This window comes from Lepidochelys kempii, chromosome 9, assembly GCF_965140265.1.
Source record: "Lepidochelys kempii isolate rLepKem1 chromosome 9, rLepKem1.hap2, whole genome shotgun sequence".
NCBI classification, from domain to species: domain Eukaryota; kingdom Metazoa; phylum Chordata; order Testudines; family Cheloniidae; genus Lepidochelys; species Lepidochelys kempii.
In genome coordinates, this window is record NC_133264.1 from 22,469,144 (window position 1) to 22,613,322 (window position 144,179).

Here is a 144,179-nt window from a genome sequence, read left to right on the forward strand (position 1 = left end):
AAGTGATCTTTTTTTTTTTTTTTTTTAAATGGAGGGGAAACAATATGGTGAAGTTGAATAAAAGTTATAACACTAAGAGCAAGCAGTTAATTAGTTTAGGCAGTGTGCACTTTGGTCATTCAGTTCTTGTTTATTACATATATTTGTATTAACTCAATTCTTCTATTTGGTATAGCAGGGGGCTTTTTTGGGCAGGGGAAGGGCACTGAATGAGGATGGTGGTGAGATCTCATATCATTCTATGAAAACTGGGATGAGCAGGGATTTCCAGGTCTAGAGGGGAGACATAAAAGCAGGGTAGAAGGAAACAAAAGGAGTGTTGAGGCTGGCATTGAGGAAACAGGAAAGGTGACAAGGTCAGAGATGTAAGCTAGAGATGTAAGTACATGTTTGATCTAGAATAAGGGATTTTCTATATGGTGTGGAAATGTGCACGGGGGGGTGGGTGTTGATTTTTAAAGCACACCAACATGTTGCATATTAATTGGTCCTGATAGACCCTGCCGGTGCATGTTATAGGTTCCCCAGCATGCATTAATAGAGAATGTTAAAGTGCAGTAGAGACCCTTCAGCGTACACCAGCTGGGCCTGCACAGACCAATCAATGCACAACATGTTAGCATGCTGTAGAACTTATATCCCCTCAGGGTGCATTGCCCTGCCCTGTAGACAAGCCCTGAGTCTACACTTCTCACGTTCTCCATAGTTACCACTGTAGAGCTTCACTATTAGGAAACTGCCAGGCATACCTATACTACTATTCTATTTACTATATTAGGCTATGAACGTCAGTGGTGAGACTCGCACCCTGGGCTGTTCCCTTTATGCTAGGTAGAAGAGCAGGATTGGTGTAAATGGGCGCTAGAAGTAAAATGGGGATAATGATACTGCCCTCCTTTGTAAAGTGCTATCTAAGAGCTAGGGATTATTTACTATTATTGAAATCCCTGAGTCTGGCTGAGGGAGGATTTCCCTTGCAGTACAGGGCCATAAAACTACTTTCTGTGAACCCCCTTAAAAATTCTGGTGTCAGGGCAGGGCTGCAGTACTGCTCAGATGCCATCGGCCTGGGGAGGATTCTGTAACTTGGCTACGAATGCCTAAATTACGCAATGGACCTCTCCAGACTCTGGAGGATGGGAAGGGATGCAAAAGGGGTTTAAAGCCCTCTTTGCCCCCTCACCCCCAGGACTCTTTTTTAAATTGTCCTCTTTTTTAAATCCTGGTTAACTTTTTAACATTTTTTAAAACAAATATTTTACTATGAAATCAACCAAAAATGAGAACTTTAACTGCTATGCCAGACAGCTAAATGGATAATGTAGAAAAAATAACCCACCACCAAACACACAATGACCAGCACTGTAAAGGCACTGAGTATCCCCCTCCTGACCACAAGGAGGCATAAACATGCAAACACTGCATAAGTCTTGGTAAGATATCACTGATATGGAACAAATATTAACGTTTCAAAAACTCACAAGAAACTCTTGTTTTAAAAATGTAATTTAATCCATTAATTCTACAGTAGTCATCATACACATCAGCACAATACTTAAGTACATTGGACAGGTATCCAAGTAAGATGCAATTACCCAGCAATATTCTTTTGTTAAAAAAGAAAAGAAAAGAAACAAACTTCTAAAGATGTAACAGGAAAAATATTGGTTAATAAACAGCAGGTTAATTGACTAAACACATCACTACTTTTCATTATCAAGTTAAAGGCACTTATCATGTTAACCTCCAATTGAGGCTTCCTGTCTCAAGTGCCCTGAAATCTAGAGAGGACTGAAGGCCAGATTCTTATCTTTCCGACCTTGCTGTAAAGAAAGCATAACTCCATAGACACTAGTGGAGACTAGCATATGTCTGAGATCAGAAAATGACCCTTAATACGCAGGCGGTGTTATAACTCCTTTGAGTCCCACAAGCCATTTGGCTAGAAGCAAATGTATCTTGCCACAACTGTTGTCTGCTCTGATAGCACTGGCAAAGGTTTCCTGGCATTTGGACTGAATTGTCATGGCCCAGTTCTCCTCTCACTTGTGTCTATTTGGCACTGATGTAATGGCATTGATCTCAGTGGCATTATCCCAGGTGTATACCAGAGAAAATGAGAAAAGAATCAGGCCCTTTCTTGCTTGATCATAAATATGAGCCAGATGCTGCACTCAGGGCCTAGGACTGGTGAGCCTTTGCTTGCCAGAAACAATGCATTATTCCTCATTCATGATGGACCCATTGCTCACCTCTGTCCCAATTATTTCACAGCAATGAACCAAAACAAATAAAATGGAGCAGCTGCCTGCATGCTTGGCCATGCTATGCTGTGAAATGAATGGCTATTGTGCAGAGCCTTGCAGGTTAAATTATCTACCATAGTCCTGATTGCTATGATGGACCACATATTTGGAGGAAAGCTCTTTAGATGTTTTCCAAATCCTCCCCTTGGATTCATGAGTGGCATGGATTGTATGTATTTAGTGGGAGCTACATGCAGGCAAGCATATGAGGGCTGAATTTGTAGTCAAGGGGGATTGTCTAAGTGAACACTGAGCAAAAAATAACTCAGATCTGGCTGCCCCTTCTTTTAAAAACCCTCAGAGGGAACTGAGGTGTGTGTGGGAAAGTTCACAAAGGCTACCTTGAACTTTCCCAAGATTATCGGGTTTAGGAGATGGGGGCAGGATTTGTTGACCAGCAGAATAAATGGAGGTTGCGGGTGGTGACACACTGCCAGAATCTGATCTCTAGTGGCTGACTGGATTTCATAACCAACCATGCAAAGGCCTTTCCATAACTTCAGGTTTAGGACTCCCTCATTCTGTTCCTAGACAGCTTGGCTTCATATGCTGACAGACACTGCCTATACTTTCTTATCCCTGGAACAACCATTGTAGATTTGCAGCCTTTGGCTGTATTAACTTTTGAACCCATTTCCTGCCATTTGGTGGGAGAGGGTGGAGACTATATGCATCTGGCACTCCCACCATCTACATGAACCCCTGCTTTCCACAAAGAGCTCTTGGTGCAGTCCAAAGATGATGCCATGTCTGCAGCTGTCTTCCCTGTGCCCCAATTCTGAGTGAGAATGGGGAGAGGGAGGCATTCAGATAGGAAGATCTGAGCCTGAACACAGAGCACAGGGCTTTGCACCTCTGAAAACCAAGAAGACTGATGCTCTTTGCAGGGATGGGGTGAATCAGAGATGGAAAAGGCCTAATGACTTATTTAGTTCATTCACCTGCAAGGGCCGGGATTGCTTCTAATAATATATTTTCCAGTACTTCATGGAAAAACTGTCCCTTTACGGAGCATTCAGGTCTAACCACTGTTGTGGGTGTTCACTGTTCTCTAACGAATGGATTGAACAGCAAATCACTTTTAGGGATGTATCCTTGCTTTGATACAGGCTTGGGACTTCAATTATTTTTAACAGGATTTGTACATGCATGTTGCAGAAAGGGATCCCATTAAATCTTCAGTGTTACACTTAGCAGGAAATTAATTCTTTATAATAAATCAATACATAATGACTGAAGGTACAGTTTTTCCTCGAACACAGCAGCACTTGCAGTCGAACTGCCAGACATGTTCAGCTGGGCCTTGAGGTTCATCCAGTGACACTATTCATGAGACATATTTGTCTCCATTGCACATATTCATTTATTACAGCATATCAGTAGTGTTATATAATCTGAACGTCTTTATCACAGATGAAGGTACGTGAGAGAGGTGTTACTATTGTAACTTTATTACTGTATGTTATCAAACACATCTAGAGCATACCAGGATTTTATTTTATTTTGTTTTATTTAGCTTAGCCCAAAGTTTTCAAATTTGGGGCCTCTGTAAGACAAGCACTTTAAATCCAGTTAGGCACATAAATAAATGGCCCAATTTTCAGAAATGCTGAGCATCAACAACTCCAGTGTCTTTAAGAGAAACTGCAGGTGCTCAATACATGTGAAAAACAGGCCACATATATAGGTATCTACATTTATGTGCCTAATTCTGGTCTCCAAATTTGACAGTTTTGGCCTTAGAGCACTGAAGACTGGAACTTTACAAAGCAGAAATATAAAAATAGTTGAAACCACAGTGCACACACAATATCAAGACAACCAAGAACATCCAAAATATTTTTTCTGCATAGATTCAAAGAAAGCAAAATAAATAATCTTAATTTTACATTCCTGTTTTATATGTATTCTATAGGCTAGCTCAGCGGTTCTCAAACTCTGTACATGCTATGGATCACTTCTTAAAATAGAGATGAGCTCTTTCCTGGACACTTCCCCTTCCAATTTCCTAATCCCAATTTAAGTTTTGGTTACTTGCAAAACTAGTCTCAGAACAGTATTAAGGAGACAGAATGAAAATCAACTTCTTAGTACATTCCCACATTTTTTTCCATGTGCTATTTACTCTCTATCTCTGGATGTGTGGAAGGAGTTTACAGGTGGGATTTTCAAAAGCACTGAGTGCTGGCCTAACTCTGCTCCACTGAAGTCAGTGGGAGCAGTTATACCAACACCGAGCACTTCTGAAAATCCCACCCGAGGCTTATTAGTACTAAATCTCTCTTTGGGGCCTTTCCGCACCTGGTTTCATCTGCACTTTTTGGTCACATCCGCCTGTGTGTTTGGTCTCTCTCCACTTCAGGTGTCATCTCTATATTTGAACCCAGAGCAACACCAGACAGAGAGCATCCTGACGCAGCCATGTACAAAGGGAGCAGAGTGTGCTTCATTTATTCAGTTTAAAAATAAAGTCCTGGACTGGATTCCAAATGGCAGCGAACATCACCAACTGGAGACTGACAGATGCTTCACTAGCATGACATGCTTCCCAAAGGGATCTGCAGATCAGTTTGAGAACCCCTGTGCTAATGTCAACTTCGTATAAAACTGTAGTGGCAAAGTCAGAGCAATGACATTCTTCCTGCTAGACTTAAAGGAAAAACTGAACATTTCCCTCTTGAAAAGCTGCAAATATTTTCTAATAATAAAATACAGAATGTACATCAGTGCTAGAAAGTGTGACCCATCTCATCCCTACAAAAGCAGATGCCATCTGCCACGTGGAGACAACACCTATGCCACAAAGAGAAGTTTCTTACAACATAGTAGGGCTCTGTTAAAAAAAAAACCTACCAAGCTCCACAGCATTTTGGTGCCTCATTTATGGACTGCATAATTGCTGAGACGAAACAAATTTAAATAATTTTATAAAATACATTCTTCATGTGAGGTGAAATTTTAATGTACCATATGGCTGTGTTAAAGCATCCTGAATAATTCTTTAGCCATAACCTTGCTCAAGATAAATTTGTCACACCTCAGAGAAAAAATAATTAAAGCAAAATGTAAAAGATAACCTGTTTTGCATAATGTATATTTCAGCTGCTGGCTAACTAGTACTAGGAATAGGTAGATTGCCCTGGTATGTCAGCATGAAATCAAAGACTGAAGAGAATTATTTGTTTATCTAGTCAGTCCTCGGTGCCCACAAATGTAGCAGATACTAAACTGGGGAGGACACTGTGATCTCAGCCAAAAGGTAGTGAAGTGGTTAATTACCATACATGATACATTTAGTGTGTTAAGATTTTGACACATTTATATTTTTAACAGTTGGTGAGTTATTTGAATATTTAGTCACAGACATTAAAATGTAAAAACATCTACTGTATGTGCTGCTGGTTCTAACATAGTCATGATATTAGGATTCCAGTGAATACTATATATAAGAATATCCTACGTCCATGTCACATATACTTTATGAACTTACAAATAAATAGATCTACAAAAATCTGGTCCTGTCTCCATTCTCTCTCTCTCTCTTTTTTTTTTTTTGTAAAATGCAATATGCAAAAAAGGCTCTTTCTGGTGATGAGAAATTAGGAATTGCACATTTGGTAGGATGAATATATTACTGGTGCAACACCTAAGTCAACCACTAGTTAACAAAAAGACATCATATGAAACAAAATTTTAAATTTTATTTTACATATTTATACATAAAACTTTCAAGGTAACTCTCTGAATCCAACTGAATGTTAATAGCACATCTAAAAATGAATGTCAGGTAGTCAACATTCACAAAATGTTGAAAACTGATTAAAATATACATATTACTGAACGCTACAATTTCACTACGAGGCAGGCATTTTTTTGTTTTTTTTTTTGTTGTTTTTTTTCTTTTTTTTACTTGTATAGCACCGTCAATTACAGTTTCTTTGTTTAAAACTACAGTGAAGAATAAAAAGTAGTCAATGGTAAAATACTGTTCAACTTAAAATCTCTAAACAAAGAAAAATAAAGGTAAACTACCTTTTCTTCTTATCCATGGTTTGTAATGTTATAAGCACTGTACATTTTTGTAATAATATTATTAAAATGCCCGATATTTAATGGCACAAGTAAAAAATTAAAATAAATTAAGGAGCAGAGGCCAATCACTGGACATAAAGCTTCAGACATTATCAATGACTAACACTCATTTTCTTGTGCGCCACCTTGAGCATCAGCATTTGTACAACCACAGAAGCAAAATAAATGCTAGCTTATTCTGATTGCTTCTTGCTTTATTTTGCTGGCATTTTCTCTGCCATGTGCTTCTGCTGACTTTCAGCATGTCTGGGGAGGAGAAAAAAAAGCACTATCAAGAAAAATTAAATGGACTATTCAACATCTTAAAACATACTTGAACCTAAATAAGGCTTCCCCAATGAAGAAAATATTAAGCAATCAATTCCTGTGTTCAGATTAGTTTAGTGTAACATCTCTTTCATGACCTTGGTCTGGTTACCTAGTGTACAATACACGTTAAAATAAAGAAACATTCCTTAGACTAAAGTAAACTCCTGGGATCATATAACCTGCAAACATTTTCCCTGCTCCCACCCAAGGAAATTAAATTTGTTAGTTTCAGAACAATGAGACGGTTAACAAACTGAGGAATTAGCCAGGAATTAGGGTTGACACTGCATCCCTTGCCCTTTGGTGACATGACTATTGTGACGGGGCAAGGCCAGATGGCTATAGAAAAGTAGTGGGAGATAGATATATTAGCTCCAGGCTAAACAAATCCCTGATACCAGGATAAGTTAAATGGCAGCTGCTCCAGGTCAGTTAAGACACCTGGGGCCAATTAAGAACTTTCCAGAAGGCAGGAAGAACGCTAGGTTGATTGGGACACCTGAAGCCAATCGGGCTGGCTGAAACTAGTTAGAAGCCTCCCAGTTAGTGAGGTGGGTGTGGATGTCAGGAGCTGTGGGAGGAAGTTGTCCTGTTGGAGAGACTGAGCAGTACACATCATATCAGGCACAAGGAAGGAGGTCCTAAGGTAAGGGTGAAGTGGAGCTTGAGGAAGTGGGGGCTGCTGTGGGGGGAAGTAGCCCAGGGAATTGTACGTGTCATGTTTCTAAAAGGTCAGATACCATATCTGACACTATTAGGGTCCCTGGGCTGGAGCCCGGAGTAGAGGATGGGCCTGGGCTCCCCCCTTTGCCTGCCCACTGATGAATCACTGAGACTAGGAGACAACAGAGACTGTACAAGGGAGGATAGCTTCTCCTCACCTCCCTCGCTGGCTTATGATGAAAATGGCTCAGTAGGCTGTGACCCTTGTCTCTAGAGAGAGAAGGGTTATGTGGAGGGTCACAGTGAACCTCTGAGGCTAGCGAAATCCGCCAGGAAATGCAGAACCCACGGGGACAAGGACAGAGCTTTGTCACACAATACACTGCTATAGAAGATATCAAAGACACTTCTAAATGTTTAAACAATTTCATTTACTACTGATGCAAAATGCTTTCAGAATGCTGAAATGTTTTTGGAAGCACAGAAAAAGAAATAGCTGGAACATCAAACAAACACTACAAGACATACGATAGTAAGTGGTGTAAATCATTGTGCAAATTCATATTCCTGCAGTACCTGTCACAACAACAAGTACATATAACATCCTAAATATTATTTGAGAACACAAGCAGCACTCATTACTAGGATCTCTCAGAACGGATTACTGTCCAACCACCACAACTACATAATCCACTGCTGTTTGTCCCAAGGTACTGGGTAGTAGAGGCGTTAGCTGCTCTAGTTCAGGGTGTGGTCAGCCCTGCTCATGTGAGCCTCGAGTGTGACGGGCTCCAGCTGGTAGTACCCAACAAGGGCCTCACCTTAAGTAATGGGCAAAGATCAACAACAGACCAAGTGGATGAGGGCCAAGTTCTTCGACAGTGATGAAGGACTTGCTGGCCACCCTTCCCTCAGCCCCCATTGGCCTGGAGCAGCGAACCGCGGCCAGTGGGAGCTGCGATCGGCCGAACCTGCGGACGCAACAGGTAAACAAACCGGTCCGGCGCACCAGGGGCTTTCCCTGTACAAGTAGCAGACCGACTTTGAGAACCACTGTTCTACCACACGTGGCAGCAAAAATCCAGTCAACTCTGCCACATTACATTCTTTTAGCACTCGGAGATTTCAACTCTGTGACCAAACTGGTATTAGACTGTGCTACATCCCTCTGTTTCAAGGTCCCAAATGACACCACTGCTCAGCTCTTGACATTGTATGCCTCCAAGAATTTGTCTGTCATGGGCTCCTATGTTAGGTGCCTCCATAACCATCAGTGGAACTGTATTTCAAACAGTAGACATCTGCCTTGAAAGACATTGATTATATTCTCATAGGAAATCCCTCCATAATGTAATCTCACTGGGTCTTCGCTGGCACAGAAGCACCAGGAAATTCAGACCACAGACCAGTTGTTGCTCAGCTCTCAAAACATCTTCCAACTTCTCACAAGCCAGATGTCCACCAAAAGTACAACATCCAACACCTTTCTGAGAATCATGTTGAAGCCATGATTCAGCTGACCGATCAGCACTTTGTTCTGCACCAAAAGGTCTTGGCATCCCAGATGTTCTGCTAAATCTAGTGCATGATCTTCACATCAGTGCGAGAGTGCGTGTTGGTCAACTGCTTTCCCTGGATTTCTGCACAACCTCAGATGTGCAGTAGGGATGTATTCTCACCCTGGCACTATTCTATTGCGCTATCAAATGGATATTAGGACTTGCCACTCCACGTCGGAATCAGGATTGGTCAAAAAGTGTTCACCGACCAAGACTATGTTGATGACACTGCCTTGCTTATGGACAAGCCAGAGACTTTCAGCCCTGCTTTTCAAAGTTTCTAAGATACCGCCCCCATTATGGGGTTGTACATCTCATGGCAGAAGACAAAGGTTCACAGCCTGAGCTGGGTCACCAGAACCCTGGTGCAGGTGGGTTGTACAATGCCATCAGCCGTGGTTGCGGTGGCTGGCGTAATGCTTCTCAGAAGACCATGCATGTTTGATGATGGGGAGAAGTGCCTACAGGCCAGCTGCAACCCTTCTTTCCTGTAAATTCATCCAGGCAGGTATGCTTCTGCTGACTTGGAGGGGGCCTGGATGAATGGGAGGATGCACAGGTGAGGCACACAAACTGTACAGCCCAGAACCCCACTTTGAATGAACTCACTGTGAGACAGCAAGCAGGGGCAGATCAAGTATCTATTACTGTGCAAATCCTTCAACCCCAAAAGGTAGGAGTATGTAACAGATCAAGGTCAGGCAGAGAAATTTCACTTAAATGGGAGATTCTCTGGCACATAACAGTTATTTTACGTAAAGCTATGTTACAATACACTTGGGATCTCTAACGGATATCAATTTGTCTGTGCCCGAAAGGAGACCTTATAAGTATTCAGCTCTACTCCTAACCCCAAATCCTCCTCCATTTTACTATTATTCTATTAATTTACCACATAGCGACTGTGCACATGCAAGATTTCTAAATGAGGAGGCTTTACTTGTGATTGCAACAGAGGTAAGCCAGGACTGCAATATCTAAAAGCACCCATAGGTGGCATGTAAACTATTTTGAATGATGGTATTTGACTTAACTACACTCCAATTACCATATCATTTATGACAAAACTTTCCCAGGTAGTGGATAACTGTATTTCAACCAAATGTAATGCAACAAAAGTTGTTGTTTTTTTTAAATCAAACATTTCAGACCATTTCCCCCCACCTTTTCCATATCATCAAAATGGAGTTCTGAAAATATTTAAAAATAGACTTTGTTTAAAAATGTTTATTCAGAAAGATTTTTAAAACTGTATTAAAAATGTTTTTGGCGGGCCATACAATTTTATATGGATAGTTTAATGCTGCAGTGCTGAAGATACTACTTGTGACCAATAAGCACTGGAAATAATCTGACATCTTTTAAATTCTTATTATGCAGAAACCTTTCAAATGTGTTAGATTAACGGCCATAATATTATACAAATTAAAAATATCCCTTAAATCATATCTGAGATGATGGACTAAGAGGACTTGATGCCTGTATTCTGGCATGTTTTTTTCTCAATCCACTGCTTAATGTTATTGTTGTATCTCCGTGCAATCCTTCTGGTTGCAAAGTCTACCTCATCTAGCCTGCACCACACAAATGCTATGGGGGATTTTTTTTTTTTTAAACCTTTTTGATGTGTTGGGATTAAAACATTCTGGCAGCACCAAAGCAGATTTATTCTTAACTAGTTTCTATTCTCTACCTTTCAGAAATGACAGTGCCAGACCTTGGCATATCAGAATTTTGGTCTCTAGGGATATGGAGTTGGACAGCTAGTTGATATTTCTCAGCAGAAAGTTGCTGAAAATATTTAGGATTGCCTGTGGCTGAATTATATTGCTGTTGTTGCAGAAATGGCCTTAAAGTACTGTAACACTGATGGAGACCACTGTGTAAAAAGATATCCAAGAGGTTAAAAGTCAGTCCTGCCCTGAGGAAGATACAGTCTCTGGCTCCAGCCTGCTGCTACTTCCCAAAGTTAACCCAGGTTTCCCATTTCCTTGTGGTAATCATCTCTGAAGTTCCACTTACCTTACTATGAGTGCTTTTAGAGAAAACTGTGGCTTGGTTTTAGACAAGAATCGGGTCCAAGAGTAGGAACCTTCATGTGGTGAATGACATATAATTCAGTAACAGAAATTACTTAAATATTATTCTGTATCGATTTGTAATTGATTTTTTTTTTTATTGCTCAAAACACCCACTTACCTTGGCAGTGGGTTTGAATATAGATTTCCAAATAAAACACACAAAATAATGGTATGAATTGCAATAAAAAATATGTAATGGGGGATCAAAGTGGTAACTTCTTAAGTTTTTATTATAGCTAAAATGCTTACACTGGTGATCATATATGATATTTAGCGAAGGAAGATTCATTTCAGCCACTCTGTGACAGTTTACAGATACTGGGTTTACTTATCACCACCAACTTTTAGGCCTGGCATTCTACCCAAATGTTGCTCCAAAACATAGAAAGTATATTCAACTTGGAATATTCCTAGCAGCAGTGTTTAACAGAAGACTTTACTAACCTGGTCAAGTCTTCAATGTCTACCAGCATTGCATCCTGCTCTGTGTGCAATTCATCTCGAATAAGAAGCAGCTGCACCAATTCTTCATTCAAGCCTGGTACCAAAGACAAGGATTTTATAATTTAATTTAACCGTAGATCCAGGGATTAATGATTAGGGAACTGTTAGCTCCTCCTAAATCATCATGTTGCATATAGTAAACAACTGCTTACATGGAGAAGCAGAAAGATTCCCTAGGTAAGGTTTGGTCTCCATAAAAAGAAGCATATCACAAAATGGAATAAAATATTATCTATATTACTAATAGAGCTATAACAAATATGGACTTTTAACTACTATGGTTCTCATGAAATAACTGAATATAGCATCCTCTCAACTCAAACTTTAGATTTTAGCTAATCCATCTACTTAAAGACAGTTGGAAAAGACTTTTAGTCCAAGAAGCCTCTACCCACTAAGAAAAAATAAATCACTCATTAGGAAAAAGTGTGTGGGAAAAAATAACCTAAAGTAATCCAAAAAGAAAATGTCTCTAGAGTTTAACGAGCTTCCTGGAACTCTCCCCTTCTCAATGCTGCCATAACTGCAAGCCTGACACTGTTCTGTAGCCCAGAAAATCTGCATCCTGATCTGTTCAAAAAGAAGAATGGAAATGAAACAGTGTGACCAAAACGGGCAGTATTTCAAAACTGCTCAGACAGATGAAAGAGCTGCACTTTAGTAAAAGAAATCAATGGCAGATTTGTGGTAATGCCAGACATCTTGAATACATGATGTCTGGCAAAACATCATGGAAAACAACAGACTTTCTGAGCTCTTGCAGCCTGTAATCAAAAACCTGTGTTCATATCTACTTATAGGTTAAGGAATGTCGTGATTCTAAGCAAAAAAATACAGCCAAAATGTGAAGCAAGTGACAGTGGGTAACTATATAAATGTTATAGGATGCTTATTCTGCTTTGCCTGGAATACAATACATTGCAATTCAGAATAGAGCGAAGGTGGGTTCTTCCTTAATAAAGCAAAATGATATGATGAATCATTCTGGAGAGTGGTAGGGGACTACTGAATTTCTGACTTACTGCTAGCTAATCCAGAAAACACCACAAAGGAAAGTGCGCTTGCTCCTTCGTGTGCACACACAAAATCTGTCTTTTAAGCTAGAAGCAACACTCAACAGATAAACAGAAGGGGACCTGCGTGGGGAGCAGTCAAGAACAAAAATGATGCCTAAATGAAATGTTCAGTATAAAAATCTAGTGATCTAGGTTGTGGTTCTGCTAATGATTCACTGTCCCACCCAGAAACCAAAAAAACTGAATCAGAGTAAAACTGATTTTTGATTGATTCTCTCCTTTATGTGCCATTCACATCATATGTTCTAAACAGCTTGACTGATGTCCTAGAATATAAAACGAATATTCCAGTAGGGTTGCTCAAAAACAGCAGCCTCTGTTGCAGGACTTCAGGGAAAAATCATCTGCATCCCCAGCAGAGCACCATGATCGTAATTAACGAGCACAACAATCTAAGGAGCAGTTCAGTGCACAACAAACATTTTTGACTTAGAGCCACCAGAATACCCTAGTCCAAACTTAATTAATTCTTACCACTGGGAGGTGGACATCCCTTGGTAAAAACTCTGTATCTATCAGAGAGCAAGGAGAGATGAGGGCGGGGAAGGACACGACACTCTCTTTACACACTAATGTATGTGACACATTTTTATTATTTATTTATTTATTATTAATGCATTAAAACAGACTCAAAGGACTGGAGGAAACCTCAAGAGGTCATCTAGTCCAATCCCCTGCACTCATGGCAGGACTAAGTATTATCTAGACCATTCCTGACAAATGTTTCTCTAACCTGCTCTTAAAAATATCCAACGATGGAGATTCCACCACTTCCCTAGGCAATTTATTCCAGTGCTTAACCACCCTGCCAGTTAGGAAGTTTTTCCTAATGTCCAGCCTAAACCTCCCTTGGTGCAATTTAAGTCCATTGCTTCTTGTCCTATCCTCCGAGGTTAAGAAGAACAATTCTTCTCCCTCCTCCTTGTAACAACTTTTTATGTACTTGAAAACTGTTATCGTGTCCCCTCTCAGACTTCTCTTTTCCAAACTAAACAAACCTAATTTTTTTCAATCTTCCCTCATAGGTCATGTTTTCTAGACTTTTAATCATTTTTGTTGCTCTTCTCTGGACTTTCTCCAATTTGTCCACATCTTTCCTGAAATGTGGCATCCAGAATTGGACACAATACTCCAATTGAGGCCTAATCAGCGCGGAGTAGAGCAGAAGAATTACTTCTTGTGTCTTGCTTACAACACTCCTGCTAATACATCCCAGAATGATGTTCACTTTTTTTTGCAACAGTGTTATACTGTTGACTCATATTCAGCTCATGATCCACTGTGACCCCCAGATCCCTTTTCACAGTACTCCTTCCTAGGCAATCATTTCCCATTTTGTATGTGTGCAACTGATTTTTCCTTCCTAAATGGAGTACTTTGCATTTTCCTTATTGAATTTCATCCTGTTTACTTCAGACCATTTCTCCAGTTTGTCCAGATCATTTTGAATTTTAAGCCCATCCTGCAAAGCACTTGCAGCCCCCTCCCAGCTTGGTATTGTCCGCAAACTTTATAAGCGTACTCTCTATGCCATTATCTAAATCACTGATGAAGATATTGAACAGAACTGGACCCAGAACTGATCTGCGGGACCCCACTCGTTATGCCCATCCAGCATGACTGTGACATTGCAACGTAACAGGGGAGAGAAAAAGACATTTTGAGAAATAGAAAAATACATCTGTGATGGGGTGCACTTACCCTGCACTGCCCAAGAAGGGGTTAGCCTCACACTCTGGGTGAAGGAAGTCCCACCCCCTTGCCCCTGCTAGGCATGCTCCAATTGGAGCAACAGTATAAGAGGGAGCAACTCAGCTCAGGCTGGGCTGACTGCTGAGGAGGGAGGATGCACCTTGCAGGCTCCAGCCCGGGAGCTGTGGAAGCCAGAGGCACCGGGACCCAGGCAGATACCCAAGCACCTGCCGGCGCCCAAGGAAGGATGGAGCTGCACAGGCAGAGGATCCCAAAGATCCTGGAGATGCTCAGACCACTGCATCAGGGAAAGGGTAAGAAGCAGCCCAGGGGGACTAGTCATTGTGCTGGGTGGCATTAACGTGTTTCGTTAGGCTTCCCTGACTCAGTGGGGAGCACACTTGCCACTCCCAGGGCTCCATCCTGTCCCTACTGGCTACTGGGCCACACAGCCCTGTGGAAGAGGGCAGCCTTATTGACTCTGGCCACTAAGCTGCATAGTCCTGTAGAGGAAGACAGTCTTATTGACCTGGGCCATTGGGCTATACTGCCCTGAGGGGGAGGGGATGCGTTTGCCCTGTAACAATGTCCATACAAAAAAATAAAAATTGGTAGGGAGCCTCAAGGGAAGATGTAGTTTCTAAATCTAGCTTTAATTAACTAGATTTTGAGTTGACAATTCCCCCTTAAGCCCTGGAGCAGTACTGTCTGAGGAGCAGAAATCGTTTTAGATATGATTTTTAAAAAGCCTGATTCTGTACAGTGTTGAACCCCCAACTCTCCCTGAACTGCAGGGAAGCCTGGTTTTCAGATCTTGCAGGAGCTGCTCAGCACTTTGGAATATTGGGCCTTGCAGACTATTGGATATCCCTAAATAGATCAGAAGGGAACAAGAACTTAAGACTTAAAACATCAAACCTGTTACATATGCACAAAGAACTGCTCAGTTCACCTAAGCAAATGGACCATACTTGTCCGTGATGCAACTCCACTGACCTCCTCAACAGGGCTGATTATGGCCCAAGTTACTTTACTACTATACTATACTAATCATGTAACTTCAGATTGTTTTATCATATGAATAGCTAGGAGGCCACACACTTTGTAGCTTGTATAAGCTGAGCTCATTGCACACACCAGGGGCTCTTTGCATTCCTCCCTACAGCAAGCACTCTGCTGCCACCCTCCTATCCCCCTCTGTTTCAGGGTCTCCATGAAACTTCTCCCAGTCCCTCCCTCTCCCTGGGACTCTGTGTGTCCCCTGCATTGCCCACTCTTCTACATGCCAGGGTCCCCAATCTCCTCTCTGCCCCCCAGCTCTGTGTGCACACCCCATTCTCCTCCATACCAGCGGCTGTGTATGCACCCCTATTCCTTCTTCCTCAAGTGCCAGGATCCTCCAGTCTCTCCTCCAACAGGGGCTGTGTCCCCTATCTCATACTCAGATTCCCATTCTCCCCCATGTGCCAGGGGCTTTGTGCCATGCCCCCATTCTTCCCACCCAGCATTATTCTTTCTCCCTGGGAGATAAGTCAACATGTCTCAACTCTATTGGGAGCACAGGCAGAGCTGAAATAGGAATAGTGTTATGCTAAAAGAGGTTAATTGGTGCCATCAACCAGTTGTTTGAGTTACATACAGTTGCAGAGGTGCTTGAAACTGTGGCTGTGTTAAAAATGGATGGCCCTGTGCCTCCGTTTTCCCTCTTGTGTGGTTTTCCCCCAAATCAGTAGGATTCTGCCCACTGATACCTAGAACAGTCAGTGAAATTTTGGCATTGATGGGACGCAGCATTTTAAAATTATCACGTTACATACAGACAGCAGTGCCGGTGAGTTGAGTTTAAGGCCCACACAAGTTTGGCCAAATGTGATTTTTCAAATTAATGCATCAAAATGAACACACCAGACTTACTTTCTTCCTGTGGTAACATACATGTTGCACTTTTCCCCACACCTAAGTTAATGTACTATAGCCAATTAAAAGGAAAATACCAAAGAATTAAAACAAAAATCACTTACTTTCTATTTGTGAGTGGAGATCATTGACTATCACTTGTAGCTGCCCAATAGTCATATCTCTCAGGTCAGTGGGTTTTAAACTTCTTTTCATCAAGCATTCACTTATGTGAGGCATATGTGGCAGCTAAAGATGGATTAAAGGCCTTTTAGGTTATTATTACTTCAAATTATTTATATTTCTAAATAAAAATGATAAATGTGTTGACATTCCACGTACTACCCTCCCCTACCCCCACCCCCTACCATGCACACGCTTTCATGTAGCCATAGAAAGCCCATTTACTGAGACTTCCAAAATGAAAACTTTTGATTAATGTTTAAGTCAGCCTTTCAAAGGAAAGAACAAGGATGAATAAATCCTTTTATGATAAATTGTCACAAAAATAATCATCCTCCCTGTAGTCATAACCTTCTAGCTTCATTGCTTCATTTCCCCCCCCAGATATCACTTCGTAAATGACCCACTACAGTGACCCATGTTGACTCTGCAACTACTGATTGAAATGTCATACCTAAATCTCTTGCCTTATATGCAATTATACATGGTAACTGCACTTCCCTTTGGCATATATGGATATTCCTGACTGAGCCATTTCTCAAACACTAAGAATCAAGTTTAAAACAAAGTGTTGAGCCACTGGACTGTAGCTACATCATCACAATATAAACGTTGATGTGGCATTAAACTAGACAAGTGTCAACTTAAATAGAAAAAGTCTTGAGAAAAGTCATCTAGAAAGACAGCTGTTACCAATTACTGGCTGTTTTAAATTAAGATACCATTTTAATTCTCAATCAGCCTTTATGTTTAACACAGGCAGACAGGATAGATGGATGAATGGTTAGCCTTACTTTTTTGCTGCTCTTCAGAGAGTGATTTATACAATATACAGTGGGAGAGATTTATTTGAAAACATATGGAACCATTTTAAATCTGGGATTAACTTTTTCATATATTACATTACTATATATGTTGGAAAAATGACTATAGAGTTAAGATCTCATCTTTAAAATGTACATTCTACTTTCAAGTACTTTTTTTGGTTTTCATTTCTGCTTAGCAGAGTTTTGTTTCTGCTGTATTTATTGGTTCTTTAATTACTAATCTGAACAGATTTGTGAATAGTGGTAGTAATGATTATATATTTCTCTTAGTTCTCTCTCTGTTCTCTCTCTCTATACATATTACACACACAGTTAAAAATTAACAAAGGCTTATTATAAAAGTTAGTTCTCATTTACTGATAATGGGTGGATGCAAATTATCTCCTAAAATAACATTTAAGCCTTTCAAAATGTTGATAAAATTATATGCACTTTAGTTTTCAGCACACACAGAGATATTATTATATGTGAATAAACAGAACTTCACTTGCGGGTAGTTCCACTAACTGCAAAAACATCCTTTCGAAGTGCACTGTATTGTCATGCCTTACTCCATTTCTGAATTTGAATATCTTTATTATTCGGTCAAATCTTCTAAAGCAGTGGTTCTATACCTTTTTGGGATCAGGACCCATTTGTAAATGTTTATGGCCTGTGGTAATGCAGTAAATAGTCAGGGATGGAGGTGGGGGTGGTTTTGGTCAGGTCCTGCCTGGCACTCACCCCACAGTGGCAGGTCCTGTGCTGAGGGCCTAACAGGGCCTGGCTCTCCGCTCCGGGTGTTGCAACCTCTGGGATTGCAGAGCCGCTCAGGTTTGGCGCTGTCCCCCCGGACAAAACTTGTGTGAGTGGACTTGTCACCTGGCTCATGGGGTTGCAGTGCCACTCACTCAAATATGGCCTACCAGGACTCCCGTCATCATGAAGGCTGGGCCAAACCTAACTGGTGCTGATACCCTAGAGGTTACAATACTTGGAGCAGGGAGGTGAGCCCAGCCAGCCCCGTGGGACAGGAACCACAGGTTGAGAAACCCTGTTCTAAAGTTGATGATTTCCAGCTGAATAATCTCAGATAATTTTGTAACAACTAGGAAAGAGTTTCCTAAGAATCTCTTTCTCAAACACACTTATTTATTATTTATATAAACAAATAGACACACACATATGAACACACAACCTCTAACTTGTAAGACACAGTTTGGCTTCATTATTATACAATATTAAGTATGGGTCTGAGCCTGCAAATGTTTACTAGCAGGTGTAGTGCTTGATCTAAATAAGACTACCTGTGGCAGTAAGCACTGCACCCAATAAAATGTGTTTGCAAGATAGCACCTTAAAGCTAGAGGACGTTTCACTGTATAGAATTTATTTTCTCTACTTTCTCAGATTGTAATGAGCGCTACAAAATATTTTAAGTATATTTTACTCTTTGTAAATAAAAAATCCTTTGTTCATGTAGTTTTGGAGATATTTGGATGCACTATTACAGAATTTGGATAATTGGAAAGAATTAGTGATTCTCAAGTGGTTAAGTATCCCAACAGAAAAACAACAAATTGTTAACATTTGGTGGTGACTGAATGCATCCTGGCCTTTGGTTTGATACTCACAAGATCAGCTACGGGGGATTTTTTCCTGTTCTGCTTTTCCACCTCCACTTGCATTTTGGCCATTGGTTTTGCCATAGCCAAAGCCATTTTGGCTTCAGCTTGCAGTTTCTTTTGTCTAGTGAGAAAATCCATGTCATCTAGGGATTCGGATTCCTCTTCAGTAGTGTCTCTGTCAGAGTAGGAGGAGCTTTGCTTGCTCTAGGAAAGTACACACACATCAGTTGTAAGCGTATAACAACATTCACACTTTAAGATAGACAATATTGTAAGAAATTTTAGCTTTAAAGCTTCAAAATTTTCATGTACGCAAGTGGTGTGACTTCTTCAGGGGAGATAGAGATCATTTAATTTTATTTGATCAACAAAATGATTTTTAAATATCAAAAACCATTTTTCAAGACAGGAACACTTAAATGCTAATGGTAACTTGAGTTTTAGTTAGGGAGAGAAACCTGCTAGATCAGTGAGTGTTTGAAGGGAATGGATTGAATCAAACTCTGGGAAATCCCAGTAAGGGTTGGAGGCCCTCGGGTATTGTTCATATAGGGGGAAAGGGGGAATTGTAGCAGATCTGCTAATTTCCTTGCTACAATATTGTTCAGAAGGAAGGGGCGGTGGGACGCTGATGCTTCTCCACGCCATTCCCTTCCTTACTGTTACCAGCCCATAAAAGGAGGGAACTTATTCACATATCTAGCACATCTGAGCTACCTAGCAATATGCAGTTTGTTGTAGCTGTGTTGGTCCCAGAATATTAGAGAGAAGGTGGGTGAGATAATATCTTTTATTGGATCTCTCACCAACAGAAGTTGGTTCAATAAAAGATATTACCTCACCCACCTTGTTTCTCTACCCAGAAACAGTTTGCCAACTGTGGCCAGCAGTCAAAAATATTTTACAGATAATCAAGGACGGTTAAGTTTTTATAACCATCTTGTTATCTTAACAAGCTCCTTGTCCGCTTATATCATTGCCAGTTTATAACTTTTCCCAATCATAGCTTAATTTATACCTATATTAAATATATTAAGAATGGCATATGCATGTGCTAAAGAATTATTTTAAATGATAGAAGCTCATGTACATACTTGTGCTTTAAAATCTTTTCATTTCTTAACTAGTTTCACAAAAGGCCTTAGTGATCAGACCTACCATTGGAGACAAAGGCGTATCCAAGCTTGTTTCAGTCTTGCTGTCATCGGCATCACTATCCTTGTCACTTCCACTGTCATTTACAAAACAAATCTGCAGGTTCATCCCACTTTGTAGCCTGGAGGGGGAGGAAAGGGACAGGTTTTAGCATGCATACTTTCTCTCGACAACAAATCTGAAATATTGTCACCAGCAATCACTGTTGCTTAACAAGGTATGCTAACATATTAGCAAATATAGGAGCTCCAACCTAAATCAACACTGAAGGTTTAACTGTCTCTATCAACATATCCTTCTGAGAGCCAGACTAATTTCTAGCAGAAAATAAAATGCTAAAGTGCCTTAAGCACAAGTTATTTAACTTTGAAAAAGAATGCCATCAACGTGATTTTTTTTTCCAATTTGTGTAAAAAGAAAAAGTGTTTCCACTAGGTTTTTTTTTTTAAGGGAAGTATTTGTTTTTAGACATAATGAACATTCCCCATGGTATTATTTGAAACCTAAACATTGCAGCACTAAACTGAAAAGTGAAACTGACTATTAACAGAAGTGTAATTGACTTAACGGATTCTCAGCGTTGAAGAGGAGAAAAATATGAAGAGTAAACGAAGACTATAGTGTCAAGTAAAATTCATTCACTTCTAATAAATCTAGGGTGTTCTTAGAAACATAGCTAAAGCAATATATTTAACACAGAGGGCCAGATCCTCTGGTGTGGCGTGGCTGCTTTGCCTTGCAGCGCTCATTAAACTTATTATTATTAATTTGTATTATCAAAGTGCCTAGGAACCCTAGTCATGGGCAAGGACCCCATTGTGCTAGGCTCTGTACAAACAGAGAGCAAAAATCAAGCTGAGGAGCTGGTAGATCCAACACTGGAAGGAAGACCTCAGTACAAGAGAGATCCTCCGATGGCCAAGAACGCACATAGACACTCTTGTGGCACTCCCCATCCCTGCTGCTGGTACAGTTTCTCCATCATGCACTGATCTCCAACAAAAAAGTTAAATTCCCAAATTCAAGAACCAATTCAACAGCAAAGCCAGGAACAGAACACAGCTTTTCTAGGTGAAAGGCTTGTGCTCTACCACAATACTGAAACACAACAGCTGATTTTAAATCATAGTTACTGTGTTTCAATTAAAAAGCTCTCCAGTTCAGTAACAGTACTATGCTTTTGCTGCCATCTGTTGCTGAATTTTAGTATTACTAAAAGCTCTACACAGTTTGTCATTATACCTTTCTTGCTAGAAAACATGCAGATTGTAATATAATGCACAACTGCCACAGTGAAATGATATTCATTTAAGGGTTTAATTTACAGTATTCCTATTAATGTTTTTGTATAACCTGACTGCCTTTCAGACCTGCTCCAACCTAGACATTCCCTTCCACCCCCACTCACTGTGTGCTTGTCTATTATTTTAAACTCTTTGGGGGCAGGAACTATCTCACATGATGTGTTTGTCCAGTACCAAGGGACTGGATCCCTGATCACAATTGCGGCCACGAGGTGCTACTGAGATACAAAGTAATAGATGTGCCTTTATTGCCAAAAGAAGGCAAGGACCTTTGTTGGTTTTTCTAACCTTCTGTCCTGTGAGTGATTTGCCCTTTCCAAGAACACCTATGCTCATTTGTCAACTGAGTTTTTCCCAGCTTGATGACTTAGAACAACTATGAGTGGGTGTGGTTTCAAAATGCAGATAATAAGGCAGGTCTCTGGGTTTTTTGGGGGGAAATTAACAGTTCTAATGCTAAGATTTCCCCCCTTTTTCTCAGATAATGGTTATCCCTTTGAGTACTAAATTTATCAGGTGGGGAATTTTAGAAGCAGCATATGCCTTAACCTTATCAACCTTTAATTCAAAGATTCATGGAGTTTAAGGCCAGAAGAGACAATTAGATCATCTAGCCTGACTTATATATCACAGACCATGAAATTTCATCTTGTTGTCCCTGTATTGTGTTTGAATAAAGCATAACTTGTGCTTAGCTAAAATTTATCTTCCAGAAAGGTATCTGGTTTTGATTTGAAGACATCAAGAGACGGATAATCCAGCACCTACCGGGGGGGTTTGTTCTAGTGGTTAATCCCCTCTACTGTTAAAAATTTATGCCTCTTCGAATTTGAACGTGTCTGGCTTCAACATCTAGCCATTGGTTCTTGTTATGCCTTTCTCTGCTAGTGTAAAAAGACCTTTAGTACCATTATTCTCCCCCCCCCCACCCCCACCCCAAAAGTACTTATACAGTATAGTCAACTAATCTCTCAGTCTTTTTTTTGATAAATTAATCAGATTGGGATCTTTAAGTCTCTCATTGTAAGGCATCTTCTCCATCCTCGAATCATTATGTGGCTCTTTCCTTCACCCTGTCAATGTCCTTTTAAAAATGCTGACACCAAAACTGGATACAATAATTCCAGAATCTGTCTCCCCAATGCCATATGCAGAGGTAAAATCTCCTTGCTACTTCACTATTTATACATCCACAGATTACATTAGCCCATTTTGCCACAGCATCGCACTAGGAGATCACTTTCAGCTGTTTGTCCACTATGACCCCTAAATCCTTTTCAGTTATTCTTTTCCAGGACATAGTCCATCATTCTGTAGGTATAGCCTGCATTTTTTGTTCTATATATGACTGTATTAAAATACATTTTGTTTGAATGGCTTACCAAGCAATCCAGCTCTCTCTCTCTGTAAGACTGCCTGGTCCTCCTCATTATTTACCACTCTGCCAATCTTTGTATCATCTGCAAATTTATCAGCAGTGACTTTATATTTATTTCCAGATCACTGAAGAAAATGTTCATTAGCGTTAGGTTTAATACTGATCCCTGTGGAACCCCCTAGAAACACCCTCTTTCAATGAAGATTCCCCACCGACAAACTACTTTTTGAAATGCGTCAGTTAGCCAGTTCTTAATCCATTTAATGTGCGCTTTATTGATATTGCATAATGTTTTTTATTAGAATGTCAGCTGTACTAAGTCAAATACCTTTCAAAAGTCTACATATATCACACCTACAGTTATTATTATCAACCAAATTTGTAATCTCATCAAAGAATAAAAGATGTATTTTCCATAAAGCCACATTGACTGGCCTTAATTATATTACTATCCTTTACTTCTTTACTGGTTGAATCCTGTATCAGCTTTTCCACTATTTTTCCTGGGATTGATCTCAGGTAAACCTGCCTATAGTTACTTGGGTCATCCCACTTGCCCTATTTGAATATTGACATGACATTAAAACTCTTCCAGTCTTCTGGAAATTCCCTGGTATTCCAAGATTTATTAAAAAGAAACATCAGCAGGCCAGAGATCATCTCCGTCATTTTAGGGTTGTTAGGTGCAAGTTAATTTAAGATTAAAGTTTATATATAAAATAACGACTGCCTAATCCTCTCCCAGCAACCACCACAACTTTCTAATTAGAACCAAGATACACAGCAAAACTAAAAAGCATGTAGGGGATGTTTCTCCTTTTTAAATACAAGGAATTATGTGCACAAATTCCTGTGCCTCAAAATGGAATGAATCCTCTAGCTCTGGCCATTAGGCTATAAGAGCTCTTGTAGCATCAGAAATATCCAGAGGAGTTTGCAGAAAGCATCCAAAGGAAAATAGGAGAATTGCCTGGACAGAACGAAATGAGAAGGCATTTAAAACCACAGGAAATCACCTTAGCACCACTTTGTCTCTGTGGGAATGCAGACACACCTTCTTTTAGGCTAAAGTCTGTAATTCCTTTACATTCCTGGAAGAGGTAACTAAGAATGCTACACAGGAAAAAGTGTCAGAGTAACAGCCGTGTTAGTCTGTACGCTACAGTTAATGGTTTAAGAGTGCACTTTGAAAAGCATTTAAAAATAGGTTGACATTTCCAGGTAGATCTGATTGCCTTCTAGCTTGACTGCTGCTGTGCCAATGGTCTCTGCATATTTCACTAACTTTAGTTTTACTTTGAACTTTTATGATATTACAAAGAAGACTTATAAAGTTCTCAATGTGAACACTATCTTTCAGAGAGGCAAGGAGCTCTGTCAATCATTCCACTTGCAATATCCCATGCAAGGGCAGATCCCATTGCAATCCCTACATGCAAAGGGCTTAAGACTGCTCTGTCCCTGTACCCTCAGAATTGCAAATCAATACAAAGGAGGTGGGGGAAGAAGCTGAGAGTGTTTCCTGAGCTACAAATACTTCCTTAATCTTTCAAGCTCCCTCATGGAGGATGGAAGTTTTTGGTAGTTATCTCAATCAGAGGTGCAGACTGGGTAGATAAAGAATTATGCAGGTCTTCCCCCCCAGTCCCCATATTTCCCATCCTACTCTTAAATTATGGACTGCTGTACCCTGAAAGAGTTGAACTTGATTTACAGACACTAGGAGTGTCTGCAGAGGAACGAGTCAGATTTAAAGAAAGCTAGTTTCTATGCCCACACATTGCACATACTTTTTCTGTTTTTCCCAGCCATGTGTAGTTTCCATAAGGAAGCTGCGATTTGAGAATTATTCACAATTCGTATTTCACTAAGAATTTCAAATAAGAGGGGGAAGTAAACATATCACTACACACCCAACACAGTGTAACTCACAATCACAGGTTTCAGAGTAGCAGCCGTGTTAGTCTGTATTCGCAAAAAGAAAAGAAGTACTTGTGGCACCTTAGAGACTAACCAATTTATTTGAGCATGAGCTTTCGTGAGCTACAGCTCACTTCATCGGATGCATTCAGTGGAAAATACAATGGGGAGATTTATATACATAGAGAACAGTAAACAATGGGTGTTACCATACACACTGTAATGAGAGTGATCACTTAAGGTGAGCTATTACCAGCAGGAGAGCAGTAGTGTCTCGAAGATAGCTGGGAGTGCTGGTAGCATAGGGCCTGAGGAGGGAGTCTACATAGCCAGACAATCCTGCTGTCAGGGCGCCAATGCCTGAGATAATGGGGCGTCCAGGATTTCCAGGTTTATGGATCTTGGGTAGCAGATAGAATATCCCAGGTCGGGGTTCCAGGGGTATGTCTGTGCGGATTTGTTCTTGTGCTTTTTCAGGTAGTTTCTTGAGCAAATGGGGTAGTTTCTTTTGGTAACCCTCAGTGGGATCAGAGGGTAATGGCTTGTAGAAAGTGGTGCTGGAGAGCTGCCTAGCAGCCTCTTGTTCATATTCCGACCTATTCATGATGACGACAGCACCTCCTTTGTCAGCCTTTTTGATTATGATGTCAGAGTTGTTTCTGAGGCTGTTGATGGCATTGTGTTCTGCACGGCTGAGGTTATGGGGCAAGTGATGCTGTTTTTCCACAATTTCAGCCCGTGCACTCTATGTAGAAGTTCACTCTCTGATGCATATCATTCTTTATTCCTTAGTCCCAGCAGAGTTGCTTATATTCTATTTAGTGGGAACGGTCAGTAGAATATCCTTTTCCATTTATTTTAATGGCTCTCTTGATACTATTAATATGTAACATGATGATAAATAATTGCACACTGACATTATATTACATGAGGTTTTCAATGGGTTTTAGGCATAAAGAATGAATTACAGCTACCCAGGAAAACCTGTAACAAAATACATGCTTCTACTTTGCTTATTGTTCAGAGAGAGAAACGGGTATAACATGCTGGTTTACTCAACTCAGACCCCTTTCAAAGGCACAACCTGAGCACCTCAAAAACACAAATAACCCCTGAAAAGGCACACAGTTCAGGTTAGAGAATAAAGAGCTCACATGGGACATAACTGTTAAAACTAGATTCTGTTGATTGTGATATATTAAGGACAGCTGTATTATTCAGGGCAGATTAAAGTGCTACACAGATTTAAAGAAGGGACTGACTATTAGGTTTAGCAACTGATTACACTGAGCAGGGAATTTGCAAATTTGAGACACTGGGTGGGATTCTCCCCCGCCCCCCCCCCCCCCCCACACACACAGAAAGCCTCCTGTTAGGATACAGGGCTAGAAAACATAGAAAACAAGAAGCTTTTTCAGACTATGACTTTTCAGATGTGTATATTGCCATGTCTCATGTGGGCTGTTGCAGCTCAGTTTGCATGAAGAGCTGTTCAGCGTTTTTATTTTTACGCCTGCATTCATTTCCACCAGCAATGGCCATCCATATCTTATTCATAACACCTAAACAAAATTCTAGAGTAATAAAATGTTAACATGGATAAATGCCTTTACGGCCATTATTTGCTCTCACAGTGAACATATTTCAGAACTAAACCAATATGAGACAAGAGATTTCTTGTTACATTAGGAGCACTGGCCTAGCTAGTCATATGAATTCCCTACATTGCACATATACAACTACAGTCTATTTTTTAATTCAATTTAACAAAGAAAAAGTAAATTTATCAAATAAAAGTTACAGTAACTCCTCACTTAAAGTCGTCCTGGTTAACATTGTTACGTTGCTGACCAATTAGGGAACATGCTCGTTTGAAGTTGTGCAATGCTTCCTTATAACGTCCTTTGGCAGCCTGCTTTGTCCATTGGTTGCAGAAAGAGCAGCCCGTTGGAGCTAGCTGGTGGGGGCTTGGAACCAGAGTGGACCGGCAGCCCCCCATCAGCTCCCCTAAATTCCCTGTGCAGCAGCTGCCCAGCAGGCTACCAATTGCCAGGCAGTTCAGCTGTTCCTCCCCTCACTGCCATGTGCTGCTCCTGCCCTCTGCTTTGGAGCTGTTCCCGGGAGCCTCCTCCTTGCTGTGGAGGGGGATGGGGTGTGCTAATGTCAGGGTGTCCCCCTCCCCCTGCTCCTTTACCCCATCGGGCCATCTCCACAGAGCAGGGGAGACAGGACAGGGTGCAGGATGGAGGGAGCTTGCTGGCAGCAGCTGCTGTCTCAACTTGCTGATCTACTTAAAAAGGCAGTGTACTTTGAGTGGGGTCAGCGTACTTAAAGGGGCAATACGCATCTCTCTCGCTCTCACACACAGAGTGTGTGTCTTTGTCTCTCTCTGCCATGCTGTTTCCCCTTCCTCCATTCGTGCTGCCTTGTAGAGTGTCAGGCTACATTAACAACAATGTGTTAACCCTTGAGGGCTCAGCCTAGTGCTAGTTCAACATTTAGCAGTAAGGCATTCCCTGGGAAATATCCCACCCTCTTGCACCCTCTGACTCCACCACCTCAACCAAGCTTCATAATTGTCATTGCTGTGTACTGTATTAAATTGTTTAAAACTTATACAGTGTGTGTGTGTGTGTGTGTGTGTGTATTTTGTCTGGCGAAAAAAATTTCCCTGGAACCACACCCCCTATTTACATTAATTCTTATGGGGAAATTGGATTCACTTAACACCATTTTGCTTGAGCTAGCATTTTTCAGGAACATAACTACAACGTTAAGCAAGGAGTTACTGTACACTGAATGCACATTTGTGTTATGACAACAGCTAGCAAAAACAAAAAAATCAGTAATGAAATGCACCTCACTACACTCCACGATGGGAGTTCAGCCTTCAACAGCAATACTGTCATTTTCATTATTTTCTGCCACAACTGTAACATACTTGGAATATATTTCATAGTGAACAGTAATGTATCCACCACACTATTATTATGCATTATTTGTACTACAGTAGTGCCCGGAGGCCCCAGCCAGACTAGGGTCCCAGTGATCTAGGCACGAGAGAGAGAGAGAGGACAGTCCCTGACCCAAGAGCTTGCAGTCTTAGACCCTAATCCTGCAAACATCTACACATGCATGTAGCTTTACTACCATGACAGATATCAATGTGACTATTTACAATAATAGTTAATCATGCCTGTAAGTGTTTGTAGGACCACGGTCTTAGCTTAAGACACTAGCCAGTGAGTGAAACAGCAGGGCCTCTGTAACATGAACATGTGCAGAACTTCTAGGCACAGGAAGGTTTTTTTGTTTGTTTGCAGCTAACAGACAACTTTCATAATCTGCATTTTTTGTTTTGCAGTTTTGTTTGAGAATGTCACACCTTTGAAAGATGCCAGATTAGCTGCCCAGGCAATTCATTCCTGTATTTGTTCTTAGAACAGGTACAGTGTGAGCAGCAGTGGTGCAAACGTCCCTATATGACTCTGTAAATATGTCTAAATCCAGATGTGGAGGGACCATCTCAAGAGGTAAAAGTCAGTCTCCATATCCATTCAATACTTGGTCCGTCTGCTAAGACTGCAAGGAAGACTGCCAGTTGGTGCTAATTGCAAGTGGTAGTTTTTGCCATATGGACAGCTGTTCAATAGGAACTAACTCATTTGACAAAGGCCATTAAAAAGAAATAAAATCATCTTCTGGTCACTAACAACCTGAGCTGGATTCTTTCCTCTTTAGGGTACTAAAGAGGAAAGAATATGTATTCCACGTTGCCAGCCCAGAATAATTTTTTGGAGGGATTCATAACTTCTGTAAAAATGATCTGAAACTACAGAGTTTGAGATACACGAATCACAAAAAGAATGGTGGGGGTCTTATTATATAACTGCTCACTGGAATATCCAATTTCTTTTTCCAAATCAGTTTTTCATATATGCAAACAATGCACCTTGCACACAAATGTTGATTGAATAAAGGGTGGGGGCATATAAAAGCTGGACACATGTTGTGCTATATTCACTATCCAAATAGTAAAGGGCTTTTATTATGTTTTTGTTTTCTACATAACGTATCCTTTTTCAATACGAAAGCACTCCTATGAAGGTTCCTCCACCCCCGAAATAACAACCACTGTGTTTTAAAGTTCTGACCGATGTATAAATATTAACAAAATTCAGAAGCATCTAGTAATTTCACTTGGTACATCTGTCAAATTCTGCTTGCACACTGTTAATTAGACCTGCTGCATAATTAGAAGATAGAGGTTACTGGCTTCGCTTTAAAGGGAAGTAGTTACTAAACAAAGTCAAATTGTTTTTCTTTTCAATTTATTTGAAGTTAAGCTTGATTTTATAATTGTAGCCTCTCTTAAATAATGGTTAATTCTCTCCTGCTTTTGTCCATCTCTCAGATTTGGTCTCTTGCCACACCCTGGAAACGTACAGCTCTACACTAAACATGAGAGTCCATTCAGAAACTTCCCAAATGAGGTTAGCTGTTATGGAGAACAACTGGTTCACCACTATCTGGGTAAACACACATCTCTGGACTATTTTGAAACCTATTGTAGGTTTGTATAATGGGACTGTCATTTTGGTATAAACATTGAACAACATGATAGTGAAGTATGAGAACAGATAGAGCCAGATCCGCAGATACGGTAGATGTCCGCACATAGTGCAAGCTAAAGGTGCCTTAAAGCTTATCTTTTCACTCTATACATATTTTCAGGGATGATTCCCCTTAACTAAGGCAGAACAGACAGATGGCTGCTCTAACTTATGCCAGCTGTAAACGGATCTAGGATGCCAAGACAATGCAGAGGCATATTTGCCTCTCTCTCTCTGCTCTGCCCATGCCCTCTTCCCCCTGATATGTGTGTAACCGGGGGAGACTGAAATGAGAGTGACACATGAGCTGCTATATTGGCTCTGCACTGCTGGGTAAATACCCTTACATTGCAGATATCCCTCCAGGGCCAATTAAACCAGCACTAGAGCTAGTTAACACTGGGGGCATGGTGAAATCAGCTGCACTTCTCTGGAGAATATGGCCCATGGGATTCTCTCTCTGTTCCCTTTGGGTTTAAAATTATTTTAAAAAAATTACAGGTAACTCATGAAGAAGAGCTTTATTTAAAAGATCATTTTATACCTCCAGCTAATATACATATATATTTTTTTTACATTGGTGGGTCTTTTGGAGGAGTTTGATGAAGTCTGGGTGCACCATGGGGTCACAGCAGGCTGTTCCATGCACATGCCATACATTGGAGAAGACAAAAGGGACATCACTGGATGATCAAAAAGTGGTCATCTGAGCTCCTCTATCATGGAGAGCCATAGTGAAAACACACTGACCAGAGCACCTGAAAGTTAAAAACTGGGTCTCTCCAACTGTATGGCTCTGTGAAATATCATTGTCTTGGAGGGTGAAGTAAACACTGTAGCAGCCAGATTCCAGTTCATTAAGGACTCTGTAGATTAGGAGCAGGACTTTGAATACTTATGTGTAAGGGGAACCTGTAGTCTGCAGAACATTTGCTATGCATTTGTTGCTTGCATGTCATGTGTCCACATCATCCTTTGTTGCTCATGAAGTGCACTGCTGAGAGTTGCACCAGCTTAAGCCTTCTGGTGGTGGCTGTGTTTAGTTCCAGGTTGAATGAGCTGGATAAATCTAACCTAGAGGAGATGAAAGTGTGGATCACCATGGCTTGACTCTAGCCAGAGACAAAATGGAGGTAGACTGTCCTGGCTAACAGAAGATGCTAACATCATCTTCAGGAGTAGTGACTTCAGCATGATTTCAAGACTGCATATCAAATTGATGACACCCTGGACAGCTGGTGAGATTAGCATATTGGCAATTTCCTGGATGTATTTCCCCTTCCAACTATCACAACACTGCTTCTCAGACTAACCGCCAAATCTGGTCATTTTATCCAGGCATTGGACATTTTGATGACAGAAAAAGCCTAGTAGTTAAGCTGGCAGCACAAGAGTTGAGTTTCATCCACATATGGGTAGCACATGAGAATGTGACATTTCATGATTTCTGAATGACCTTATAAGATATTCAAGGGAGAGAGAATAATGAGCCTTCTGGAACTTTCGTGGTTGGGGCACAGGAGGAGCAAAACATTTATCTTATTAACTTTAGGACAGAGTTTTACAACAGAGAAGACACAGGAAAGTTCATATTGTTGCTTTCTTTAAATATTAGAAAAATCAGAAAATATAACAGATTTCTTATTTTCTGCTGAGAATGTTCCTAAATGTATGCTTTCTGATTTGAAACAAATACTGTATAAACATATTATATTATATTATATTCTTAATGGGTGTTTTGAATAATTTACTAAGAAAAAACAGAAAACTAACTTTTTCCCAAGTTAGTATGGAATGTATCATTATTTTACATACCATACATACTGATATATGGCCAAGAAGAATACCTTTATGTGGGAATAATTTGTAACTAAGTTCTTATACATCAAATGCATAGTTTAGTTTAAAAAAGAAAGAGGAAAAAAAAAAGAACAGGACTACTAATTTCTGCAACCCTATCTTTTTGCAAGTCCTGACCAAATTCCCTGGCTTCCTCTTTTGGATCACGCCTACTTCAATCCCAGATCTGGAAGCATTCATGTGTTTTCCTTACGTTTCACTCCTCGTATACAAAATATCTACTAAACAACAGTACATCCAAACAGATTAACCAATGCAATATATTTCTTTCACTGTCTAGTTTTCTAATGACAGGCACAAACCAAGACAAATCAGGTACTGTTTTTGAGAACACACATACCTAGCTGGAACTATGCTGTAATAATACTATCTCTATTGCCAACTTCTTGCACACCTTCAGGCAGATAGCGTTATTCACATTTAGCAAGGGGGAGGGGGTGGAAGGGAGGAGAAGAGGGAAGAGCTGCAATATTCCCATTGTCCAGAGCCATGCTATTAATGGGGCTAATTGTGACATTTGCTTGTGTTGATGATTTTATTTTGGGTATGTTCAGTAGCAGCAGCAGCAAACGGATAGGTCAGATCAGCTTTTGAATTAACACCAGAATATTGTTTGCCTATATGACAAACAACAGGTCATTCTATCTCTATTCTGCTATGTTTTCATAGCTAATCAGCAACTTGATCCTGCAAAGTGCTGAGTGTACCCGATCCCACTGGAGTCAGGGAGATTTGAAGGTGTTCAGGGATTTTGCAAGAATGAGTTGAAAGTTCTGTTCCCCGTTGCCATATAGCCGAACACTTTATGGTAGAAGAATTCAGCTCTGTGTAAACCCCTTTGCAACTGTAATATCTCTGTCAGCACAACAGGCAAGAGAGGGATTTGTCATAGAATTCTAGTGATAAATTATGGGATAGGCCACCGACTCCATCTGCAGCCAATGTTCTATAACCTCAGTCCCAAGATTGTTCATTTTTTTTTGTAAATTATTCACAACAAACTGACATGACAGATACAAATTTGTGTGGAACCTAGGAAACCATGGATCTAAAACGAGGGCCATTTAAAAGGTATGGTTGCCACTAAAAATCTAGGGAGGCAACCAGAAGAGAAAATGGAGCCTACAAACATCAGGGCCTCCCTCAATATTCTAATGAGTTTCTCAAAGAACTTCATACTAAAGATATAATACACTACCCAAAGCCTCATATTAGCTTTTACCCTCTCCCCCACATATTCACCTTTAAATTCACTCTGATGCTATACCACATGAAATCCATAAACATTAGGAATGCTCACTATGCCATTTTACTTACCGAGAAGAAAGGCTTGGCTTGCCACTTTTGCTACAGCTGGTATAAATTCCTGGGCCATCATCAAAGAAACTTCCAAGTGCCAATTTCTGCCTGATAGATTCTCTCTCATTTTTCTGAGCCTAAAAGTGCAGGTAGACAACGAAGTATTAATCCATCAGTTATAACAACACATTTCTGTAGTATTCAGTATTCAAGCTGACAGTACAGAATTAGCATTTACAGTATTGTAACATTAGATGAGCAAAGTTAGAAACCCACCACTACACTGAGGACATTTCAAAGGCTTTGTTTTAAATTAAAAATCTCCTTTCAGTTGCCACTGATGTACATACACTATTTATCTCAGCCTTGTTCACCTCAAGCTTATCTAACCCACTCATCCTCAGGGCTTTAAAGAGCAGCTTCTTCATTCTTCCCTCCATTGACTGTTGCTCAAGTACCTAGTCGCCAGTGGAAATGATGATAAATGGGGATGAAATGGTAGTTCTAGAAAACAGGTACTGAAGGAAACCAACCTTTTATGCCAAACAACTCATTGTAAATCTAGAAAATTACTGTGTTTACACTGAGCATAAGCTTTCGTGAGCTACAGCTCACTTCATCGGATGCATACTGTGGAAAGTGTAGAAGATCTTTTTATACACACAAAGCAAGTGTATAAAAAGATCTTCTACACTTTCCACAGTATGCATCCGATGAAGTGAGCTGTAGCTCATGAAAGTTTATGCTCAAATAAATTGGTTAGTCTCTAAGGTGCCACAAGTACTCCTTTTCTTTTTGCGAATACAGACTAACATGGCTGTTACTCTGAAACCTGTGTTTACACTGTTACTTGGATTATGGACTCAAAACGTTTTAAGGAAGATTTTCCAAAACATTAGCAAAATACTTTCATATTGAGCTAACAACATAAAAATATCTGTTCAAAAGGAAGCTGCACCTATTATAGAAAAAACAGTGAAATCATTGGATCATACATAAGAGTATGTATCCTGCTGGTAATAGCTCACCTTACCTGATCATTCTCGTTACAGTGTGTCTGGTAACACCCATTGTTTCATGTTCTCTGTGTATATAAATCTCCCCACTGTATTTTCCACTGAATGCATCTGATGAAGTGAGCTGTAGCTTATGCTCAAATAAATTTGTTAGTCTCTAAGGTGCCACAAGTCCTCCTTTTCTTTTTACATAAGTGTATAAACATTTATTAACTTTCTTAAAAATGTAAATGATGAAGATATTTCATAAAATGTGCGTTTTCAGATTTATATATTTAAAATAGAATAATAATAATATATATAGTGGTTATGCCAAAATAAAAGCTGTCTGAAAAGACACCTTTTTTCCCGTCTGAGGGAGCTTACATTCTTACCTTTTTTATATATGAAGTGACACGAAATAATTGCTGAATCAGAGTAGAATGAACATCTGTAAAGTAACCAGACTGATCTGAACTAAATTACCACAATTAAATTTGTTACTTTTTCTATATATATTTTCTTATGTGATTGTTTCTTCTCCAAACAATTTATTCAAAATATATTTATAATGGCTACTGCTGAATTATTCTTTACTCTTTTCTTTATGTTTTACATTTAAAAAATTTAAGCTACAAAGTGCTTTAAAAAATCACCAATCAATGGCTATAGACTTCGTTTTATATTTGGACTGAACCAATCAATATGCAGTAAATGAAAACTTTATTTATGTTTAGTATTAATATAATACTGTACCAGAGGGCCATAAATAATTGTGTCAACACTGACACCAAAAACATGTAGGAAGGCAAAGGATTAATGGAAGGAACATGTTCAGTCTATCAACTGCTCTACAACAATGTACAGTACATGCTGTAAAATATGTAACAGATAAAGCAAAATAGACTGTGCAAGTCTGGGTTTAATTCTGATATCTTCATATAAATGCACTTGAATGGTTTTACTTGTTTAATGTAATTAAAGAAAGTACCTTTCTGATTCTACATGGTAATATAAAATTACATGCAAATTTTATTAAGGACAAAAGAGCCAGATCATCATGATTTAGTTCTGACCTCAATCAATTTTACACTATTATATCATCCATTATATCGTCAGACTTTTAGTAGAATTTGGTCTTCATTTGAAAGCTGAACTCTCCTCTCTTTTCACAATCTGACAAGGATGGCCAACTTTCTACTGTGTGAAAACTGGACAATGAGTGCCCAGAACCTCTCCCACCTCCTGCTCCACCTCTTTCCATTGAGGCTGTGCCCCCTGCTCCTCCCCTGCCCCCATCGCTTGCTGCTCTCTTCCCCTGCCAGCTGATCAGGGCTGTAGGGGTGGGGAGTAACTGGGGCAGGACAGGAGAGGGGAAACCGCACTCCAGGGGTGGGGTGGGTAACTGGGGCAGGACGGGGGAGGGGGGAGCCACAGTCTGGGGGTGGGGGAGGGGGGACCGGCAATCCAGGGTTTGGGGGTGGGGGAGCTGTGGGTACCTCTCTCCACTGGAGCCGTTCCTGAATGCTCCTCCAGACTCCAGCAGCAGCTGCTGCTCTTCCCACCCACCACCTCCTGTGGCAGAGGCCAGTTACTGCAAGTAACCAGACTTCTAGTGTCCAGTCAGCAGTGCTAACTGGACTCTGACAGGTTCCTTTTTTGACTGGACTTTCTGGTCGAAAACGGACACTTGACAACCCTAAATCTAACCCCAAAAAATTATAGGTAAGCCTGGTAGCAAAACCTATAATTAAAGTTGTCTAGCATTTTCAACTGTAAGTCCCAATTTTCAGGTGTTTATAACTTAGCCAGACTAACTGTTCTGGCTAAAATTTTCCATGTTTGCTTCCTTCCTCAGGCTGATCTTATATATGTTTGTTTATTTTAGTTTCAGAAAAAATGGTTTAGTCATTTCAAAGAATACATTGAGGCAAAAACAGGTAGTTTTGCCAATACTACTTTTCCTTCCCAACTGTTTCTTATTTGTTATTTCATTACACCGCCCTGGAAACATCTGAAAACCAAAATCCTTTTGATAGCTTGTGATGCATGGGCAACTTCACACACAAATCTTCCCTCATTATGATAAAAATATACGCCCTAGGACTATGTTCTTTTGCAGCCTCCAGCAATTACTAGTAGGCCATATCCTGTCATTGATTTTTATGCCAGACCTTCATGGTCTTCAGAGAGAGGCATGTGATAAAGAATGGCTGGATATAGCCTACTGCACTTTTTCCAACATAAAACTCTGCATTGGGTTTCTAATTGTAGCAGCATACCACCATGGCCAACTTTGGAGAACAGCATTGGGGGAAAAATGAGAGGAAAGACTTGAAGATGGCTATCCAAAGTAACTTCAACAATCTCTTCAACTAATGAATAAAATACAAATTTTTGAGGACAAGGAATGTATTTTTAAATCTCAAAGTTATTTTATTTCATGCAATGAAATGCTATGCTAGACTGTGCGAATACTACCAGTTAACTGTCTCACTAGTGATCAATACATAATACATTTAGTTAGAGCAGCTAAAAAGGTAGAAAAGAAAGTCTGCTTCACACAGCACAAGCCAGATAAAGCAAAGCTGTTCTTTAGATTCTAATTCCTTGATTGTTTGTCCTACTGTTCGAAGCTGACGCCACATTGTCTGTTTTGAAGCAATTATATTAATCCCTCAGCTTCAGTGAAACCTTCTGTCTAGTGAATTCTGATAGCATCATCGTTAGTAGCCCTCATTAATGAATAAACCTAGATTTAGATGCTCACTGTGTACTGTTCTCTAAAATTTACAGTAATTTATAGTCTTTCATTCATCCAGTATATCGCTTTTCTATCCAAACATGATGAAGTAACATAGTGCAGCACAAAACAAAAATCAATAGCTTCAAAAGCACATTTACTGAACTTAATAAGCTGGAATATTAGTTTTCAGTACACCGAAAGTGCCGATACCATAAAGTAAGCCCCATCAAATTATTCCTTGATTAGATTTTTCATGCAATCTATTACATGCTGAAGATGCTTGCACCCTTAATCTCTCTCAGCATTTTTTAAACTAGAAAAATGTCAGTTTGAAGAACAAATCAAGATGTGAAGAAGGCACTCACTAAAGAAACAATGTACCATATCCTCTGGTATCAAAAAAATCTAAATACAAGGTTAGAACAAATACAGGCCAATCCCTGCCACTTCCAGTTCTCTTATCCTATTCATTTTTACGATGAATCACTATTTTTAACTCTCCACAGAATGCTCTAATAGGATCTTTAGTCCACCAGGCCATGCCTCAGTACTAGAAGCTAGGAACTCCTGAATTCTAGTGAATAATTTTATTAAGATAATGTTGAAGTAAAGGGAAAATGGTACAGAGTTAAGGCATTGAAGTTTCTGGTTATTAGGGAATAAGGTACAGATTATCAAGGGGTGCGAAATTCGGTTTAGGAATGGGTGGCGTAAGGGATACAAAATCTGCAATCTCCCCGATTGAGGGTAAAAGTTTAACTGGTCAAAGTACAGACATTGAGATATGGGGATATGTTGTCCATATAATGGCTATGTTCAGGTGTGGAGTATAATGAGTGGATACGATGATGGGGATAGATCTGCCCTCATTTGGTGGGATTTAATGTTCAGTGAGTTTATGGTTCCAGTTCATATGGTCCAATGGAAAAAGCCTCTCAGTCCTTTTCCCATAGTGGATGCACAATGTCGTACCGGCTCACATACCTACTTCTCTCTCACACAAGGTTGCTGTGAGGATTAATTACGGTAATTAAGATCTTTGAATATAAAAAATACTAGATAAGTATTTGAAAAAAAATTATCTTTCATTTAATTTGAAAGTAAGTAAACCATGCCAGACCATATTATGACAGCGTTTTGCCCCCTCAATCTCACTAAACTGGGTTGTTTGTCCTGGACACACAGAAAGACAAAAAAGATGGGGGTTCTTCTCTCTTCACTGTACCAGTCATTAGGAACCCCAGCACCATTCCCCAGCTTCTTTAGGGGATATCTTCCATTAACTCCACTTTCAATTCTGGAGTATCAGGGAACGCAGACTTCCTCAAGAATGAGTACATGCAGTGGACATCTTTTGCTTTTGCAATCTGATATAAAAGAGAGTTACCTTTTCCGTAACTGGTGTTCTTCAAGATGCGTTGCTCATGTCTATTCCACAATAGGTGTGTGTGCTCGCCATGTGCACTGGTGCTGGAAGTTTTTCCCCTAGCAGTACCCATAGGGGGAGCGACCCAGCGACCCCTGGAGTGGCTCCTCCATGGCATGGTATAAGGGGAGCAGTGTGCTCCCCCCACCCTCAGTTCCTTCTTGCCAGACAACTCTGACAGAGGGGAAGGAGGGCGGGATATGGAATAGACATGAGCAAAACATCCCGAAGAACACCAGTTATTGAAAAGGTAACTGTCTTTTATTCTTCGAGTGATTGCTCATGTGTATTCCGCAATAGATGATTCCAAGCTATATCTGTTGGAGGTGGGTAGGAGTTCACAAATTCCTGGGATGGAGTACAGCCCTGCCAAACTTGGCGTCATCCCTGGTTTGGGAGACAATTGCATAGTGCGAGGTGAATGTGTGAACTGAAGACCACATGGCGGCCCTACAATGTCCTGGATGGGGACGTGGGCCAGGAAGGCAGCCGATAAGGCCTGCGCTCAAGTTGAGTGCGCCTTCACAATCGGTGGCGGGGGAACGCCCACCAGATCATAACAGGTGCGGATACACGAAGTGATCCAGTTGGAGAGATGCTGAGTGGAGACTGACCGACCCCTCATGCGCTCAGCCGAGGCGACGAACAGTTGCGAAGCTTCCTGAACGGCTTAGTCCGCTCGTGGTAGAAAGCCAGAGCCCTTCGCACATTGAGTGCATGGAGGTGGTGTTTCTCACTGAACGCATGAGGCTTGGGGCAGGGGACTGGCAGAAAAATGTCCTGACCCATGTGATAGGTGGAGACCGCCTTCGGGAGGAATGCAGGGTGTGGGTGGAACTGGACTTTGTCCTTATGAAAAACCATGTATGGGGGCTCGGAAGTCAGGGCCCTGAGCTCCGAGACCCACCTGGCTGACGTGATAGCCACCAGGAAGGCCACCTTCCACGAGAGGTGAGACCAGGAACATGCGGCTAGCGGCTCAAACGGGGGCCCCTTGAGAGACGGGAAAACACCAGGTTCAGGTCCCACTGCGGGACTGGAGCCTAACATACGGGAAAGACGGTCCAACCCCTTGTGGAACCGGCCAGTCGTAGCATAGGGGAATACCATGTGCCCCTGCACCAGCGGATGGAAGGCCGATATGGCCACCAGGTGCCCCTTGACTGACGAGGGCGCCAGGCCCTGGGCTCTAAGGTGGAGAAGGTAAGCTGGATCGGGGCGGCCACAAGGGAGATACCCCGTTCAACTGCCCATCTGGAGAACCGTGACCATTTTGCCAAGTAGGCGCGGCGTGGAGGGCCGTCTGCTTTTCAGGAGGATGCGTTGGAACCTTTCTGAGCACGTCCTTTTCCCTCTACCTAACCATTGAGCAGCCATGCCATGAGGTGGAGAGCTGCTAGGTTGGGTGGAGGAGGCGGCCCTGGTCCTGGGAGAGCAGGTCCAGGCGGAGCAGCAATGGCCACGGTGGAGCAACTGCCAGGCCTGAGAGGGCCCCGTACCAATGCAGCCTGGCCACGCTGGGGCAATCAGGAGGACACATGCCTTGTCTGTCTTTATTTTTTTTCCAGGACCCTGCTGATAAGTGGGAACGGGGGAGGGGGGCGGGAAGGCATAGAGAGAGAAAACTGGCCTGATCAGGACAGGCAGAAGGCATCTGAGATAGCACCCCATCCCAGTCCCCCCTGCACCGGAGCAGAACCAGGGACAGCGCTGGTTCTGCCGCGCTGCAAACAGGTTCACCTGGGGAGTTCCCCACACGCAGAAGAGCTGGTGAGCCACTTCCGGGTGGAGAGACCACTCGTGTTGGGAGGAGAAGTTCCTACTTAAGCGATCCGCCCGCGCATTCCGGGCGCCCAGCAGATGGAAGGCCCTCAGGCAGATGTCGAGGGCTATAGAGAAATCCCACGGCCTGAGGGCTTCACGGCAGAGGACCAGGTTCCACCTTGCCTGTTGATATAAAACATCAAGGCAGTGTTGTCCGTGAGGACCCTGACTATCTTGCCCTGCAGGTGTGAGCAGAAGGCCATGCATGCCACGCGTACCGTCCTGAGTTCCTTGACTTCTATGTGTAGGGACAGATCCTGCGCCAACCACAGACCTTGGGTGTGAACATTCCCCACATGTGCCCCCCAATCCAGCTCTGACGCATCGGACACCAGCTCCAGTGACGGGATCCTGTCCCAGAATGAGACCCCTTGGAGCGTGTTGCTTGGGGTGGACCACCACTGCAGTGAGGCGATCACCAAGTCAGGCATGGTGAGGACCTTGTCCATCCTGTCCTTGGCCTGGGAGAACTCCGAGGCCAGCCAGAGCTGGAGGGGCCCCATTCAGAGTCTGGCGTGGCGACCACGTATGTGCACACCGATATGTGACCCAAGAGCTGGAGGCATGCTCTGGCCATAGTCACCAGGAACCTTGTGACCGTATTGATGAGCCCTTTTAGGGTCTCGAACCTGTCCGGTGGGAGGGAGGCTGTGGCTGACGAGTTGTCCAGGAGCGCCCCAATAAACTCTATGCGTTGGACCGGGACGAATGTGGGCTTGGCGTAGTTTACCAACAGGTCCATGGCAGCGCACGTGGACAGTAGAAGCATCACATGATCCCTCACCTGCGACCGAGAGCTGCCCTTGACCAGCCAATTATCCAGATACAGAAAGATCTGGACCCCGGCGCCTGAGGTAGGCTGCTACCACCGACATACATTTTGTAAATACCCTGGGGGAAGTGGATAGGCCAAATGGGAGGACCGTAAACTGGTAGTGATTCTGCCCACCAGGAAACAGAGGAAGCGTCTGTGCCCCTCGAAAATGTGAACATGGAAGTACATGTCCTGCAGATCAAGGGCAGTGTACCAGTCCCCGGGGTCCAAGGAGGGGATGATGGAGACCAGTGAGACCATGTGGAACTTGAGCCTCATCATGAACTGGTTTAGATCCTGCAGATCCAGAATGGGCCTGAGTCCTCCTTTGGCCTTTCAGCCGTGACCACTCTGGGAGGAAAGCACACAACCAATTGTAGAAGGGAAGCTTCATGGTGGGGGGGGAGGGGAGGGAGAGATATCCCTGGGGAGAACTGGCCAGGTGCCCCCGAGCGTCCCATCAAAACCGCCTTTTTCCCTGCCTGTTTGCTCTTGGAGGACCCAGGTTGCAGGGCAGGCCGCAACTGCCTCTGAGGGCACCTTTTATAGACCCTCAACTTGTTATAGGCGGCCTTGTACTTCGGTTGGGTGACCTGAGCGGGAGCCTGCTGCGGCCTAAACTTAGATTTGGCCAGAGACGGGATATAGAAACCCAGAGTCTGGAGGGTCGTGTGTGGGTCCTTCATGCCATTCAGCTTTGTATCTGTTTGCTCCACAAACAGAGCTTTGCTGTCAAACGGGAGATCCTGCATGGCAGCCTGCGCTCCACTGGACAGCCCGGACAGCAGGAGCCACGACGCCCTTCCCATGGACACCGCCAAGGCCATGCACTGTGCTGCCATGTCTGGCGCATCCAGAGCCACTTGCAGGGATGCTCTGGCAACTGCTGTACCCTCCTCCACCAGCGCCTTGAACTCTTTCTTATTGCACTCCTGGAGGGAATCCTCGAACTTGGGCAGGGAACCCCACAAATTGAATTCATACCTGCCCAGGAGCGCCTGGTAGTTTGCCACCCACAACTAAAAACTCAAGGGAGAATAAAGCCTTCTCCCGAAAAAATCCAGCCTCCGCGAATCTTTATTTTTCAGGACAGGGGCTGGTTGGCCCTGCTGCTCCCTGTGATTGATGACTCGACCACCAGGGAGTTGGGTGCCGGGTGGGTGTAGAGGTACTCGTGCCCCTTGGCGGGGACAAAGTACTTGCGTTCCGCCTTCTTAGAGATGAGGGCCAGTGAGCCGGTGTTTGCCACAAGGCATTTGAAATTTTTGCCACCCCTTTGTGGAGGGATAAAGCTACCCTGCCCGGTGTCGAAGAGGACAGCACGTTGAACAGGGAGTCTGAGGGTTTCTCCAACTCCTCTACCTGGAGGTGGAGGCTTGATGCCACCCTTTTAAAAACTTTTTGATGGGCCCTACGTCCTCCTGCGGGACGGAGGGGGGTGGGGCTGTTATCGCCTCATCCGGGGAGGGCAAGGAAGCCAGCAGGTGCTCTGGGTGTCCGCCAGCACCGGAGGATCACCACTTGGTGGGACTCCAGGCACGGTGCCAAGGACATGTGTCCCACTGACCCCCTCCTTGGAGGTCTGGAGAGGGAGGCCGATGGCGCCTCTGAGGCTCTGGCTACCGAGCGGGCCCCCACCGGGGGCTGTGTTGGGGCCACGGTGCCCACTTGTACCACTGGGCCGGCCACGGGGCTCGGAGTCACTGCGCTGGCTGTGACACTGATGGGCCCTGGTTGTTTGGCCTGTCTGGCCTGTCCCATGGAAGGGAGACTACAAGTGGAGGCCGGGCTGACGAACAATCTGCTGCTGTCTTGGGACCGGGAGGAATGGCAGTGCAGGGAGCGATGTTGCCCATGGGACCGCAACCTCGATGCGGAGGACTGGTACCGTCTGTAGCTGCTGCTCTGCGATCGGCTCCGACGGCCGGACCAGTGACTGCGAGGTGCCAGTGATCGATGCCCTGGCCTGCGGAGGCAATGCCTTGGTGGAGTCTTGAAGTGGGATTCCGAGCGGGAACAGCGTTGATGTCCGTTCCGTGACCAGCCGCGGTAATCCCTATGAGAAGAGGACCTCTGGCGATGTCTGCCTCGGTCCCGTCGGTATTCACTCCGTGACGCGAAGCAGTGCCAGGAGTTTCGGTCAGACGGCACCCAACCAGACAGACAGTCTGGTGGGAGTTGAGGGCGATCCACAAACTGAGACCGGTGTCATGCTGGGGGCGACTGCGGAGAACCAAGCGGTGGCTTGCCCCTGGGGCGTGGTGCCAACATCGGTGGCGCTCCTGGTACCGGCACGGACATGATGTCCCGGGCCACCTGCAGGGCCTCCGGCGTTTCTGAAGCAGCCGGGCTACTCCACTCTACATGAGTCGGAGGCCTAGAGGCTGGAGGAGATCGAGGACTGCTCAACATGGGTCTAGTCTCTGCCCCTGGATTCCCTTGGTGCTGCTGCGAAGAAGGCGTTTCCTTTGCCTTCTTGTGCCCCGGGGACGGGGAGCAGTGCCGACTGGTCGAAGGCATCGGAAGGTCGCTGCACGCCGACGCTGCGGTGCCTGGTGCCGACTCGGAGCAGCGCACCGGAGTCGGGGTCAGCGCCGACTCCATCAGAATAGCCCGGAGCCTAATCTCCAGTCCGAGTTTCAAACGACTCGTAAATCTTGCAACGATCGCCGATATGGGTTTCTCCCAAACAGCATAAACAGTCTGCATGCGGGTCACTCCCTGGCATAGATCGCCTACAAGTGTTGCACAACTTAAAACCCAGGGTGTGGGGCATGCCCCGGCCTGTGCCCTCTAACTAACTGAACTGCTAACTAACTACAGGTACTAACACTGAAAGAACAAAAAGTTCTGGGGACGAGCTACAGCAAAGCTGGAGCAGAGCAGTTCCGATGCACCTTCACTGGAGGCAAGAAGGAACTGAGGGTGGGGGGAGCACACAGCTCCCTTATACCGCGCCATGGAGGTGCCACTCCAGGGGTCGCTGGGGAGCTCCCCCTACGGGTACTGCTAGGGGAAAAACTTCCGGCACTGGTGCACGTAGCGAGCACGCACACCTATTGTGGAATACACATGAGCAATCGAAGAAGAACTGATCAACCCAGTGTTTTTAGTATATCATGGGCATACACAAACAGCATTAGTCAGCAATCAATCATCTTTTAACTGGCACTCTTTGCATACAACACATTATATCCTAATTAGTCTAAATTTACACAAACTTATATTTTGACTTTGTATTCAGATGTATTATGATACTTAGTGACAGTATCTTGTCCTATAGGCGCATAAGGATTTCTGGGTCAATGCAGACGAAAACAAAATTATTATATTAGTATCTGAAGTTTTAATATAAATATTAGCATTGTTTGCAGTAACTTATTTTAAAGCTACAGAGGCACCACAAACTTTTTCTAAATGTATACAGTGCTCATTTGCACTAGATACACAAATGCAAAGAACTCTATAATCTAAACATTAATAGGTAAATCCACTGAAGAGACTGCTATACCCTGGGCAAGGCTAGCCACAAGGTTGAACTCAAGCCCTTAGTCAGCCCCTCAGTCTGTTCATTCCCTCTCGGACACCTGGCATTGGCCACTGTCAGAAGATAGGATACTGGGCTAGATTGATCTTTGGTTTAACCCAGTATGGCCGTTCTTATGTTATTAGTCTGGTGAATAACAGCGGTCCTCAAAACTTAGATCTCTTGTGATTCTTTAGTCATTTGGCTAGGATTTATCTTCAAAAAGGTTAGTGATCAGAGCTACAGTATAGATAAAATTTACTCAAAATTTTTCAAATAAAGCATACAACTGTTGCAATGTTTGGTAGCTTTAATGTAATCTTCAGACGTTATTTATGACATCTTAGAGGGTGTCTAAAAACACCTATTTCTGTATTTTCTTTCAGGGTTTTTATCCCATGAGAATTTATTTACACACTTTCATACATGTTTTTGTACAAAACCTTTTCCACTGTAACAGCACTACTTTATGTAGTGCTTATTAGCATGAATAGATCCACCAAAATAAAAAAAAACTGTTCATGGTAGTAGCACCATGCTCAGTAAGTTTTTGCAGGATCAGAGCCTTAGTGAGGGGGAATCAGACATCTATAAAGTGCCTAATCAATCCTGTGTACTTTCATACATCTGGCAGGTTTTATGCAGAATGTCATTAATGCTTCCCAAAATTTGTTGAGATTCTCATATGGAAAATAGTATGCAACAGTGCAACGTTTTATTAAATATTATGATTAAATTAAATTATGTGTCATCTAGTTCCGTGGTTTTCACCCTTTTTTCACCAGGGACCTATGTTTTCTATCTTGGCACGGATGAAAACAAGGAGCAATGGAGGAGGAGTGCAAGCTGCTGCTTCTTAGTCCTAAGTTTGCACCCGCTGGGTCCTAGTGACAGGTAGTATTTCTCTACTTCCTTAATATGCACCTGAGGGTCATGCCCCACCAGTTGAAAAATGTGTATCTACTCTACTGCTTGCAAAGAGCAACATTTTCTTCCATTTCGTCTACTCTTAAGCACCTCTGCCGGAAGGAACAGTGGCCTTGTTATTAAGGAACTCTCTTGGGAAGGTCACAAGATACCTGCAAATTGAACATTAGGATGATTAAATATTTACATTAGAGGTATGCCTCAAGACCCCAAACAAGAATGAGGCCTCATTGTGTCAGGTGCTGTACAAATGGATAAGAGAGACAATCCATGCTCTGTCTGGGTTGCATGTTAACTATGGCTTTATAGTGTTTTAAGATTTTCTTTACCTCAAGTCTATTGCTTATTATTCACCTCATTACTGTAAATATTTTTTTCAATCTGTACGAATATACTACCCTCAAATATCCCTTTCCTCCAAGTCACACAATTAATTTCCTTATCTTCTCATCTATTTATTACTTTAGTGGCCCTTCATTGGATTCTGATGTATCTATATTCTTTTAGAACAGTGATTCCCAAACTTGCTCCGCTGCTTGTGCAGGGAAAGCCCTTGGTGGGCTGGGCCAGTTTGTTTACCTGCTGTGTCCGCACACTTGGCCGATCGTGGCTCCCAGTGGCCACGGTTCACTTCTCCAGGCCGATGGGAGATGCTGGAAATGGTGTGGGCCCAGGGACGTACTGGCCGCTGCTTCCAGCGGCTCCCATTGGCCTGGAGCAGTGAACCGTGGCCACTGGGAACCACGATCGGCCGAACCTGCAGACACGGCAGGTAAACAAACCGGCCCGGCCCGCCAGGGGCTTTCCCTGCACAAGCGGCAGAACACGTTTGGAAACCACTGTTTTAGAAATAAGATGCCAAATATATATGACTCCCTCCAAGCTGGCATAAAGTATTTTTAACATTTCCCGTGTTCTACCAGTGCTAACCCTACATTCAGACCAGAATGTCATTTGCCTTTTTTGCAGCTTCACTTCATTTTGAACTCATGTCTCATCTGTCTCTCTCTCATCTCCAAAGACTTTTCTGCATTACTGCTCTTTAAGTAGCACCCTCATCTTTTATGCTTGTGCTGGGGGTTACTCTTCCCTGCTTTTTTACTTTTACATATTTAGTCCCATTTAGATCTCTCTCAAACTTTCAGATCATTCTGTAATTTTGATCCATCCCCCACTGTGATTGCAATTCTTCCCAGTTTGATATCTGTACATTTGATCAATGTACAATTTATTTTATCCACTAAATAATTACTGAAATATTGAATAATACAATTCCCAATATTGAACCCACATTAACGCACTTTGTAAGTCACCCTCTAGATAATGACCATAAAGGTATCAATTGTGCCATAAGTTCTTATAAAACAGGGAACAGTTCCTAAAAAGCCTAATATACTTGAAAGCTGGATTTCATGCTAAAGATAGATCACTGTAACGGATACACTGAATATTTTGATATTAGAGAAACTTGGTTTCAGACAGGAACCAAATCAATAATCTCAATCTTCAGCTACCAAGAATTTTTAAATTATTTTCTACATAAGAAAATCACAAAGAAACAAACACTTGGAATATAAAAATATTAACATAATTAAACATGTATTATATACATCTATGGTCAAAGATAGGTCTTTCTGTTAGATCTAAAGTGAGATACACAGATTTTCACCAAAGAATCAATTTTGTGGCTAAAGCACACAGTCTAAAAGGACAGTAGAATTTTTGTAAATGTGCACTACTTGTAGCTGTTACCTAGGAGAATGCAAATGCTACATTTCATTAATATCATGAGTTATTTTGCCTTCTATCCCATCACCTAGACTTTCACGAAGCAAAACAGGTTTGAATTATTAATTCCCAAATTATAGTGCTATAAATAAATAGTGTTATAATTCTGAACACTACATCCTGCCATTAGTCCAGCTGCTGAAGGAACAGGAAAAGGAAAAGTTACATAGTCTCTTCCTTCTATATCCATTGTAGGATCTAATTTTAACCACAGGAATAGAACTGTTCGATTTTTCTTTTTTTCTTTTAAACAACAATACCAAAAATATTTACAAGAACATAAAAAAAAGACGTGGTATTCATCAGTACATAACTCGGTCTAGCACAGAACTCATGCATGGATTAATTCCCCAACCATTGATTATGTGTGACAAAGTTCCTAAGAACCTTACTGAAAGTTAAGTTTCAAGGCCAGTTTTGCTAAACCAGTGAGGTATCTGTGGTTTAGTCAAGGAAAGGAAAATGAGAATCTCTACATCTAAAACACTAATTTCAATTAAGTTTACATTAAGAGAAGTGCCAAACTTACTTCAGTAAATTAACAACTAAAATGCCACGGGGAAGCCATCATTTTGACCCTTTGTGATCATATTCTCCATGCCACATCTATCTACTTACTGCTTTTTAAAAAATATATTAATTACAGCTTTGTTGTTTACTGACCCATACATTTACAATTTGTTTTCTTAATGGTTCCCTATCTTTCCCACAAGAAAAAATAAAAATAAAAAACCTCTCACTCTTCTTTTAACCCCACAGCAATAACTTCCATTTACCACATTTGTCCCACCTATTTACCATCTGTTCTTCTTGCCAAATATTAGAAAGGAGAAACATCCCTAGAGCTGTGCTGGTGACAACAGTACAAACAAGACGATTATAAAAGTTTTATGTATTATATACATACAAATAAAAACACATACCCCTCTGCAGACTTATGGTACTATAATATATAAATAATGCTTGCATCTGTGATTTTTCATTGTGTAGTTATGGATGCCATGTTTTCTTTCCAACACATTAAAAGGGCAAATGTTACACACTTTGCTTGGAAGTCGGAGTGTTGAAAGTTATGCTATTAACCTTGGGGCACTTGCCCTGGCAAAACAACAGTTACAGAAGTTAGTCAATCTATCCAAAGATATTTTAACGCTGGCTAAATATTCCTATATGACAATATAAAGTTGATTCCATGGGTCATGTATTCACCATTTAAATTTTACCATTTACTATAATTACACCATTGATGTAATTATCTGCTGCCTGAACATCTGAACTGGCTTGAATGTTTGAGAGGATACAACTTCCTCAGTAATTTGTAGCTGCTTTTTGGCAGTGATTTACAGTCCTGTCAACCTCTCTACTGCAATGACCTACTCTGTTGGAGTGTGAAATGCTGTTTTCTGTTAGTCTGTAGATTCATGAGCATGACAAGACCAATGTGGATAGGAATTATGGAAGTTTCTTGAAAGGTATTATATATCACATCCAGTGGTTGTATGGGATTTAATGCTGATTGGACACATTGAGAGGGTACTATTTAGTATCTGGGAAGAGTAGCCCTGTACGGCAGTCTTTTTCCAGCAGATTTTGTACATACACTCAATACAAAGAGGGAGTTTTGTCAAGTACGAACAGGGGATTAGCAGATAAGCTTTTACAGTTTTTATCTTTTTTCACAACATACCAGATATCTGAAATAGTATTACATTTTTTGATTCAACACAACCAACGTGGCAAGACTACATCCGTTTCACATGGGCCAATCAAGAGAAACTCCACTGAGTCACTTGGGTTTATACAAGTGTAATGCAGAATCTGACCCCCTGAATCTACATTCAAGGACTAAGTAAGGTGAATAATATAAATGCTGTCATACCTCTGGCAATTTAAAGGATTAAGACAGTTATGTACATGTTGCCAACAGTTTACTACTTCTCATTTGCTTTAGCTACACCTGCTTTCCTTTCCTGGATTAACTCCACATTTCTTTCTTTACTTTAGTTTGCTTGTAACAGGTTTGGGATTAACAAGAAAAGACTTAAAAATACTTTAGTGCCACAATATTACCTCCAATTCTTAGTTATTGAATAAGATTGGGCAAAATTGTTTCACAAGAAAGCTCTATATGCCCTCAGAAAAAGGAACAGTCTAACGATCAAATAGCGTATTGGAGTACAGGTACTACTGAGTTCTGTTTTATTTCTAATCCATCCACTGTCAGAGAGTGCTAAAACAACATTTACTGGATAAGCTTTCCTGTTTTGCTCAGTTTTATTAATGTTGTTACTGAAATATCACTGGGTTATTCCCATCATTTATACTGCATGTTAAGAAGAATGTGAATCCCACAATAGCAACTTGGAACTTTAGTTGATTGCTCATCCATCAGTAGTAATGCATTAGACCATTATCTTTTACTGACCTGCTTTTACGTATACTTCAGTCCATGTATAATAAACAATAATTGACTCTGATATGGAATTTAACAGTTTGTATACACAGTAGATTTTATATCTATATAGTAAATTGGTTTAAATGTAGAGTTATTGCTGAAGTATTTTTACTGGGCAACAGTGTGAAATTTGTTCCAATCATGACATCTTCCCTGTACAAGAACTTTACTGCAGGGGGTGTTAAGATGCCATTAATGTGGACACTTATCACCTCAGACTTTTTCCCTTCTTGGCAATTATACAACACTGAAAACACAAGCCATGGCAGACCAATAAACAGCAGTACATGAGTCAGCTCTTGGGATTTACTGACGGTATTTCCAAAGGAGTGAACAAAGTTCATACATTACTACTTACATAACACAAGAAGTGATTATTACAATGCAGCCCATTGTTTTAATATATTTTACACACTAAGATGTCATCTGAAATAGTGAGTATGTACAAAACTTATTAAAATGTAAATTTAGAACCAACACGTAGCAGTAAGTAGACAACTCTGCAAATATCACCTCACCGAGGCGAGGCTTTATTCAAGGACACTGCCAACGTACAGAAGTGTTTAAAGGTAAAAATATGTTATTCTATTAACATTTAATTGGATTAAAAACCCAGCGGGGTTATGGCAATTTTTTATTTAATATTAGAAGCAATGGGCCAAATGTTGAAAGGTGCTGATGTCAGATACAATGGGCTGGATGCTGCCCAGTGCTGTAGTTAGTGAGAGTTGAGGGTGGTGGGTCTGTTATGGAATGATACTTCTACATACTGTGAAACAGTTTAGAACAGCACTTGTTTCCCTTGGAAGGAGGTTTGGGGGGGGAGGGGGGAGAGAGAGGGAGAAGTTGCATAATATCCTGGCTTGTCGGGACAAGCATATACTTGCAGTTAATGTCAGGATTACAACCATGCCGCTGAAGCTATTTTTGCCTCAGGTCTGTCATTACCAGATGTAGACAATTACTATATTTAAAGTTCCAAAACGGTACATGGCATACTTTATTTTTAAAGGGACAAAGGCTGTTATAATATTTATGAAAATCCTGTACTCATAGAATACTTGTTTTCATATCTTTCACTTCAAGATGTATTTACGGTGCAGTACAAATAAAATGAAAATTTAGAGTCAAAATTTTTCATTTCTTAAGCTGCACTGTAATTTGTATTAAAAACTAGAGGGTCACAATATTTCTGAATTATTTCTTAAATTACAGTTTTGACAACTAAATGTGGAGTGTAAGACGTTTTACCGAACATGGCAGTATACCAAAAACTGAATCAAATTTTAATGAAAATTACTTGTGTGTTAAATATAACAGAATGTTTCACTATTTTAGCAAATAAAGAAAAATAATCATGAAGAAACATTTATATATCTGGATGAACTGTAGCATAGGGTGCTGGGAATGGTACTGGCAACTCTTCAGATTTGAATGGTTTCTCTTTTGCAAAAACAGAGCAATTGTCAGAAGACAAGCGTCCTTTTTGTCTCTTACCTTTTTATAATTCCCCTCCATCTCCAACGTGGATACTTTACTGATGATGTCATCCATTCCATCACTGTCCATATTCATCCTTTAACTCTCAAACCCCCTCACTGCAGATTAAATATTCCTTGCAATTATCACTATTCATTGTATCCATAATTTATTAGTCCATACTCCAAGATCTGTTTGGATTTCTCATTTTTAAACTGAAATATCAGATGAAAACTGAAATTCTGTCAGTGTTCTTGCTCTTTTTCATTCAGAGAGACTGTCCCGTACTTTTACCCTTGTCTCATTCACTCTAGTGTGAGGACAGCTGCCATTCCATGCAGTTAAAATGTGACTTCTTGCTGACACTTCGGCCTGTCAAGGGTATGGTCTTCTCACAATCTGCTATCACCTTCCTCTGAATAATTCTCCTAGAATCCTCTTCAAAGCATGTTTCTTTTCCCTAATAAAGTAAAAGGCTGTCTTTGAGCCTTAGCCAGCTGATTATACTGAGTTCACTGCTTAGCAGTGTGTGTTGTAGCTACAAGAGGAAAGCAGCAATCTTCCTCCAGCCACTGGTAGTGCAGGATAAAAATAGATGGAAACTTGCCTAGCAGACTACACCAGGGCAGAGAAAACCTGGTATCTTATGACAAAATTAAAACAGTGTGGTTCAAAGTCAAGGCTACAGGAGGCAAAACTGGACTCACTTCAGGGACTTTCACATACAACCTCCCTGTACAATATAGCAATACTTTCTGTACAGACTGGTTGTTCTGTTTCAATATCCACAACTTCAGTCTATTAGAGGAAGCAAAAAAGAATTCCATAATTTGTTTGGAAATTCACCCACAGTGCCTTTCCAATTTCAGGAGGAGCTCTTCATTCTTCTTACTGCCTTTCTTGCCTCCAAGCATTGCATGGTTGGCTTACCTGCTTAAGAGACAGGAGTAGCAAAATCTACAACTGGAGGATTTTCCCCCCTTCCATTTCTTTCACAAAGTATATAACTAGGGATTTTTTTTGTCTTAAAGGTGATTCCTTGGCTGGAATATTTTTTTCAGACATAATAAAGCTTTTAGGAGAAAAACAATAAATCCCAACCCAGTGAAGAAAAAGGAAGCATTCAAATATAAAGATTTCACTTGTCACAAGCTTCTAATATTTTCAGAGTCAGATTAAACCCCACTGGCACCAGCAGATACAAATTCAAGGAACACTGTGGAACTTGGCTCCCCAGCCAACCACCACAAGTAAGTTCCTCACTGCTCCCCACTCTCCATACCAGGATTCCTTTTGGATTTCATAAAGCCTTCTACTCACTCCAGACTTGTGGGCATAGTAATTGGTTTTGTAATGGTATTTAAGAAGTCATGGATTCCATGGCTCGCTGTCTTTTTCCCCAAGCCCAGCGTCTTTCCCTTTTTAATCCTTGCTCAGATTGAATATGTTATTTCCATGGAGGAAGACACCGTTGTAAGTCACTCAGGAGTATTAATTCTGCTGCATGTCAATTGTCAGTGGAGGAAGGGAGAAGGAAAAGGGGGAATGAGTGAATGTACGAAGATCCTCCCAATGCATGGGGGATGTAACGATCCTGTTGAACACGGGACACTGGTGGCCAGTTCTTGTGGTGCTCCCTTCTCCTCACTTTACAGGGAGCTTGGATATTATAGCACCAGATCCCCCTTGCAAGGGGAGGGTTAAATTTTCCATACTGCATATTTACAGAAACATTCACACCCTGCTTCCTCCAAGAGGATCCCCTTGAGAAGAGGTTGGAGCCTGGTGTGTCTGTTTCAGGGACAGTGAGATTGTGGAGGGAGGGAGGGAGTGCAAGCAGATTCCTCTCCTTCCCTCATAACAGCATAAGAATGGCCATACTGGTTCAAACCAACGGTCCATATAGCCCAATATCTCCCCAAACACTGCATGGGTAGTTGACGAAGGAACTCCTTTCTTGGATTTTTCTCAGCACCCATGCATACCTTCAAGATACATCAACCCTCAGTTGGACTTCATTTTCTCAGAGAGGAGTGAAGGGTTATTGACAGTTTCTGCTGCAGGCACAGCCAATCCAGCCAAGAATGGTAGAAACACACCAGGAAAAAAGATTCCACTTGTGCCTGTCTTGTTTTTGGGACACAGAAAAGAAATGCCAGAAACACGTAACTGAGCTAGGAGCTCCAGCTGTGATTACTGTGACGGTGCCCCCCATAAGGCGTTATGGAAATATGCTCATGAATATATATTACATAACTGGAATATGTTCTATGCTACATATGCCATGTAACATATCTACGTAAAGATTATGATCTACTGAATCTATTAATCCTATTTGTATGCATGTATCATTTTTGTATTCGAAGTTATGAATATTGGCCGTGTACTGGCTTGATTTCTAAATAACCTTAGTAGAGCATTTGGTCAGTTCCTGGAGAAAGGAATTCGCAAAGTTAAGTGCCCAATCAAGAAGCACTTAAGGAACAATGCATCTTGGAATCCTCCAATCCACATAAGAAGTCTTCCTGGAGACATTCAAGATACCATGTGGGCAATAGCTTCTGCCTGTAAGAAACTGTGAGTCATGCACGGACTTGTGACTTGCCCAGGTGACTCCAGAACTCCATCTTGGAACTGGACTTTGCACAGGAGAGAGGAGGGGGTCTCCATCCACAAGAGAAAGTCTATTTAAGCCCGTGGGAGACCCCTCCATTTTGTTTTCAGCTGGCTAAGGAGATATCCTTGGGGGTGGAGAGGCTAGCTGAAAGAAACTGGAACAAAAGAGAGTAACTACAGGGGGTGTGAGCGATTGCTGAACCCGGACTAGAAGGAGATTAATCTGTAAAAGGAAGATTACTGGACCTGGTGAGGTTTCGCCTGTATTCAGTTTTATTAGACATAGACTTGCGGGTTTTATTTTATTTTGCTTGGTAATTCACTTTGTTCTGTCTACTTGGAACCACTTAAATCCTATTTCTGTATTTAATAAAATCATTTTTTAAATATTAATTAACCCAGAGTATGTATTAATACCGGGGCGTGGGGGGCAAACAGCTGTGCATACCTCTCTATCAGTGTTATAGAGGGCGAACAATTTATTAGTTTACCCTGTATAAGCTTTATTCATCGCACTATACTTTCAGAATACTCAATTTATATTAAGTAGTTATGCATTCTGGGATTTAAATATTGTACAATAGATGGCAAATTCATTTTTGGAAATAAAGCATGGAATGCTTTGAAGAGATTTCTCTTTATGCAAGAAATGTTCTAGGTTAACTTGCCTGGACAATATATGATCATTATTAGACAGCATAAGGATTCTTGACATTATACTTTTTTTAATTTATGGAGAGCAAATAATTGTATTTTTAAATGAAGAACATCCTAATGGAAGAAACAAGGCAAGTTTTCTCATAAACCTTTACTGTTCTTGTATACAGTAAATACTGTGTTTATACTCAGGTATATAGTAAATAATGATTATAGCAAATAGTCTTTCTCCTCTATAATTTCAATATAAATTAATCAACAACATGAAGAGCTGGTGTTTATTCAGATGTTTTACACTTGCTTCCCCCTTAAATTATTTGAAACAACCCACTGTTAATCCAGTGATAAAATATTGTGTCTGCCTATTAAAACGGATATTTAGAAATGCTGTCAAAGTATTTTCTTCATGGGATTAATATATTTCATGCAAAGGAGAAGGTTTTGTTGAAGGAGTTAATCACTACGGGTTGACCATTTATTTTTGGATAAAGAGCATATTCTTTTTACTCTTCCTGACAGAGCAACATTGTAAAAATCAGAATAAATAAGTAAAAAAAAAAAACCAAGAAACAAACCAACCCCCCCAAAAAACTAAACCAAAAAACCCACACCCACCCTCTTCAGGGTATGAAAAAACCATCTAAACTGTTGAAATTACAGAAACTGCACAAAGAGTTTATGCATCATTTTAATTTAATCAGAGATAAAGGATAGTTTTGTAGTTAAAGCCCTGGACTAGGACTTTGGAGATCTGGGTTCAGTTCCCCCCATCTGTCCTTGGACAGTCACTGACTCTCTGCCCTCATTTCCCGACCTGTACAATGGGAATAAAATGTCCTGTTTTATCTATTTAGTTTGTAAGCTGTTTAGGGCAGGAGCTCTCCGTTATTACATGTATGTATCGTGTCTAGTACAAGGGGCCATGCTCCTGGTGGGGAACTCTATGTACTATCACCATATAAATAATAAATGCAATTAATGTATGTGATGATATTTTACTTCAACACCACTAACATAAAAGTCAAGTTTTTGGGCTTTGTAATTATGTTTAGAAAAAATGAAATGAAATCACACACACCACTGCAGTATCCAACTCAGAATAGTTTGCTTCTTTCATTAGATAAAAAGGAGAAGGGTTCTATTTAAAATACATTCACACAGAATCTCACTTAAAATTTTTCAGGCTAATTACCTGGTCATCCAAGTACAGTTGGAGAAATGTCTTTGCTGAGATTCTCTCAGGACTCACCTTGTAATGAGACCATCCGACAGAAAAAAATAAGTCGTATCAGTTCATTTAGCTTATTAGTCTAGAAGCTGATAATTCTGGTTTTAACTCAAATCAAATCACAACCTTAAATGAAAATGCACTGTTCAATGAACATCTTCTTTCAAATGAGAGAGAAGAAATCAATTCAGAATACTATGTTGGACAACAGGTTTCTGATAAAGCGGGGTAAGGGTTACTTTTGTGAGAGAGAAGCCCACGTAAAATTTCATCAGCTATGAAACTGGAATCATGGTTATAGTTACAAAAACTGTTTCTCCCTTCAGTGAATTTAAACGGTAGCATTAGGAGAGAGACAGTCTGAAGTCTGAGATTGTAGTTAGGGCACCCTAACATAAAAACTGGAAACACATACTGAGTGCATCTCAACTTTAGTAGTAGTAGGAGTACCACAGTAGCAACTTAGAGGCCCCAATCAAGATAGGGGCTTCATTGTGTGTGTGGGGGAGTATAGACACAAAGTGAGATAGAGTCTCTGCCTACAAGAGTTTATAATTTAAATAGATAAGACAAAGGGAGGAAGAGTTAGCAGAGGTATAAAGAGGGGAAGTTACTTCCCCAAGGTCACAAATAGGTCAGTGGCTGAGCCAGGAATAGAACCAAGGTCTTCTAACTCTCTGTTCACTGCCCTATGCAATAGGTCATGCTGCCTTCCTGTGGCTCAAGCTACTACAGTTAAGAATCTAATGTAACAACCCCCTCCCCACTCCTTCACATTCAAGGATCAAAATTAGTCACCCCCTTGAACATATAAAACTATTTTACATAACAATTTCAAACTATACCATCTTTTTGTGCATGCAAAGTCTGGGGGGAAAATGCATTTCAATTTCAGGTTTTATAAAAGCAAGAAAACAGGACAGATTAACTTTTACTTAGTCTTAACATTAAAAGATTAATTTTTCATACTGATAGTAAGGCATGAAACAGTCAGTGCCTTCTGCTATTTTTTTTAAAAAAGGTTACTAAAAATGAGCAATACAATTGTAACTGAAATTGTTATCAGTATTTTAAACATTCAGATTTAATTATGCACGGATAACACTTATCTGAGTCAATGAAATAAACTAAACGATGAACTACAAATTTTCTAAGGTCTGCCATAAAGAGAATAGGCCATAATAATCTTTCTGTTCCAAGGATCCAATCTTTTCCAAACAGTGCACTTTAGCAGATTATCTAGTTAACTGATCATGGTAACCCAACTACAGTACCTATACCGATGAACACCTCTCACAATAATCTCAAAAGTGGTTGCTACTTTATGATTTATTAGTAGAATTTACAGCATTTTTTATATCTGGTTAGGTTATAAACAAGTTTGGAAGGATTACATTTCTAATCAGTAAATGCCAATAAACATTGATTTTACTGTGCACACACAAATCTATGAAAATATATTTTCATCAATAATAATGAAAATGAACCAAAAGGCAACGTAAGAAAAATGCTGCTTGAGAACTTCTGAGAGTTTGATTTAAGGATAGATACTTTGTACATTTTGATATGTGATATTGACAATTTGCATTTTAATGATTATAAAACTTTATCATTAAATGATTATTATCTGACCTGCCCCATAATTTCCTGAAACTGTAAAAATTTAAATTGATAAAAATAGAAAAAAATGGGTTACTTTAGAAAAACTCTTTTAAAGTCAGTCCTAATTATGAAAGTACCACTCTGAAGGCTGGCCATCATCCGTCTTCCCATTTATACAGACATGTCTGAAACGTTCCACAGAATGAGCAGAAAGCACTTCCATGTAGCAAAGGCGAGCTTCTCTCACAACTTCAAAGAGAAAAAGACAGCCAGCCTCATCCTTGCAGTCTAACCTGTCTGTTAAAGGGCTCCCCACCTCCAGAGCGGCAGGCTCCTTTCGTTTACTTAATAGTAGCAGTTTTTCCATTGGTGATCAGTGTGCCCAGAACTATTGATCTATTGAGTTCCAACTCCCTTGTTACAAAATGTTTTGTAGCATTTACAATCAGCTAAAGAAAAGAATGATTTTGGAAGATAGGGTGGGTGCCATGTCCTCTGCCCCAACACAGGAGAAGTAGACTGTTGCCAACTCTTGTAATTTTATCTTGAGTCTTACGATATTTGGTGTTTCTCCTGAGAGTCTCAGCTTTCATTTCTAGTATTTATGGTTGCTGAGAAATCTTCAAAATGTGAATCCTAAACGCTCGAAAAACAGAAAGCAAATAAAAGGACCCCAAATTAGTTATGTTTAAAAATGTAATGATTTATAAGTCAAATTTCACGATTTTTTTAAGACTCTGACTAATGATTTTTCAGTAGTTGGTATCAGCATTACTGAGGCCCTATGTATACTCCAGACCTCTGCTGATCTAGGTATATCCGTCACGGGTGTGAAGAAGAGGTAGCCTTGACTGACATAGCTGTGGCAACAGAAGTCCCTAAAATGGCCTGAAACAGCGAGTACTTTAGGTCCTCTCTTTCTTTTCCCAAGGAAATCAGATGGCTGTTGGCATGTCCTTGATCTACAGACACAGTTCTTTACTGAAAGGACTGCTTTCAAAATGGAGAGCTTGTAGCGTACAAGCTGACCAACTCCCTGAAAAGGTCTGCAAAGGAAGAGGCATTTACTGAGAAATACCACACTCTCCCCTTTTTTCTATGGAAGTGCAGCCAATCAAATTCAATACAATTTTAATACAGAGGGCAGCCTGATCTTTCAGCACATGTATATAGCTGCCAAATTTTGTGCAGCTCCATATGACATTAACGCACAGAGATCATACAGAAAGCTTGGAGTAGGGAAGGGGTGAAATGTTGAGGAAGGGGGATCCAAAAACGGGATTTGGGCACTGAACTGTTCTGGGGAGCGAAGGCTGAAAACTGATGGTCCAATCAAATTTCTGAAGTAATGTGTTTTAGTTCAGTTAACACATGGAATTAAAACAGTTTTTAGCCACAATTCAAGCTGTACATGTTGTCAGCAAAAGATAAATATCCTAGTGTAGACAGAGCCATACTATCCAAATTCCATCTAAACGGATCCTGTCCCATGAGTTATGTCCCAGGCCCTTCCTGAAATACCTGTTTTTGAGCTAACTGCAGGACTTTGAAGAAAATCAAATGTAACTGGTCACATCCGTTTTTTATCTGTGTATAAAGCCCAAGAATGTTTGACATTTCAGTCAACAGAAATAGGTACATATCCAAATCGATACTAGTCTGCAAAACCGAATGGCCCCCATGGGCAATATTCTGTTTAGGGAGTATAATATTACACAGAGATTCAGTCTCAATGTTTTGGAGTTCAGAAATTTATCAACTTTTAGAAGACCATCAGAAATAAGTCTGAGGTGATGATATTTAACTTTACTGCCATGTTAATAATAGGATTATGGTAGCATCTAGAGGCTAAGGTCCCATTGTGCTAGGCACTGTACAAATATGTAACAAAAAGGCAAACTCTGATCTGAAGAGCTCACAATAGCTCATTCATCAAGATGAAGAAAATATGCAAGAAGCTGACGTCCACTTGATTTTCAGATTGTTACTCTATGCAAAGGGCACCTAAAGGATTTAATGGTGAACTGAAATGCTTTATTACTTAATACTAGTTAAGATCCTAAATCAGGGGTGGGCAAACTTTTTGGCTGGAGGGCCACATTGGGGTTGCGAAATGGTATAAAGGGCCGGGTAGGAAAGGCTGTGCCTCCCCAAACAGCCTGGCCCCGTACACTATCCACCCCTTCCCACTTCCCGCCCCTCCTCAGAAGCCCCCACCCATCCAACCCCCCTGCTCCTTGTCCCCTGACCACCCCCTCCCGGGACCCCCCCGCCCCTAACCACCCCCCGGGACCTCACCCCCTTATCTAAGCCCCCCTGCTCCTGGTCCCCTGATCGCCCTGACCCCTATCCGCACCCCTGCCCCCTGACAGGCCCCCTGGGACCCCTGACCACCCCCTCCTGGGACCCCCATCCCTAACTACCTCCCCCCGACCCCACCTCCTATCCCACCCACTCTCCCACTCCCTGTCCCCCCCCTACTGGGATGCCCCAGATCCCCTGGGATCCCACCCCCTATACAACCTCCCTGCTCCCTGTCTCCTGACCGCCCCCCTCCCCAAACCTCAGCCCCATCCAACTGCCTCCTGTCCCCACTGCCCCCCGGGACCTCCTGCCCTCCACTCCCCCCGTCCCCTTACCAGGCCACTCAGAGCAGCAAGGCAAGCTTGCTGGACAGCCTGGGAGGTGGGCAGGCACAAGTCGCACTCCTCGCACAGTGGCGTAACTGCAGGGGAGGGGCTGGGGGCAAGCCTCCCCAGCTGGGAGCTCAGGGGTCGGGCTGGCTGTGGCCCGCGGGCCGTAGGTTGCCCACCTCTGTCCTAAATCATTAAAATAGTACGTGGGTATATTTAAATGGCAAGGAAGTACATTATAACAAAATATTTTATTTACTTTTATTTACTTATCAGGGCCTGAGTTACGGTTGTGTTTCTTCGATGCATGTTGATGACATCACAGATGTCTTAAGTATTTTAAACAAATGTGCAAGTGCTGTTATTTTTCATGTCAAATTTGCAGGAGAAAAAATATAGCCCTAAAACACAGGTCTTGGGAGATTAGTTGAAAACACATTTGCAATTTACTTTTAAATTATATTTATTCATAATGTTAACAATACACACGTAGTCTCTTAAATATTTCACTGATCTTAACAAGTTGTCATAAATATAAAGGGAAGGGTAACCCTGTATACAGAACTATAAAATCCCTCCTGGCCAGAGGCAAAACCCTTTCACCTGTAAAGGGTTAAGAAGCTAAGGTAACCTAGCTGGCACCTGACCCAAAATGACCAATGAGAGGACAAGATACTTTCAGATCTGGAGGGGGGGGAACAAAGGGTTGGTCTGTCTGTGTGATGCTTTTGCCGGGAACAGATCAGGAATGCAGCCTTACAGCTTCTGTTAAGTTAGTAAGTAATTTAGCCAGAAATGCGTTAGATTTCCTTTTGTTTAATGGCTGGTAAAAAAAGGCTGTGCTGGATGGAATGTATATTCCTGTTTTTGTGTCTTTTTGTAACTTAAGGTTTTGCCTAGAGGGATTCTCTATTGTTTGAATCTGATTATCCTGTAAGGTATTTACCATCCTAATTTTACAGAGGTGATTCTTTTACCTTTTCTTTAATTAAAATTCTTCTTTTAAGAACCTGATTGATTTTTCATTGTTCTTAAGATCCAAGGGTTTGGGTCTGTGTTCACCTGTACAAATTGGTGAGGATTCTTATCAAGCCTTCCCCAGGAAAGGGGGTGTCGGGCTTGGGGGGATATTTTGGTGGAAGATGTCTCCAAGTGGGCTCTTTCCCTGTTCTTTGTTTAAAACGCTTGGTGGTGGCAGCATACGGCTCAAGGACAAGGCAAAGTTTGTACCTTGGGGAAGTTTTTAAACCTAAGCTGGTAAGAATAAGCTTAGGGGGATCTTTCATGCAGGTCCCCACATCTGTACCCTAGAGTTCAGAGTGGGGAAGGAACCTTGACACAAGTGTTTGGCATTATTTACAAAAATAATTTCAATCACTTTTAATGGTGCTGTAAAAGAGATTACCAACATACCAATGTCAATATGCCTGAACTGGAGAGGCGATCAGTAATGGTGAAAGGGTCCATGCCTATTGAGTCAATAGGGATGGCAGTGGTTTGTGTAATACTTATTAGTTGGGAACTGGAAGGAGGACACTAAACAGCCTCAGGTGATAATAACTTTTGGTCACCACTGACCTGGTATGGATTCAGATTGATAACCTAGAAGTGAAAAGATTCATATTCCATTACCATATGACATTCAATTCCACTGCAATCAATGTATAATTCTTCCAATCTATAAAAGCACAGATCTTTAACCTTCGGAGGAGGGTTATCATCATATTATTTAGAATATGATCCAAAACTGTTTAATAAACACCTAGCATTCTTCTTCTTGGAATTGTTAATTCTGTTAATTAAAAAAAATCTAATTTTATGGACCACTTCCTCAAGAATTTGGAAAGTAGCAGCAGCAGTTGATTTAGGTCAGACAAGATTTGTCTAGCGAAATGCGTATAAACGAAATGCTTTTTGCTGTCTCCCGTTATAAGATAAACCTGTGTTGCTGATCCACCACTCTAGGATTCTTTTGGTAGCATAATATACAGCTCTGCTTAGCATTTAGAATTTATTTTTGAACAGCCACTGTAGGGATTTAACGTCTAAACTGTATAGGGTCTCTCTCTTTATTAACTGTATTTTAAGGCTCTGATAAAACCTAAAGCACATTTCAAAAAGGAATTTGACCACAGATATCACACGTGACTATAGCAGCCTTCACATTGACATTTTCCCTTCCCCCCCATCACAGCCCGTGTTTAGGGAAGCCACCCTTCCTCTCTAGCTTGCTGAAATCCAATCATTTATGGCTTGTAGTTTGATTTTAAACCCTGGATTGCTGATCACAGAAGGATTAAAACTTGACCTCCAGGTTAATGGGTTTGATTATTTGGGTTGTTTTGCTGCTCCGTGCAACCAAACAGAGGTATTTAAACAAAACATAAAGATCATTTTCATATGACATTTTTCTAAAATAAAGATTCACATATGACTAGTGATTTATATTCAGTATTTTTGTTTTGAAAGAACACATTGTAACGAATAAGCAGATTAAAATGATTAAAAATGTAGCCATACTATGATCACACAAAACTAAATACTTTAGGATGCTATCCAGCCTAATAGCAGTGTTTTTGACTGAACCTAATGTATCTTCACTTACTCACAGTTCCCAGAAGACTGGCTTCCATTTGAGAAGAAAGAATAGGCGACCTTTAACCCTTCAGTTCCCAGAACTATGCTGGGAAAATGTTCTCAGAGACACAACAATGATGCTATTTATTAAATTACTAAAATATGACAGGCTAAAGGCTTCAGAAAATTATTTAAATATATTTTTAGAAGGGGATAGACTGGAATAATTATTTTAAACTGCTAATTGGATTAAAAATCTTCAAACTCAAAAATCATTTTTTAACTCTGTACTATGTGTACTGACTGGTACTTTGGTTTATTTCCCTTCCCTTCTATAATGCTATTTTATGTATAGGGATACATGTGTTTAACAGTAATCTTCAAGCAGGACCAAGCCCTAGGAGAGGAATCTGTAACGTAGGTGCGTGTGTCATAATACTGTCCCTCTATTGTTAGGAAAGTGAAGTAATGTCAGTGTAAACTCCTAAATTCTTACTTTGTCCTGTGGAAAGGTAATACATGAGTCTTTGTTACCAATTATCTTCTCATCTTCATCTCTGATTATTAGCATTGTGGCAGTGCCCAGAGGCCCGACCAGGATTGGGACTCTACACTGTGCTGGTGCTACAAACACATAAAAAGGCACTGTCTCTGCCCCAAAGAGCTTGCAATCAATTAATCCATATTTTGATTATTTATCAAAATAGCAAACCATAATGTGAACAATGAAAAGACAGCATGTGAAAATGACCACTACATTTCAATGCATCAATTACGGACAGTGAATATAGAACTCTTAAAAATATTAAAAGCTAATCTTGCTTCAAATATAACTACGAAGGTGCTAAAACAGCCACTTCATACAAGTAATTTAAATCAAGTACTCTCATTTATACTTGTAGTAAAAGAGTAAGTGTTGACGCATTATATAACATAAAATGCAGCTCGTACATAAACACTCAGATGAATACATATTACTGAATGTAAAGCATCAATGAATGGAAGTGTCAGAGAAAATAAATCAGTTATCAGTTCCTTTTCCACTTAGTTCATCTAAAGATTTTTACTATATTAGTGAACATTGTGTAGTGTACACAAGAACTTAGGCATTGACACTCTTAAAGTTAACATTTAAAAATATTGTTTACTATTATTTTATGCACCTTTTATTTGTTCCATAATTCGTTCCCCAAAATTATTTCCCATCTCCGAAACATATCTTAAACAGTTCTTCATTTAAAGGAGTTCCTCTATCCATATAGACATACATGTCAGGACAGATTATACCTATACAATTCACATTTTACAGCCAACTAAGCATTATTTTCTACACTGCTCATCAGATTTACAACAAACCACAATACTAAGAATACTGTAGAAGCCGAAGAGAGGCAACTTGCTGCACTGAAAAAGTCAGGCCTTTCTCTCCAGCAAAGGATGCCTATCATCATAACAGAGCTTTAATTCTTACCTGATACGAACAGTTTTCCTGGTGTACCATCTCAGTGCATCATACAGAGAGCAGACACCAAAGCCAGGAATGTTTACAGAAGCTGCACAGTTAAAATTTACAGCATCTGAAGGAGAAAAGAACGCCCTTGTAAGGCGAGAAGCTTCCTGCAGATTAAAATGGATGCTGTTTCTGCTGTTTCAACCTGCGCAATGGCACTGCCTTTGCTAGTGAGGAGTGTAGCCGTGCTGTTCTCCTCAGGGAACTAGCAATGAGGTCTAACAACATGTAGCTGAGACTGTGATGGGGGAGGGGGTTCACTCATCACTAGCACAATCGGCCAATTATATTGTAGACACAAAGAAAAAGATCAGTATGAGGCTGGTGTGACCTTCTGGTGCTTTCTGAAGGCAGCTAACTGATGTGGAAACATTCTAGTCCTCATTAAAGGGAAAAGGGGGGGGAAAAAAAAAGACAAATCAATACTTCACTTGAACATTTCTGACCTTTGCCATCATTCTCCCTTCCTATAGCTGTTCTTCCATTACTGCTTAGAAGTTTTCATAATACTTACAAACAGAGAGTCATAACTGTATTACAGAAATATAAACAATTGCCTTGGTAATTTAAAAACATTAATCTATTTCAATCAGACAACATTTCTTTCTTTGGCCAAGACCATTTACAGCCGAATAAACCAAACTCAGGTGTACATTTCATACAAAAAAGAATCAAGGTATGTATTCCATCTTCCCAAAATAGGTTTAAGATATTGAATCATTAAATAATAAGTAGGAATGCATTCCAGTTATTTTCTTTTACAGTGTATCGGAGAAACATAAAATCTTTTCTTGAAAATGTTTTGTTCTACATTTCCTGTGAATTGTAAGTATATTGTATATTTCCTGTGAATTGTAAGGATGCAATGGTGTTTAAAGAATTTACTTTCTGTATTTGTAATGTCCATTTTGAGCTGGAGCTTTGACTATATTATCCAATACAGGGGAACAGTTAATGCCACACTGTTTGTTTCAAATGAAACAAACATCTGTGTTCCTTGCAACAGCCCCAAACAAAAATAGGCTATTCTATAATTAAATTTGACTGATGAGAAGAAATCTGAAGATCAGACAAATATCCAGAGGAAACTATACACAGCCAAAGTTTGCCTACACAGCATTTTTAGGAACAACTATGACTTGGTATTTTAGATCTGAGCTGGTTTTTTACTTTTGTAATACCCTGTCATCCAATCCACAGATATGAGATAATTTAGCCTGAAAATTCTTAGCGGCTGGACAAATATTCCAAAACAGCAGTGATAATTATTTAAGAAGATCTAAACAAACATTCATTTTTGTAAATCTTCTATTGCATTTTCAGAGTAGTATTTTGAGATTATACACTGGTTTTACAAATGGCAGTACAGGTCAGGCTGTAATTCTCAACATATAAAAGAAACTAAATACAAATGTTTTTATTCCATTGATGAACAGTCTTGTGATAGAAGACAAGAGTGAAAGAAGAAATAAAGTACTACTTTACAATTTCTCAGGATCTGTGATCTTGGGCTGGGAGTTTTAGCAAGTAGCTCATAGAAAAACGTGAGATTTCAGAGTCACGTTCACCGCTGGGCTGCTCACCTTCAATTTAAAACAGTGAAAACACGTTAGGGGTCCTGGCACATTAGCAGTCAAGTGTTAACCTGTAAAACACTCAGCCCAGATTGTGCCGAGCTCTTGTGTAGGTGCTAGGACACCAGAGCGTTCTTTCACTCTTGTATTCAAGAAATGCTCCCTCCTAATACCCCTACCAGAAAAGGGCATGGAGACATCCAGCCATCAAAAGAAGAGCACATTCCTATGGTACGTCACACTAGTCATGCTTCCCCCCCGAATGCTGCAGAATTCCAGGAGGGATTGTGCCAATCAGAGACAAATCCCTTCCAGAGCTCAACATGGGGTGGAGCGACTGCACCAATCCCAAGCCAGCAAGTGCCTATCATGCACAGTCTACTGCTCAGTGTTAACAGACACCTTCAAACTCTGCCAGTCTTTGCATAGGAATATTAGATGTATCCAGCCCCTTTAGTAGCTTAGCTATAATGTTCCAATCTCTTGCTAGCTCATGTAATGGTGAGATCAGTGAAGCCATGTTTTTCACTGCTCTGCCAATGGAGAAGACATGCTGACCTGAAGTCCCCCATACTATCCTGGAGGAGATTGCTGCTTGATGTATTATAGACTAGGCTATTGGTAAAACATGGTAAAAAGTTAAAATGTACTGAGTAATATTCATTTTTGCACAATATCCTGTACAGTATGAAAATGCAAAAACCTATCTCTGCAATAAAAAGCAACGATATGCTTCTCCTTCCTAAATTGAATATTTCTATAAATTTGGGAATGCCAGTTCATTACTGAAAAGCTATCTGTGTATCCCTTCTATTTTATATTAGCACTATTTCCTAGGCCTGTGGAGGCTGAGCTCACAAGTTCAAATGGCTATGGGAAAACAGGAATCTTGAGTTTTCCTTAGAGCCCCTGATTCAAGTGCCAAAAATCTATCCCTGATTCAGAATTTCTTTCTCAAAAATGGCTTTGCATGATGATCTCTCTACCCCCACTTTTCTCAGCTCTTCATCCTTGCAAGTACATTAAAAAAGCAGGGGGAAATGTGGGTGGATGGCGATTCACCAGAGTTTTCACGCAAGTGGGAGGGCAAAGAGCTGAAGGGGAAAAAAATCCCATAAAACCAATCGTTTTCTCTGTTTCTTCTTTCAGGGCCTTATCCAGTATCTCAGCAGAAAGGCTGATACGTAATCATCACTCCCACAACCATGTGAGGAATTCTTCATCTCTGCAGCACGGCTCCATGGGAAATGAGGTCTCAGTCAACAACTCTGGGCATCTCAGTGTTCTTTCCACCAGGGTAGGAATGCTACGTGGCTACAGTTCGTAAGGACTGTGGGACAGGAACAGTTCCAGGCTGCTCCCAGGGGAGAGAACTGAGCAGAAATAAGAACTACCTTACCTTGGAAAGGGAGATTTCAACTACTCTGCTGCATACTGCAGAGATGTTTGGATGGGGAGGGGGAAAAGAACATCTCTTTCAAAAGTTTTACAACTTTTACAAACAAACAAAAACCAGAACCAACAGGTTGGGGTATGGGGGAGGAAGGCAAGGAAGTTTGGAGAAAGAAGGCGGCTACCCTTCAAGCCCTGTATGTGGGGACTTAATGTTGATGCTTAGCAAAGACATTAATGGCCACATATGGGATAATCATAATGAAACAATTTCCAAACTCCAGCTCTGGGAAGAGGGTGAAAAGATGGGACTCCTAACCAGGTACACAAGAGGTGGTAGAGAGGGGATAAGCCCTCTTAAGGTAGGGAATAGTCTCTGTGGCTGCTCTGGTGCTAGGGAATCTCAGCAATTTTTGATGAGTGAAGATTAGCTAAAGTGTTTTGGGTTTTTTTGGCTGGATCAGACCAATCATTCACAAACTGCCTTTTTTAAAAAGAATGCTATAAAAACCACTTACATTTTAATTTTCCCTTCTGAAGAAATGTAAAGGGATCTCTCAGTAAGACTTTTTTCAGAAGCTTCCTTGACAGAGGGCAAAATGTTTGCCCCAAAAGACCAAAAACAAACACACACACCACCACCAAAACAAACAAACAAACAAAAAACTCCTTGCTTAATGCTAAAAGCAGCTTCTTGTGTTACATAATCTCCTGATGACATTTATCATGTGTGTCATAAGAAAGACTCATGAAATTATCCCACTCTTCACACATTACTGGTTTATTTATAGTTGAAGTGACTCAGTGCCATTTCACACAAAGCAGATTTCTGACAAGTATAGCGTGAATCTTGTTGGACACAGCTATGGCACAGTGAGGTGTGAAGTACACAAAACCACCCTGTTTAACAGTTTATTCCTTCTGTAGGTATTTGTGCATGGGGGCTGCTTTATGTTTAACTTTTAGTTTGCTGCACAGTATCCCTCCACCTCTTCCAAGAGACTATTCTTAACAGGCCAACTGGTCTGGTTGGCACACAGTTCCCAATTCTGCAATGAGCTGTGTGTGGACATATGCCTGCATCCATGCAGAATCCGATTAAAATATCAGTGAATCTACACTGTCAGAGGGGTCTGCCTGTATAGAGCTCATTGCAGGATCAGGGCCATAGTTACACCATAGGAACAGGCTCCACAGGAATTCCTTAAACCAAGCAAAGGGTTTTTCTTTAAATTGAAAGAATAAAGGAAAGTGTATTTGTCTAGAGGTTAGTGTATTAGGCTATGAGCCAGAGAAACATCTGCACCTGCTCTTTCTTTATCAGTTTGTGATTATCCATCCAGAGGGCAAGTCAGATAGGTAGGTAATAAATAAAGTTGCGGGTGCTTCAAGTGAATGAAAGTTATTTGGCTGTCTCCCAAGTGGGTCACTACAAAATGGTGTCCCTTGCTAAAGAAAAGAACAAGTAAACATTCCTATTTCTGCACCTACCAATTTCTGCATCTGCCAGTTAGAATGCATAGGAACCTTTGATAGTCCACTAAGGGAGGAAGGGGTCTTGAAAATTAACTAAATTTCAATGCCCTAAGAACGTCTGTCTGAAAACAACTTTTGATAACATGAAAGTATCCACTCTGCAATGTTTTGAGAAAACATACAGTCTGGCTATGCTGCTAGCCTAAACATTCCTTTCTGAGAAGAGATGCATCTCTCTGCCCAGGAGAAAGTTACTGCATGGACAGAGAGAGCTCTTAGCCTGACAAAGCACTGACCTCTCCAACTCTTCTGACTACTGTTAAATAATGGAATATTTAATTCACCTTGCCCAGCTGGCCTTAGAGAAATTTTGCCCCAACAAATAAAAGGGAAAATGTTGCCTGACTTACAAAATGGTTTTCTATAGCTGAAATAAAATATAAGGGTCTCTTATATGTCTAGATAGCGCTACCTACTTACAGTGTCATACAGGCATTGAGGTTGATATGAAAAAGGGCCATTTTATGAAGAAAAGCAGGAACAGTATACAGCACCACTGGGTCTTAATGAAAGACTAGGTCATAAACAATAAAATCTAGCTCTTATAACATATATATGGCTTTTCATCAGTAGTTCAAAGCACTTTATGAAGTGGTTAGTGTCTTTATCCTTATTCTACACATGGGAAAACCAGCAGGGAGGGGAAATGACTTAGCCAAGATCACCCAGCAGGCCAGTGGCAGAGCCAGGAATAGAACCCAGGGCCTCTTGAGTCCCATTTTTGTGTTCTGTCCAATTAAGCAGACCTTCTTAGATAAACAGATCACTACTGAGTAGGCAGTTAGTTCCTATTTAATGAAAGGAAGATAGAAACAGAATTTTGGTTTACAAAGGGAACACAGGATCCAGGAGATAAAGGTAAATCTTCAAAGAGAAATAATCCTCCTTCCAAAAACCTAGTTACCCGGGTGGGAACCTGCCAGTGTCCTGTAGTTCTCACCAAATAGACCCAAAGGTGAAAACCTGGGACTCTCAGTGAGCTAGGGAACAATCCCTTAGGCAGCCCTCTCCACAAGACTGCATGGGTTGTTAAAGAGAGAAGTTCCTAAAGCAACCACCTCCCTAGACTTGCATCACCATGAGAAACTCCACTGAAAGTTCACCTACAAATAGGATTTGGGGAATGGAGGGAAGTGTGCCACTGCTTAAAGAAGTCACACTTTGTTTAACGGTCCCCTTTCTGAATCCAAGGCTTAATAGAGAGGGGAAAAAATCTTGAGATCTAGGGTGGATCTCTGACAGCAGTTGTGGGAATTGATGAACTAGTGCTACACACTAAGCCTGGGATCACTAGAAGAAAGCAAATTCTGACATACTGAACTGTTTGGAGAATTTTATGGATAAAGGTAAGAGGAAATCAGTTTGAGGGGATTAGCAGTTATATATAAGAGGGCTGTCCCTGGGTCTAGGTATCAATTGCGCAGTCTCTACTGAGGTGAAGTGATCAGGAGGGTTGCATGGGGAACAAAGAAGCATGAACCCGACAAAACACATCAAAACGTCTGGATGTTAAAATAATGTTATCTGTTCATCTACTGAAGGAGCAGCAGCACCTAGGTATTACCATTTGGTGTGTCCCCTGATTCAGGAAAGAAATTTTTACTTATCTGCTAGCTTCTAGTCCTTTGCTCGGCACATCTCTCTATTCTTTTATTCCTAAACTGCATCTATTTTTTTAACTGCCATATGTTAAGAGTATTCTTTAAAAAATGAAGCATTCCACGCAGCAAGCCACCAGTTAAACTCAAAGAAGCCCTCCTGAATCAATGTCTAAAAAGGACTAAACTGCTCAGCAGATAGTATTTAATATTTGCTCATACTTTGCTATCCAGAATTTGCCAAGATTTGTGCTAAACTTGTCAGAAGACTGCTCTGTTTTAGTAGTTTACACTGTGCTAGGTCATTGGTTCATTACTGAATCACAGGGAAGTGTGCCTCACCAAAATTCCTCCTACAGCACTTACAGTAAGTGTTTCTTGAAGACCTTGCATACAAAAAAGTGGCCTGACCCAACTTAGGCTATGTCTACACTTGCAGAGTTTCTGCACGGTCAGTTTCACCTGACAGGGATAGGGAACCAGTAAAAGAAAGGTTTCAGAGTAGCAGCCATGTTAGTCTGTACCCGCAAAAAGAAAAGGAGTACTTAGAGACTAAGGTGCCACAAGTACTCCTTTTCTTTCTGCAGTAAAAGAAAAGCGCTGCTTTGTGTTCTCACTCACTTCCACAGGCATCAGATCATGTTCACATTTGCAGCACTTCCATCGCGGATGAAAGCACTGCACTGAGGGCAGCTATCCCACAGAGCAGCTCTTTCAATTTTGAGGATAGGTCTTGGGGTGGGGGGGGGGGGGGATTGATCGCAGGCCATCTTAGTCCCTGCACAGCCTCCTCTCCCCAAACACTGATCTGCTCCAGTAGCTCAGCATTGCTCCAAGCAGGGGATCGTTTGCTCCATGAAGCAGCCATTATTATAAGTGAGCACTTGCCAAGAAAACAGGAAGGGGAATTTCAAAGTTCTGGGGGATTTACCGGGGGGTGGGGTGGGGGGCGGACATCTTTTTACCTGGCTTCAGAGCAGCAGAGCTGCTGGCCAGAGTGGTCACCTAGGCACTGTGGGATATCCTTCGGAGGCTAAAAGCTGTGTAAACAGTAAGAATGTGTCTTCACTTGCACATCACTGCAGAAGTATCACCAGTAAGAACTGTATGTCTCTCATGGAGGCAGTTTTCTGTTTGCGGTGAAGCTCTTGGAATGTTTTACAGTCCATACAGGCTGACCATTCCTCCCTGTCCCAGAATTCAGGTATGTCTAGGATTTGAAAACCCTCAGGACTTGCATTAAAGCGCTGAAAAGGGCAAGAAGAGAGAACGTAGCAAAATTAACTTTTTCTATAACCCTTGCCACCACCCAGGCAAAAAACTACACACCAAAAAACCTATACAGTAAACCAAAATACAGTATTATACACTGTGTCAGAACACTGGAGTTGCTGAGCACTCTCAACTCCCACTACCACAGAAGGGGAGTCAGGAAATGCAAAGTTGTAACTCACCTGGAAGCCATAACCTTACTTCTTCAGCAGTACCCTACCACCCCTCATTATAGTTAATTACAATGCGGCTGAATTGCAGTAGCTGAAAGAACTTAAAATTGAATTTACAGACGTTCTCTTTTAATTCTTAACCATAACATTGCACTAAGAAGTGAATTTCCTTTCGTATTTCTGGGATTTAAAAAGATGAATGAAAAAGCAAGGTGCTGGTTTGTGTGTTATTTGAGCATTTATCAGCAACTTTCTCCCTTAACTTAGTTCTTGTCCAGAGCTGATCAGAGGTGTTCTTGCCCTAAATATAATGGGAGTAACTCTCTTTCCTGCCCACAGTCACTCTCACAATAAACTGTCACTCAATATTATGATGCCTTATTGTTGCTTGTTCTGTTTATCTGGGACAGGTGGGAGAAAGCTGGGTCTTCTGGCTAACAGTAGTTTACAGTACACAATGCTGGAGTTAGTTTTAGTTTAGTTTTCTAGAACTTCATAATTAATATATGCCTGGTTCATGTAATGAACAAGGAAAAACTCTATTAGGACTTTTTTAACAAGTTATTTATGTCCAACAACGGAAGAGTAATTAATCAAACACTAACTGGTCACTTGTACGAGAAAGTTATACAACCCTTATTCAAACAAATGACACATTATGTCTGCTACACATACCTATCCATAGTACTCATACTCCTTTTTTCTTCACCAATCACTAGTTTTTTCACTAACACTAGAGGCAATGCTGTTTACTTAATGCTTGCATAAGTATAATGTATTTTCAAGAAACTATGAAAAATACATGCACAATTACTGAAATTTAATGGTAATTTGCTCATGGTTTTCTTGGAGTTATGTACTTAGCTGTATTTTAGGTTAAGCTACACATTTTTCAAGGTTACTGCACCTGGCAAAAATAGATGGAATGCTTTTTGAAAACTGAGCAATGCTAGCCATCTGTTATGATAACATATTTGCTTGAAAATGAGTCTTACCTCAAAATTACTATAATATGTATAACACTTTAGATTAATTTCTTATTTAAACAGGATGCTGCTGAGATGTTTTCCATAATTTTGAATATATCACTATTCTCTGTAATAAAATAATCCTTTAGAAGCTTAAAAAATTCTTGGCACTTCTGCAATTTCAACAAAGATTCTTAAAGTGCTTTACAAATTGTAAGCCTCAAAAACCCCTAGGAAACATAGTAGGATAGAAAATGAAATGTTTGCTTCATTGGTTTGCTTTGGGAGGTCTGTCTACCATACATTTTAGGTTAAAACTCTCCCACCAATGCAACTCCACCCTGCGGTAGCAAGATTGATTACTACAGCAGATGGGGAACCAGTTGTTTTACCACCACTCCCCTCCCTCCCTGTCCTTTCTCATCATATTAAAGATGAAGTAGGCAGCTGTTCTCCCTTCTTTCCCCACACACCAAGGGTGGGGGAGGGACAGCAGCCCCCCAAACCTTGTCAGCCCTCTCATCCAAGAAAAGTTTCAAGAGAGTTTTTTCCACACCCAAATAAAGATATGACAGGCAATTATGACAGTGAAAATATAGTGTAAGTGTACAAGATTTAAAAAACAAAACAACCCCCCCCCCAAAATAAACAAGCAACCCCCATCCCACACACAGAATATGGGACAAAGGTATATATAAGGATATAGAAAAATTATGGTATACTGTATTTTGGAATCGAAACATTATCATGTAGCAAAAGAATGTATCCGTCTATTCACAGGGGAAGAGATAATGCTGCAAGTCCATTTTGATCTAAGCTTGGTCTACACTACAGAGTTAGATCGACCTAACTGTGTCAGGGTCTACACTAAGGCCTTTCTGCCACTGATGTAAGTGCCCTATGACACCGACATAACTCCACCTCCACGAGAGGCATAGGGCTTATGTCAGTGTAGTTAGGATTTATGATGGTGTAGTTAGCCCTTACATGGGCGGTTGGCTGTCTTGTCAATTTCAGGGCTCTGCTGGAGCCCTGAAATTGACAAGAGAGCCAGCTCCCAGCTCCGCTGCTGCCCCCTCTCCACTCCAAGTTGGGCTGCCACCTAGGCTCCCGGCTTGGGCTGCAGCCCGGGCTCCCCGCTGAGAGCAATGCTGCCCCCTACAGTCCTGGCTTCCCCGCCAGGAGCACAGCAACTGACTGGACTCCGGGTGCGGATTTCCCACCCGGACACAAGAAGCCCCAGCAGCTTCCCCACTCCCCCCGACTCCCAGCTGGGAGGTGAGAAGCCCCGGGGGGGGGGGGGGGGGCAGCTGGGCTCTCGGGGACGGGGAGCTGCACGGAACTGAGAGCCCTGACACTCAGCCCCCCCACACTTCCCCTCTTCAGTCAGTGGAAGAACTCCTGGTGAGGACATGTCCCACCAACAGAAGGAGGGTAGTGCGGACATCAGCCACTGCAGTAATTACTGTGGTGGGTGTAAATCAACCTAACATAGGTTGACTTAAGACTGTAGTGTAGACATGCTTAGAAGCACTTACCTGTGGAATGTTAACATACTCTGAAAGGGTTTTTGTTTTTTTTGCATGCATTGCTTTGCTTCTTAGGAGGATAGCATACTAGGAAGCAGATTTGGGATGGGGGGTTTGGCATTGAAAAAAAACAAGAAAATGTGTGTATAAAATAGATGTTGATTCTTGATCAGGAAAATTTTCATCCTTAAAAAGGAACGTGCAATGGGGTGTTTACCCCACACTTGCCCGGAAAGGGTTAATAAGATTGAGAAGGGGGCTAATTAACCCAACACTCAACATCTGAGGTGAATCAGGTGGCTGAGTAATTCTGTGACTGAGTGAGAAAGCCCAGCTGAGGAGGAAGAGTTGGGCTGGGACTATAAAGACGGGAAATTGGAAGAAGAGGGGGGCTTACTGGGAAAATCTGTGGTTGTCCCCTGGGAGAAGGGAGGTATGGTTTGGGCTGACAAACTCAGGGAGCCAAGAAAGTAGGACAGGGCTTAGGGAAAGGCAGTCATGTCTAAGAGGGAACAGACCTTGGCTGCTGGCTAGAGGGTTCCTGAGCTGGAACCCAGAGTAGAGGGCAGACCTGGGTTCCCCTGTCAGTCACTGAGGGAGTGGCACTATGAGGCAGCAAATGGGAAGACTGCCTAGGACTACTGGTGAGGAAAGACTCTGATACCCCTGAAGGGGAAACAATTTGGTGGCCTAACTAGAAGACCAAGTCAGAGAGAGGCAGCAGCAGGTTGTGAGAGAGAGAGAGAGGGGCCACAGACTCAGAGAAAGAGAAGAAGATGGTATGCAACCACGAGAAGGGGAGTTGACCTCATAAGCTATTCCCCAGAACCTCCAGGAGGAGGTGACATCCTAGCGGTGAGTGGACCACCCTGTCACAGACCAAAATACTTTATATGTTGCTATATTTTCTTTGTGACAATACACTTGTGCAGGGCTCTCTTATAGAAGATAATGTCATGAAATTACTCTTGATATTTTCTACATGTCCCCTTATAAAACACCCCATGCATCATAACAAACATTTGATTTCCATATCCCTGATAAATATGGAGAATGGTACAACAGTCTTTTCAGTTTCATATCACAGTACATTTATGCCTAGTATCTCAAAATGTTTGACAATGAAACATTAAAATTATTCTTCAAGTACTGTAAATCTCCAGGGACTTAAACTGTGGCAGTTACTAACTCTTTCCTGAAGCTATACACAGATCTAGCATTACTTTCTGATCTAACAGTGCAAACTTCTCCCTCTATTTCTGGCTCTACAAGCCACAGGCAGCACCCTCCATGGTTATTTCTGAGATTGCAAAAAATTTACCTATTACGCAGTTGCGTTATCTGAGCCAATCAGTAATTACTTACTCTAGTTCATCTGCCAGGTATTACAGAGGATAGTGAAATGGCAAGGGAAAACTATGGTTGAATTAGTTTGCAACTTTATTTCTTTGTATCCATAAGAAAAGAGTTAACATGTCAATCAGAAAAAAGGACATGGTAAACACAGGCTTTTTCATGGATCTATATAGAAATTCAATTGCCCCCTCCCCCCTTTTTTTGGCACTAATGACAACTAAATGGTGCAGCCATCCTGCTCTTTTTCTACTACATTTGAGAGATGAGGAAATGAGTCATGGTTTCCATTTCCATCTACTAAGAGGCAATTCCACCATTTCTGGTGCACTTACACAAAGGGAGGAGAAGGGAATCTGAAGTTCTATGAAAGCAGATGTGTTTGTGGATTAGCTGATATATACCACACTTCATTCAGTCATAGCCTATTATTCTACATCATCTCAACTCAACCAGAATTAAACCTCCTCCATCAGCTTCTCCCTGCAGAACTAATACAAAAAGGCATCAGGTATAAATTAAAACCAAACAGCATTTATGGTTGGCTGTTAGGCTGAGATTTCCAGTTTTCAGAACTACTTCATACTAGCTGGGCCCATATTTATTGTATTTTCTTTAGCAGAAAGAGCCAATTCAAAGAAGTTATAAGACCAAAGTGTCAGATGCGCAAGTCTGTACCAACCAGGTGGACTGACCATTCATAACTAGCACAGTAGTTCTGACACATTAAACTTTGGGAGAAACTACAGAAAGCAGTGGAAAATATTGATTAAAGTACTAGATTTTTTCTCTCAGGATCCCACAACACACTCTGTGCTGCTTTCTTTTCTTTTGTGTAGAAACATATTGCCCAGGGGGAAAAAACTGTCAAAAGGCCCATTTACAACCGTCCACTTACACTGAATGACCACACACACATAATTCTGCAAGGTGTTAACTATCTTTAGCAACAGAAATACTGCTATACCAACTGAACTAAATATTTAACCTCATTAGGTGTTCCTTGCCCACTGTGCAGGCCAGCCACTAGAGGGCGACAAGATCAGTCACTTACGGTATGTCTACACTACACACCACCGGCAGCAGGAACACACTGCAGTGACATGCAGGCTTGCGCCCACACTGCACTGCATAGCTACACACAGCAATGAAAGATTCTGGCAGTGGGGAGGCAATCAGGAAAGACTGTGGCAGCAGGAAACAGCTGGAGCCCTTTCCTGCTGTTGGAGACATGTAATACCCTTAGGGTATGTCTACACTACAAAATTAGGATGATTTTACAAGTTGATTTTTAGAAATCGATTTTATACAGTCGATTGTATATATCTACACTAAGCGCATTAACTTGGCGGAGTGCGCCTCACTACCGTGGCTAGCATTGACTTACGGAGCAGTGCACTGTGGGTAGCTATCCCACAGTTCCCGCAGTCTCTGCTGCCCACTGGAATTCTGGGTTAAGCTCCCAATGCCTGATGGGGCAAAAACATTGTTGCAGGTGGTTTTGGGTACATGTTGTCAGTTGCCCCTCCGTCCATGAAAGCAACGGCAGACAATCGTTTCGCACCTTTTTTCCGTGCAGACGCCATACGGCAAGCATGCAGCCCGCTCAGCTAAGCTCACCGTCACTGCTGCTGTTGTGTCCTAGGTGCTGCGGTCAGCAGACGGTGAAGTAGGACTGCTAACCATCATCATCCACTGCAATTCTGCTCCCCTGCTCTTGTAAATGAGCTCAGTCGCAATAGCAAATTTCTCCATGTTGCCGTCATCCACCGCTTCGGCTGCAACTCTGCTCTCCTGCAGATGCCATACCATGGCAAGCGTGGAGCCCGCTCAGCTCACCGCTGCTGTTGCGAGCATTGTAAACACTTCGCGCATTATCCTGGAGTATGTGCAGAACCAGGGACGAGGACGATTTTAATGAGGACATGGACACAGATGTTTCTGAAAGCACGGGCAGTGGCAATTGGGACATCATGGTGGCAGTGGGGCTGGTTGATACAGTGGAACGCTGATTCTGGGCCCGGCAAACAAGCACAGACTGGTGGGACTGCATAGTGTTGCAGGTATGGGATGATTCCCAGTGACTGCGAAACTTCTGCATGCGTAAGGCCACTTTCCCTGAATTTGTGAGTTGCTTTCCCCTGCCCTGAAGTGCAGGAATACCAAGATGAGAGCTGCCCTGACAGTTGAGAAGTGAGTGGTGATAGCCCTCTGGATGCTTGCTAAGCCTGACTGCTACCGGTCAGTTGGGAATCTATTTGGAGTGGGCAAATCTACTGTGGGGGCTGCTGTGATCCAAGAAGACAATGTAATCATTGACGTTCTGTTATCAAGGGTAGTGACTCTGGGAAATGTGCAGGTCATAGTGGATGGCTTTGCTGCAATGGGATTCCTTAACTGTGGTGAGGTGATGGAACGCATATCCCTATCTTGGCATCGGACCACCTTGCCAACCAGTACGTAAACCGCAAGGGGTACTTCTCAATGGTGCTGCAAACACTGGTGGATTACAAGGGACATTTCACCAACATGAACATGTGATGGCCGGGAAAGGTGCATGATGCTCACATCTTTAGGAACTTCGGGCTGTTTGAGCAGCTGCAAGAAGGGACTTACTTCCCAGACCAGAAAATTACCATTGGGGATGTTAAAATGCCAACAGTTATCCTTGGGGACCCAGCCTACCCCTTGCTCCAATGGCTCATGAAGCCATACACAGGCAGCCTGGACAGTAGTAAGGAGCAATTCAACTATAGGCTGAGGAAGTGGAGAATGGTGGTAGAATGTGCCTTTGGATGTTTAAAAGCTTGCTGGCGCTGTTTGCTGACTAGGTCAGACCTCAGTGCAACCAACATTCCCATTGTTATTGCTGCATGCTGTGTGCTCCATAGTATCTGAGAGAGTAAGGGGGAGACATTTATGGCAGGTGGGAGGTTGAGGCAAATCGCCTGGCATCCGATTTTGAGCAGCCAGACACCAGGGCGATTAGAAGAGCACAGCAAGGCACGCTGCGCATCAGAGAGACTTTGAAAACCAGTTTCATGATGGGCCAGGCTTTGGTGTGATAGTTGTGTGTATTTCTACTTGATGCAAACTTGCCCCCTTTGTTGATTTTAATTCCCTGTAAGCCAACCACCCTCTCCCCTTTGAAATAAAGTAACTATTGTTTTGAAACCATGCATTCTTTTTTTATTATTTTAAAAAAAAGGGAGATAACTGACAGGGTAGCCAGGGTGGGATTGGGTGGAGTGGGGGAGGAGGGAAGGACAAGGCCACATTGCTTATTGTGGCTACATTACAAATCAAACTGTTTGAATGACAGCTTTCTGTTGCTTGTATCATCCTCTGGAGTGGCATGGCTGGGTGCCCGGAGCTGCCTGCCCCTGCGTTCTTGGGCGTCTAAGTGAGGAGGATATGGAACTTGGGGAGGAGGTCAGGTGGTTGTACAATGGATGCAGTGGGGGTCTGTGCTCTTGTTGGCTTTCCTGCAGCTGCACCAGACGCTTCATCATGTCCGTTTGCTCCCCCATTAGCCTTAGCATCGCCTCCTGCCTCTCCTCTTCAAGCTCCGGCCTCTGCTTTTCGCGCTTTATGCTTTCCTAATCTCTAACACTGAATGCCTTCATGCATTCAGCTGTGCCCTATCAATGCAGGAGGATTGCATGAGATCGGAAAACATGTCATCGCGAGTGAGGTTTTTTTCGCCTTCTAATCTGCGATAATCTCAGGGATGGAGACGACAGGGGGAGCCTAGCAACATTTGCACCTGGGGGGAGATAAAAAGGGAGAGTAAAATTTAAGATGATACATTTTTGAGAACAAAAGGGAGACTCTTTTACAGTGAATCAAGCAATTCACAGTAGACAGCACATGTGCTTTAGGTACAAGGTCACATTTTGCCTTTTATATTGAGCACCTGCCAGTATGGTAACACATCACACACAGCTGGGCAACAGAATTCAGTTTCCAGGCAGCCATGGTAAGGCAAAGGATATGCGGGGTTGGCTTCTTACTCATAACATGTGGGAATGTTTTCAAACTGCAGCGCCATCCTTTCCCATAGCAAGCAATGGGTTGGGTTTCACATTTAAAAGGAGAGGCTGCAGTTTTCGGGTGGATGTGCAGCACACACCTCCCCCCACCCCAGCATGTGGCTATTCTCCAGGATGATCCCTTTTAGCCAAGCGCAAACAGCCCAGCATGAACGGGGTCCTTTTACTGTTTCCTTACAAAAATTCCCCTATTTCAACTAGGTGACCATGAATGATGTCACTCTCCTGAGGCTAACACAGAAAGATATAGACCGAATGTTGCTTGAATGCAACCAAAACCCAGGACCATTTGCTGCCATGCTTTGTGCTGCAATGATTCTAGAATACTTTCAGAGTGCCTCCAGGAGAGCTTCATGGAGATGTCCCTGGAGGATTCCCGCTCCATCCCCAGACATGTGAACAGACTTTTCCAGTAGCTGTACTGGCCGCGAATGCATCCCAATTCTTCAGGGCAAATCAAACATTAAACACTATTGCTTTTAAACCCTGTACTGTAGTTACACATGTGCACTCACCAGAGGTGCCTTCTCCAGCTTCAGGGTCGGGGATCCTGCCTTCGGAGGGTATTGTCTCCAGAGTGATGAAATGGTCCTGGCTGCCAGGGAGAACGGATTCACCGCTTGCCTGCTGCGCATTCTCCTCCTTCTCCACAAATGCTGCGCATTCTCCTCCTCCTCATCCCTGTTGCGTGAGACTCCCCCCTTGCAGGTGTCCACGGACAGTGGTGGGGCAGTGGTAGAGTCCCCTCCTCGAATGGCATGCAGCTGATCACAGAAGAGGCATGTATGGGTCTCTGACCGGGAGCGACTGTTTGCCTCCTTTGTCTTTTGGTAGGCTTGTCTCAGCTCCTTAACTTTCAGGCGGCATTGTGTCCCTGTGCTGTGTGTCCCTGTTGTAGCCTCTTTCCAACATGCCCCGTGAGATTTTGGCAAATATATTTGCATTTCTTCTTTTTGATCAGACTTCTGCCTGCACAGATGCTTCTCCCCATACAGCAGTCAGATCCAGTGTCTCCCTTTCGGACCATGCTGGAGCTTGTTTGCAATTCTGGGGGGACTGCATGGTCACCTGTGCTGCTGAGTTTGCCACACTGACCAAACAAGAAATGAAATTCAAAAGTTCTTGGGGCTTTTCCTGTGTACCTGGCTAGTGCACCGGAGTTCAAAGTGCTGTCCAGAGCGGTCACAATGGAGCACTCTGTGACAGCTCCCGAAGGCCAATACGGTCGATGACAGGGATAATTTATTTTCCAGACTTTGTCCTCTAGCCGTTTCTCACGGCTTCCAGGGCTCTGTCTGTATGTCAAGTGCTCTGGGACCCGGCTTCCAAATGTTGCACAGCCAGAGTCTGGAAAGTTTGGGGGTGAGGTCGAGAGCACGGTATCCATACCCAGTGAGAGCCTTCAACTCTGTCCCTTCTCAGCTGCTCAGGCACAGCAAGAAAGACTACCTCCCACTGCATCTTGCAGGAAGCTTACTGCTCCTCTCTAGTTAGGACAGGCAGAGAGCAGCCTTGCAGGGCTGGTAGGTGGCAGCTCTAGACCTTCTTCTTCCCTCCACTCCTGAAATGGTTGGCGAGAAGAGAACAGTATGCAGAATTGCATGTGCAGGGGGGAGATGCGAAGGAAAATGAATTAGAGAACAGTGTGTTGTGGCGCAAAGGAGAGAAAGCTAAAGCAGGAAAAGAAAAGGACAAAAGATTGCCCTGGAGATGGGGAGAAAAATGGTGTGGGGTGGAATTACATTAATCCGCCCAAAACATTTGACTTCTTCTCAAGAGTTTTGAGTCTAACCTTCCTGCCTCCCACGCCAGCCCCCCGCCCCTCAAAAAAAATTCTATTTACAAAAGCACAGTTGAGAGATTACATACATACACACGCACACCCCAGAGCAGGCTAAGTAAGGGCAGTGGCTGTGCAAGCATCCACACATTGCCCTATGTGCCTTAATCTTAACCTAGAGGAACCTGAGAGGGGAGTTCATGCTGTTAGTGTACAGTCTATTCATTCCTTGGACCCTATGAGAAGACTGCAACAAGACGTGCCAACTGCTTCCAACTGAGGTGATCATCTTTATGATACAGACACTTCAGAAAAATAGAAACTGAATATTTAGAGTCAGTACAACAGATGAAGGAATCCTAGTTTATTAACGCCAGAATTCCAGAGAGGGTATGCATAAAAAGGAATGAAAAGAAGCTTGCATCCCATACAATAAAACAATATTATGAATTTTATTAACTTACTTCATTTTCTAATTTCAAGCTACTGTATAAAATGAGCTCACACTAGTAGATTCACAGAATGAAGCCAGACACAAGTATCATCCTCAGCATCAAGAAAGCTTAAAGCTTAAAGGGGAACTGTGGCCAATGGGAGCTTCGGGAGTGGTACCTGGAGGCAAGGCCAGGGCAATACACAGACCCCTGTGGGCCCCACCCCCGGCCAGGTCCCAGCTGCTTCCCAGAGCGGCACGGGGCAGGGCAGGCAGGCGGGGAGGCTGCCTTGCCCCCAGCGCGCGCCAGGCCAGGCCGGAGCCACTCTAGGTAAACGCTGGGGGGGGGAGGGGGAACCACGGGGAGCTGGTGGGCTGCAGAAAATAACCCCTGGGCCGCATGTTTGAGACCCCTGCCCTAACTGAACTCTCCAGCTCCCCTTAACCCTTACCCCACTTTGACACTGAATACACCCCATCACACATGCTTAAGTGCATTGGCTAGACTAGGACCCTGGCATGCATTTTTGGGGGTATATTTACAATTCAGTCAAGTTTCTATGGGATTCAAAAAAAAATTTTTTTTAAAGAGAATTTACAGGAAATTCCACACCCTACAGCTGAACACACAGTTACCAAGTATCTTACCAGTTTGGGGAATTGACAGTCAAGGTAGCCCTAGCCATTTTATGCATGAAACAACTAAGACCTTTTAAGTGTGAATGATCTCCTAAACAAAGGTCTGGCATGATTATTAACCTAGCTTAAGTTGCGTAACTTAGATTGATTCCCCCCTGCCCAGTGTAGACCAGGGCTAATTAACATGCAGAGTCAAGTCCTATTCCACTGAGTAGTCTGTATAAGAATCTGGGCCTTAATTATGTTTTGTCTATACTTTAAGTCTTGGTTTTATAAAAAATGAATGTAAAGATAACTTTCTAAATTCTCAATCCCAATTGTCAATGGATAAAGAGTAATAAAAAATTGCTATGCTTGAATTTGTTCAGTAAAGTCATAATACATAAAATTTTTTTGTTCAGATTCCTCAGGATGCTGGCTTTTCTTTAATGGGAGTGGCAGAAAGCATGTCATAACTAGGTCCTACACAAATCAGCCTGCAGATCATATACTTACGTTTGTTTAAGTCTCCCATTTTGAAATTGACATCAAATGACAGCAATATTATTCATACCAAAATACAGCAATAAAATAATGTTTCACTACTCATTTCTGAAACCATTGACAAGCTGTGTTCTCAGAGTTGGAGAAACAATCCTAATATGAACATAAGATTCTCATGTTGATAAAACTATCTGAAATCCCTGTGTGAGGGTATAATTTTTGAAAGGGAGGGCCCACTAACCAATAGGATGTAAAAAGCTAAAAACAGGAAAATCAAGGGTGTGTCTCAAGTGAGTTTTATTAGTCATGGAAGGACAGAGAACTCTCACTGGCTGTTCATATTATGACAAACAGCAACATGGAAAAGCAAGAGACAGTATCTCATGTCTTAAATCGGAGTTTTCTCCCTTCTCACTTGTTGGATAAGACTTTTTTCCTCTTAATATAAAACTCCAAAATACTGGAAAGTTTCTTCAGTTTTTCATGACCAAGATCACACTTTTTAGCACAGTTTTACATGCATTATTAAATGCCATTAATATCCAAGATGATTCAGTTTCTTGTGTCTACTTCAATGAGAATAAAACTGCTTAAAAGTTATGTGGTAGTGTTGTTAATCATAAACCCCATTCCACTCAGAACCAAATTTTGGGTCAAATTCAGTCCTCAGCTATCCTTATGTGAAGTCAACGTTCGTTATTGCTATTCAAAAAAAGGGCAAAATTTGTTTTCACAAACTTGGGAGGATACGAAGAAACAAAGGTGAGGTGAAATGGCCAAGATTTAAAGATAAAGTATCACACACATTACCCAGTGTAGATCAAGAATAATTTAATAACGATTAGTTTACTTTAAAATCTTCTCCAAATCTGATCTAAGAGCAGCCTACCAAACACAAACTTAATTAGTCCTGTTACCCCTAATTTCCTCTCTTAGTTCCTCAGTAGTTATCATAATTACAGCAACATATTATTTTTGCAATACTCCATCTTTGTCTAGCATAGGATCAAAATGAACAGAAAAATGATTGCCTTGTCACTGAGTTACTATAGTAAATTATTGATTTTAGTGAAGACATATTGTACAGAAAAGGTATTTTTACACTGATAGAAGATCTTATAGAAGAAAATTGTGAAACCACAATACATACACTTATCAAAACAAATTACAAAAATATGACTTAACTGAACCTTTTACTTCACTTCATACGCAAAGAAAATCCAGTCTAGCAAAGCGGTGCTATGCTGCCTTCTAATAGCTCAGATGACACAACACAGAAAAGTGCTAAAAAAATCTCTCAGATCACCTGTACGACTCTTTCAAAACTCTCTGGCTGAGGGAAGAATGACAGAACATGCAATTCCTATACATAGTCAATAAAGGTTAAGATTTCACACAGTACTCAATTCTTCAGGAGCTCAAAATACAAATAATTAGTATTTGCCCACATGCTAAGAGGTTTCAGAGTAACAGCCGTGTTAGTCTGTATTCACAAAAAGAAAAGGAGTACTTGTGGCACCTTAGAGACTAACCAATTTATTTCAGCATAAGCTTTTGTGAGCTACAGCTCACTTAATCGGATGCATACTATGGAAAGTGCAGAAGATCTTTTTATACACACAAAGCATGAAAAAATACCTTCCCCCACCCCACTCTCCTGCTGGTAATAGCTTATCTAAAGTGACCACTCTCCTTACAATGTGCATGATAATCAAGGTGGGCCATTTCCAGCACAAATCCAGGGTTTAACAAGAACGTCTGGGGTGGGAGTAGGAAAAAACAATGGGAAATAGGATTGAATAGAGACTGGGAGTGGCTAAGTCATTATGCAAGGTAACCTAAGTTAATTGTATCCAATTTGCAAATGAATTCCAATTCAACAGTTTCTCGCTGGAGTCTGGATTTGAAGATTTTTTGTTGTAATATCGCAACTTTCATGTCTGTAATCGCGTGACCAGAGAGATTGAAGTGTTCTCCGACTGAATGTTATAATTATGTTTATGAATGTTATAATTCTTGACATCTGATTTGTGTCCATTTATTCTTTTACGTAGAGACTGTCCAGTTTGATCAATGTACATGGCAGAGGGGCATTGCTGGCACATGATGGCATATATCACATTGGTGGATGTGCAGGTGAATGAGCCTCTGATAGTGTGGCTGATGTTATTAGGCGCTGTGATGGTGTCCCCTGAATAGATATGTGGGCACAGTTGGCAACAGGCTTTGTTGCAAGGATAGGTTCCTGGGTTAGTGGTTCTGTTGTGTGGTATGTGGTTGCTGGTGAGTATTTGCTTCAGGTTACGGGGCTGTCTGTAGGCAAGGACTGGCCTGTTCTCCCAAGATTTATGAGTGTGTTGGGTCATCCTTCAGGATAGGTTGTAGATCCTTAATAATGCGTTGGAGGGGTTTTAGTTGCGGGCTGAAGGTGACGGCTAGTGGCGTTCTGTTATTTTCTTTGTTAGGCCTGTCCTGTAGTAGGTGACTTCTGGGAACTCTTCTGGCTCTATCAATCTGTTTCTTCACTTCCACAGGTGGGTACTGTAGTTGTAAGAATGCTTGATAGAGATCTTGTAGGTGTCTGTCTTTGTCTGAGGGGTTGGAGAAATGAGGTTGTATCGCAGAGCTTGGCTGTAGATGATGGATCGTGTGGTGTGGTCAGGGTGAAAGCTGGAGGCATGTAGGTAGGAATAGCGGTCAGTAGGTTTCTGGTATAGGGTGGTGTTTATGTGACCATCGTTTATTAGCACTGTAGTGTCCAGGAAGTGGATCGCTTGTGTGGACTGGTCCAGGCTGAGGTTGATGGTGGGATGGAAATTGTTGAAATCATGGTGGAATTCCTCAAGGGCTTCTTTTCTATGGGTCCAGATGATGAAGATGTCATCAATATAGCGCAAGTAGAGTAGGGGCGTTAGGGGACGAGAGCTGAGGAAGCGTTGTTCTAAGTCAGCCATAAAAATGTTGGCATACTGTGGGGCCATGCGGGTACCCATAGCAGTGCCGCTGATCTGAAGGTATACATTGTCCCCAAATGTAAAATAGTTATGGGTAAGGACAAAGTCACAAAGTTCAGCCACCAGGTTAGCCGTGACATTATCGGGGATAGTGTTCTTGACGGCTTGTAGTCTATCTTTGTGTGGAATGTTGATGTAGAGGGCTTCTATATCCATAGTGGCCAGGATGGTGTTATCAGGAAGATCACCGACGGATTGTAGTTTCCTCAGGAAGTCAGTGGTGTCTCGAAGATAGCTGGGAGTGCTGGTAGTGTAGGGCCTGAGGAGGAAGTCTACATAACCAGGCAATCCTGCTGTCAGGGTGCCAATGCCTGAGATGATGGGGCGCCCAGGATTTCCAGGTTTATGGATCTTGGGTAGTAGATAGAATATACCTGGGAGATATATATAGATATATATAGGCATCCGATGAAGTGAGCTGTAGCTCACGAAAGCTTATGCTCAAATAAATTGGTTAGTCTCTAAGGTGCCACAAGTACTCCTTTTCTTTTTGCGAATACAGACTAACACGGCTGTTACTCTGAAACCTGTCATTGTAAGGAGAGTGGTCACTTTAGATAAGCTATTACGAGCAGGAGAGTGGGTTTGGGGGAGGGGGGGTGAGAAAACCTGGATTTGTGCTGGAAATGGCCCAACTTGATTATCATACACATTGTAAGGAGAGTGATCACTTTAGATAAGCTATTACCAGCAGGAGAGTGGGGTGGGGGAAGGTATTTTTTCATGCTTTGTGTGTATAAAAAGATCTTCTGCACTTTCCACAGTATGCATCCGATTAAGTGAGCTGTAGCTCACAAAAGCTTATGCTCAAATAAATTGGTTAGTCTCTAAGGTGCCACAAGTACTCCTTTTCTTTATGCTAAGAGGTATCTTCTGTCAAAATGACTGCAACCCACTAAGGCTAGAACATAACAAAAATGAATGCTATGTTTGACATTTCAAACTCTTTTTGTATTTCAATATAAAGCCCACACAGAGTATAATGCTCAGATTTCATTAAAAATTTCAGTGCATTTTACAGTGGCAACAAAATGAGGATGATTAAACAGGATGATCAAGGCTTTAAACACACAAACATTCTTAAAAACCAATTCGGAGATCAAACACCACAAGGAAGGGCAACAAAAGCTAGGAAGTTCTACTGCAAATACAAATACTGGACTACAACATGGGGCGAAAAAAGCTGCTTTACAAACTGCATTGCAAAAACATTTCAATCCTGACAATATTTTTATTTCTGTAGCCTTGATTCCTTTAATTCAAGTGTCCCAGAATGTGAAATGTATTCACTAAAAAAAAATTTTCATCTCAGTGTGGAACATCAGCAGCTCCTCATTATGATTTCCACCCTTTTGGGCAACAGGTGATTTTCATGCTTATTCACCAAACCAGGTCAGAATGAGACATTTGTTTCCTGATCAGAACTATGGACTGAGCCCCACCCCTTCAGCTCAGGTCACCGGAAAGGTCCTTCCACAGCTGTTAGAAACACTCCACCAACTTATTATTAGCATCAAGACAACAACTTGGTATATAAGCTTAAGAAAATTGTGCGTCCAGGTCTCGTCTCCCTTTAAGGAAAATTTCGGTGTGTATTTTGGTCACTTACCAGTAAGACCACGAGCATGAACTGAATGAAAACAGATGTTATTAACACAATGAAAATTTTCAAAAAGAAAAGGAGTACTTGTGGCACCTTAGAGACTAACCAATTTATCTGAGCATGAGCTTTCGTGAGCTACAGCTCACATCCGATGAAGTGAGCTGTAGCTCACGAAAGCTCATGCTCAAATTAATTGGTTAGTCTCTAAGGTGCCACAAGTACTCCTTTTCTTTTTGCGAATACAGACTAACACAGCTGTTACTCTGAAACCAATGAAAATTTTCTTATCTGATAGAAAATTATCTGTTGCACAGCTTCTATCCTCATTCGTTACTAATGGAAAGTACTGAGCAGTGAATCACAGAAGTATGAGGGAAAGGATAAGCAGAGTTTTAATTATCATAGTAGAATAATAGGCGAGAATATAAGTTTCCCCCAAATCAAGCAAGAGCTTTGTAAACTGAGGAGTTATGTGGGAACCAACCTGGTAGCATCTTCCTACCAAAGGATGCCTCTGAGGAAGAATGGAAACTTACTCTGCAATTTTTCCCCTGATGAGGCTCATCCGCCCCTTCCCCCCAAGGCCCTAGGGACTTCTGAGAAGTTTCCCAGATGACTAGCATGCCAACTGGAGCAGGATTTTAACTTCTTGCCTGTAGCAACTTTTTGTGACCCTAAGGCCTTGGCATTTTCGATGGAATGAGATAAACTGGGTATAAATTCATATGTACCTCCTGTATTCTTGGGATATTATTATGAATTTGTATTACTGTACTGCCTGGGAGCTCTAGTCATAGATCAGGACCCCAGAGCGCTAGGAATGCCAGAACTCTCAAAGAATGCTGAGTCAGAACAAAATGATGGGAGAGCTACGCACAGGAATTGTAGAAAAAGGAACTTAACCTTGGACAGAAGTTTCTGGAGCTATAACAACCATCTTTTCCTCATGACCACAGGAGCATGATTCTTGGAGAGAGAGAGAGGAACAAATTCCCAAACCTGCCCTTTGGAGTTAATGGTGACTTGGAAGGCCAGCCACAGACTTGTATAATCTGAGCAGCTGTGGACACTCAAATAGTCTGATATGACTATCTATACAACGCTGGGTTGTACTCATATTTTTATGGTGCCTGATTGTAGGATTCCAACCAACACTCAGTAGCTGAGATCACCAGAACTCGGTGATTATAATATTTGTATTATGGTACCATCTAGATGTGAGGGCCCCATTGTACTGTGCACAGAACAAACAAAGAGGAAGTGCCTGCCTCAAAGAGTCTGTTTCCCTGGCACCAGAAACATAACTTGACCAAGTCAATGAAAGAAATTTCCTGGTTGAGTTCTGTCTAGATAGCAAAATACAAAAGGGGCTAATGGAGAGTCTCTGCTGAACTACACTTCTCTACACCAGCAATCCTAGCCACCGCCTATAACTGGCTACAGATGACCACTGCCAGAAAATGACTCATGCAATGAAGCTTTGGATCTTTACAAATCTTTACCATTTATAGCAAGGTAACATTATAGCCAGAACCAAGTCTATTTTATCCCTCAGTAAGCAATTCTCTGTAGTGGAAATCAAAGGCTCTTCTTCATTTTTAAACAACTGGTGGGTATGAATCCTTTTCCAGCAGCTGTTAAATTATGAATGGGCACTGATCAGTGTGTTGTCTGAATAGGGATAGGTGCATAACTTGCAAACTGAGCCTTGCTGTGACTAATGCCAGCTGTTTCTTAAGACTCTGGGTACAGAGGGTGGATCAGAAAGAAGAGTCTTGTACAGGAATTGAGCTCTCATACACAAACACTCATTTTATCTTTGTTATGCTGAGGATTTTGTTGGTTTGGAAAACATTTTATCTAGGTTTCATTGGAAGCTTCTGGTCCAGATTTCATCCTCTGCTAGGAGAGCAGCCATTTCTTTATTACTGTTGGTGTTAACAGTGACCAATGGATTGCTATGCTAGTTCTGATAATGAGGGTTCAGGCCTATCTGCTCTCTCAGCTACTAATTTCTCTTTACCCAAAAAGTTCCTCATCTGTAAATTTGGACGCACAACATATCCGTTTAGGATGATTTACTGCTATTCATGGGTATATTACAAATTCCTTGAAGCCAGCAAATTAGAAGCCAATGCTCTAGTAACAAATCACATCAAGGGTTTGACCAGGGCAGAACCCAAGATATATGGGATATGTACGGTTAAAATCAGAAAGGCTACAGCACAAAATTAATTACACCTACCACAGGACAGGAAAAGGCAATAAGAGGTTCTTTCAATACATTAGGAGCAAGAGAAAGATGAAATAAAGCATAGGTCCACTACTTAGCAGGGAAAGAGAGCTAACCACTGATGACATCAAGAAGGCTGAAGGATTTAATGCCTATTTTGCTTCAGTCTTCACTAAAAAAGATAATGGTGACCAACACAATTACTATAAACAACAACATGGAAGGAATGCAATCCAAAATAGGGAACGAACAGGCTAAAGAATATTTAGATAAGTTACATATATGCAAGTCAGCATGGCCTGATGAAATTCGTCTTAGGGATTTGAGCCACTAGCTGAAGCAATCTTGGAACTATTAGAAATTATCTTCAAGAGCTCAGGAGGACAGATGATGCCTCAGAGGACCGGAGAAGGGGAAACATACTACCTATCTTTAAAAATGGGGAACAAAGAGGATCTAGGGAATTATAGACCAGTCAGTCTGTGATACCTGGAAAGATATTGGGATAAATTATTAAACAATCAATTTGTAAGCACACAGAGGATAATATAAAGAATAGCCCATGTGGATTTGAGAAGAACAAATCAAGCCAAACCAACCTAATTTCCTTCTTTGTGAGGACTGCTGGCTTAGTGCATAAGGGGGAATCCATAGAGGGGATATATCTTGATTTTTAGTAAGGCTTTTGACACAGTCCCAAATGACATTCTCATAAGCCAACTAGGGAAATGTGGTCTAGATGAAATTATAAAGTGGTTATGCAACTGGTTAAAAGACCATACTCAAAGAGTAGTTATCAATGGTTCATTGTATAACTTGTGGGGGGGGGGTGAGAGATGTATTAGATAGGGTCCTGCAGGGGTCAGTTCTGGGGCTGACTAGTCAATGTGTTCATTAATGACTTAGATAATGGAGTGGAGAGTATGCTTATAAAATTTGGAGATGACATCAAGCTGGGAGAGGTTGCAAGCACTTTGGAGAACAGGATTGGATTCAAAATTACCTTGACAAAGTAGAAAACTGGTCTGAGTTCAACAAGATGAAATTCAATAAAGAAAAACGCAAAGTACTTCACTTAGCAACTAAAATATCAAATGCACAGCTACAAAATGGGAAATAACTGGGTAGGTCGTAGTACTGCTGAAAAAGGAACTGTGGGTTATAGTGGATCACAAATGGACTATGAGGCAACAACATGATGCAGTTGCAAAAAAGGCAAATATTCTGAGCTATATTAACAGGAATGTCATATGTAAGACACAAGAGGTAACTGTCCCCCTCTACTTGTCACTGGTGAGGTCTCAGTTGGAGTACTGTGCCTAATTCTGGGCACAACACTTTATGAAGGATATGGACAAACTGGAGAGTGTCCTGAGGAGAGTAACACAAATGATGAAAGATTTAGAAAATATGATCTTTGAGAAAAGATTAAAAACTGAGCATGTCTAGTCTTGAGAAAAGAAGACTGAGGGGAACGGGGGGAGAACCTGACAACCATCTTCAAAAACATTAAGGGCTGTTATAAAGAGGACTGAGGTCAATTATTCTCCATGTCCACTGAAGGTAGGACAAGTAGTAATGGATTAATATGCAGCAAGGGAGATTTAGGTTAGATATTAGGGAAAAAATTCTAACTATAAGGGTAGTTAAGCTCTGGAATCAGCTTCCAAAGGAGGCTGTAGAATCTCCATTATCACTGGAGGTTTTTAAAAACAGGTTGGACAAACACCTGTCAGGGATGGTCTAGGTTTACCTGGTTCTGCCTCAGCACAGGAGGCTGGACTTGATGACTTATCACGGTCCCTTCCAGACCTACATTTCTATGATATGTCTCACTCCAAGCAAGAATCAGCTACCTAGACAATAAGCCACTTGCTTAACACCAAGAAGGTCTTCCTTACTAACTACATGACAAATCTTTGGTCTGAACGGATCTAGCTGAGACTTTGCATCCTCACTCTTATGGTCTACGAAGAATCTTTTTGAAAGAAATTCCTTCTGAAGGTTTGTTTGTTTTTCACCAATACAGCTGCTGCTGCAGCAAACTTATATTTCCAAAACTTATATAAAAACAAAGATAGCTCATAACATCTTAGTTTAACACTTGGTTTTAAACAGAAGTCCTTATGTGGATGTTCTGATGTCCGTAAAGTAGATGCCTATAGGAAACTGTGCATCTAGTAATGCTTGTTAATATTGATGAGGTCCTTGCAAGCAACTGGCATCCTGTCCTAGAAAAATCCTGCAAGGTTTTTTTTTGTTTGTTTTAAAGTGATTCAGGTATGGTACTTCTGCTGACTGTTCACAGGGCTCAGGCAGCACACTATTTATCCTGGCTTGAAGAAGTCCTGCTTCTTTTCACTGGGAAGCTGAGGACACATATCCAGCATCTTGAGAAGGAACAGGACAGACTTTGGATCCCTTCAGGATTTCTTCCCCTTCCAGCCCAGATCTCTAGTGGGAAGTACTCTCTGAGTTGGCTGGATTATGTCCTCCTCATCCTTAGACTCTCTTCCAAAATGCTCAGAAGCTCCAGATTGGGGCTTTTCTGCATTGTATGTTGGTTCTAACTCTGAGCCCTGTACCGTGGCAAGGAAGAGGTGTGGGGGTGGCTGGGCTGGATGCGAACAAGCAGGGCACTCTCTGTAGAGCCTTGGAACCTCACATAGCACTACTTAGATTTAACGTGGTGTTTGCAGGACAGTTCTGCCACACCTGAGTGAGGGCAGAGAAGTCCTAGAAGGGAAGCACTGGGAGTGGTGGATTCAGATGGCTAAAGCCAACATAGTGCCAATACCAGATCTGGGAAAGGAGAAAGAAAGATTATATATTGCCACTGCATGAAATAAAAATTAAAGTTCTAAAATAAAATGACCAGAAGATAGAAAAATCTGGTGGCCTGATCTGAAGGGCAGGGCTTAGTCCTGAAGCCTCCAGCCACACCACTAAATTGCCTCTAAATTCCAGAGATGGGGAGCCTTATACCATTAGTGATTAATGAGGTCAACAGCAATGCAACAGAAAGAGCTGACTTAGTAACAAGTTTTTTCAAAGTACTGTTTTGTTTATTTCCGGTATAGGATTGTGCTGTAGAAAATTTTAGATCACACTGCAGTATCTTAGCAGATCATTAATTTAGCCAGAAACTGAGGATGACACTGGATTCAAGACTCTCAAAGAGGCCAGGATATTTCTCCACACCATACATTTTACTCTTTTCTCTCCATTTTTCTCTACTTCTGCATCTAAACGCATTAATCAGTAGTAATTTCTGCCAAGGCTAGTTGGGTTATTACCCTCAAATGTCTGAACACTCTAAAACAAATTAAAAGTGTCTTTGACTACCAGTCATCACCTCTGGGCTGGGGGTAGAGGGAGATCCTGTCCTCATTCAAGTCAATGGCAACTTTCATTGATCTGAATGAAGCCAGGATTTTGTCCCAGGTGCCTGGGATATTTCTATGGGGTTTGCTATTTTGCCTAGTCCAGTTCTTAAATCAAGGTAAAAATAGTTACCAAGAAGCCTCCTTTAAAAATACAGAATAATAAACAAAATATATTTATGGTCAATTTAAATACAATTCCATCCCTGCCCCCACCCCAGGAAAAATACTTATTATAGAAGCATTTGGTATTGAAACATTAGTTAAATATTTTTAAACATACCGTACATATGTATGTAGAACCACTACCACCACAGTAATATTGAGACATCAGTCTACTTTTCGAGTTTCTTATGGAAACTTCACAAAATAAATATAGCAATAGCACATTCCTGCATGTCAAACAGAATTGTAAACTTCAATGCAGTAAGTGCATGATTCCTTTAAGTGATATGAAAAATAAAAATATTTGTCATTTTAATCTCCTGACAAGAAACATTTTTCCAAAAGGTCTTAAAAACAGAAGGATTACCAGGTCCCTGATCTCTGCACTGCACCTACCACTGACTTACGATCATGGATGTTCCCCTGATTTTCTGCTCCCTTTCACTTCTACAGACGACCAAGAAGCTGGGAAAATTTCCTAAGACTTGGAGTAAAATCCTGTTTCCACTGAAGTCAATGGCAAAACTCCCTTTGACTTCAGTGGAGTCAAAATTTCTCTAAGCCGGCATAATTTCATTTTGCTTTATCGAGACTCACCCCTCTCCTCCTTTCTGCTTTTTGGCTAAAAGTGAGCAAGACTGACTTTCTGCTTAATTAACAGGTCTGTCATTTCCCCCACACACCTTATATTGGGTCTTCTGACCCCTACCCCAGTGAGGATCAAAACCCCGTTGTGCATACAACCATGTTGTTTTCTATGTCCACCAAAAGTAGGACAAGTAATAATCAGCATAATCTGCAGCAAGGGAGATTTAGGTTAGATATGAGGCAAAACTTTCTAAGTAAGGATAGTTAAGTACGGGAATAGGTTATCAAGGGACATTGTGGAAACCCCATCATTGGAGGTTTTTAAGAACAGCTTAGAAAAATAATTGTCAGGGACGGTCCAGGTATACTTAATCGAGCCTCAGCATGGAGGAAGAAGGGTGTAGGGGTGGATGGATTAGATGACCTCGAGGTCCTTTCCAGCCCTACATTTCTATGCTTCTGTGATTTTGAATTACAATATGGCCCATGCCCTGAAGACCATAAATAGACAAAATGAACATTATTCTATTAATATTAATTAATTCTATCTCCATCCTTCCCATATAGATGATTTAAGCAATCAGATTTTTTTAAAAGCTAAAAGGTGATCAGTGTATTAACCCCCTCCCCCACCCCTATATTATTTTCTTTTCATTTGCCAACAGAAACTAGAAAAAAATAGATTAAAAAAAACAGGTTTTTCTTACACATCATGAAGAGAGGGGGGAGGCAAAACTGTTTCCCCTCATTTGCAAGTCACTTTTAACAGAACTGTCTTTCCAACATTGAATGTGAAAAATAATGAGAGAAAAGAAAAGGGAAACTATCTTGTATAAGAACCTATGTTAGAACATTTGAATATTCATTTAATATTAGGGTCATATACAATAAAGAATTAAATAAAGTGGGTAAGTTTTTTGTTATTGATAAGAACAGTTTGATGTAAAATTACTACATGACAAGAAAACTATACAGTACAACTATATGCACTGTAGCAATGGCTACGTAAGAAACACAAATACGTTATGCTGATATTCCCCACGTCCCATTTTAATAAACTCAATATAATAGTTACATTAAATAAAAAAAGTTAAGATTAAATTTTTAACAACTTACTAAAAGCATTTCTATTCTCTGTGGACCATATGCACTACCACTGAAGCAAGCTTTTATATGCATAAAGAATTACACACTTCTCTATAGTTTTCTTTATTCACTATTGCTAATTACTAGTTAAAAGACATTTAGATCTCATCTCTGTACTTTCCATCCAGACATACTGACCCCCTTGAACTTTAGATGGTCTCTTTAGTTTATATGAATGAGCACGTCTTTAACTTTTAAAATACTTTGTTACAATATGTTCCTGTAATTTTTTCATTCAAAGGAGGATTTGCAAGTCATCCAACAAGAAGCCAAAAACAGGTGGTGTCAACCAGATTTACTACCTCCAAGACCCATCTGTCACACTCAAATGCCTCCATAATTTGGGAATAGTAAAAAACAAAAGATAGAGTGTTTGTCACTTTACACCATCAGAAAAGTAGGAAACTCTCAGAACAATAGGAATACTCTAGTATCTTCAAACCTGAGGTTCATTTCTAATATTTATAGGAAAATTATTTTCCCATCATGATCTAATATACTGAAATGGGAGTAGATCAAAGCGCACTACTAACTGTTAGTGCAGGGCAGCAGGGTTCAAATGGATAATTAGTGCACTGCAAACTAGTGCAGGATAGATTTTCACTCCAGATTGCTGTGGACTAACTAAAACAATGAGGAGTCCGGTGGCACCTTAAAGACTAACAGATTTATTTGGGCATAAGCTTTCATGGGTAAAAAACCCACTTCTTCAGCCCAGACCAACGTGCAACATCCAGAGTGCCTTTTCCTGCTACCCTGGATCAACCTCACAGAGGACTTGGAGCAAGATTTTTCCCCACAGGAGGTGTTGGCAAGGCTGACGAGGACCAAAAACACCTGCTGAAGAAGCGAGACCCCGGCTGTTTGGTGCTTGCCACCGTCTTCAACAAATGCAATTAGTTCCGCAGTGCTCGTCCACAAAAAAGGTGAACAAGATGACCCCGGCAACTGGAGGCCCATCTCCCTCTGCTCCACCATCTACAAGCTGTATGCCAGCTCCCTCACAGCAAGGATCACAGACTGGTCAGTGTGAGGGGACATCGTTAGCCCAGTGGAGAAGGGTTTCACGTCCTGCCTGGGATGTTACTGAAGAAGTGGGTTTTTTACCCACGAAAGCTTATGCCCAAATAAATGTTAGTTTTTAAGGTGCCGCTGGACTCCTCGTTGTTTCTGTGGATACAGACTAACACGGCTACCCCCCGATACTGTGGACCAACTGTTCGTGTAGACAAGCCCAAACACTAAATTATATGAAGATCAGGTTGGATAAAAAGCAATGTTTTTTTAAATAAAAAAAACGGGGTTTTTTATTTAAATTGGATTTTCTTGATAAAATGTTTTTTGAGGAAAAAACCTATCAAAAATAGCTTTAATTCAGATATATCTTTGAGCTACAATGTCTCATCATGGAATAGGGATTACAAATTCTAATTCTATAGTAAGAGACAATATATTCATGTCATGTTTAAGAAAAAGTTTTGTAAATGAGTTCCAATAGTTCATGGATTAGGGACCCAATCTTTTCGGGTTACAGCGGCTTCTGTATATATTAATCTTTCTCTCTACCCAATGGGGCTCAGTCTAGAAGATAGCATCAGAGATGCTTAATTTTGCAGTTCTCAAACTGTGGATTTGTGTCTCCAGAGATAACATGCTTGTTAACAGAAAAAATGTTTTAAAATAAATAAATATTGTATAGAGGTGAAAAATAACAGACCTCAACCCTATTGTCCCTCTGCAAATTTGTGTACACAGAGTCAATCCCTTACCTCTCTCTAAAAGTGCAAAGATTCAAAAAGTTCAATGAATAGAAAAGATTGTTGGGGGTGGAATAGATCTGGACAAGGAGAAGAAGTCTGGAGATAAATGTGAGAAGGGAGGGACAGGCAGTAGAAACAAAAGTGAAACTGAGCAGCATACTCCAGAAGTCTTGAGGTCTTTCTGAGTGTAGCCTTCATTGGTTTGAGATCTACCATACCATTCTCTCACTAGAAGGGAAAACCTATAATGGCAGCAGGCCATAAAAGAGACCCCGTTCGGGAATATTTTAATGAAGTTCCTCTACCTGTGGGTAAGACAGGCATGTGTGCAAAATGCAAAGAGCGCAACAAAGAAATACAAGACCTGGTTGCCCGAATGAAACAGCATCATGAGAAGTGTTCCTTCTCAGGAGGAAGCTGTGTTGAAGATGATGAATGGAATGTCTGAACATGCAGGATCTTCAGGTTGGTAAACTTTTTTATTTCATACTTCTTTCTTAAGGACTGCCTGTCTTCCTTCTGACCTACTCTTGAATTCTCATGTTTGAGCAAAAAATATAGTTATTACTCTATAGTACTACCATTTTAGATGCAGTTGTGATAAAAAATAAATAGCTGAAATAGGCAGATCTTCCTTTTCCAATTTCATCTTTAAAGTAGTACTGAGTGTCAGTGAATGCAATGAGTAACACTAAATGAGCAGTATGGTAATAATAATTAAATAACTGCATTGACTTATTTTGTTTAGGAGAATCCATCCTCAACATACAGGATTCTGAAGACTATCCACCTTCAAGATCACCATAATTTTCTATAGTTTTAGAGTTATCTGCCAATGATAGTGTTTCAGTCACATCATGTATGTCACATAGCCACAGTATATCACCTGTAGCAATAAGAAAAAAAGTCTCCACCATCCAGAAACAACCATAGATAAGTTTGTGATAAGAACCAGCAGATTACAAAAAGAGGTAATTGATGAAATAATTGCCAGGTTTCTTTATGCAACACACTCTCCTTTCTGTTTGATTGAGAACCCACACTTCATTAATATGGTTCAGTCATTAAGACCAGGATACAGTCTACCCAACTGAGCAGATGTTGCAGGCAAATTGCTGGATAAAGGGTATGAAAGAGAAATTGAGCAGTGTGCAAAAAGGTCTAGAGGGTAAATATGTTAACCTGAGTCTTGATGGGTGGAGCTATGTCCACAATGATCCTATTGCACGTGCTTGTGTGACAACAGAAGAAGGGAATGTCTTCCTTACAGAAACAATCGATACATCAGGAAAGACGCACACAGCAGAATACTTACAAGTAGCAGCAGTAAAAGCTATAATAAAGTGTTATTATAATGTTTTATAATGTTGCATATATATTGCATATATATTGTCATTGTATAATGACAATGTTGCAAATGTATCCAAGATGAGAAGAAATTATTTAGAAGAAAGTCCCAAGCTAATAACATACGGTTGCAATGCTCATTTGATGTACCTCCTAGCCAAAGACTTCAGTGTTCCAGAAATAAAGGTTAATGTAGTTGAAATTGCAAAATACTTCCGTAACAACCGCTTTGCAGCAGCTGCTCTAAAAAAAAGTGGGAGGAACCAAGCTAACTCTCCCACAAGATGTGCGATGGAACTCAGTAGTGGACTGTTTTGAGCATTATATCAAGAAGTGGCCTAATCTGATGACAGTTTGTGAACAAAATAGATGGCACTGTCACAGCCAAAGTTCTCAACATTGGGCTTAAGAGAAATGTTGAACACATGCTGAGTACCCTGAAGCCTATTTCTGTAGCCTTGAACAAAATGCAGGGAAATAGCTGTTTTATTGCTGACGCTGCTGAAATTTGGAAGGAACTGACTGACATCTTAAAAAGAGAAATATGCAATGACAGAGTTAAATTCCAAGCATTAAAAAAAAAAACAAATGGGACAAGCATGATCTCCAGCTCATTTTCTTACAAATATACTCAGTGCCTGGTACCAGGGTCAAACCTTAATTGCTGAAGAAGAGGAGTTGGCTATGACATGGACATCCAGCAATCATCCCTCCATAATGCCAACTATAATAAACTTCAGAGCTAAGGGTGAACCATTCAAGAAGTATATGTCTGTGGATGATGTTTTAAAGAAAGTCACACCAGTGAACTGGTGGAAGTCATTTAAGCACTGGATTCAGAGACTGTTGAAGTGATAATCTCACTTTTAACAGCAGTAGCTTCTTCTGCTGGCGTAGACAGAATATTTTCTTCCTTTGGATTAATTCATTCCAAATTGAGAAATTGTTTGAGACCTGAAAAAGCAGGAAAGCTTGTTTTTCTTTTCCAGATTATGAACAAACAGGAAAATGAAGGTGAAGATGATTGAGTTAACTGCAGAAGCCAATATTTTAAGTTTCTCATGTTGACCTGGCTGACAGTCGATTTTATTTTTGTTTGTTTTTTTAAAATATTTCATTAAACTATTCTAGTTAAAAACAATTTTAACAAAAACAAACCTGATTTAAAAAAAACTTGAATGTTTAACTAAATTCAAAAATTCATATGCTTGTTTTGTTAAAATATTATATATTTGCTGTTGAAGAAAAAAATCCAGAATACATAGCATTGTTTTAGTTAAATAAAACAATTTAAATGTCTGTCTGGTGATGTTCTCCTTCAAATAGAATGGAAAGAAAATCCTCCAAATATTAATGATTAACCTGTTGAATTGGGGATATTTATGAAGTCACTGGGAGGTGAAGCATCTGCTTCAATTACCTTTGGTAAATGAAATAACCAAACAATCATTCATTTTCTGATATAGCTGTAAAACTAATCTGAAAAATTTTCAAAATAAATCACTTAAAAATTTATAGTGTGTAACTTCTAAAAATGAAACCTACATCTATCTCGGAGTTATTAAGGTTATGTATTAAGATTGTATATGTATTAAGGTTTACAAGAATGCACTTTTATGTAGAAATCTATGATTAAATCCAGTCTTCCTGACTAGTGATTTAAATCAAATCCACCCTGATGAAGATCAACATTCAAAACATTTTAATGCCATTATTAGAATACTTTAGCCACACTTGGAAAGATACTACTGTATCATGTAGCTGGTGTCTACACTGCTGCTACATTTGTCTAGAACGACCTAATCATAAGCGTCGTCATGTATCCATCCTCAGTCTACAGGAACAAGTGTCAGGATATTCACGCAATCTGATCAGTATAAACAAACATTTATTTTATAAAAGAAAACAGCTATACTGAGCAACAAGCAGGAACTAGAAGAGTCAGATTTTCTTTCAACTATTTTTAAAAAGAGTAATTATTTTCATATACTGAACTGGGATTTCATAATGCAGGGGTGGCCAACCTGTGGCTCCTGAGCCACATGCGGCTCTTCAGAAGTTAATACGCGGCTCCTTGTCTAGGCACCGACTCCAGGGTTGGAGCTACAGGCGCCAACTTTCCAGTGTGCTGGGGGGTGCTCAACCCCGGCTCTGCCACAGGCCCTGCCCCCACTCCACGCCTTCCTGCCCCCTCCCCGAGCCTGCCGTGCCCTCACTCCTCCCCCTCCCCCCCAGAGCCTCCTGCATGCCACAAAACAGCTGATTGGGAGGTGCGGGGAGGGAGGGGGAGGCGCTGATTGGCAGGGTTGCCAGTCGGCACTGGGAGCTGATGGGGGCTGCTGATGTATTTCTGTAGCTCTTTGGCAATGTACATTGGTAAATTCTGGCTCCTTCTCAGGCTCAGGTTGGCCACCCCTGTCATAGTGGCATAAAATTGTGACTTTTCCCCTCGCTCATTCCAATAAAAATATCAGTTTTTCAGTAAAAACACATTTCTTATGAAAAAACTGTTCGTCATTACAAATGTAAAGAGTTTGAAATACTCACTCCACACTTTTATTAACAAGACGCTCTGAGGTGTTTGTAATTAAAAACTGAAATCTAAGTTATTTCAAATATTGCCCTACAAGCAACTTCCATTTAATTTAAATTTTGAATTGAAATATTTTTAAATCTCATGTTCTAATTTTTGCACGAGAATATTTTAATTTTGCAAGACAAGACCTAACATAGGCTTCAGAGGCCATACTTGTTAATCAGAAGGAAAATCCTTGTTTTGTTATTTAAATCCTTTACTTGGCAACAAAGTATCCTTTAGTCAAAATGAAAACAGGTTATTTTTATAGTGTTATGGGTGTGTATGGTTTGACTTCATTTTACTACTGCTCCTGGAAATTCTACCGCTAACACACATTTTTCCCCTCAACCAAAAAGATTATAGCTCTGCAGGGATTTATTTACATCCATCTTAACACACATCAGCTTTTATCACAGACTGGGCCTCCGATTGTCACCACTTCATTCTCCTTGATCAATATTTAATCACTACACAGTTATATAGAAGCGAATGAAAAATTTCATCTCAAGGTAACACAACTTTAATATGAAAAACCATTAATTTACATTTCTGTGGTGCAGTAACTGGTTTTTATTTTAAAATCACCAAATTAAAAATATAATACAGAAATTAAAATTACTCAGTATGTTTTTTTTAAAATACAGCAACTTGTATAGATGCCATAAGCATAAGACACTAAAGCTTAGTGAGTGTCTCCAAACATCTCGTTGAGTAGTCCCATTTATTTCAATGGGATTGCTCAGATAAGGGTCTGAAAACTCAAGGTGATATTTTGTACTTTAGAAACCTTATATATTCTTAAAGAGGGCTTAATCATCATATAGCAAAATGTTTGGCTCAAATTTGGGTCTCTGCTAGGTAGCCTGCACTGGATATGAAAGGGATAGTTTGTTTTTCCCTTCTATATTTTCCTTGTTTTTCCAGGGGAAAAAGAAAATTTCAAGTACTTTTCCCAAATAAGGACATTCAGAAGATACTTCAGGTGAGAAGTAAACATTTCCGTTTTTCTTCATTCTAGGATTTCACTGAGAAGTTAGATTTAAGACGGGGAAACAATACTACTGATGGAGCTCCTGACACAACTAGTGGTCTCTGCAATCTCAGCTGACAAACATTAAATGATTCCATTGTAACAAACTATTCCTCTAATGATGAGGTATTCTGACTGTCTGCTTACTTTTATCATTTTAACAAGGGCTGAAATGTACCACATGGGAAGTTCATTATTTTAGTAAACTGAAGGGGGAAAAAGTTATATTTTTATGCACGTACTTTCTCCCTCTCACATACACAGAAGACAATGGCTCAGGAGGAGAACAATTTAAAATGTGCAGCCCAGAGGAAACAAAATTTATTGCTTCTTGTGTTCTATCAAGAAAAAATTTATAAAACAAAAAACCCTTCTGTCGTGAATACCAGTGTTACACAAGTGTTCACGTCACTCATGTTAGCAATGGTGGGAATTTTTTGTAAAATCACCTTAGACATGACTGATAGACTAGCCAGTCTCCATGGGGCTTCCCTCAATGACAAAGTTTACACTAGAAAATTGTGTATCCCTTTTCCAGCAATGGTAGAGCTGTACTAGAGACAGCAATGACATAATCATTAGTGTTCACAGGGCTCAGGAGGAAAAATGAAAATAAGGCAAATGAGTAAAATATCTCTCATGGATAGCTGACATGCAGCACGTATCCCATCTCAGGAGAAACTCCAACTGATGCCATTACGGCCCACCCTTCGCAAATATACTACTCTTGGGGGAAATTCTGCACCAATGCACGTGCGAAGAATTCATGTCCCCCGCAGATTTTTTTTCTCTGCAGAATATAGATTCTGCTGGAGAGTCACCGAAGTCACATTTTTCACGCACGAGGGACTGCTGTGGTGCCAAGGAGAGGGTAGCCAGCCGGAGAGGCTGCATTCCTCACAGCAGGGCCAGGTGAGGAGACACCAGGTGGTCAGAGTGGGGCACATGAGAGGGATCACAGACTGAAGTTCAGAAGGACTACTGGGAGAGACAGACTGGGGTGCAGGCTCAGGAGCTAGTGCAGTGACAACATTGAGCCAGGGGCTGAATGGAAGGGAGGGTGCAGGGACACACGGGGATGGGGGCAGATATGCCTGACTGAATGGGAGAGGCTAGAGGTCACCCCGGATCTGCATGGGGGAGGCTCCCCAACTTCCTAACCATCTCTCCCTCCCCCTGAAAAAAACCGACTCTGATCCATACTTCTCCCACCCACACCTAACAACCCTCCAGGTTCACTCCCAGCTACTTCCCTCTCCCTCAGCTCCTCCATTACCCCTGACCCCCCCAAGCCTTTGCACTTCGGAGGAGTAAGGAAATATGTTTCTGTATTGTAGTTTAAATGAATTATGCAAAGTTCTGTATTAAATATGCCTAGTAAGGAATCTATTTGTGAAATACACATTTTGTGAATGTTTTTGGTCTTTATTGCTACAGCCATACTTGCTGACAGGTATTTTGAAATAAATTACCAAAATAATTGAAACTGACATGATTACATTGTGTTACTTTGACAAATAAAATATGCAGTATTTTAAAATATTGTGTGCAGAATTTTGTTGGTACAGACTTCCCCCAAGAGTAATATATGAAATAAAGTGTGGAACAGTATTGTGCTGCATTTGCCAATAAGAGCTTTCTTAGTGGATCTTATTAAGATTATTGCATTATTATGGGCCAATCAACATTGATACATTTATTCCAGATTTAGGCCCCTATTGCACTAGCTCTCAAATTTGCTGAGCCTGGAACCCTCCCACTCCTTTACCAATATTTCCCAAAATTTTAGGACCTCTTGATCAAATATTTTTATTAATTCTAATCAAGGTGGGGTTCTTTACTTGGTTCAGTCCTACAGACCTACAGCAGTCCTAATAACTGTAAGTAACATATTTACAGAGGAAGTTCTTAAAAGCAGCTAAAAGTACAGAATAAGGTGACTCACACCCAAGCTCATCTGAAAAGTATCCTTTCCTTGAGTAATAAGGTCCACTAATCCATTGTACTGCATACTTCATCTTGCTTGCAGAACCAGAGCTGTCAGTCACTGGCAATCCCAAAGAATTCCCTGCCCCATTAGAGTTAATTCCAGGTGCAAAAGCTTCCAGGATAATTCCATCCTTCTTTCCTAAATAAGAGATTGTGTTAACTGAACTTTGGGGGGGGGGGGGGGGGCGGGAGATAAACAATGTTTTCCTATTGCACAGCAAAGGGATAATTTTCCCTAACAAAATAAACCTGAATCTTTGGATGTCAAGATCCATCTCTGACTCTGAATTACCCCTTTGTTTCCAGGGTGGCTGGATCTGTGGACCTCATTATTTGAAGAAAGGAAGTTTTCAGGTAAGTTTCAATGCATTTTTCTATGTCTCATTATACTGAGGTCCACAGATTTGTTACACTGAGATTTTCACAGAAGTGTGCTTCCAGGGTGGGAAGTAGGATAATCCTTTAAATATGGATATCCAAAACAAGGTGAGTTATATATCCTCTGTGTTCCCCTTATTAGAATATGACAGCAGGAAGATGATTTCTGCAGAAAAATAGAATTGGCTGAAGACTGAAGACCAATTTGGTGAATTGATGGCCACATGGACCTCCTAACTTCTCTCAACGTAGCGTACCATAGCACTTGCCCAGTGCTTCTAAAGAAATCTGAGAGATGGAAGAGCATTTCTTGACTCCTGTGATAAAAAATTAAGTTTACTGGGCAATGAAAGCTGACAAGACACCTGTGAGGATGACTTGTGTGAATAAAAAGTATAATAGTGGGCCTCAGAGAAAGCTCTGAACTTCAAAATCTCACCTGATAGGAAATAGTGGCTATTGGGAAGACTACTTTAATGGACTGGAAGTATGACACTTTCAGAACTACTCCAATTGAACGCTTACAGGAAGATTCAGAATGAGGTTCCAAAGTTTTGTTCTGGGACTGAATCATGGGAGTTGCCATAAGGAAGCATTTAATATCAGAATTTGTAGACAATTTAAGTTTCCTGAATCGGCGGAGAACATGATAGTGCTGAGACAACCTTTTAGCCTGGACACTCCAATACACCCATAATTCAGTATTCTGGGAGAAACACAAGACTTGTAACATGGTAGATAAACCACAGACTTTGCATCAGCTGCTAGAACTAAGTTCTGTTAGTTGGCTTCTTTCTAGGGTCGACAAGAGTAGAAATCACCTAATCCAAGTTTTGAACTTGTCTGGGGTGCAGAATAAGTCTTTGCTACAGCAGAGCTCGTCCATGAGGTAAAGGCTTTGGGAGGTTGAATGTTAGGTTAATCAGTCTTGAGAACCATAGTCTCTTTAGCCAGAATAGTTTAAACATTATCATTGCTGCTCTCTCCTTCCTGTCTTTGTATAGTCCGGGGGAGCAGTGGAAAGTTCTCTCAGACACAGGATCCATACAGGCCATATGAGGCTGCATTTCCCCTGGAAGCCTCAGCCTGCAATATCAGTAGGAAAGCCTTTTAACTGGGAGGCCTATTAACTGGAGGGAGACAACTGGGCCTGAGAGCCCATACAGCTCTTTCTGCTGTTGGCTGTGTCCAAAGCCCACTTCCACCCCTCACTTCATGGCCTGAGGCAAAGCAGAGAGCGAGGAGGAAGCTGAGCTCTGTAATCAAGGGCATGCTGGGGGCTCTAAGGACTCGCTACTAAGCCTGCCGATTTGTCTGACTCTTGATCCACTGGGTTCTGAAACAAGTGGGGCAGTAGCACAAACTCCCAAGTACTGCTCTGGGGATCTGTGGGGTTTGCAGTGGCCTCAGCATTTTTACACCTTTTGCCAGCTTTTCCAATCCTACTTGCCTCCTTTTCTGCCCTTTCTGCATGGGAGGCAGACTGAGGCAACCCCACCCATGCAGGACTTCCAAGACATCTTGCCCATCACAGCCAGACTCTCCAGTCATTCCTGGTTCTTATCCTACCCAGTGGGGGGCAGTGGCACTGGAGCCGTTTTTGTAGTGGGGGTGCTGAGATGCATCCCTCTTGCCCCGGTCTGCACCCCTCACCACCCCCTTGAGCTGGCGTCGGGAGCAGGGCTGTGGATCTGGGAGGTGGGGACATGGACACGGGTAAGGCAGAGGAGGCTGGGGCCACAGCTAGGAGTGGGTGCGGAGCTCCGGGCATGGGGCTGGCAGCCGGGACCCCACATGCGGGGCCAGCAGCGGAACCCCCGGGTGCTGGTAGCGGAGCCACCAGTGCCCCAGCAGCTGGACAGGACCCTGAGCTGGCAGCCAGGACCCCGCATGCAGGGCCGGCAGCCGAGCAGGACCCGCAGCTGAGCAGGACCTGGGGCCAGTGGCCAAGTGGGACCCAGGGCTGCCAGTGGAGCCCCTGGGCAGCAGCGAGGCCAGGAGCTGGGACCTCTTGCAGCAGGGACACAGGGCTGGCAGCTGGGACACCGGGTGCAAAGCCTGGGGGTGCTGCAGCACTCCCCGAACCTCTACTTCCTACGCCTACAGAGGTGAGTGGGCTGATGGAGAGAAAACCGCCATTTGCCCACAGATGGCCAAGATTTCTAATAAGTAAGGGGCTGGAGCAGGAGACAGCCTTTTCCTTATGCTTTTGGCTTCTGTGGCCTACCTCTTTCCCTGAAGCCTGCATGGGCATTAGCTACAGCAGCATCTGAGAAGGGGAAGCGAAGTTGAGGGGCGAAACTCCCCAAAAGGCATATGCAGCCCTAGGACATGACTGGGATTTCCATCAGAAAAGCTCTGCAGCAGGAAGCCCTGGCTGAGCCACCCGATGCTAAGGAGGTGGTGAAAACTGGCTGGAACTTCAGGTGGCAAAGCATTCCCTTGCTGCCAGTGACCAGCAGATCTAGTCCCCAAGCAGGCAGAAATACGCATTGTAACAGCTCTGTGACCTTCATGTGATGAAGAATAAATGGTTTTGTTCCTTTGATGTCAAACACAAAAACTCTCAACAAAAATACTATTGTAATATTTTCTCGTAGTTAGAAGAAAGAGAAACTGAGAAATAAAGACATCTGTCCAACTCAGAAAACTAATACATAAATTTGATTTTTGACCTTGTTTCTAACCAAACCTTGAAAATAATCACTATACAAGCCTTGCTCTTTATTTTTTCTAACTAGCAGAAATAGATCACCAGAAGCATCAGTTACTGAATTTAAATCAGCTTTGTAGTAACAAGAGAAAAATAAAATCATTCTTTTTGCTTTGCTGTTGTCATTCTAATTGATACCTTATATGTTAGGCTTTTCAGAGTCTTACTAATACCATTTTAAAAAGAACCTGTCTATCTGAGGAACTGTCTACCTGCCCTAAATTCTGTTGCTGTGGCAGCAATGAGTGACTTGTTTCGGATTTGATGACTGTCCTGTTCTGGAGTGTTGAAGAAAGCAGGGTCTTCTCCACTTGCTTTCCTTCTGGATATATGCCAGACCAACTCTGTACCATCATTCTGGTTGAGGCTCTCGCTCTCTCTCTCTCTTTTTTTTTTTTTTAAGTATTTGATGGGAGGCTGTTATTTCTTGTTTAATACAGTTGGAGGGAGATTATGAATTTATGTTTTGGCCCCGTTTAGTATCTTCTCTCTAATTGCACTCGGGCCAAATTCCTTTTTGTCTGCAATATTTATTGTATTATATACACGGAAGACTTTGGGCATGGAAAATCTTATATTTATTATTGACAATCTTTGTTAGCAGCAAACTCATTTGCCCTGGTCATGTGATTTTATCTGGTATGGACCGAGCCTGGAATTTGGAAAGTTCATTCCTCAATTCAGAAGATGTTTTATGCTACCTTGAATAAACAGACCTCTCTTTTTATACTTTTCAATACTATCCTTAGTTTACAAAATAGCTTTTATAAGATAACTATCTTAGATTCTATATTCTAATTTTCTATAATGCAAGGTGTTACATTTCCCATACTATTTTGCTGAAAGGCAGAAAGTTAATATTTCTTTTTCACACCAAATGTTTCCCTTCAACACTAAAAATAATGGTTATATGCAGCATGTGTCAGTTATGAGTATTAAAATCCCTAACTCTTTCATTTATTGTAGCTGACTTTGAAGTGCCAGATGCATAAATATTATCATCTCAAGTGTATATTTTTTCTTCCTACTGCTGTCCCAACAAAAGATACTTGCTTACATTTAAGTGAAAGTTGAAAGAAACATTGAGGTGTTCCCCCCCCCCCCAAGATACTAGACTATAAAACATCTTGGTTCCAAAAATTACAACAAAGAAAGTATACTTCTGAAGTAGGCTTTTCCCTGACACAAAATAGAGTCTGCTTTGGTGAAATGAACTGTTAGATTTGTTTTTAGAATACATTTTACTATTTTCTTTTTTAGAATACAAGATTTTAGTATGCTGCTAATTTCTATACCAAGTATAAATCCTTGAACTCAGTTACTTTCCTTCCAACTATTTCAACTATAAGAGTAGCAGTTTCCCTACCACAAACAAGCATATTAAAAAAGACATTTATTGTTAGCTAAACTCACAGTCTGCACAATCTCTACATACTGTACGAAATATTAACTTACCCAACGATTATGGAGCGCAGCCAACTTATTTGTATCCATAATATATGTGTTGAGTACTCATATACAGAACAGCCATTTATCAAAACTTTTTGCTATCCCACATACACTTTCATTAATGACAGCCTCTGTAATGGCAACAAAACTTTGAGCTGAACTGAGTAACTATAGTGATCTTCCCGAACTGCTGTCACAAAAAACATCCTTTGAATCTATGGAATTCGAAATGGTCTTCAAAAAACTTTACATCGCATATTAGAGTGTTTTCTTAGCTAAATGACAATGCACTTTCTGGTCAAATTATTAATACTTTGCCAGCCTCATCTAACCTTTGAGCTGGGTGGAAAGTGGCCAAGGTACACTGTCACTTTGCCACATTATGCTGCGAATGAATCAATGATGTATCAACCATTACATCACATCACATCAGTTATTACAACCAATTACATCTGTAAAATAAGCCATGCAAAGCAAGCAACCTATTGTTTGGTTAAAGACATAATATTTTTTCAGGCTAATGAAAATATTCATTTTTGCTGTCAACTAAGACAAAACAAATACTGACTGTGCTCTGTGAAGCTCTCTTGCCAAGATAATCATTTTCACAGCTCAAAACTGCTCATTAAATCAATTTTTGAAAAGTTAAATTATTAAATTAATTAATTAAATGAAATGAAATGATAGCTCCTATAAAAGTGATCAAATGAAGGGAGACAGTCATTCAATATTCATCCTGTTGTGCTCTTAAGTTTCAGGGGCAATATAGGTAGAAAGATGTTACAGCTCAGTATTTTAAATCAGATGCTCATTTTCAAAATGAACTTGTCTACTGGTAAAGGTGGAGGAAAGAACATGTTTGTGTTAAGTTTTCCTGGGCAAAAAACTGACAAGTGCACACTTTATAAGCATGGAAGAGTCCAGCATGTTGTTCCCATGCTTCCAAACTATTAAATGTTCCTCCCTCCAAGCAGTGAGCAAACAAAACATTAATAGCAGAACAACTCAAGCTCCCAGAGACCATAGAGACTTCTTGTTTAGAGTCAAAGATCTGTCACTGCACATGTACACAAATCAAGTGTTACTGTGTGCATAATGTGGACAACTTCCCCAGATTAAATTGACATTTTCCCCCCATTGCAGTAACACTGTGTTATGTAACTGAGCTAGGCGGACAAATAAAATTCCAACTTCCACTTTCTCTCCCCAGCAGAAAGGGCTGCTGGTCCACCCAGCACTTTCTGATAGCCTGACTGTAAAGTATGAAAAAAGAACAGGAGTACTTGTGGCACCTTAGAGACTAACAAATTTATTAGTTAGTCTCTAAGGTGCCACAAGTACTCCTGTTCTTTTTGCGGATACAGACTAACATGGCTGCTACTCTGAAAACTGTAAAGTATGAAGGCACCCTTGCTCATCCCTTTCACACATTCCAAGGCACCTACCTAATTATTCCCTTATTTCCTCCTGGCAATCTTGTATGTGTGCAGGTACTCCTCTGTGCACCCCCTATGCCTAAAGTCTCCTTTCAGAGCCAGTCTGCCTCTCCTTAAAACCCACTACTTCCCCAACTCAAAACTGGGTGACTGGGGGCATCAAAATGAATTAGCTGTTACCACTCAGGAAAGAGCTCTTGGAGTCATTGTGAATAGCTCTCAGAAAAGATCTGCTCAATGGAAGTAGAAGTCCAAAATGCTATCAAAGTTAAGAACCATTAGGGAAGGGATAGATAAGAAGACAGAAAATATAACACCATTATATAAATCCCTGGTACACTATCACCTTGAATACTGCATGCAGTTCTGGTTGCCCCATCTCAAAAAAAGATATTAGAATTACAAAATAACAGAGAAGGACAACAAAAATGATTAGGGGTGTAGAACAGCTTCTGTATGAGGAGAGATTAAAAAGACTGACTGTTCAGGTTAGAAAAGAGACTAATAAGGGGGGATATGATGGAGGTCTACAAAATTATGAATGGTGTGGAGAAAGTGAATAAGGAAGTGGTATTTTACCCCTTCACACAACACAAGAACCAGAAATCACCCAATGAAATTAAGCAGCAGGTTTAAAACAAACATAAGGAAATTCTTCTTCACACAATGCACAGGCAACCCGTGGAACTCAATGCCATGGGATGGTGTGAAAGCCAAAAGTATACCTGGGTTAAAAAACGAATTAGGTAAATTCCTGGAGGATAGGTCCATCAATGGCAATTAGCCAAGATGGTTAGGGATGTAACCCTATGCTCTGGGTGTCTCTAAGCCTCTGAATGCCAGATGCTGGGACTGGATGACAGGAGATGGATCTCTAGATAATAGCCCTGTTCTGTTCATTCCCTTGGAAGAATCTGGCATTAGCCACTGTCAGAAGACAGGATACCGTACTAGATGGACTGGTCTGACCCAGTATGGCCATTCTTATGTTCAAATCCTGCTAAATTAAGTAGTAACCAAACTGTTATTGTCAGTGATCTGCATGGAGTTAACTGGTGTGTTTCGGTTTAGTTTGTAGTGAACAAGTATATTCACATCACAAAGCGCCATATCCAGCATTCTTCTTGACAGCGTACATAAGAAGAGTTGAAAGGCTGAGTGGATGAAAAGGGGCATGGAGAATGCAGCACCCTCTTAAGCCCTACAGGAAGCTACTGCAGATCTGCATTGAGGAACAGTCGCAGGGGCTGAAAAGATAAGCTTGTGTTACCATTGCCCACTGTAAATCTGTTCCATGGACACCAGAATTCATTTTCTAGTGCCATCAATCCAGCAATCACCTCAAGCGCAAGAGTCATTTTTAAAAGGTAAAAGTCATCTTGCTAAGTCAATTTACTAGTTTTTTCAGGCTTTTAGAGACTATGAAATACACATTGTATCAGTTTCAGAAAATACGCTCTTGATCGTAGCTATTGTTCAGAGAGACAGGATGAAAAAATGGTATTAAGCCCATTAATGCTAACTCTGTAAGAACCATTACTGAGGCTGCAAATAGAAGGGGATTGCTTCCTATTCACAAAAGAAGGTTGTAATACAACAGATACTAAGTACCATAAATCATGTCATGACATGTTTGGTATTCTTTCTAATGCAGCTAAGACTCAGTAATTGAAAAGAGAGTAAAGAAGAAATATTGGCAGCAGATTTCCAGCACCTGGATGATGAGATTAGTCCAAAATAGTTGTGAAGGAATGTTCTGAGCATTAAGTATCTTCTGAAAAGATATAATTTCTTTATCAGATGAAGGTCTAAGACGCTTAAGAAGTGTCTAAAGCAACCCACAAATCCAAAGCATGATCTAGGCAAGTTAGAATTGGTTTACAGAAGGGCAGTCTCTCTTCAATATGGAATTAATGCTGCAGTTAGAAGAGCTGTCCCCAAAAGAAACAAATGAATGTGATGAGTTTGCCAACTTAACACTTTCACATGCATCCCCAACCTAGCAAAATGTTATGAAAAATTTGAGACAGCGCAACTTTCAAGTCAGTAGCAGCTGATGAAATTATTCAACACACTGTGCAAGTCTGAGAGAGATTAAAGTTTTAAAGGAATTTAAATTTCTCCAAGGGATCCAAAAAGTCCCAGAAATATTCCCTTACTCTAGGACGTCGGACCCCACCACCTGTACTTGTATCCTCATAACTCAGGTGACTGGTAAGATGACACATGTCCAACCTCAGAGCTGCTAGTTTAAATACAGCCCACATCAGAAGAGTATGTGTATAAGCATATTTTTTCTTTAAAAAATGATCTAACAAATTATATGATATTGCTCCCTTGGAGAACAATGGAGCTTTATTTTAAAGCTCCTTTGACAATCATGAGCACATAAAATACAGTCAGCACAGTTTTAGGATGTGTCTACACTAGTAATTTGTCCTATAATTTCCCACTGCTGCTGCTCGTGCTGCTGCTATCTGTTCAAGTCTACCAGTGGTGTCTCTATTATAAACAAGACAGAAGAGGCTGCAGGCATTTTAACAATTGTGTTCAGACCAAGTCTAGACACAAGGCTGGATATTAGTTGTGCAAGAGTGCCTAGGGGGCTCTGGTCTGTGACTGGGGCTCACTAGGCTGGATATTATGGCTATCAAGCAATTTAAAAAATTAATAGCGATTAATCGCACAGTTAAACAATAATATAATACTATTTATTTAAATATTTTTGGAAGTTTTCTACATTTTCAAATATATTGATTTCAATCACAAAACAGAATACAAAGTGTACAGTGCTCGCTTCATATTTATTTTTGATTACAAGTATTTGCACTATAAAAAAAGAAATAGAATTTTTCAAATCACCTCATACAAGTACTATAGTGCAAACTCTTTATCATGAAAGTTGAATTTACAAAATGTAGAATTACATTAAAAAAACCTGCATTCAAAAATAAAACAATATTAAACTTTAGAGCCTACAAGTCCACTCAGTCCTACTTCTTATAAAGCCAATCGCTCAGACAAACAAGTTCGTTTACATTTGCAGGAGATAATGCTGCCTGCTTCCTGTATACAACATCACCTGAAAGTGAGAACAGGCATTCTCATGGCACTGTTGTAGCCAGCATCACAAGATATTTATGTGCCAGATGCGCTAAAGATTCATATGTCCCTTTATGATTCAACCACCATTCCAGGGGACATGTGTCCATGCTGATGACGGGTTCTGCTTGATAACAATTCAAAGCAGTGCAGACCGACGCATATTCATTTTCATTATCTGAGTCAGATGCCAACAGCAGAAGATTGATTTTCTTTTTTGGTGGTTCGGGTTCTGTAGTTTCTGCATCGGAGTGTTGCTCTTTTAAGACTTCTGAAAGCATGCTCTGTCTACACCTCATTCCTCTCAGATTTTGGAAGGCACTTCAGATTCTTAAACCTTGGGTCAACTGCCGTAGCTATCTTTACAAATCTCACATTGGTACCTTCTTTGCGTTTTGTCAAATCTGCAGTGAAAGTGTTCTTAAAATGAACAACAAATGCTGGGTCATCATCCGAGACTGCTATAACATAAGATATATGGCAAAATGCAGGTAACACAGAGCAGGGGACATACAATTCCCCCCAGGGAATTCAGTCACAAATTTAATTAACACATTATTTTTTTAACGCGCATCATCAGCATGGAAGCATGTCCTCTGGAATGGTGGCTGAAGCATGAAGGGGCATATGAATATTTAGCATATTTGGCAAGTAAATACCTTGCAATGCCAGTTACAAAAGTGCCATGCGAACGGCCTGTTCTCACTTTCTGGTGACACTGTAACTAAGAAGAGGGCAGCATTAGCTGTGTAAACGTAAACAAACTTGTTTGTCTGAACGACTGGCTGAACAAGAAGTAGGACTGAGTGGACTTGTAAGCTCTAAAGTTTTACATTGTTTTGTGTTTAAGTGCAGATATGGAACAAACAAAAAAAATCTACATGTGTAAACTGCACTTCCACAACAGAGATTGCACTACACGACTTGTTTGAGGTGAATTGAAAAATATTTTTGTTTATCACTTTTACAGTGCAAATATTTGTAAGCAAAAATATACATTTTTATTTCAATTACAACACAGAACACAATAAATATGAAAATGTAGAACATCATCCAAAATATTTAATGTCAATTGGTATTCTGTTGTTCAACAGTACAATTAAAACTGTGATTAATCCCGATTAATTTTTTTAATCCCGATTAATTTTTGAGTTAATCACACGAGTTAACTGCGATTAATCGACAGCCTACTAGATATGATACAACACAATGAAAAGATGATCTTTGTTCCACAGAGTTTACAATCTAAGATGACAGAAGGCAAACAGAAGGATATAACAGACAGGGGGAGCAAAAGGAAACAATGATGTAATTAGTGCTTCCACTGTTGCTGCTACAGAGAGAAACAACAATGGGAAATTTCAGGGTGGTGGTGGGGAGTAAGCGCAGATAAGGGCAAAGCATTCAGTGTGGATAGGAAACACTTTCTGAATAATTATTAGCAGAAATCATGCCATAGACTAACCTCCTATAGCATGGCTTTAACATAGTTCTTAACACAACTGTAACTTTTTTTATTAATGCGAGATATAGATATAGATTAGTGCAAACCATATTACAGTAGAGTCTGGTCAGAGCAGTTCCTGAAATCTGGTTTCAAACACGAGTATTAAAGTGAACAGGACCACTAGATCAGAGCTGATGATGCAATCTCAAATTAATCAACAAAACTCTGAAAAAGGAAGATGACCTACTATAAACTGGAGTATTTGGGAGAGTAAGGACCTGAAATATTGAATGGTCAAAGAAAATACCTGAGTTTTCACCAATGCAAGGAATATTTATATACTTCTAAAAAAAACCACACAAACCCTGTCAATTCAGGAAAAAACAATGAAAACGTTTCTGTTTCTATCTGGGTTTACAAAACTCTCTTAAGGGGTGAGTCACCTAAAATTAGCCGATAATGCCTTAGCACAGGGGCTCTCAAACTGGGGGTCATGACCCCTCAGGGGCTCGTGAGGTTATTATGTAGGGGGTCGCGAGCTGTCAGCCTCCACCCCCAAAGCCCACTTCACCTCCAGCATTTATAATAGTGTTAAGTATATTTGAAAAGTGTTAATTTATAAGGGGGTCACACTCAGAGGCTTGCTGTGTGAAAGGGGTCACTACTACAGACATTTGAGAACCACTGCCTTAGAAGCTGACCGCAGCAGTCAAATCAGGCATCCTAACTCTATCTGAATCCTTCTAAGACTTCATATTTTACTTAGTATTATTATACCTGAAGTTCCTGTCATAGGTTTCTGCAAGTAACCTAGAATTAATTATGTAATATTTCATAAAGAAAAGGAGGGTATAGTCTTGCGTACATGGCACTGGACTGGACTCAGAAAACCTGGATTTAATTCCCAGTTCTGCCACATGCTTCCTGTATGACTGTGAACAAGTAACTTGATCTCTGTGTGTCTCAATTCCTCACCTGCAGCAGCAGCTCTGGCCTGAAAAGAAGGATCTGTAGCTTTCTCAAATTGCACCAGACTGAAAGGTGAAGAAGGGGCATTTGTGTTCTGCTATGCCTGCTCCCCCATACTCTAAGAAAACCTGGGAAAATTTGGGAGAAATTCACTTCAAACTAGACAGATAAGGACATGAAGTCTCTTCAAGTCTCCCCCTCCCTCTGCCTTCTCAGTCCGAAAAAGCCTGACAGCCAAGAAGATGTATGCAAGGAGAAATACCTCGAACATCAGGTTGGATGAATGACTGTTCATGTCTATCATGGGGAGGCTGGAGAGAACCCTCAGTATCAAGAAACAGCAGGGGAAGAAGCACATGGGCTCCCCGCCTCAAAGGGCAAGTCTAAACTGTAATTACACAACCAACGCTGGCCTGGGCCAGCAGAAGTGGGCTCACGGGGCTCAGGCTCGCAGCGCTGTTTAATTGTACTGTAGATGTTCCAGCTCCACCTGCAATCCAAGTTCTGGGACCCTCCCACCACAAAGAGTCCTAAAGCCTGAGCTCCAGCCCAAGCCCAAATATCTACGGCGCAATAAATGACCCCTTAGCCAAAGCCCTGCAAACCTGAGTAGCTGTCATGGGCTAGCCCCAGGTTTTTAACTGTTGTGTAGACATGCCCCAAGAAATAAGGGAAAACCCTTCCTGAAGATGGAATAGAGCTGAGTGAATGGAGGTTAGAGAGAATGTTACTGCAGGAGAGCACAGCAAAATAGTTATTGTTAAACTGGCCTTGATAGCAGAGATCCCCCACTTCCCCACTATTTACTCACCCTGACCTTCTCTGTTATAGAAAGTGAGGATCAGTAAAAACCATGAGTCTATCTGCACTTCAAACAGTCTAATACAGTGTACTTACCTGTCCTAAACTATGCCCATAAGGCACAGATGCTAATTAGAAGGAACAGATCCATGACTGAGATAACAGAAATGAGATTCCTGCAGTAGCTTAGTGGTTTTGATGGATTCACAGAACTGAGGCACATAAGCCAAATAAATGTTCAAATACATAAATAGAAATATGCATGGAAAAAGAGAAAGGCTGCCACAACGAGCTACACACATTGTTGTTCCCACGGGTGCTGGAAAACTGCAGGAGGGGAAATTGGTTACAATTATCAGGAATTCTTCCAGTACCTCACATGCCATAAAACTGATACATTTATAAAAATAGGAAATGCCAACTATGGGCTTAAGCTGACAGGCAGCTCAGCAATGAGAAAGAGGGAAAGAAGACGTGCATGTGCTGTGTCTCTGGAGATGCAAGGCCAGTCTCCTTAGCCTGATCTGATCTACAGAAAGCAGTGTTACTGCAATACTTACAAGGAGTGCAGCGTGTCTGTGTGAGACAGTACGGCACCCAAAGTGCAACTTCCAACATTGGAACCACAGTGCAATTCTGTAACACAGATTAGGCTTCCATGAAATCCCTTGCATAGGGATCAGTGTTTGTAGCAGCTAAACAAAGAGGACCTATGTGCTCATCCTCCAGGCGGGAGGCAAGGTGCTACGCCAAGTACAGGTAGTGTAATGGGAGGAGCCTGGTTTGGAGAAAGCGTGGTCAAAGCACTAATACTAGATAAAGGGGAAGAGTAGGTCCAAGACAGATAATATTTGTTTGTTTTTTTAGGGCACTGGCTCCAATTAACATTTTTTCTGAAATGTAAGTGCTAAAATTATTACGAATGGCAATGATCCAAAAATCTTTCAGGGTAACACCTCACTTAAGCAAGCACCCAACTAGAAAGAAAGAGTTCCTACATTTGCTGCTGCTGCTTAGTTAGAGATGGTTTTCTGTAAGCTTGAGTGACCAAAAGTAAGAGTACATCAGTTTACATTGCTAAGATCATCATCATAACAATAAAGGAGAGAAACAACTTAAAAAAAAAAAAAAAAAGCTTAGTTTCTGAATAAGCCACTATCAATTACAAGACCACCTAAAAAGCTCTGGGATTAGTGATTTTATTCCCACACCCTCTACATGCTGCTGTTAGTAGCTCACCCTTAGTTCCAAGTCTGGTCTTTTAAAAATATACTGTGTGGTAGCTGTCATTCTACCAGACTGTACTAATTACAATATCTAATAACCACAAGATTTTTCAAAAATCATTTGTAATATTCAACGAATGATTCATTCAACGTCATTTCAAAACATAGTAAGTATGATATAAAGTCCTAGATGCCTAACTAGAAGGCCAATGCTGCAAGTAGTCAGCGCCCTCTCTTCAGCTGATATCAGTTAAGAAGTGAGGTTGCAGAGCACCCTACAGAATCAAGCCCTAGGAAAGTGAAGTTATAAAGTGGAGGTTAACAGAGCATACATCAGTCTTACTGTCTATCATAAAGCAGTATTTGACTGTACCTTCAATGGTTTTAGAGAAAAGTTTAGGGAATGTCATACCATCTTTTAATTTACATATTATAAAAACGATTCTTAATTAATGGGATTTCATATCTCCCTGAACAGAATGCTGTACACCCAAACCACCACTGACACCTGCTTATTGGAGAATAAATATGTGCTAGTTTCTTTTTCTTCCAGAAAGATTCAAAAATTATTACTTTGTATACTAAACCATATAGTATGAGATTTCACAATATACTGTATTTGTCCTTCCAAATAGTTATATAATAGAAGTAGTTTCCACCTTGACTGTGGTTCTTAAATCTCTGGAGTACTAGGTTCCAGTTCTGGGTCAGGTTTCAAGCAAAAACGTGTTTGATGTTTTCATTCTGGCTGTTAGGGGATTTTGTTCAGCTCTCACACAAAAATAAATAAAATAAAATAAATTGCCATTACTCTGTGTGACAGTCTCTGCTCAACAGCAGCCCAGGACTGGAATACCACTGCTCTGGCCAGTTAGGAGTGTAGTTCATTGGTAGAGCTGTATAGGGAAGCCAACGCCACTTAAACCCTCAAAGAATAGGCACCTAAATTCACACACATACATACGCTCACACATATAAAGACAACTTTCACAGAATATATAAAATCCTCAACAAGGCTAGGTCATACTTAAAATAAAATGACATCAGCATCTCTTATTGCTGAAACTAAAAGCCATTGTATTATTTTGTTACAGTTGCAACAACAACAACAGAATACAAGCAAAATGTTGTTCATTAGCTTCATACTTTCTAAAATCTGTTCAAAATAAAATATAGACATTAGGACAGTTACCAGGAGATGTTTTTTCCTAACACTGTAATAACTTTGTGTCTAGCAATGATAATTTTTGGTTGCTGCTTAAAGATATTTGCTGAATGCTGATGAAAAGAATAGCTATGAAAATCTGCTATACAGCAGTGATTAAAGGAAACACATTTGAAACAAAGTGGGGGTCTTATAACCAGGTTCTACAAGGCAAAGAAAGCATCCTCTTCCTTCTTTTAGTATTAGCAATCCCAATTACTCTGAGAAACGCTGTTAGTTGTCCTCATGCTGTAAAGTCAAAGTGCAGGCATCCAATTTCCAGTAGCCTGAGGCCCTGTATACTCAAACCACACCCCAAGGCAAGGTACCATGGTGTAATGTTACAAGCATGGTGTAATGTTGCCACATACTTTAGCTAAGTTAAAGTATGCAATCCTTCTTGCCTAAGGTACAGATTTAAATGCTTGGGTTGAAATTGTTGCTATACCTCAAAATAAAGCAAACAGGAAACCACCCTTCAAAAAGAAGATACTGACTCTTTTCACTGGGCCAGGTCCATATTGGGAAGTATGGTTGGCACCTGACCAAAAGGATCAATGGGGAAAGAAGATACTTTCATATCTGGGGAGGGGGGCTTTGTTTGTGCATTCTCTTGGGAAGCAGAGAAGCACCAAGTCAGAAAACTCCTTCTCCTATAAACCATCCTAAAGTGAGTCTGTATATTGCAAAAAGAGTAAGTAAATAAGGCAGAGCGCATTAGATTACCTTTTGCTTTTAACTTGTGAATTTTCCCTGTGCTAAGAGGGAGGTTTATCCCTGTTTTTTGTAACTTTAAAGTTTTGCCTAGAGGGCAATCCTCTGTGTTTTGAATCTGATTACCCTGTAAAGTTACGTTCCATCCTGATTTTACAGAGGTGCTTCTTTTACTTTTATTTTCTTTATAATAAAGTTCTGTTTTTTTAAGAATCTGGTTTACCTATTTGGTTGGTATATTATTCTCAAGGAAAAGGGTGTAGGTCTTGGGGGGATATTTTGGGGGAATAGGAATTCCAAGTGGTCCTTTCCCTGATTCTTTGTCTAAATCACTTGGGGGTGGCAGCGTACCGTCCAAGGACAAAGGATTTGTGCCTTGGGGAAGTTTTTAACCTAAGCTGGTAGAAATAAGTTTAGGGAGCTTTCCTGAAGGCCCCACATCTGTACCTTAGAGTTCAGAGTGGGGAGGGAACCCTGACATCAGTAGTTCTCAACAGGTGTCTGGGGGATCCACGAGCAGGTTTTGGGGGGCCTCCAAGCACCGCCAGCATTAGACTTGTTGGGGCCCAGGATAGAAAGCTGAAGCCCCACTGTATAGAGCTGAATCCAAACCCGCCACCTGGGGCTGAAGCTGAAGCCTGAGCAACTTAGCTTTGCAGGGCCCCTGTGGTGTGGAGCCCAGGCAACTATTTGGCTTGCTACCCCCTAACGCCAGCTCTGGCTTTTATATAAACCAGTTATTGTGGCACGGGAAGGGGGGGACAGGCGTGGAGTTTTTATAGAAAAGGGTTGAGAACCCTTGTACTAGATGGCCTAAGACTCCTGCTTATGTTAATTCCACCCACTCCTGCTCCTGATGCCACCCACGTTGTCTAGCTTTCCTGTATCCAGCCAGGTGCCTGTCTGATAAGAAACAGGAAGTGCCACTGAGCCCCACCAAAATCTCAGCAATCACAATATATTACAAATGGCCACTGAGTCATCAGCTTGCTCTGTTCCACAGAGGCACCCCTGACTCCCTGATCCTCAGGCCAGGGGCGGGCAGATCAGAGGCAAGCTATTCCTTCCACCGCTGAACAAATGAAAGACGCTGCAGATTCTTTGCAGATCTGCAAGAAAGGGGACAGATCTAGATTCACACACAATGAAGCTTCTTACCAGCAACAATGCTGCATTCAGTAAGTTGCCCTCCCAGGTCGGAAGGGTGAAAAAACCCGTCACAATTAAAGGGCAACAGCGATTTGCTCAATTACCATCTATGGCAATGCTCCGTACGGATCTCTGCGAGGGACGTGTGACTCACTGCCTAGTAACATATCTTGTCACCATAAGTAATTCCCTTTACTCTGACTCGCCTTCCCTCGCTCCCTCCCCAAAGCCACAGACCTTGCAGATAACGGGGACCAACTTACTGAGGTGTAGTTTGTTTTCTGGCTCTGGTTTCGTACCTCCTGTTCCTGAAACTGTAACCCTGCCAGGTGTCTCTCCAAAGCCTCCCAGTCCATAGTCGGGAGCGGGGGCTCCTGCTCTTTCAGCCACGTGCCCCCCGCGGAGCTGTCCAAGGGGTGCCCGGGGGCGACCCCCCCTCCACCGCGGAGCCTCCCCACAGCCGGCTGGGCTTTCTGGAGATGGGCTTTGCGCCCGCCCGCCCCGCGGTGCCCCGTCCTGCGGCCGGCGGGCACCACGTTGCCGTTCTGCCGGAGGTCCTGGGGCGGGAGCGGGCGGTGGGGCGGGGGGTTGCCGTTGGGGGCGGGGGGCGGCATGGTGGGGTTGGCGCCGCTGGTGCTTCTCACATCCTCCAGCTCCTCCGCCAAACTCCTTCGCTTGGCAGCCGTGGCATCGCAGCCGGCGGTGCAGAGCCGGTCCTCCTCCCACGCGGCAGTGCCCTTCCTTCCGTACCCCAGGTAACCCTCCTCCTCCTCCGAGTCCTCCAGGGCCGCCAAGTCCAGGCTGCTGGGGGAGGGGGAGGATTTGCACTCCGAGCAAGGGGTGACTTTGCTGGAGCCGGACTCGGAGCTGGAGCGGCTGCTGCACGCGTCGCTTCCTAAATCCATCCCATCCTCGCGGTAATCCTGAGGGGGAGAGAAGGAAACACGCAGCGGATTAGAGAGCAGGAACCAGCCGCCTCCTGTCTGGCCGCCGCCCGCGGGAAGCGCATCGCCTGCGGGCACAGAAAGCCCGGCCACGGCTGTGCCCCCCCAGCGAGCGCCGCGTCCCGATTTGCACCGGGGGCGGGGGGCTGCTCTGGGGGCTCTCGCCTCGCCCCCTCCCCAGGCCAGGGGCTTCCCCGACTCTCCCAAAGTTTCCTGCCGCCTCCCCCGCGCTCCGGCCAGGGGAAGCATCTGCGCCCGCTTTGGGGGAGCGGATCTCCGGACCCGGCGCGCTCACCCCCAGGCAGAGGAGGGGCAGACGCCTTCGCTAGGGCTCCATGGTGTGGTCAGGAGGCGGCTGGCCCCATAGCGCGGCGGCTGCAACTTCCCGGCTGCCGCGTCCAGCTGCTGAGCCGGGGGCCCGCCGGCAGCGCAGCGCAGCCAAACGGGGGGTGCGGGAGGGAGCTCGGCCGGCAGCCGTGGCATGAAGTCCCGTCCCCACGCTGCCGGCGTAAGAAGCAACGGGGAGGCTGGTGCTCACACCGCCCCCTGCGGTACAGCTGGGCAAGACGCAGAGCTGCAGCTCATGCGGGGACTGGGGAGGGGGAGCCCCTGTAGAATGGCTGTTTCTCTTTTTACTGCCCCTTCCCAGGCAGAGCCCGTGAGGGCTGCACCCTCTCCCCTCTAACGCTGTGCCCACGAGAGCCTGGCCCGCCAACAATAAGCTGCACTCAGGTAAGGCACGGTCACAAATTCCTTTCTTGTCTTTTTTGTGTGTGTGTGTGTGTGTGTGTGTGTGTGCAAGAAGAAACACATTGTGATCCTATGAACTTTGGAGCAGCTTCTGATAGATAGACTGCGAGCTGGCAGGAATCCAACCACCCCTTCAACTCTCATTCATTTGCTTTCTTTTTCGGGCCCTCCAGCATGCACAGTTTGAACTGCCTGCAGCCATGAAATTAAGTCTATTATTACAAAAGCCACACAAAGAGTTTGCAGCAAATGAGGACTAAGGCCATATAATACCAGTCTCTACCTGTACCAACCTGTGCAAGTAGCTCAGCACACTTTGCAATCACACCTCTGTCTCAAATGTACAAGGTTTCTTTGAATAATTTTAAGGAATGTTCTGAAGCAATTAATGCCTGACTTACATTATTACAGGCTGCTATGTAACACAGAAGCTGTACCTTAGTGCACCCACCTAAGCAATGTCATTATTATTATTATTTTCAACTCTCTTGGCTTTTTAACGAAGACCAAGTAGAGAGAGCCTGGTTCAGCATGGACACTGGATGTGGAATCAGACCTGGGTTCTAGGCCCAGCTCAACCAGAGGTTCACTACCCAGTCTGCTTCCCCAGATGTGACTCAGTTTCACTACTTACCCTCTTCTGTACTTTGAGTTCTGTGGGTGAAAAGTGCTCAAGAACACAATAAATGTAGCACAAATATAGTAACAGTTTAGTAGTTGATACCTTCTCCCAGAGAACTATGTTCTGCTCAGGGGGACAGTAAGGTTCCTGTTCACTGTACAAGGCATATCCATATTATAAAATGTCTCTCCTAGTGTAAAAATAAAGGCTAAAAATGTCAAAAGTGCTTAAGTCACTTAGCAGCCTAAATCCTATATACAAAATCACCTAAAAACACTCAGGTGCCAGTCCCATTGAAATTCAAAATAAAATAGCTTATATTGTGAAGATTCTTTATTTTGATTCATACAAATCAACTAAAACACAAACTCACCTCCTCTCCTGGGCTCTAGGCACCTTGCCAATATTTTGTGGAAAAGACAATAGCACAAGAATAAGTCCAGCAGATAACTCAGCCCCCATACTACTAATACTCCTGAAACAAAGTATTTATTTCAAACTATTCCCAGAAAGATATCCAACGCAGGCAACTCAACTGTTCCTCAAAAGCCTGAATTAATAGATGGGCTTAGCAGTATGTCCCAAAATGCCCAGACTCAAACTACTTACAAATCAAGGGAGCTACAGCTAGGATACCTCTGCTGATCTCAGTTGCACCTGAATCACAAAAGATGTAGTAACTCGGGTAGTCAAGTTACAAACACCTTAAAATCATAGGTCAAATCCAACACCTTAAACTCCACCAGAAACCAGTTGCTGACAGGTACAGAATCTGGTATGATATGTTTGTGACAGTTGTGGAACTGCTGTTATAATCTAAGAATACTGAGTGTGATAATTTTATGAACATTGTATGTAACCTCGTCAGTGAGGGGAAGTTACTGTAACTATAGCAGGTTATTAGAATTTCCAGTGTGACTGTACTGATGTAACTTACATTGAGGATAGCGGAATGTTTATTATATGCCTGTAATGGGGTCAGTGCATGAAAGCAATGCAGTGGGTTCCCAGATAAGAACATCCAGACCACAGAGCAAGCTGTTAGGAGACAAGATCCTTAAAGATGTCTCGGACAAGTTGCAATCCTTGTTTTGCCAAAACTGAGCTCCTGGATATCATAAGCACACCAAACAGGTAAAAAGTGCTTCTCAGAAGAAGGCAGTGGGGAGGAGGCTTTCCAGAAGCTGTCCAGGGTGATAGGTTGATGGAGGGAGAGACGAAGGCCTGGGCTACACTGGGGGGGGAGGGGGGGCGCGAGTCGACCGTGGCGGCTCCCCCGTCAACTCCGCTTACTCCTGCCGAGGTGGAGTACAGGCGTTGATTCGGGGATCGATTTATTGCATCTAGATGATAAATTTATCATCGTGTCTAGATGAGACGCAATAAATCGATCCCCAATAGATCGATCACTACCCGCTGATCTGGCGGGTAGTGAAGACGTACTCTTTGAGGAGAAAGTCTGAAGGAGTTAGGCCTTCCCAGATCCAGCAAATGGTAAGACTTAGGGAAAAGGAGACATGTGTATAGTCTGGTTTATTATTTTGAACTTGTTTTCTCTGAAGTATTTTTGTCCTAATAAATTTAATAAAGCCCTTGTTTTAAGAATGCTGTTTGGTCACTGGTCATTGCTCCCAGAGGGAACAGAATTGCTCCTGCTGAAGTAATCACGGTTGATCACAGAGGCCTGCAGGCCGGGCATGATCAGATTTGGAGAATCATGTAATTCCACTCTGAGCCAGGTGACAGCTTGAGGGGGAAAGAAGCTGGGGGGGCACAAGGTGGGGGCAGGGAGCTGTGGGGGCGCTGGGGCTGTGGGGGCGCTGGGACTGTGGGGGGGGAGGAAGGCTGGGGCTGGGGGGGTGCTGGGGCTGTGGTGGGGGGAGCTGAGGGGCGCTAGGGCTGTGGGGGGAAGGAAGGCGGGGGGAGGGGGAAGGGAGCTGGGGGGCGCTGGGGCTGTGGGGGGGGGAGAAAGGCGGGGGCAGGGAGCTGGGGGGGTGTTAACACCAGGTGGGATCAGAGGTATGGAAAGCCCACTAACCATGACAGTGTTCCTGAAGAGATGCCTCATTCAAAAAATGGGCTGCTGATTCTCCACTACCTTTAGCCTATAAGTAGATCTTGCATGCAGCATAGACATCGGTCCTGGTAGCAAGGTCTGCATTAAAAAGAAATGACTACAACCTCTGACAAGATGCAAAATGAAAACACCTGTATTACTCATTGCTGCTATGTGACCATCTAACAGAAGCAGAGAATCTAACATTAAGCTGTGAACACTGGTGACAAATGGGGCTGATATCTTCTCTATACATACCATCGTCACTCTAATCTAATCCAGTTTTAATCAACTGCTCCAATCTCAAACAAACGCTGGGGAAGATGCTGCACCAGCTGGTGAAATAATAGAAAAAAGTTAGGTGTTGTCAGCATACTGAAAGAAAAGGAGTACTTGTGGCACCTTAGAGACTATCAAATTTATTTGAGCATAAGCTTTCGTGAGCTACAACTCACTTCATCGGATGCATTCAGTGGAAAATACAGTGGGGAGATTTATATCCATAGAGAACATGAAACAATGGGTGTTACCATACATACTTTAACCAGAGTGATCACTTAAGGTGAGCTATTACCAGCAGGAGAGCCGGGGAGGGGGGGATGGTCCAGTTTGACCAGTGTACATTGGACAGTCTCTACGTAAAAGAATAAATGGACACAAATCAGACATCAAGAAATATAACATTCAAAAACCACTCGGAGAACTCTTCAATCTCTCTGGTCACTCGATTACAGACCTAAAAGTGGCAATACTTCAACAAAAAAATTTCAAAAACAGACTCCAAGGAGAGACTGCTGAATTGGAATTAATTTGCAAACTGGATACAATTAACTTAGGCTTGAATAGAGACTGGGAGTGGATGGGTCATTACACAAAGTAAAACTATTTCCCCATGTTTATCCCTCCTCTCCCCCCCCCCCCCGACTGTTCCTCAGATGTTCTTGTCAACTGCTGGAAATGGCCCACCTTGATTATCACTACAAAAGGTTCCCCACCCCCGCTCTCCTGCTAGTAATAGCTCACCTTAAGTAATCACTCTGGTGACAGTGTGTATGGTCACACCCATTGTTTACTGTTCTCTATGGATATAAATCTCCCCACTGTATTTTCCACTGAATGCATCCGATGAAGTGAGCTGTAGCTTACGAAAGCTTACGCTCAAATAAATTTGTTAGTCTCTAAGGTGCCACAATTACTCCTTTTCTTTTTGCGAATACAAACTAACACGGCTGCTACTCTGAAATCAGCATACTGAAGGCATTTCAGCTCATGTCTCCTCATTAACCATCCTAATGGCCCCATACATACATTGAATAAAAGATAATAAAATATACTCTGCAGAAACCCTACATGAGTCTGCTTTTGCAGCAGAATAGCAATATCCAATCCCAGATGGATCTCTCCAAAAGAAAAGAGCAAAGATGCTCCATCTATTTATAATCTGATCTGTCCATGAGTCAGTAATAAAGCATAATTAACTGTGTCAAAGGCAGATGACAGATTTATAATTTAGGTTGTGTATCTGATCTTCATCCATTGCTACAAAGAGGTCATCGACCAAAACTATCTCTGTATGAGATTGAACAGAGACAGCTAGATACTGTGAATGTTTTGTCACAATCTTCTAGGTAAAGTTGATAAATGGAAAGACAAACCCAAATGATAACCTCAAAAAAAGCAACAACCACCTCTCTCTCTATTTAATCTTAAATTTTGGATCTTAATTATGTGTACTCAAATGTGGACTGATAACTACTTTATGGCTGAATGGTATATCCACCCCTCCCCACTCACTCTCTCTCTCTCTCTCTCTCACACACACACACACAAACCCTATATTAAAAGCACATTATTAAGGTTGTAAAGTCAAACACTCAGAAATTAGGAAATGCCAGAATTACGGTTGTCCATTGGAACCTTATTTCTGCCCCCTTGCGCATATGCGTATACAAAATGATACCGTCTCTGATCACAGCATCACACAGTATTTTGGGACCCCTGCCTCATTCAGTAATATCCTCTATGTGACAAATAAGTACATTAATACAAATTAAGGATGAATATTTAATGTCACAAAATTCCAGCAATGCAAAAGTTAAGATTCCAACAGAGGTAGTTGTGATGCATATGCTTTGAGTTGCATGGCATTAGGACACACAATAATATATATTTAAGCACAAAATGAGAAATAGGAAAAATATGGGCAAGGTGGTTGAGTTAACATTGCTGGTAGGTCCTTAACTTCTGCATTTGCTGTGCCACAAGTCCTCCTTTTCTTTTTATTTTAACCATGCAACTTTCACATGTGCACTAAATTTCCTAGGTTTCTTGTTCATTTGTTTAAACAGGGTACAGGAAAAGGGAAAGAACTAAAAGGAAAAGTCAGCAGTTATCCGGCTCATATGGCTTTTAAGCTCCTTGCTATGCAGCTATTCATCTTGAGAAGATTACAGGCTCTGTCTGGGGATCTTATAAGTACCCTAAAGAAAAAAAGGATGTACACACTTAGGCCTTGATCCTGCAAACACTTACGTAGGTGCAGAATTTTATGCACATGAGTTGTCTGATTTAAGGCAGGTGCATAAAGTATACTCACATATGTGTAGCAAATCTATATGTAAATGTGCACCTGTAGATTGATTCATATTCTACTGAGCATGCTCAGTATACAATATTCAAACTATCATAAGAATCATGTTTAGACCAATCCAAAAACCCCACGCACAGTAAGAATTATTTATATCAATCTTCAAATGTTACCTATATTTTTATAGCCCTGCTCCCAAAAACGTTGGTTTTTCAATGGGGAAGTATCTTTCCTCCTCCTTTCCCATAACTTAAAAAAGCCAAAACATTTTGTTGAAACCTTCCAGAGAAAAACAAAAACAAAAAAACAATCATCTTCAATTAGAGACCAAACTTGGTGATTTTTCTGCCACTGAAGCAAATGTTTTAGAAAGTTCAGTTTGTGAAAGCAGACATTTCTGCAGTGAAACTGTTTTGAAATGTTAGCAGACCCTAGCAGAGTATGATATAGAAGCAGAATTCAATAAAATGTGGGAAAAGGAGTGGATAGTGGAATGCTGTTGCATGAACAGCAAGCATAAAATGCAATTCAAATACAGGAATACCACACGTGAGGCTCTAAAGGGTTCTATGCTGTCACTACTCTTATTCAGAATGTGTGCTATTAGCAGAGTTAGTGAACAGATATTGCAAAGATGTTCTACAGAAGGGCTCCAATGTTGGATTTGTCTCCTTAGGTCCAATGTAAACCAAATATGTTGACCTTCTGGATATGCTACAAAACCTGTCTTTTTTAGTAGATATTTGGGGACGCTTTTGTTCAAAATCTGAGGGGTAGAAGGACTTTATTGAGAAATATGTTCTTGTGGACTGATTGGCAGTAGAGATATGCTGTTATTTTGGTCCACATTGATTTTAGTGCACACTGACTTCATTGTTAATTGTGGACAAGGGCTCCTGGAGCCTCAAATAGGCTTTACTTTTATGATTGTTTAATTATAATAAATAAAATTTTCACTACAGAGTAAATTAATAGTCATTTTGGGGATATCAGGCTGTAATTACATGATAATTTTTGTCTTTTTGTAGTATGCATAGCAATACATAGCTACTGAGATGAACAGTCAGAAAAAGACTGAAGTGTTTAATCAATCTTTTAAAGTGAATTATATTTCCAGGGCATAGCCACTGTGGGGGAAAAAAGAGTATCACAGGTGGATATATCACATATTGGTGATGACTTCGGCTTGGATTTTCAAAGAGCCAAAGGGAATTAAGTGTCAAAATCCCTTAGGCCTTGCCTTGTATACACTACATGGGCTCTGCCAACAGCTACCCCAGTATAACTATACCGGCAGAACCCCCTAGTGTAGACGCAGCATATACCAACAGGAGGAGGAGTTCTGTGGGTGTAATAAACACTGCCTCCCTGAATGACATCAGTTCGGCCAACGGAAGCCTTCTGTTGCATCTACACTGGGAGTTTTGCTGACATAGGTATATTGATTAGGTGTGTGTGGTTTTTTTTCACATCCCCGACTGACAACTATCCTAACAAAACATTGAAGTGTAGAGCTGGCCTAAGACGCGTTTGAAATCTTAGCCTTCATAGGTATTTGTGAGGGAATAGTGCTTGGTGTTTCTAACTGGCTTTAATTCTTCTCTTGTGGTAGTTTAACGCTATTATCACCTTAAGAAACAAGTACCAGTTTAATAAAGCAAAGTTGCAGTATGGTTGATTATGAACTGATAGACACAGATTGCATAAAAGAAATCTTAAAAATCAATCATTACACATAGTGAATAAAGCTTTCTGCAACTGGGTATAATGATAACACTGTTCTGCAGATAAGAGAACTCCTATAATGCGTGGAACATTTAATTAAACAATACAGTGCTTGTTTTATAATCCATAGAGATGGCATAATAAAAGTTAGGCCTTTTATCCTTCTGCAGTCGATGACATTACTCAGTGGCCATGTTCAGTTGCAATAATGTCCATGTCCCATAAAATGATAGTATTATAGGAGGTACAGCAAGGGCTCAATTCAATAAGAAAAGGATTCTATGGATACAGCCATATGAAGCTCAGGAGGTCCTTTACGTGGTACGTCTCAGCATGAAGGCTTATCTGGATTCTCTTCAGATCCACATTTCAGCAGCTACAGAGAGCCTAAGTAGCTGGCATTTAGTGCCATCCTGTCTTGCACCCAGCCCCACAGACTCCAAAGGCAAATTGGACTCTCCAGCATGACATCAGGAGAAGGGAACAACACAGATGTCGTGTCTTACTAGGAAATTTGTTCCTTCCCTCACTGGCATAGGAATGAGCATAAATCAGGAAGAAGAAGAAGAAAAAAGAAGAAGAAGAGGAAAACTGATCCCATGCATATTTCAGAAAGAAATGACAGACCTGTTTGGCATAACTTCTAATTTGAAGTGTGGCTTGTAACGGTACGTCTACACTATGAAATTAGGTCGAATTTATAGAAGTCGGTTTTGTAGAAAGCGTTTTGATACAGTTGATTGTGTGTCCCCCCACACAAATGCTCTAAGTGCATGTAGTCGGCGGAGCGTGTCCATGGTACCGAGGCAACAGTCAACTTCCGGAGCGTTGCACTGTGGGTGGCTATCCCACAGTTCCCGCAGTCTCCGCCGCCCATTTAAATTCTGGGTAGAAATCCCAGTGCCTGATGGGGCTAAAACATTGTCGCAGGTGGTTCTGGGTACATATCATCAGGCCCCCGTTCCCTCCCTCCTTCCATGAAAGCAAGGGCAGACAATCGTTTTGCACCTTTTTCTTGAGTTACCTGTGCAGATGCCATACCATGGCAAGCATGGAGCCCGCTCAGCTAACCGTCACCGTATGCCTCCTGGGTGCTGGCGACGTGGTACTGCATTGCTACACAGCAGCAGTTTATTGCCTTTTGGCAGCAGACAGTGCAGTATGACTGGTAGCTGTCATTGATGTTGTCCTGGGTGCTCTTTTAACCGGGCGCCTGGGCAAACATGGGAGTGACTCAACCAGGTCATTTCCCTTGTTTCATCTCGTAGCGATTCAGTCCCACACTGTCTTTTAATCTGCAGCTAGCAGAAGATGATGGCCAGTAGTCATACTGCACCGTCTTCTGCCGAGCACCCAGGTGTTGACGATGGTTAGCAGTCGTACTGCACGGTCTGCTGTCAGCAAGATGTATAAAGATAGATGAAGTGGCTCAAAACAAGAAATAGACCAGATTTGTTTTGTATTCATTTTCTCCTCCCTCCCTCCCTCTGTGAAATCAACAGCCTGCTAAACCTAGTTTTCAGTTCTATCCTTGAGGTTTTGAGATCTATCCTTGAGGGGCCATTCAGTTTCTCGCAAAACTGTTGATTTTAATTTTTTTTTATTTTGTTGGTTTTAATTCCCTGTAAGCCATGTTGTCAGTCGCCCCTCCCTCTGTCAGGCCAACGGCAGACAATCATTCCGCGCCTTTTTTCTGTGCAGACGCCATACCAAGGCAAGCATGGAGCTTGCTCACTTTGGCAATTAGAAGCATATTAAACACCACACGCATTATCCAGCAGTATATGCAGCACCAGAACCTGGCAAAGCAATACCTGGCGAGTAGGCGATGTCAGCACAGTGACGTGAGTGATGAGGACATGGACACAGACTTCTCTCAAAGGCCGGGCCCTGGCAATGTGGGCATCATGGTGCTAATGGGGCAGGTTCATGCATTGGAACGCCGATTTTGGGCTTGGGAAACAAGCACAGACTGGTGGGACCGCATAGTGTTGCAGGTCTGGGACGATTCCCAGTGGCTGCGAAACTTTCACATGCGAAAGGGCACTTTCATGGAACTTTGTGACTTGCTTTCCCCTGCCCTGAGGCGCAGGAATACCAAGATGAGAGCAGCCCTCACAGTTGAGAAGCGAGTGGCAATGGCTCTGTGGAAGCTTGCAACACCAGACAGCTACCGGTCAGTCGGGAATCAATTTGGAGTGGGCAAATCTATTGTGGGGGCTGCTGTGATCCAAGTAGCCAACACAATCAAAGATCTGCTGATATCAAGGGTAGTGACCCTGGGAAATGTGCAGATCATAGTGGATGGCTTTGCTGCAATGGGATTCCCTAACTGTGGTGGGGCCATAGACGGAACCCATATCCCTATCTTGGCACCAGAGCACCAAGCCAGTGAGTACATAAACCACAAGGAGTACTTTTCAATAGTGCTGCAAGCACTGTTGGATCACAAGGGACGTTTCACCAACATCAACGTGGGATGGCCGGGAAAGGTACATGACGCTCGCATCTTCAGGAACTCTGGTCTGTTTCAAAAACTGCAGGAAGGGACTTTATTCCCAGACCAGAAAATAACTGTTGGGGATGTTGAAATGCCTATAGTTATCCTTGGGGACCCAGCCTACCCCTTAATGTCATGGCTCATGAAGCCATACACAGGCAGCCTGGACAGTAGTCAGGAGCTGTTCAACTACAGGTTGAGCAAGTGCAGAATGGTGGTAGAATGTGCATTTGGACGTTTAAAAGCGCGCTGGCGCAGTCTACTGACTCAGTTAGACCTCAGCGAAACCAATATTCCCACGGTTATTACTGCTTGCTGTGCGCTCCACAATATCTGTGAGAGTAAGGAGGAGACATTTATGGTGGGGTGGGAGGTTGAGGCAAATCGCCTGGCTGCTGGTTACGCACAGCCAGACACCAGGGCGGTTAGAAGAGCACAGGAGGGTGCAGTGCGCATCAGAGAAGCTTTGAAAACCAGTTTCATGACTGGACAGGCTATGGTGTGAAAGTTCTGCTTGTTTCTCCTTGATGAAATCCCCCGCCCCTTGGTTCACTCTACTTCCCTGTAAGCTAACCACCCTCCCTTCCTTCCTTTGATCACCACTTGCAGAGGCAATAAAGTCATTGTTGCTTCACATTCATGCATTCTTTATTAATTCATCACACAAATAGGGGGATAACTACCAAGGTAGCCCAGGAGGGGTGGTGGAGGAGAGAAGCACCAGGAGGGGTGGTGGAGGAGGGAAGGACAAGGCCACACAGCACTTTAAAAGTTTAAAACTTATTGAATGCCAGCCTTCTGTTGCTTGGGCAATCCTCTGGGGTGGAGTGGCTGGGTGGCTGGAGGGCCCCCCACCGCATTCTTGGGCATCTGGGTGAGGAGGCTATGGAACTTGGGGAGGAGGGCGGTAGGTTACACAGGGGCTGTAGCGGAGGTCTGTGCTCCTGCTGCCTTTCCTGCAGCTCAACCATACACTGGAGCATATTTGTTTGATCCTCCAGCAGCCTCAGCATTGAATCCTGCCTCCTCTCATCACGCTGCTGCCACCTTTCAGCTTCAGCCCTCTCTTCAGCCCACCACTTACTCTCTTCAGCCCGCCACCTCTCCTCCTGGGCATTTTCTGCTTTCCTGCACTCTGACATTGTCTGCCTCCAGGCATTTGTCTGTGCTCTGTCAGTGTGGGAGGACAGCATGAGCTCAGAGAACATTTAATCACGAGTGCATTTTTTTCGCCTTCTAATCTTCGCTAGCCTCTGGGAAGGAGAAGATCCTGTGATCCTTGAAACATATGCAGCTGGTGGAGAAAAAAAAAGGGACAGTGGTATTTAAAAAGACACATTTTATAGAACAATGAGTACACTCTTTCACGGTAAACCTTGCTGTTAACATTACATACATAGCACATGTGCTTTCGTTACAAGGTCGCATTTTCCCTTCCCCCCCCCAGCGCGTGGCTAGCCCCTCACCCGCTTCCTCCCCCACCCCCGTGGCTAACAGCGGGGAACATTTCTGTTCAGCCACAGGCAAACAGCCCAGCAGGAACGGGTACCTCTGAGTGTCCCCTTAAGAAAAGCACCCTATTTCAACCAGGTGACCATGAATGACATCACTCTCCTGAGGATAACACAGAGAGATAATGAACGGATGTTGTTTGAATGCCAGCAAACATACACTGCAATGCTTTGTTCTACAATGATTCCTGAGTACGTGCTACTGGCCTGGAGTGGTAAAGTGTCCTACCATGGTGGATGGAATAAGGCTGCCCTCCCCAGAAACCTTTTGCAAAGGCTTTGGGAGTATATCCAGGATAGCCATGAATGCCAGGGCAAATTAATCATTAAACATGCTTGCTTTTAAACCATGTATAGTATTTTAAAAGGTACACTCACCAGAGGTCTCTTCTCTGCTTGGCGGGTCTGGGAGGCAGCCTCGGGTGGGTTCGGGGGGTACTGGCTCCAGGTCCAGGGTGAGAAATGGTTCCTGGCTGTCGGGAAAAATGGTTTCTCCGCTTGCTTGCTGTGAGCTATCTTCCTCGTCCCCAAAACCTGCTTCCGTGTTGCCTCCATCTCCATTGAAGGAGTCCAACAACACGGCTGAGGTAGTGGTGGCTGAACCCCCTAAAATGGCATGCAGCTCATCATAGAAGCGGCATGTTTGGGGCTCGGACCCAGAGTGGCTGCTCGCCTCTCTGGTTTTCTGGTAGGCTTGCCTCAGCTCCTTAAGTTTCACACAGCACTGCTTCGGGTCCCTGTTATGGCCTCTGTCCTTCATGCCCTGGGAGATTTTGACAAATGTTTTGGCATTTTGAAAACTGGAATGGAGTTCTGATAGCACGGATTCCTCTCCCCATACAGCGATCAGATCCCGTACCTCCTGTTCTGTCCATGCTGGAGCTCTTTTGCGATTCTGGGATTCCATCATGGTCACCTGCAGCTTGCCATGCTGGCCAAACAGGAAATTGAAATTCAAAAGTTCGCGGGCCTTTTCCTGTCTACCTGGCCAGTGCATCTGAGTTGAGAGTCCTGTCCAGAGTGGTCACAATGGAGCTCCACAATGCTATCCACAATGGATAGCTCCCGGAGGCCAATACCGTCTAATTGCGTCCACAATACTCCAAATTCGACCCAGCAAGGCCGATTTCAGTGCTAATCCCATTGTCGGGGGTGGAGTAAGGAAATCAATTTTAAGAGCCCTTTAAGTCGAAAATAAGGGCTTAGTCATGTGGACGGGTGCAGGGTTAAATCGATTTAACGCTGCTAAATTCGACTTCAACTCCTAGTGTAGACTAGGGCTTAACAACACTTGTATAAGGACAAGTATAAGGTAAAATGAACAATGGTTCAGATCTTGGGTCATTTTCAAGGTTTCAAGCTCCATTCATCAGGTTAGAAGAAATAACTGCCCTGTTTCAGAGGTCAACCAAAGAGACATTTATGTCAATCTGCCAGTGTAGACAAATAAAAGCAAGAACCAGATATGTGTTATGAACCCCCTTCCTACTCCCCCCACCCCAAACCCCTCAAAACAAAAAAAGTAGTCATCTGTATGCAACACTATCTTCTCCATCCAGCATAACTCTTTCATATTAAAAGAAAGGTTCTGCTGTACCTGGTGTATTTCTTCCACAACTAATTAGATGCTTACATTATGGTAATGAAGACACATGTATTTTCCAATCTTTATTTGTTTTCTGTTAAAATGAAGATGGATACTCAGTCTTATTTAATCACGTGGTTAGCACTCTACCTTTTTAATTTTATATATTTATATAGTATATTTCCCCTCACTCTTCACAAGAAGAGACCAGATATTGTTAAAAAGAATAAGTAATTTATCTCTTTTTACAAGTCAAATATGTTGCCTTTCCAAAGCAATGAACAACTTAAAAGGCACAGAAATTTTAAAGGGTGAAGGGTGTGAACACAAATCCTTGTAGATAAAAAGAACATGCTTTACAGTAATTTTATGCAGTGCAACAAAGAGACTTTAATGCCCACAAAGTGAGTCAAGTTTATTCTGAAACTAAAAGACACATCAGGAAAATACAATATTGTATTTAGGACTTTTGTCAAATTAATGCATGGCCATTTAAAAAGTTAACAGCTTGTAATGATAAGCAAGCTGTTGCATTTATTTCATTACCATTTTAGCTTCACATACATGTCTTGGAAATACATATTAGACGGAAGTTATAATGAAGCTAAAATGGTAATGAAATAAATGCATTAACTTGTAATAATAATCAAGCTCACCTTTTAAAGAGACAGAGAGAAGGGAGACAGACAATACACACATTTTTAATTTAAGAAAGTTGCATAAAATGCAAGTCCCAAGCAATCTTAACTCTGTTCATGCCCCTTGATATACCTTCCATGTATAGGGTTGTCAACTGTTTAATCACACAAACCCAAACACTCTGGCCTTGCCCTGCCTCGCTCCTGTCCTGCCTTTTCTCCAAGGCTGTGCCCGGTTGACTCCTTCCCCCCCCCCCATTGCTCGCTGTCCCCCACCCTCACTCACTTTCACTGGGCTGGGGCAGGGGGTTGGGATGCAAGCTCGGGAGGGAGTTTGGGTGTGGGAGGGGGCTCAGGGCTGGGGCAGGGAGTTGGGGTGTAGGAGGGGGTGAGGGGTGCAGGCTCTGGGAGGGAGTTTGGGTATGGGAGGGGGCTCAGGGCAGGGACAGGGGGTTGGGGTATGGGAGAGGGCAAGGGGTGGGGACTCCCGCCAGGCGGTGCTTACCTCAGGAGGGTCCCGGAAACAGCCAGCTCATCCTTGTGGACCCTGGTGGGGAGAGCGCTCGGGGGCTCCGCGCACTGCCCCCACCCTGAGCACTGACTCCACAGCTCCCATAGGCCGCAGTTCCTAGCCAATGGAAGCTGTGGAGTCGGCGCTCAGGGTGGGGGCAGCGGGCCGGGACCCCCTGCAGCCTCCAGAGGCCGCAAGGACATGCTGGCCATTTCCGGGAGTGGCGAGGGCCAGGGCAGGCAGGGAGCCTGCCTTAGCCCTGGTGTTCTGCCGGACTTTTAGCGGCCTAAACTCTCTCGAATTGGTTTCCATAGCCTCCAGGAGGTGGCGCCTGATTCCAGGAGATGCCCGGCAAAACCAGGAGGTTGGCAACCCTATCCATGTAAGACATCCCTATGGAAGTCTATGACAAGTATTACAATATCTGAGCTTCCTCTCCTTCCTGCCGCTCAGAGCCCTTCCTGCCCCCTTCATAGCCCCACCCATTGTGCAACGTGAAACCTGATTTCCTGCACCAGAACTCACGGATATGAAAATATTTGCAGGCTGCCACCTCAAACACTGTAATATATGTATGAAATCTCACTGAGATATTACAATATGAGCAGGAGACCTCATGAGCTCTTTGAAGCCTCCCATAAAAATACATAGGCTAGCTTACAATATTACCCATTCAAGTCTTTGAAAAAATACCTAAAGGCACCAGTCCTCACTGTGGACAACAGTATTATCTCGATTTGGAATTTTTAAGCCAAATTGTTTTAAGATGTGACATTTTTAAAAAGTTCTCTCATGAACAACTTGTTCAGTTACCCTAAATCTTTCCCAAAATAAAAACACCATAGATGAGAAATTTAGGTGGTTTAGTTCAGTTTTGGCTAAGCTGTGAAGTGAGCAAAGCAGACAATATTGCACTTTTACAGAAAGCTGGACAACTTTTACTCAAGAGAGAGACTGCCGTTTTTCCACAGTTATCATGTTTGAAGCTGTTTATTGTTCAACCCACAGATTTATGCACAACTATTAACAAAGACAACAGTCCGTGTACATTTAAAGTCATCCAGGGGCTTCCAATAAGCTCACTGTTTAATATGATCAGAACAGTTGAATTCCATGATTATCATGTAAATATGATCGAGACTAACAAGCCAAATCCCCAGGCCACTGTTTCATGAAGTGATGCAAATCTCACTATCCTAGGATGTTACAGGAATGCTCTATTTCACATGAACACAAGTCACTATTATGGCAACTTTTGAAAAGGAGAAGCTGCCTCATATATTTTCCCTCTTCCAGATACATTTATTCCTACACTGAATAATAAAGCAGGCTCTGTGTTTAATTAATAGGAATATATGTTGATATTTACATGTCCATGAGAGAGAATCTCCATTACCTCATCTGAAATACCTAGTCAGCATCTGTACAGATAACACTGGTATACTGACAACATTAGTGATACTGAATGTCATGTACAGTCCAAGTTCAGAGACTTCTCTGAAAGATCTGCTAATGCAATTGCAGTTGCCTGGTCTAGGGGCCTGTTATCTCAGAGACCTTCCTGCCTCTCTCCAGTCACCCATATACTGTGACAACTGCATTCATCATCATGCACTCAGAAATAATACTTCAGCTATTTGACCCAGAGAAGGTAAATCTCACAAGAACCAGGACCAGAACACACTCAGTGGTGGGTCCATGCCTCTGGAATCTGATCCCAGTACATATAAGAACATAACATAAGAACAGCCATATTGGATCAGACCAAAGTTCAATCTAGACCAGTACCCTGTCTTCCAATAGTAGCCATTCCCAGGTGCTTCAGAGGGAATGAACAGAACAAGTAACCTTCAAGTGATCCATCTCCATCACCCATTCCCAGCTTCCGGCAAACAGAGGCTAGGGACACCATCCGTATCCATCCTGCCTAATAGCCATTAATGGACCTACCCTCTATGAACTTACCTAGTTCTTTTTTTAATCCTGTTATAGTCTTTGCCTTCACAACATTCTCTGGCAAAGAGTTCCGCAGGTTGATATGTGCCAGATCCCAAACCTATCCACTTTTAGTAAGCTGTAAGACAGTTTTTCTTTAAAGGTTTTCTGCCTATTGGAGGTATGGCCCCATGTACTCCATAATTCCACATCTGCCAAGTTTGCTATGGGGAATTATGCTCCAGAACCTAAGCTTTCATTTACAAAGAATAATTTTCTTGCTATCATGGTTATTAAACTAACCCTGGAAATGTAAGCCAAGTGTAACAGCTGCAATCTCTTCCCAAGTCTGCAGATAGCTGGAAACAACAGCTCTGAGAAGGAATAACTGCCCCTTTCATATCAGTGGGTTAACTCTGAAACAAAGAGACGACTATTTAAATGCCAGCTTTGTTAAATATTTCTTTGCTGATCAATTCAGCAGAAATATCCAGTTAATGTGCTTATCCATCATTCACAAATGGACTCCCTCATTTTCCCAGGTACCTAAAGACCAAACTGTTCCCCATTGTGCTATCAGAACTTTGGGTTTCCTTCCTGACAAGTTCTGTGACAGAGTTATCAGTACAAAAAAACCCAACTGTGAATATTGAAGACTAAACATGTAGAGCCAGCGTAAAGTAAACAACACAGGGGCTACTGGAGTGATTGTATTATCTTTTCATTTAAATCACCTAGCACAAAATCTAGGGACCCTGATATAGAACTGTAGCAACCTTGGATCTTGCCAACCAATGTGGCATAGAATACACGAGCTCCTTACTACAATTCTTTCTCTCAATTTCCTAGAGAGACAAGGTGGGCGAGGTAATATCGTTTATTGGACCAACTTCTATTGATGAGAGAAGCAAGCTGTCAAGCTTACACAGAGCTCTTCTTCAGGTATAGGAAACTTAGGCCATGTCTACACTATCATTTATGTCAGCAAAACTTATGTTGCTCAAGGGTGTGAAAAATAGATATAGAGCGATTGTTTTGTGAAAAGTGTTCACCCACAGGTGATGGGTGTTTTAGTCTGTTATCGTTTTCCTGTGTGAGTTCATTCAAGAGCATAGTGATTGTCTGGTTTCACCACCATAGTTGCTACTGGGGCATTTAGTGCACTGACTGAAGTACACCACATCATAGGCACGTGTAGCACCCATAAATCGTGAAAGGAGTGTTGCGCGAGGGGGGTGAGGGAGGGAAAGTGTTGATTTCGGACACTCTGCTGGCTGCTAGTCACCATTAAAGATCTTACCAGACACAGGTCACAGATACGGCAAAGGATCACAAAATATATGCTCTCTAATTTGGATAGCGTGTTATTTGGGTCTGTTTTAATGTATGCAAAGTGAAAACAGATACCATGTGATGGATGCCTTAAAATACTTGTAATAAACAAAATCAGTTAGGGCTTTGCAAATTTATATTTTAAGTCCAAATTTCAAGTATGAACAACATGTGCCTGGCATCAGTTGCCTAGGATAACTGCCATTAGTGCAGTTTGCCAGATCAAAAACACAGCCCTTATAGGCCTGGCTAGAAAAAAAAAATACTAAACAAAACTCTCGTGATTGGCCACACTGGTAGCTATGCAGACCTGTCCCCATGTGTACTGCCTATCTAAATTTTACTGTGCTGTATGGGCCTCGTGTAAGCCTCCGACATTCCCACTGAGTGTACATGCCTGAGATATGAAGTAAAAAATTCAGGGCATCCAGCCAAATGGGATACCCCGGGACTAGAAGTCCAAAGTAAGAGTATGTGAGCTGTAACATCATGAAAGTTTTGATATTTTTCTGTATAGGTGTGGCTGTAATTAGCCCTATGGAGCTATTTTAGTAGGAGAGAGGCAGCTGATACTCAAAATTTGTCCTAAGTACAACTGAAATTGTCTGTTTGTTTCCCAAGACTATTTTACACATATTTGAGGGTACAGCCCAGGGACAAACCCCTATAAAAGTGAAAATCTATTGGGGGAAAGAAGCATACTTGAGTGCCAAGAACATGCTTGAGTGCCAAGAAAGAGAGAGCCCTTAGAAAGGTGGCCAATGTTGGTGGCAATCTAGGCAAAATTTGTTTATAAATCCTAAAAAAGTGCAAATTTCTGCATATGAATGTACTCCTTATATACAAGAGCAATGCAGATTTGTCTTTTCCTTAATGTCTTAATTTTACCTATGGAGGTCGGTGGAATCTTACCTTTGAGATTTTCTAGCTCATGGGACTGGGATTTATGTATTTTTGACAGCAGTCATTACTATACTTAACACACCTTTCTTCATTCAGTTTGTCACAGAATGAAGAAAAAGAGACGCTAGAGCTTTACTTATCCTTAAACTACAAAGAGAGATGTGAATATTTTGCTCAGCCCCTCAGTTTTAGTGACTTTATGAGGCCCAATTTAAGTCCTATGTGACCTGTGGGGCTAGGAGCTTACATTCCTGTTCAGTCAGTACATAAAACAAACAAAATTAAATTGCTTTGGTTTGCAGAGCAGTGGTGGGGGGAGAATTTCACAATAAATGTGCTTGTAAAAACAGTCTTCTGTTTCACAGATCAGTACAGAGTATTTGTTATCTAAAATAAATATTCCTTTAAAATAAATATAACTTCAGACAGAAAAATATTTTTTAAAGGATTGGAGAATGTAGAGACTTTTAATACTGACGTACAGTTCACTCCCCTGCATAACAACTGCAGAGAAATGGTTCAGCTCTAAATGATTTATGACACCTGAATGCCATGGAAAATGACAAGGAGGATCCCTGAAAAATGTAAACATCTCTTTTTGTGTTTGAGTTACTGCATTTTTCTTGGCTTCTTAACTGTTTAAAACAAGGCTTAAAGGCCATTTATATATGAACATGTACATATTTGTATACTGAATACAGCATATATGGGCATTGCATTTGCATGTTTCCATGTGTGACATGCTATGTTTTACATGCATACATTTACTACTAATATCAACATTCTCTACTAAATAAAAACTACTTTCAGTATAGCCTCAACAGCCATGGAAATGGCTTCATTTTGGGTCTGCAGGAAGGCAGCTGGCATAAAACATCTATTTAAAAAAACGTTGGTTCTGGCAGTGCCAAGTAAAACAGAGAGGGGGAAAACAAATTGGAGGGTAACATGAATTTGTGTGTCCTAGTCACTTGAACTGCACAAGTCCACCCCTTCTCCATCATCAGTGCTGTACACAGAGTGTATTCTCCCTGCAATGGAAGATACAGGCCATGCTGAGTTTCCAAATACAGTGCCCAATCCTGCTTTCATTGGAGTCACTGGAAGCTTTGTCATTGACTTCAAGGGGATAGGGATTGGACCCAGTATTTGTCGTCCTCTCCTCCCCACAAAGCAATATATTGGCATGTATATAGGGGCATGCAGTGCCAACCTGCAAACAAGCAAGATTCCAGCACTGGTTCTGCCTGCCTGCAAACTTCCCTAGGACCGTTTTCATTTCTTTTCATGGTCACACAAACAATTTCTTATAGCTAACGTTCTTGCAAAACTTTTTAAAGCTTGCAAAGCATAATGTCCTTGCATGCTGCAGACTCTCCGCATTTCATTTAAACTTGCACTGCATCTGATAGCGTTACCTAGGGAGGTGGTAGAATCTCCTTCCTTAGAGGTTTTTAAGGTCAGGCTTGACAAAGCCCTGGCTGGGATGATTTAACTGGGAATTGGTCCTGCTTCGAGCAGGGGGTTGGACTAGATGACCTTCTGGGGTCCCTTCCAACCCTGATATTCTATGATTCTGTGATTCTATGATATGTGAAATGATCTCTCATTTATTACAGCTTATTCTTACATAAAAGGTTTCAGTGTAACAGCCGTGTTAGTCTGTATTCGCAAAAAGAAAAGGAGTCCTTGTGCCACCTTAGAGACTTTATGAGGTGACTTAGAGACTAACCAATTTATTGGTTAGTCTCTCTAAGGTGCCACAAGTACTCCTTTTCTTTTTACATAAAAGGGGCTCTCTGGTCTAAAATTGCACATTAAATTATTATGATTAGTCTATGCTATTAGTCTAAAATTCTTTGGGTTACAAATGCTGTAATATTGATAATTTTACATAGTAAGGTAGAAACGCATGCTTGCTGCATTGCTACACATTTTACTCTCAGCCCTGTTTCTTCTCATTACAATTTAGACTCCAGCAACAAAAAGAATATTTACCACTACTGGAATGTGGAAACACAAAATCTTGCCATTTCTCTTTAAAAATTAACAGCACATAATATGACATATTAGAATAAAAAGCACAGGAGCCTACCTGCAAACAAGCAAGAATCAAGATATTTAGATGTATCTGCAAACTTCACTGGGAATATCTGCATCTTAAATCTCCTGATTTTAAAGGTACAGGCCCCTTTTCAACACAGAATGAAGAAAAGGGGCAGTTTATATTACTGCAATCAAATCGTCTTGCAAAAAAAGGTGGTGAGTGTTTCCTTTTGGGGCTGATAGGTTTAAACTTTTAAGTGTAGCAATTTAATCCTGTGCATAAGAAGGCTGGGAGTGGGGAGCAGCACATGGAAACCTGAGTTTACGTGATTAAAGTTTCTTTATATCTTGTATCTGTTGAGACAAAGAGGAAGGGATGGAGAAGAGGGAAAACTGTCTTTCACCTTTTAATTTTTGACCATTTTCTTGATTCTTTTAAGCCAGTGGTTCCCAGTCTTTTCCATACTGTGATTCCATTTTACAGCAGCAAAAGGTTTCATGGTTTTGGGATCCCCCTTTCACCTACCCTTAAAGAAAAAGAAGAGTGGAACCCAGGCTTTAGACCTTTTGAGTAGTGACTCAATGGACAGACAGTCCTCGTTCTTTTCAGATAGGAGCAAGCTGCTTCAACATAGCAGCAGAGTGCATGTTAGCAGTACCATGTACAAACGTAAGTTTCAGACAGTGTTAATATTGACAGAATTGTACTTTATAGGCAAGGTATCCTAAAGGTGAGTTACAAAGATTAAACATAATTGGTCTCATGATCTTTTTTTTTTTGCTTCTCTATGATAGATGAAGGCAGCCTGAAATATTTGTTTGATTTACTCAATATCCTTTTTTGGCTTGTTTTTTACAAATAAATTCAGATCCTATCTACATTCTGGAGGACTCTGTGATGACTGGAAAACTATTAAAATGGCCACATTACAAAAACCAAGTAAGTGAGAAGGGAATTATTTAATTAGTTGGTATTAAGCACCTGTTTGTTGGTTTTTGTTAGTATGTATTTAACTTCATGGCTAATTAACATTTTGGAGAAAGAGAGTCCTTCTTAAAGAAAAACACCCTTTCAGTTAAGGCATGAGAAATAACAATATTGATTATCTGAGAACTTCCTGACAAGACCTCCACAACTAAACCAAGGCAGATGAGACTGTTGCTATTCTAAATATTTCTAAGGGGGAAAATCAGGAAAAAAAACTTTTAAAATGCACACAACCCTTTTAGGCTCCCAATGAATGATAAAGGAAGGAACACACTCAATGATATTAAAATTCATTCAAGGTTACCTTTAACATGGTACAGCAGAGAAAAAGATGGGTCTGCTGCTTGAAACCTTTGGGACCATGTCATTCAGGACAACGAACTGGCCAGTTAAGATGGGTGATTTTATTCACAAACACTGTAAAATATGCTGAGACAGACATCAGAAGGTTTATTGCTGCTTCAGTGAGGTAGGGATTAGCACTTGGATATATTTAAACTAAAATTCCACTTAAATCAGTAGAGAGCAAATGCTACCTCACTGATTTAACAAAAGTACATTAAAGGCAATTATAAAAAAATTAGACTTCAATAAGTAAATAGATTTTAATGAAGTTATTAGCAGTCTAATATCAGCATCTCTCGAAGGAGTCCTCTGGCACTGGTTATCTACAGATGAAGAGTCTAGTTTTGCTTAACAATCTCTCTCTCTCTCTCTTTTTTCCTCATCAAGATCAACACTCTTTACATCTTAAAAGCATAAAAGTATCATGCACCAACAGAAATAAATAATACAGAACACTGATAATGGTGTTTATTTTAACCAATGCACATGTTCATGAGTTCCTTTTGCATAACTGTTCATAGAATCATAGAATATCAGGGTTGGAAGGGACCTCAGGAGGTCAGCTAGTCCAACCCCCTGCTCAAAGCAGGACCAATTCCCAATTTTTGCCCCAGATCCCTAAATGGCCCCCTCAAGGATTGAACTCACAACCCGAGGTTTAGCAGGCCAGTGCTCAAATCACTGAGCTATCCCTCCCCATCTTTCCCATATACAGCTTTCTGAATCATTCGTTGTGCCACTTCCTCCTCCTTTCACATGCCTTATTTTCTCTACTCTGAATCCTTGCTCATCTGTGTATTCCCTCTGCCTAGTCTCCTTCCCTTGTCTCCTGCTTGATATTCTCAACTGCCTGTTTTACGCCAACCATTTATTATCATCAATCTATACCCAGCCATTTCCTACCTCTCCCTGGACACTATCACCCACCATTCTTTCTTCCTTAGCAATCCTACCCCTTTCCCCTGCATTCCTTCCAATGTCCATCTCTTCCTTCACACTGCACTCCTGCTCATCTCTCATGGCCATTTCTCTTCTCTTCACTTTCCCCTTCCTCCCTCAGTCATGTTAGCAATGTGGGAGTGTGCTCTCATAATGGTGGGCCACTCCTCTTCCTCTCTGGTGCCTTATTCCATTCCTACTCTATCTAATGTAAATGTATTTGGGGGAATGGGAAGCCAGATCATCTCCCCTACTCTATATTCTGTCCTTGTGCTACCGTGAGTAAAGAAGAGGATCAGAGAGAAGAGAGAAGGCTAGCAGTGTAGAAGCTGCCTGGTTAGTTCTTCTGTGCCATCAGACGAGAGGGTACTCAAGAACAGTGGGCACTCTTGACATAAATGGTTTAGAGTGCCACTCTGCCTTCAGAAAACCCCCCTCTCCAGTCCTGCTGTACTCCTAAGTGCCTCAGAAAAAATCTCGGTCTTGTGTTTTAGAGGTATGCCATACACCCTGGGACACAACTAACCAGCAAGTCTGAATGATAAGCAGCTCCTGCCAAAGGAACGCACAGATTTGCTGAGTTCCACAGCTGGATGAGGAGGTAGGAGATATACAAGGTGAGCGCAGGCTCCAAGAAGGGGTCATAGGGGGCAGGGGAGGAATAAATGTGATATTTGCTGAAAAGACTCAGACTCAGTTTAAAACATTTGAACCCTTGAATGCTCCACCCAAATGTAAGCAGAAAATTGACCATTACTAAACTCTCCTCAAATCAACACAGATTTGCAGAGGTTTATCCAAACTCACTGGGCTTGTGAATTCATTTTTCATTTGTTTTCCATTTGGCTAGGCTTCCTTTCCTATTCAATGCCAGCTCTAATTTGTCAGACACAAGTAGAATAATTAAAAACTCTTAACACTTATAAAGA

General features: G+C 41.8%; 1 protein-coding gene across 4 annotated transcripts; it reads right to left on the reverse strand.

Annotated features, from left to right (window-relative positions):
• Window positions 1–5,987: 5,987 nt before the first annotated feature.
• On the reverse strand, window positions 5,988–120,792 carry SCHIP1 (schwannomin interacting protein 1). Of its 4 annotated transcripts, XM_073359539.1 has the most exons (8): window positions 120,573–120,792; window positions 119,597–120,256; window positions 32,343–32,461; window positions 19,954–20,071; window positions 18,802–18,999; window positions 16,304–16,427; window positions 11,455–11,548; window positions 5,988–6,644 (listed from the first exon to the last, which is right to left on the reverse strand). In XM_073359539.1, the coding sequence occupies exons 2-8, from the start codon at window positions 120,236–120,238 to the stop codon at window positions 6,593–6,595; spliced, it is 1,347 nt and encodes a 448-aa protein (XP_073215640.1). In that variant the 5' UTR covers window positions 120,239–120,256; window positions 120,573–120,792; the 3' UTR covers window positions 5,988–6,592. The 4 variants fall into 4 exon arrangements, with proteins under 4 accessions (XP_073215640.1, XP_073215641.1, XP_073215642.1 ...); XM_073359540.1 differs by lacking the exon at window positions 120,573–120,792 and having other exon boundaries at window positions 119,633–120,256; XM_073359541.1 differs by lacking the exons at window positions 119,597–120,256; window positions 120,573–120,792 and adding an exon at window positions 107,292–107,517.
• Window positions 120,793–144,179: the final 23,387 nt, after the last annotated feature.

Coding starts and splice junctions, on each gene's coding strand:
- SCHIP1 (XM_073359539.1), bottom strand. CDS start 120,238: ATGGATTTAGGAAGCGACGCGTGCAGCAGCCGCTCCAGCTCCGAGTCC. Junction 20,072..32,342: donor AAGCCAAGCCTTTCTTCTCG/GTAAGTAAAATG, acceptor CTCCCCCTCCAG/GCTACAAAGTGGGATGAACC. Junction 19,000..19,953: donor ATACGCCTTTGTCTCCAATG/GTAGGTCTGATC, acceptor GTACTTTCCTAG/AGCAAGCAAAGCTCCTCCTA.